We start from the raw sequence: 102,614 nt of genomic DNA on the forward strand, positions 1-102,614 counted from the left end.
CACTACTAAAGTCTGGACAGCACCTCTGAAGCTCTGGAGATGGTCTCTTCCCTTCCTCTGGTGATGTCCACCTACTCCTGAAATGTAGCATCAAGGAACTTCAGCTGCTTGCTTGGCTCAACTGGATTCCAATTTTATCCTTCCCTTTAGTCCCTCAGAAATAAGCAGAGGAGAAATAATTCCCTTCCTGGGGATATCAGCTCATTCCTCTAGTGTATTTGCCACCCCTTAAAGGAGCACCTTAACCTGGGGTACTTGTGATTATTGACGCTAGAGTGGGTCCCTCCTAGATTCTGGGACAGCAGGTGTCTCCTGGGATTGTCCCAGGCAAACCAAGACATAGAGTCACCTTACCTAGCTGGATAATAGCCACCTAACTGACTTGTAAGAGTGAAATGAACATACCCCCAGGCACAGTGAGTGGTCTAATCAGGTTTGATTCAGTGAATCGCCACTAATGACACTGGTCCTTTGGTGTTTCAAGCCTCTGCACCTTATTTGGGCCTCCTTTCTACTTATTGCCTTTCTTCTTTTCTCTATTCCTTTACCTTTTGTCGTTGGCGTGTTACCGTCTTCATTTCTGCCACTAGACCTATGCCCCTGACTGCCTGGGATTAACAGAGGCTTTTACAACTCTGCTTACCCTCTTTTTCTTGATTCTAGGGCTGGTACCAGCCAAGCCCATTATTCTGGGTCCTAATCTGTTTGGTGGAGTTGTTACTCCACTTCTCTGACCTTGCACATAGGGCCTGGGCACTCCTAGGAATTAGGGGCAGGGTGGGGTTAGGGTTGAAACCCATTTGCTCAGACACTCCTATTTTATGTTCTATTAACTTTATTCCTCAGGGGAATACTTCCCTTTGCAGTCCTTTGTAGTTCACCCTTGGGTTCATATACAAGATCTCACAATTATCAGTGGAAACATACCCTGAAATCTTCAGTTTAGAGGCAGTCACTTTCAGGACCACAGAAGTCTCTGCCTGGTGGCTGCTTGCCTCCAGAAGGCAGAGCAGGAGTGACTGCCACATTGTCATGGCGGGAGCGCGTGAGGGCTAGTGTCTGTGAAGTGGGGGAAGAGTGGGGTCCTGTGGAATATGAGCAGGGCAGGAAGCCCCAGCCTGAACCTGTGCTGTGTTTGGGCCAAATATTGTCGCCCCCCGCCCCCGCCCACGAAAAAAACTCCTGCGCTCCCAGAAGGTGCGAGTACTGAGATTAGTGTCATGCGGGGCCGCTGAGTGTGACTTCCAACCCTCCAGCATCTCATGTCCCACTCATGTCGGAGCCCACGGCTTTTCAGGACAGGAAGCGCTGCGGGGTAGTGCGGGCAGGCAGGCACGTCACACCGGACAGCGACCAGATTGCTGCTTTCGGTTCCCCGGCGGGCGGTGAGGCAGAAAGCGCAGGGCGGAAAGGGGAGCCCCAGCACTTCAGAGCTGTCGGGCCGTGGCCAGGAAGCAAAGCACCGGAGCGCTGCGGTGCCAGCGGCCGGACTAGGGATGACCGGCAGGTTTGCGCTGGACCCAACCCCGAGGGCGGTCAGGCGCAAGGGGGCGGGCGCTGCCGTACTCCGGCCGCGGGGTCAGGGCGGGCCGGCCGGCGGGGCATTTAAACCCCGCTGACAGCCAGTCCCGCCCGGGACACGCGCCCAGCTCCGTAGCCTCCTCCGTCGACTCAGCCTTGGGTACCGGTCGGGCAAAATGCGGTCCTCTCTGGCTCCGGGAGTCTGGTTCTTCCGCGCCTTCTCCAGGGACAGCTGGTGAGCGGGGCAGGGGAGGGAGGCGCACCAGGACCTCCCGGGCTCGGGGCTTGCGGGGGGCCGCGAGGGGCCTCGGAGATCACCCCCAGATCGGTCCTGGCGTCGCCGCTTGGCCAGGGGTGCTGGCGGGACTTGGTCGCGGGCTCCTCCAGCGGCGCCCACCTCGGAGGTTGATAACCCTCCCTGCCTAACTCCGCCCGCCCTCCCCCAGACCCCGCGACGCTGACTCTGTGACACTGGTGAAGAACAGGCTGCCGGGGAGAGTCTCCAGCGTTTCCCGTTTCCATCCTCCCCTCCTAACACACACCCAGGGCGCTTTCAGAGGCCTTTCTGTAGTTGAGCAGCTGGGGAACCTGGGCTCGCAGGCTGGGGAACCGAGACCAGGGGATGGTAGAGGAAAGGGGTGGCCACTGGGGTTTGTGAGTGTCCCTCTTGGTCCCCTTTAGCCTTCGAACGCCAAGGCCAGAACTCAGTGGTCCTGGGAGCTCGTCTGGAGGCCTTTCAGCGCCTGGAAAGGGCACAGCTCTCAGAGCAGAGCAGGGCAGCCCCTCAGCAATGGGCGAGGGGCTTCATTCACAGTGATTCTCTTCCTGACCGCAGGGACCACATGTTGGGCTGCAAGGTGTGGTGGAGGGGTTTCAGCCACTCTTAGAGGCAGTCAGCCACTGGAGCAGTCCGTTTGGTCTGCACAGTTTTTAAAATATTGTGTTAGTTACCATTATTTACAAATAAAATTTAACAAAAATAGCTAGATTCCAGACTTCTCTTGAAAAACAGACGATGTGGACCGGGCATGGTGGCTCATCTTTGTAATCCCACCACTTTTGGGAGGCCAAGATGGGAGAATTGAAGGAGGCCAGGAGTTTGAGACCAGCCTGGCCAACATCGCCAGACCACCACCACCCCCCCACCCCGGTTCCCCCCTCACACCCCTCCCTGTCTCTATAAGTAAAAAAAGGAAAGAAAAGAAAAATGGATGATGTGGCAATACTGGGCCTAAATTTCCAAATTAAATGAACAGGATTGAGGAGTCCCCTTTAGATACAGCAGATGCTATTAAAATGGCCAATTTGTCCTGGTTTTGAAACAGTCTTTTGTCGGCAACCCTCTCAATCCTGGGTGAAACGAGACAATTGGCTACCCTACACATTTTTTAATTGTTGAGAGCTCTCATCAATTCTAGCCTTCTTCACTAATTTAGATTATCTACCTAGTGTTTTTTGAGTTGGAGACTGTTAAAAGTTATTTTTCAGAAAAAGGTTAAAATTCTGACTCTCACAAAGACATAAAAATGAACCCATGTTAAAGATTTCGGTTCAAAAGAGAATTTAGAGAGGGGGATTGGGGAATTATTGTTTAATGGGTATGGAGTTTCAGTTTGGGAACATGATCAAGTTCAGGAAATGGATGATGGTAATGGTTGAGAGACAATGTGAACATACTTAATGCCACTTAAATGTAGACTGAAAATGGTTAGAATGGCAAAATTTACATAATGTATATTTTACAATTTCAAAAAGAGAATCTAAAGAATATATTCATATATAGGTTAGGAATATTGAGACTAAATGGTCTTCTACAGGTTGTGAGGGAAGACTACTGAAATAATCTTCACAGGCATATTTTGCGTGACTTCTCAGTTACCTACCACTTCAAAGAATTTTATAATAGCTCAAGGTCAATTAAAAGCTGGAATCTGATAACCTGGAGGACTATCCGCTAGACAAGGCATAGTTTTCCACGGACATACATTGTTTTTCTACAGTCTCTCCTGTTTTGATTTTTTAAAAATTTCCTAGAAAGATTATTCTTGATCACAAGATAAAGCTGGTCTCATTGAATTTGACTTGATTATGTACATAGGTACTACAAGTGTGTTTTACCCTATAGCCCTTGTTAAGTTAATAAACTTGACTGGAAGTTTTCATAAGGAATCCTAGATTCGATTTTTTAAAGCCTTTAATTATTTATTGTCCTGACATTAGAAGCTGAGTCAAGAAACTGTCTCCACCAGGTTTTACCTACTGTACTGATATATTTGGGCAAATTCCTTTTCTCAGGGTCCCCAAAATATCCTAAAGTTTCTGGGCTAGCCAGGGAGTGACCTTCCTTTTGGCTTGTAAACCTGGAAACCCAGTAAGCCCGTTTTCTTGGGAGGGTTTTCTTAGTATTGGCTCCATAGAGTGAACCTCAGTTTTTTTTGTTTGTTTGTTTGTTTTTGTTTTTGTTTTGTTTTTTTTTTGTTTGTTTGTTTGTTTTGTTTTGTTTTTTTTGAGACAGAGTCTCGCTCTGTCGCCCAGGCTGGAGTGCTGTGGCCGGATCTCAGCTCACTGCAAGCTCCGCCTCCCGGGTTCCCGCCATTCTCCTGCCTCAGCCTCCCGAGTAGCTGGGACTACAGGCGCCCGCCACCTCGCCCGGCTAGTTTTTTGTATTTTTTAGTAGAGACGGGGTTTCACCGTGTTAGCCAGGATGGTCTCGATCTCCTGACCTCCTGATCCGCCCGTCTCGGCCTCCCAAAGTGCTGGGATTACAGGCTTGAGCCACCGCGCCCGGCCGAACCTCAGTTTTTAAAGGAGGCTGGTTGTATCTGATTAAATAGACATCCTGATGAAATACAACATCCAGGCAAGGTCTTGGTTGAATAACCGATTTTTCTAATTATATACTGGTTAAAAAAAAAAAAAAAAATCTTACTCAGCCCGTGCAAATAACCATATTGCCATGAAAAGCAAGAAGATTCCATGAGAGTTTCTGAATTCTGAGGAGTCAGGTAGGGAGAAAAATATATTTATAAGTGTTTCATTTCAGTTTATGAAAGCAGAATCTACTAAGTTGTTATGGGTTAATATAGCCTAAGAAGAAAGAGAAAGGTCTTCCTTATATGTCCAGAAGATAGAACACTATAACAACATCAACAATATTCTGAACCTAGAAGACAGCCATCCCTCACCAGTTCATGCGGTCCAGTGTGATTAATTCTGTCCTACTGAATCTTGGGTTAGCAATCTCAAAAACTTATCTGCTCCTTGACTAAAGAGTTCTGGAACTCCTGACTCAGTCCACTAGTACGTTCTTAATGTTGTCTAAGTGGTGCCATCAGAAGCCTATGCCCGAGAGCAATTACTCAGTACAGTGCTTTTCTGAGACAGTTCTCGGTTGTTAAAAACAAAAACTCTGGCCTGCCAGGCCCAGTGGCATGCTTACAGTCCCAGCTACTCCTGAGGCTGAGGTGGGAGGGTCCCTTGAGCCCAATAGTGTGGGACTGTAGTGCACCATGATCATGCCTGTGAATAGCCAGTGTACTCTAGTCTGGACAACACAACAAGATCCCATCTCTTAAAAAACAAAAAACAAAAACTCCCCCTCTATTCTATAACTGAATACAGAGCCCTTAAGAAGCATCAGAGTAAAATAAAAACTCTCTGTAGGTGACAGAGACTCAAAAAGTGTTGATTAACTTATTACTGATAATTTTCAAGAATGAATGATCTGATAAGAATTCATGACAAGAATAATGCAACTGACAAGGAAATTTGGTTGCTTCTGTGGTATGCAAAACAAAAAGATGCTAATCCAAACAACAAAAAAATCTAGACAATGTCTAACAATATAAGGCTAATTTCAAAAAACACAATGAACATGATATTAATTTATAAAAATGAACATGACTTTTACAGAGAAAAAATCTTATAATAGATAAAATTTCTGAGATATAATTTACATAAAATGCCAAGAATATCGACTGAAGATACTCAGTGAGCTTGAGGTAAGTCCTGAACATCTGTATTTTAATAAAACTGCATAGGAAAGGCTGATGTACAACTCCAGCTGAAAACCAGTGGCCTGGAAGATGCTAGATTTAAATTAAAGAAGGAAAGTTGCAGCCCAGTAACTTATTTTATTATTTTATTTTATTTTATTTTTTCGAGACAGAGTCTTGCCCTGTCACCCAGATTGTAGTGCAGTGGCACAATCATAGCTCGCTGCAGCCTCAAACTCCTGGGCTCAAGGGATCCTCTTGCCTCAGCCTCCTAAGTAGCTGGGACTACAGGCATGCACCACCACACCCAGCTAAGTTTTTTATTTTTATAGAGACAGGGTCTGGCTATGTCGCCCAGGCTGGTCTCAAACTCCTGGCCTAAAGCCATCCTCCTACCTTATCTTCCCACCTCATCCTCCCAAAGTGCCAGGATTGCAGGCGTGAGCCACTGTGCCCAGCCTCCAGTAACATTTTAAATAATAATTGAAATCGTGACTAGTAACACATATATACTGTTGTCATCAGGGAAGGCACCATCAGGGTGCTGATAAATAGAAACATGTCATGTACAGAGAGGGCATTGAGAAATCTGCACAACTCTCATATAGCATATAATTTCTCAAATATTTAGATAAATAGTAATATTTTACCAATATAGATTTAACCTAGAGAAGGCTGAGCATCTCTTCTGACTTGACAATTATTTCTAAGCAATTGATCGATATTAACATATTAAATAAATCTAATTATTTCTAGCACCTCTCTTTTTAAAAGATGAAAGAACAAATCTTTGTGGTTTTCCAGGAGCCCTCCCTCTTTTTAAATTAAATATTCAAACTCATCAAGATTTTGCCAACTTTGGCAAAATTTTAACGCATTTAATTGCTTATTTTCAGACTTATTGTTTGCATGTAATATAATCTAAGACAAATCAAATTTTCTTTCTACAGACCTACAAATTTATCCATTCAGATTTGAGCTTCACTGTTCTCTTTCTTATTCTGGAACAACCAGTCATTTTTCTTATGTGTAATATTTTTCCTTTTAATAAACAAAAACAGGTTTCAATACGATATATACAAAGTCATACTTCTCTGCCACTATTGTACCTAGTAGAGTCTCATTCAAGTATATTGGTTATATCTTTTAACCAAAGTAACTAACATTTCAGAGAGAATGGGGAGTGGGGAGGGTGGATCATCATAAACCATCTAGAACACACTAGCATTCTAGAAGGCTCAGTAATACACATAACATGACTTTCTCTAGCCTCCAGCACTCTTCACTTTCACACTTCTCAAGGTGTGAATTCAGCTACTGTGTTCCCCAACATCTCTGGGATTTAAGACAGACCTGGGTTGAAATCCTTTCACCACTGTGAGCCTTGAGTTTGCTGAGCCCCAGTTTCCTCATCAGTAAAAGTCAGATGGGTTCTTGAGGATAAATGTGATAATATAAGGAAATATTCTTGACGTCTTGTGGCTGATTGAGGATACTCAATAGGTATCCTTTTACTTCCTTCCAGATAAGTTTAGGTTTGGATTCCTATCAAACACTAAATGTCACGTAGTTCTTCTGTAGGTCCATTATTATGCTGAGCTCTGAGGCCTGCAAAGACAGTCAAGACAGGGTTCTACCTTCTTGGAACTAAGAATCAAGCCGGAGAGAGGGTGTGTACACATAGTCAGCAATTTTGGAAGGCTCTGCTCTGCTTATTGAGTGCCAAAGGATGACATTTCCCATGTGCCATGTCATTCAGAGGACCAGCAAGGGGAGTGCAGAAGTCGGTTGGGGAGATTTTGAAGAAAACGACTTGTTGAGCATTTAACACATAAAAGGTTAGATATTATGTGTATACATTGCCTGGCATACAGGAAGCATGGAATACGTGGTGGCTTTTACTATCATTATTAGTGATGATGATGTTATTATTACAGATACATATTAACCCATTCACCTTTCCTGTGCTAATCAAAATACAGTCCAGGGTGGAGACAAATAAAAATAAAGACTTATAGTCTGAAAATGAGAAATCAAGTCTCTGTCACATTTAACTGCTTTCACATGTCCCCCATTTAAGAAGTGAAGAAGACAGAACAGGAAGCTGAAAGTGGATTGGCCCTGGGCCTTGGACTCCTCCTCTGTAAAATGAGGGTAATAATAATACCTGTATCACACGAGTGTTTTGAGGTTGAAATGAGGTACTATGTGTAAGGTACTTAGGTCAGTGCCAGGCTGATGTGAAGCACTGAGTAAACACTAATGATTGACTATATTCTATTTGCTTTTCCTAGTACTTTGTGCCAGGCATTGTTTATTTGTAATTCTTGTGGAACTGCAAGGTGAATGTTAGCTTCCCTGTGGAACATATGAGTATAATGAGGCACAGAGCAGTTATGTAAGCCTGTCCAGCGCCACACAGCTGATAAATGACTGAGCTGGAGTTGGAATCAAGATTAGTCTGACTCGTAAGCCCATGGTCTTTCCACTGCCTTCCTAATGATAGCGTTGGGTGGGGAAAAGATTACATGGCCATTTGGCCTTGGACAAATCACTTAACATCTCCAATAAGGCTCAATTTCCTTATCTATGAAATGGAAATAATGATGTACCTATATCACAGGGTTTTGGTGAAGTTAAATGAGGAACTGCTTAAAGCACTTAGCCCAGTGTCTAGCATACTTGGCATTGGCTAGGTGCTTATATATTTCTGTGAAGGGAGAGATTCATCTCCATTAGGAGAAGGAAGTCTTTGACTTGGATCTGGAGGTGTTCTGAGCAGAGGTCACAGAGCCGGCAAAGGCATGCAAGTGGAGACATGGCCCGTCCCCTGTCTATGAAGTAGTAACATGTAGCTCCAGCTGGCAGGAACAAAGGGCACCCCTGGACAGGAGGCTTGGAGTCATATGGCGCCAGGCGTGTGGAGACAGCTGCAGACATCCAAGCAAAAGTCAGAGACGGCGGAGTTTCTGCCCAGGAAGATGTTGCTGTCCTCCTCCTGTTAGGCCTTCCTTGTCAGGATGATGATGAGTGGCTTGTCCATGGCGTTTCAGAGCCACAGAGCACCGGAGGTTCCCCAGCCCGGAGCCTGGCTGGTTCCTGCCTTTTGTGCCAGTGTCTGTGCGGGTGTGTCTGGGAGCGCCTGGCAGCATGGGAAATGACTGCGGCTGGTCCTTATGGGGCTGGGCCCATTTCCTGGGGCCCTCTGAGGGGACAGCCCAGAACGTGCATAAGAAAAGCCTGTGGGAGGAAATACCAGGGTGACCACAGCTGGATGAGCAGGAATGGGCAGGAGGGCTAATTGGGCAGGCAGGAAAAGCAGGAGCTGTGAGCTTCCCACACCTCGATCTTCCCCTGTGAGCTGGAAAAGGCCACAGCTGAGCTAGGACGGATGGTTCTGCCCTATGGAGTTAGCTAAGGGCTTTCACTGCCGGTTCCTGGTGCCCACCCTGAGGAGGACGCAGGAGAAAGACATTCAAACGCATACCGAGAGATAACCTGTGTGCCAGACACTTTCACATCCAGGATACCTCATTTAATCTTTATAACACTCTCGTTCAGCAGGAGTGTATGATCTTATTTAAAGGAAGATCAAACTGAGGCTTAGAGACGTACAACAACTTGCCCAATGTCACGTGAAGTGGCAGAACCAGAAATAAGGACTCAGCCAATTTTGCTTGAAGTCTGAGGTCCGTTTCCTTGTTCTGTGGGCTAGCTCTCTCATATCTTACTTTCCTGCTGACTGCAAAGAGGTGCATGGTAAGGGCAGCAGAAAGGGCTGCTTAAAATGAGCTTTGATGGGAAGAGGCTGCTTGGAATAGGAAATGAGGGCTCCTGGGGAGAACCTGGAGGCTCAGCCCATGATCCCTACTCTGGCCCCCCAGAAGGGGCATGTGAGCCTGTGGAGGTCCCATCCCCCACCCCTCGTGACAGCAGCTTCTCCCCCAGCTGCTTTTTGGGCTTCCTCTTCCACCCTGCTGTTTCCTCTTTCCCTCCCTACAGTGGACTGGCGTGCACCTCACTGGCCTGGGGTGGGGCTATCTGACTCAGGCCCTGTGGGCTGGTCTGGAAGGTAGCAGCAAGGTTTTGAAATAGTCTGTATGGTTGGCCAAGGCCTTTTTTTTTCCAGTCAAGTTTCTGTATCAACTGAGAGCTGGGGTCGGAGTTGACAGTCCCAAAGTAACAGCAGAATTGAGGACAGACACCAGGCGTAGAGTCCCTGAAGCCCAGGACGTCCTATCTGAGTCACTAACAGACACAGACACTAAGTTGGTGTGTGTGGGGGGTGGGGCGGGGGTGGGGGGGCAGTGTTACTACTCTCCTGTTGGCTTTTGGCTCAGGTCTTGTCCCCTGGACCATTCCTGCTCAGGAGAAGGAAGGCCATCCTCCTACACCTCTAAGCAGGACTGCAGCTCTGCCATCATCAACATGCTTCCATCAGTGCTATTTACACAACCTTTCTTCAGAAGAGACACCGAGTTAAAACCTGTTGGCTGCCTCTTCTGAGCTCCACCAACACTCCCACCCTCCCCGTTATTCCGGCTGCTGATCAGAGCCCCTGCTGCAGCATGAAGCCTGTCTTCATTCTGCCTGACCATTCAGGGTCCCCTACTCAGCTTTCTTCCCAAAGCAAAACCATCTGTCCTGTATTTTCCTCTTTCCTAAAACAGATTGTCATCTGAGCCACCAATCTCTTCTCAAACGTCCTGAGTTCCTCGTGGCTCCTGGCCAATGGCTTCTTTCTCTGGGAAGGCTCTCGGGGCAAGCTCTGAGCCAACTTGATCTCTCTGAGCCAACTTGATCTCTCTGAGCATGCGCCCACGTCCCAGCTGGAGGAAGGATAGCAAACAGAGGGTTCCCTGAGGGGCTGGCTGCTGCCCTGAGAGAGCTTTGCGCCTCCCAGAGGGAGCCTTGTCCTGTCTTGCATGCTAAAGGCCTGGCTTAGGGCTCTGCCCCTGTGGTATCTGTTCCTGGCTGGCTTTTTCCTAGCAGGATATCTCCCAGTGCTGGTGGAGGGCTTGGCGGGGGGAGGTGGGCACTGTCACCATTGACCCCAGCCAGGTTCTTACTGTACCCAGCCCTCTATCCTTTTCAGATCTGCTTAGTCTCAGAACAGTCACATCCGAGAAGAGGCCACTGAGTCCATTTTCTCAGGACAAGTGCCAAAGTCACCTGTAGCCACAGCCAGTCCAGCCTGGGACGGGGGAGTGGCTAGGGAGCTACTGGGGAACAGGGGCTTTCTGACATCCCGGGAGCAGCGTCCCTCTGCTGGGCTGTTTCTTGGTTTTTGCTGTTGCAGTGGTGGTGGCAGTTGGTCTTTTGGGGGTTTTGTTTGTTTGTTTCTAATCTGTTGCTGCTTTGGGAGATGCCATTTCTTGATTTTTACCCCAGAAGCATTCCTAGTGCAAAGTCTCAACGAGGTCAATAAAGTTATTATCGGGCTTCTTCGAAAGAGTAGGTTGGACTGTCAGCTAATAGTTAAGAGATAGCTAGTCGACCTCTCTATCTAACTTGGTTATTCAGTAACCAGTATCCGGTGGGGGGAGGTGGGTTCTGAGAAGTGCCACCTCTTGCTAACAAAGTCTTTGAGGGCCATGAGACAGCCACCCCATCTGGAGCAGCCGGGGATCTTCCCCTCCATCCTTTGGTCATTGGCCTACTTGCCCAGCCTGGCCCAGCCTGGCCCAGCCCCTGGGTGGCATCCTCCCTGTCATAGCCACCCTGGGGCCAGCTAGGCAAGGCCTGACTCTTCATATTCTGTGCCCTGCTTCTTTTCTGGGACCTCTTGACTCATGAGGGAAGGACTGGTGACAGGAGAAGTGAAACCTGCGGGTTCTAAATGCAGGAGCGCATCAGCTGCCTTCCTGAAGCTAGTGTGAGCTTGGCAGTCTTGGCCTCCGTCTAGCCTAGCCCTTAGCCTGACCGAAGTTCCCAGTCTCCTGTGGACCATGGCACCTTGATCTTTCTCTTCGGTAGAGAAAGGGGAATGGATAGAGCACCAGACTCGGAGGAGGCCCTGACAATGGGGAATGGATAGAGCACCAGACTCGGAGGAGGCCCAGCTCCAACTATGCCATGCCCAGCGAGTGGTGTGACTTTGAGCTCGTCCCTCCATCCCTCTGGAGGCCAGGAAGGAAGTCCCAGAAGTGGCCAGTGCCAGGCCTAGTGTCACAAAACACAGCTGAGGACCCCCTGCACCCCCAAGACTCATGACTCTCCTGCTACCTTGGGTGTGTCAGGTTTTCTACCGGCAGATCATGGGGGACTCCAGGTGGTGGATTTCAGGGAGTTGGGGTCAGAGCTGACAGGGATATCAGGCCACCACCTGGAGGAGGGCAGGGCTGGAATCTTGGAACCTACCAGGTCAGGATGCAAGTGGGGACCCCTGCTGACATTCCTGTCTGCCCAGGGGAGCAGGTGGGAGGGCCCCAGGGCTGGAGTCTCCCCTATGTCCCACTGTAGGCTCCCCAAGAAGCCCTAGAGCCCACCACAGGCAAGGCCAGAGCTCTAGGAGCCAGAGAATCCTTATGTTCATCTAGACCCAGCTATGCACAGTGGGAGGTGGGGTGGAGGGTCCCAGGCTGGCAGCCACATCTCTGCCTTCCAGGTAAATCCAGGGCCTAGAACCTCCACTTCCCAGGAGAGTTTGGTTCAGCTCCTGACCCCACTTGGCTCCCCTAACAGAGCAATGTGGGCCGCCTCCACACCTCCAGCCCTTCTTCCTCGTCTGAAAATTGGAAGCACACTAGCTGTCATCTAAGCGCTTGCTGGGCATCAGGAGCAATTTCAGACTGGTTAGGTGCATCTCACTAACCCATTAGTAGTTCTGAGAAAGGTGACAGACTCTGCTTTTCCGATAAGTAAAAAGATATAAGGAATGAAACCAACTTTTGCCTGATTCCCAAGTCCTTACTCTTTTCTCTTATAGACATCCACCACCTGGGGTCCCCTGTGATGCTGCCATGTGCCTGGGAGTGGCTGGCAGGATGAAAAAGGCCCAGGGAACTGGCCTTGAGCCTTAGTGAGGAAGCCTGTCTGCGCTTCCCACCAAAACCTACAGGGCACAGCCCTGGGTCTTCACCTGGCTTAGGCTGGCTGGGGCTCAGAGCCGCTGACCTGGGAACTCCCGCTCTCTTCAGTGGCTTCCCATCACCTCCACAGATAGCCTAAATGCCACAGCTTGGCATCTGAGGCCCTGTGCCATGCCGCCTGAGGCCCCTGCCCTTCCCAGCCACCTCTGCTCCTCTGCTTGACTTAGTTTCACCCTTCAGATATCCCCACCGAGACAGAGTTCCCCAAACAGGTAGTATCATTTCACACCTCCATGCCTTCGTGCACGCTGCTTCCTCTCCCTGGCAGTCCTCCCTGCCCCAGCTGTGCTTGGCTTGGCCTCGTCCTGCTTGTTTTTGAAGCCTCAGCTCCAGGAATCCTTTCCCGACACTGCTCCCTCCTTCTGGCTCGGAGTCTCTCCTCTGTGTCATCTAGGGCTCTCTCTTATAGTGTCATCACACCAGGTCTAACTGTTTCCCGGCTGACCTGTGCGCCCAGGCAGGTGGAGATCCTGCTCATAGATTCTCTTGCTAGTGCTGGATTGTAGCATGGTGCCTGGTGCAGGATGGGCACAGGGATGCATGGGAGAGCAGCCTCGCTTCGGCCAAAGAGAATCAAGATGTTAGAAATGGGCACAGCTCCTCCTACTGAGGTTGGCAGGGACAGGACTCCAGACAAAAGGGCCATGGGGCAAATAAGGAAGAATACCTGGGGCCACAAGCAGCGGAGTCGGGGAGGGCAGGCTGGAGTTGACACAGTGCAGCGGGGGGAGTGGGGTGGGAGGGGAAGTGGTGCTAGCAGCAGGCTGTGCCTCCAGGCCCCCATTGGCTCTGACCAGCCCTGGGAGGGCTCAGCGTGAGTGTGGAGGTGCAGTCTGGCTTCCTAGTCAACACCAGGCTACGTAGCCAGCAAGGGCTTCACTGCCGAGCCTGTGATGAAAGAACAGTCGTAGCTGGGGCCCCGAGGCCCCCAGGGATCTTTCAGACACTGAGAGGATCTGATTTGTCACCATGATCAGTGGTCAAACATCTTGGCAAAGGCCCTGGCGCGTCCATGTGGTCATGAAGGCTGGTCCCACTGACTGGGGGGCCTCAGCGGCAGTATAACCAGGGACCTGGGGACTGGGGGAGAGTCATGCTGTGTTCTCTTGTGGGACAGACAGGGTTGATGCTAGCAGCCATGTGTAACTGATGAGGAAACCAGAGGCAAAAAAAAAGGCTTAGGGATTCCCGGGAGGCTACACAGGCAATTAGTGAGAGGTGCCACGCAAAGCTTCCCGCCTCCCCCTGAACCAGGTGCATCCCAGGCAGGGCTTGGTGGGTGCTATCTGTAGGGCTGCAGGGTTCTTCCATCCATTGCTCTTTACAGAAGGCCAGCTGGACAACCTCTTCAAAGTCTCTCAGAGGATTGCCCTCAGATTCTAGAAGTCCCTGAACTAAGAGTCATGAGCCGTATGGCAATAGGTGGAACCTGGAAAACATTGTTGCCACAAGCTTGCCCATGTCAGTCACTGTGACAGGCACTTGGAGTAGCCCCAGCTTCCCTAGACAACCTGAGTCCCTAGAGGACCTCTCTGACCCACATGTGCACCTTTGGGAACCGGTGGTCTGAGAGGCTGGGGTGTGGAGCCGCCTGGATTCCAGACTGCACTGTTGCACCTTCATGCCGGCTGGGATGGAAAGGCACTGAAAGCATTTTAGCAGAGCTGTGGAGGGGGCAGGAGCAACTTCAGTCTCTCAAGAAGACAGACTGTGGGGACTCAGGTAGGAAGCTCAATCCAGGGGCAAAGTGAGAAGGAGCCTTGTAGCCCAAGCCCATTCAGGCTTCGCGGAAATGCCCCTTTATTTCCCAAGTGGTAGTGGGTGTTGCTTCATGCCACATTTGGGGGAAGTGGGTTTGAAGGAAGATTCTTAGGCAGAGGGAGCATCCAGTGTCCCCCCCTTGGGCTCTCAGAGCCAGGACAGAAAGAGCTTCAGGAGCCCTCCCACCCTTTTTCCTGACCTTTCTCCATGAAGTCTTCAGTGAGCCCTGGGTCTCGCCTAACTCCTGGCCCCTTCTCCTGGACTGGGGCTCCACTCTGAGGCCTATTTTCCATGCATGTCCTGGCTCCTGGCTGCGGCAAGGAAGCAGACAGTGACTCAGCAGGGCTCTGGGGTCCTTCCCCAGGCCTCAGGCTCGGGGAGCAGCCAGGGTGCAGTGGAAATGCTGAGTGCCACCCAACTGGACTGTTCTTTCCATCCTGGGCCAGGGCATGGGATGAGACGTGAGGAGTGGGAGACAGCACATGTGTGTGAGTCACAGATGGAAAGAATGGGCTCTATCCAGTGGGATGGACAGACTGAGACTAAGAAGAAGGCTTGGGTCTGTCACCGGCTGTCCCACTGCCACCTCTTTTCCAACTACCACCTGGCTGAAAGAGGTGCTGTGTCTGCCCTGGTGGAAGCTTCAGAGAAGTGTCGACCTCATTTTAAAAGCAGACACTTCTCCTGACTGACTCAGTCTCCTTCCTACCGCCAATCATTTCAGACATGTGAAAACCACTCGAACTCCCTGCCCCCACCTCTGCTGCACACACGCACACACACACGCACACACACACACACGCACACACACAGGCGTCCTGACCTCAGGGAGGCCGACGAAAAGCAGAGGTGCTGCCAGCTGGTCAGAGCAGGCAGAGGTGCTTCCTGTGGGCTGGGGCTGAGCCAGCTCCAACAGAGGCCTCAGGAGTTGGGACCAGGGAGACAGGTCCCCTGAGCACCCTGGCCTCTGGGCATTTTTTCCCAGCCTCCCCTTGGCCTCTGCACCAAGAAGGAAAGAGCTGGTGGTGCCCAGGCCCTGGGACTGCCAGAGGGGACACAGGTCGGGGATGCTGGCCCAGAACTTCCAGCCGGGGCTGACTTCCCACTAACACAGATGCCGTCCCTTCCTGCAGGTTTCGAGGCTCCATCCTGTTGCTGACCTTCCTCATTTACACCTGCTATCACATGTCCAGGAAGCCCATCAGTGTCGTCAAAGTGAGGCTGGCTGGCAGCAAGGAGGAGTGCAGAAGCATACTGTCATAACCGTCCTTACCCCTTCCCATGGCCACCGAGGCTCCTTTTGAGTTTATTCCCCAAGACAGTTGTGTGGGTGGCTGTAGATGGAATAAGCGTGCAGGGCCCCTGGGCTGTGTGGATGCTGCTCATGGCTCTGATGTGGCCGCTTTCCCCTGCAGCCAGTTCCTGCAGGAGGAGGTGCCAGTAGGGGGACATGGAATCTGGTTAGGAGGCAGTGTCTCTGGTATGGTTGGGGCAGGTGGTTGCTTGCTCCCCTCTGGGTCAACCCCTGACCTGTGTGTCCCATTGCCTCTCCAGAGCCGTCTGCACCAGAACTGCTCGGAGCAGATCAAACCCATCAATGATACTCACAGTCTCAATGACACCATGTGGTGCAGCTGGGCCCCATTTGGTAAGCACAGGGCAAGGTGCTCTTCCCATTTCCCATTCCCTCTTCCTCGAGAAGGGGGTGTCCAGGGAGGGCTTCCTGCAGGGGCATCCATGCAGTCAGCTTTCTGTTCCTCCCATCTGCTTTCAGACAAGGACAACTACAAGGAGTTACTGGCGGGCGTGGACAACGCCTTCCTTGTCGCCTATGCCATTGGCATGTTCATCAGGTAAGGACAGAGGCTAAGCCTGTGACCAAGAGGAGGATTTAGAGCTGCTGCCTCCCCTTAAGGAACCTGGGGGCAGCTGGGTTGAAGCGAACTCCCACCAGGGAGTGATGGCTCCCCAACGTGGGAGTGAGATCAGGGATGCTGCACATACAATCCACCCACAGCCATCCTCCGTGCCTTACCACGGTCGCAGGACTGCTCCTTCGCCTGGTAGACTCCCACTGGTAGCAGCTCTTTTGCCTGAAAGGTTTTCCTGGATGTTGCCTTTGAGTCTGTTCACTCAGATAGCACAGTTGGTGGGTATGGACTGGGACCCTTTAAGGATGGCCCTGTGTGCATATATAGCTGGGAGAATCCCCGTCCTCTGCTGCATCCAAACCAGCGCGGGAAGCATGCTGTTCCTTGCCAGGAAGCCATGATCAATAAGGCTGCAAACTGCCTCCAAAGAGCTCACAGGCTAGTGGGGGCAATGGATGCATCGGCAGCTGGTGCTAAAACTGTGGCCGGCTCCATGACAGACGTGGCCATCGGGTGTTCTGGGAGCTCTGAGGTCGTTACTCAGTCCAAGCTGAGCTAGAGCAGAGGGGTCAGGGAAGGCTTCTTGGAGGAGATGGTGCCTGACCTGATGCAAGGGACTTGGGCACGGCGGAGCAGATGGAGACCTGGGCAGAAGGAATAGCAGGAGCAAGTAGGGCAAATGTGAAGAAGCAGCATGACCTACGGGAGGAACCGCGGGCAGGTGTATGGAGGGAGTGACAATGTAGGGAAGGTAGCAGCAGGGCTGAGGGCTGAGGGCTGAGGTCATTTGCACATGAGGTCCACAGGCGGAGATGCATGGAAGGGTTTTCGCCAGGGCGTCCCATCCAGATGGGCATTTCTGAGAGTGATGCTGAGGTGGATGAGACTGGTCACACAGAGGGACCAATTTGACAACAGCCCAAGCTGTTGAGCTTGTGTTACTATAGTGGTGATAGAGGTGGAAAGAGGCGATGTACTGGAGTACTAGCTGAGAGGTAGCCCGGTGAGTCTTGGAGACTGAATGTGAGGGGTGGGGAGGAGGGACGGGAGTCTGAGGGAGCTCTGAGCCTGGCTTGAGTGGCCAAGGGGTGGCATTCACTCAGATAAGGGTAGCAGGATGATGAAGGGGTCAGGGCGGTTGGCAGGAGGAGGAAGAGGAATTCGGCTTAAGAGCACTGGGTTTCAAATGCCCCAGGGGCATCTGAATAAAGGAGGCACCTGGCTGCGACTGACTGTGAAGCTCTGGGAGACAGATCAGGCCTGAAGATATGCATGTGGAGCTATTTAGCCTATGGGTGGTTGTTACAACCATAAAAGTGATACAAAAGGCTGCTCCGAGAGGAAAATCCACGACAGGGAGCGGCTGGCCAAGCGAGGAAGATGGGCAGGCTAAAGTCATGGAGCATGGCCAGGTGTCACAGAAGCAGTGGGGGACAGAGGTTGGCCCCGTCACATGGCCACACAGAGGTCATTGGTGGGACCTTGGCCAGAGCCACTTCCTAGTGTGGTGGGGGCAGAAATGTGGCAGGGAGTTGAGGTGGACTCAGAGGAGCTTAACCGCAGATCCAACTTTCTCTTCCCCAGTGGGGTTTTTGGGGAGCGGCTTCCGCTCCGTTACTACCTCTCAGCTGGAATGCTGCTCAGTGGCCTTTTCACCTCACTCTTTGGCCTGGGATATTTCTGGAACATCCACGAGCTCTGGTACTTTGTGGTCATCCAGGTATGAGTTACCATCTTGCACTTGGGCCTGTGTTCCCGTCTCGGGAAGGACCTGGGAGACTGCCGCTCACAGCGGATGGGAGCCTGTGTTCCTGGCTCCCTGTCTGGTGCTCTCTATTACACTGCACTGGGTTCCACCTCCTGGTCCTACCGCCCCCGCATTTATTCACTCAGAGAGTTGGCCTTGAGCACAATGCCGTGGTCACTTCTAATGCCTGAGAGGCTTGGTCTCTGCTTGAACAATCTTGAGCGAGAGAAGCCAGCTCATGACACTGGGGAGGTGTGGCATGTGTGTAAGGGAAGGGCAAGGTTTGTAGTGTGGGGTATGGAGGGCTCCTTGGCCATAAAATTGAACCTTCTCAGCCCAGAGTGGTCAGAGCAGGGAGCCAGTTGCTCAGCCCAGGTCTGCTCCCACCCTCCCTCCCCTCTCCCTGCAGGTCTGTAATGGACTCGTCCAGACCACAGGCTGGCCTTCTGTGGTGACCTGCGTTGGCAACTGGTTCGGGAAGGGGAAGTGAGTGTGACAAGGGAGGAGGAGTGGGAAGGATTGGGAGGGCTGGGGGTCCCGAGCTGGTCACTGTGGCCTCTGATGTGATTTCAGAGGGAAGGGTCAGAAAGCGGCCTCTGAGTTGCTGTTCACATGCTTAGCAGTGGCTAAAAGCAGGACTGATTTTCTCAGTGATGAGGCTTTAACCCATAGAGCAGGCAACCTTAGTTATGCTTTTTTCTAATAATAGATGAATTTCTATTTTCAACAAAGACAAAAAGCCTATAAAATGTTTTCCCCCCTTAATTGGCTTGTGTGCAAAACAAAGTTGCTTCGGAGAAGGGATTTTTGACGTTGGCACTACTGACTTTCTGGGCTATTGGACCCTTGTTTGGGGACTGTCCTACCACTGCAGGCTGTTTAGTAGTAGCCTTCCTGGCATCTGCTCACTGGATGCCGTAGCACACCCCGAGTTGTGACCATCAAAAATCTCTAGCTGTTACCAGATGTCCCTGGTTGAGCACAGTGCTTTAGAGTGAGATGGTGGGACAGAAAAGAACGAGGGCCGGGCCCCCATGCCCTCGGTGTGGCTCGAGCTCCCATTGGCACTCACTCAGGGAGCTGGGCAGGGGGAGCGAGACCGCAGGCCCTGCAGCCACCTGCTTGACACCACCCAAGGTCTCCCACTCCTTGCTGACTTGCGGCTTTGGGGCTCAGTCTTTGGTGCCTTGGGGAAGCTGCAGTTGGCCCAGCTTTAGAGCTTGGTTGGGGCCGTTGCTATGAACAATGTGCTTTGCTTTTTACTTTTTCTCCCTCTTCCTTTCTCTCCCTCCCTTCCAGGCGGGGGTTCATCATGGGCATCTGGAATTCCCACACATCTGTGGGCAACATCCTGGGCTCCCTGATCGCCGGCATCTGGGTGAATGGGCAGTGGGGCCTGTCGTTCGTCGTGCCTGGCATCATTACCGCCATCATGGGCGTCATCACCTTCCTCTTCCTTATCGAACGTGAGTGGGCCCCTCACTCCCCACAGAGCCCACAAGTGAGCCTAGAATGTCTCGATTTCTGGGAGAAGGCAGCTAGATCTACTGGAAAGATTGCTGGTCACAGAGTGGGAGGACCAGCCTTGAGACTTTGGACAATCTCTCAGAGCCTTTATTTTCTCATTTGTAAAATAATAATAGTAATAATAATGTCTATTTTGTAGGATTTTTGCAGGCTTAACTGAGACACCATAGTTAAAATGCCTGGCCCATAGTAGGTGCTTGGCAAGCACTGGTTGAATCTGAGAGGTGTGAGCAAGGAAGGTGGAGTTGAAGGGACATTTTTACAGTGACCAGGCTCTCCACTTGCCGCAGGTGGCTTTGTGCACTAGCCAGGCCAGGTATGAGAGCCACTCTGTAGCTAAGAGTACTAAAGTCCAAGAGGCAGTAGTGACACAGCTGGTTGTTAGGAAAGCCAGGCCTAGAAAGCTGTCTCCTGAGCCCCAGGCCCTGCTCCCTTCTGCTGGGACACACACTGGCCACCTTAGGAGTTGGAGGTGGGGCCGGTTCCTGGGATGTCTTAGACCCAGTGCGAGGTGAGGGCCTGGCAATCACCTTGGGATTGGGGGGGGTTGGGAAGCTTCTTAGAAGGCAATTTTTTTTTCCAGACCCAGAAGATGTGGACTGCTCCCCTCCTCAGCACCATGTAAGTGTGAGCCCTCCCAGCCCCATCCCTGCCCTCCAACTCCATCCAGAGCGCTGGACGCAGAGAGGCCTGGGGAGCTAGAGCAGAGAGTTCTGGCCCTCACTGACCTCACAGACCCAGTGCTAGGCACATGGGTTGGCCCTACAGCCTGATGGGTCTGGCAGGTCAGTCCAGCCCGAGATGAACATGTGCCTCCCCATCCTGGGGGCCAGTGTCTCTTGCCTGGGCTGCACCTTCAGCTGGTGGGAGGCAGCACACAGACGCACCCACATCAGGGCTCGTCTCCTCTGCTCAGGGTGAGCCAGCTGAGAACCAGGACAACCCTGAGGACCCTGGGAACAGTCCCTGCTCTATCAGAGACAGCGGCCTTGAGACTGTGGCCAAAACCTCCAAGGGGCCATGCGAAGAGCCTGCTGCCATCGACTTCTTTGGGGCGCTCCGGATCCCAGTAAGAAGTTTGTGGAATGGAGGAAAGAGAGGGGCTCTCCATATTTTTCTGTTGGCGATGAGGAGATGGGGTGCTTGGGTGATCTCTTTTTCTAGAACTTCTTTATAGGGGAGATGTAAGCTGGGCAGCCTGCCTGGGGAGGGCAGTGTGGGAGACTTGTCTCGAAACGACCTTGCACAGTGGTCATGTTGCTTTTATTGGGACTGGATGTGTTGGAGGCTGCCTTGTGTGGCAGGTGATGGAAAGTACTGGGGTGGTGCTGAGCACCCCTCGGGGCCACCACTGAACCCAGGACCTCTGGACCCCTTCCCATGTGCCCCCTGTTGCAATCCCCAGGGCGTGGTCGAGTTCTCTCTGTGTCTGCTGTTTGCCAAGCTGGTCAGTTACACCTTCCTCTACTGGCTGCCCCTCTACATCTTCAATGTGGGTAAGTCCAAGAGAAGGGGAATGAAGGGGCCTCTGAGGAGGCAAGGCCACCTCTGGTGGGAGAGGAAGCCCGTCGTGGTGATGCCTGTGATTCCAGTATATAGACAGAATTCCTGCTGAACCTCTCCTAGAGTGAAAGGAGCTTGATTTAGTTCTTTATTTAAATGAAAGCTAAACCCAGCGCACTACCCCCTAGACCCTGACCCCAGCCACCTTCCCTCCGTTGGAACTGAGCTGGGGATTAGGAACTCAGAGCTCTGTTCTGCAATTCTTGCTGTCTTCTTCTCTAGCCCTTAGTGTAGGAGAAGCCCCCTCCAGGCTGCTTGGCTCATAGGTGGTAGGGTTGGGAGGTGCTAGGAAAGGCCTGCCTGCCGGATCCGTCCCCAGTCCAAGGAAGAGGGCCTGATGAGCGACCCCACTCCTTGTAGCCTGGTGGTGACCATGGTGGTCTCCCAGTGGGACCTCATGGGATTGATGCCCCTATGCCTGGGTCTGCTGGGCTGCACTGGTGTTCTGCCCTGTCTCACAGACCTACTCCCTGCTGCCCCTGCGCAGGGATGTACAGATGAGAAGAGATCACTTGAAAAAGGATGTTTCATGTCCACCTGGCCTGGGTCTCGGCTTTTCCATAGGTCGGGCTACCAAAGAGCAGCCCACCCCGCCCTGCCCAGCCCCCAGGAGCCTCCAAGCTCCACCAGGGCTGAGGACCTCTCACCCAGTACTGCTCCCCTCCCTCCCAGCCCTGGGGAGGAACAACAGCGCCTTGCCACACGTTGTGCTTGCTCTGAACAGGATACTGTAGGAATTACTCATGGCCAAGTCTCAAGCCGTAGCTTGCCCTGCAGCTCTGTCGGGGCCTCTCTCTGTGACAGTGTGGAGTGCTAGGGCAGCTTCTTGGACACCGTGACTCTTTGTTTTGTGGCCTTGGTGCTGACTTCAGAGTATGAGGCAATCTCGAGGGTGGGGCTACAATCTCGGCTTCTGGACATTCCTTTTTTAAAACATGGAGCCAAGGCCTGTTACCTGAGGCCCCTGTGTCCCTGCAAGTCTCCTTCCTGGCTCTGTGTATGAGCACAGCCTCAGGTAAACGGGGGGAGCGCCTAGTGCTGCTAGGGCCCCAGTGAAGCAGAGAAAGGGCTGGGCTGAGCCTCAGGTTGCGTTCCAGGGGAAAGGTGGCCACGGGACAGCAGGCTTGGGGGCCAGATCCCAGGGCTTGCCAGGGGGGGCTTGTTCTGGGAGGTGAAGGTCATCCTGCAGGGGAAGAGGGCAGTACAGGACGGGACCAGGAGGGCATCTGTCCAAACTGCTGCACTCTCACCCTGTGGCTCTAGCCAGCCTGCTCCACACGTCCCTAGCTCTTCCTCGGAAAAGGGGGCAGTGGCCTGGATCATGCTCTGCGGGGCTTCTAGCTGTGACGCTCAAGGACGTTTGTCCTGAATCCCAGGTCTGACCACATACCTGTGTTTTCCACAGCTCACTTTAGTGCCAAGGAGGCTGGGGACCTGTCTACACTCTTTGATGTCGGTGGCATCATAGGTGAGGCCCTGCCCTGCTCTGCCAGCAGTCTCCCTTCCCCTCTTTTCTTGTGGGGTGCAGGAAGAAGTGACAGGTCCAATGGGCTATGACCCGGGTAGGTGGCACCAGAGGAAAAATGGCTCCTGGGTTTATTCTCAGTTCTGCTCCTGCCTGGCTGGGTGGGCCTAAGAAAGATGCCCTTTTGTTTGGTCTCCAGTAGTGATGGGCACTAGAGGAAGGGGAGGGCTGCAGACAAAGCAGCTCTGCTGGTTCTTGCTGGCAGGCCCAGGCCAGCACTGGGCACAGCTGGGGTGCCAGGTGAGGGGATGGGTGGTCCTGTCTGGGAGGCAGTGTGTGAGTGGGTGTGTGTTCCAGGCGGCATCATGGCAGGGCTCATCTCTGACTACACCAATGGCAGGGCCACCACTTGCTGCGTCATGCTCATCTTGGCTGCCCCCATGGTGCGTATAACCTCGAGGGTAAAGTGCAAATGCATGTGAGCAGGAGCCTGTGTGGGCCTCTGGCCCGTGTGCACGTGCACGTGTTACACACATGGTTGTCTCTGTGTGCACGTGCACGTGCATCCCTGTGCGCACACGGGGGAGGAGAGGCGAGGGTCAGCAGAGGCACCTTGGAAAAAGAGCCAGACTGCAGACTTTAGAGGGAGATTCATGACTGTTTGGCCTTGGTAGAGAAGGAGACCACCTCCTAAACGTCTTGATCAAGGAAAGAAGAGATTGAGGTTGAATCTGAGAGAAGACTGTTGGGAGAAAGGGAGATGATAGAGTACCACGTTTTAGGCCGTCCATCCTGGGACATTTAAAGACCAGAGAAATCTGGGTATGCGAGGGAAAAGGAATAGGATGCCTTCAGGGCAGGAGACGGTTGTTCCAGACCTCAGGGCTCCAGGCCGGCAAAGGGATTCTGGGTGACTCTGCCTCTCCCCTCTCCTCTCTCAGATGTTCCTGTACAACTACATTGGTCAGGACGGGATTACCAGCTCCATAGGTGAGGAGGAGGTTGCAAGTCCTGCCAGGCCATGGGAAAGGCACTGCCTTGGGGGCCCCATGAGGCCAGCCCACGTGGGGGCACTGGCAGGTGGAGGGGCTGGGAGGGCTGAAGGCCAGAGGGTGCTCCTGCCCTGGGGCTGGGGCTGTGGGTGGTGCCTCCTCTCTGACTGGGCTGTCTCTGTGCCGTCCCAGTGATGCTGATCATCTGCGGGGGCCTGGTCAACGGCCCATACGCGCTCATCACCACTGCTGTCTCTGCTGACCTGGTAAGTGGGGCCACCTCCCGAGGGCCAGGAACCACTCTGGGGGCTTGGTCATGGCCACCATCTCCAGGTCCATTTCCCACTGTCTCCCATCCTGCAGAGGAGAAACCATCAAAGTCCTTCAGAATGTACCATGGGCCCCTCTCCTCTCAAGCCCAGACCCCAGTCACCACCTTCCCTGAGTCAGCCCCTCTCCTGTCCTGGTTCCGCTCCTGCAGCCGCTTGGCTGGGCTTTCCCACTCCACTGTCTCTCTCCAGGGCACTCACAAGAGCCTGAAGGGCAACGCCAAAGCCCTGTCCACAGTCACGGCCATCATCGACGGCACCGGCTCCATAGGTCTGTGACTCTAGCTCTGTTGTGGGCCGGCCCCTGGGCATAGTGCCCTCCGGTGGGCAGGGGAGGTGCAGGTCCCCCTGCTCACGAGGCTGTGCTCTATTCAGGCGCAGCTCTGGGGCCTCTGCTGGCTGGTCTCATCTCCCCCACGGGCTGGAACAACGTCTTCTACATGCTTATCTCTGCCGACGTCCTAGCCTGCTTGGTAAGAGTCTTGGGGTACACAGATAGGTATTGAGGGATGCTCCGTCCTGCGAGGCTGCAACCCTGGAGGTCCAAAGCATTGGCCATTGGGGGTTCTGGGGTAATGAGAGCAGCTGCCCTTTGCTCGGAAGCACTCTCCCTTCCCCCGAGTGACCCCTTGCCAAATGGGAGTGTGTCTCTCCCCCTTCTCCACTGCCAGTCCACGGGTCACCTGGCGCTGGGCACTCAGTGCTCAATGCTAACGGTGCCCTCCCTTCCCTCTGCGCCTTGTGCTCCACAGCTCCTCTGTCGGTTAGTGTACAAAGAGATCTTGGCCTGGAAGGTGTCCCTGAGCAGAGGCAGCGGGTGAGTCCTCCGGGGAGCTGAAGTTGCCCCCCTCTGCCAAAGCCACTTCTCATGGGAATCAGCCCAGGGCTCAGTTTCTCCAAACGCAGGCTGAGGCTCCTCCAGCCCAGACCTGAGGAGCACTGAGCCAGTCCCTGGGTGGCCCCGCCCTGCTAACCTGTCCCCTGTTGTCCCCGTGTGTCTCCATAGCTCTAGTGTGGTCCTAACCCACCAGCGATAGTATTTCCCTCAAGTCCCATGACTTTTGTGAGTATTTACTTCGAGTCTGTGACTCAAGCGCCATTTGAATGGGGGCTGCATGCAAATCCTCTGTCCTGCAGTATGACTTTTTCCAACTTTCTCGTTTTTCTCGGGGGCCACTTGTAAAGACTTTCAGCCTCAGCAGAGCATAGTGCGTGGGAAGCGTTTGCCAAGGGGTCTGAGATGCCACAGAGGTTGGCGGCCTCTTCCCTGAGGGACAGTGTCAGAACTTTGGATGTGCCCTCCGGGGACAGAGGAGGCAGAAATAGGGAAACCAGTTTCCCTCTGAGCTGAGACTGAGTTGCAAGTGCCTCCTGAAGTTCAGAAACCAAGGTCATCTGGCCCCTCTGCCTGGGGTATGCAGAAAAACAGCAACTACCAATCAAAGTCTCTGAAACAAACGTGAATCAAACATGGGTGCTGGCCTGGTGTGCTCTCTGCCTCCTGTCTGGTGGTGGTGGATGTGGTGGTGGCACCAGTAGGTTAGTGGCTGAGGCTGCACAGTGCTGGTGGTCGGATGGTGGGCGGCCCTCTCCCGCTGGGCGTCCTGAGCAGGAGCCTCATGCTAACAAGGAGGCCGCTAACGAGCTGGCCGGAGCCGTGGACCTGGGCTGGATGGCAAACGTGAGGAGGAACCCCCTGGGTCATGGTAACCAGCACGCATCCGGGGACGCACTTCCACTTAAGGAAGACACCACGCAGGGGAGAGAAAGTGAGAGCAGGAAGACACACGACACAGGAAGCACACAGAGCACCTGTCCTGCCCTGCCTGTCCTGGAAGGGCAAAGTTCCTGTGCCTGTGCTCCTTGGAGCTAGGCCTGAGGGTGGGAGGGGAAGAAGAGCAGCGGAAAGCGAGAAGGAGTATTTAGTGAGCAACTGCTCGGTGCCTGGAGTTGTGTCTGGCTTTCGATGTGTGAGCTTGCCTCGCAGCAGCCTCTCATTGGAGGTGAGAGGCAGAGACTCAGAGCTCGGGCACAGCCTAACACTGAACCTGGGCCTGGGGGTTGTTTGCTTTTCTCTGGACTGCCACCGCTGTCCCAGGCTGGTCCTTCTCCACAGGGAGCCTGTGTGTGAGGTGTGCAGTGATTTGTCAGAGCAGACAGAGCACTGGACTTGGAATCCAAAAACCCCTGGACAGTCCCGCTTTCTCCACTCACTCCATGAGACCTTGGGCATAGCATCCAGATTCTCTGAACTACCACATCTTTATGTATGAATGGGGATGCTTATCCCTGAATACCCGGCAGAACTGACCTGAGGCTGAGATAAGATGGGATATGTGATGTTGCTTTGTAAAGCTGTCAAATGTGGCATGAACATTGTAAGGTTTTAATTTCTTTTTTTTTTTTTTTTTTTTTTTTTTGAGGCAGAGTTTCACTCTTGTTGCCCAGGCTGGAGTGCAGTGGTACAATCTCAGTTCACTGCAACTTCCGCCTCCCAGGTTCAAGTCATTCTCCTTCCTCAGTCTCCCGAGTAGCTGGGACCACAAGGCAAGCGCCACCACGCCCGGCTAATTTTGTATTTTTAGTAGACAGGGTTTCTCCATGTTGGTCAGGCTGGTCTTGAACTCCCGACCTCAGGTGATCTGCCCGCCTCAGCCTCCCAAAGTGCTGAGATTACAGGCGTGAGCCACCGCGCCCGGCCAGGTTTTAAGTATTAATGTGGCTTAATATTTCCTGCCTGAGAGGTCTAATTACAGAGAACTGAGATGAAAGCAATGACGACGGGACCCTGGGACCCTGTCTTTCCTCTCCCCAGTCAGCAGGAGCTTATGAAGTCGTCTCACTTTCTCTTCCGCCCCTCTTTCCTCTTCATGCAGGTATAAAGAAATATGAGGCCCCAGTTGGAAGAGCAGCATGGAAGGCCCCAGTTGGGTCCCCAGTGTGCTCCCCATGGGCAAGACAATGAAAACTTCCACAAGTAAGGGAGGCAACCCCTTTTAACTGAACATCAGCCAGCCCAGTCCAGACCCAGGGCTGCCTAAGGACACAGAGATTCTCCATGGGAAGGGGACTGCCAAGCATGAGGAAGTAGAAGATTCAGGGGCCTGAGCTCTGGAAGCTACAAGCAAAGGGCATGGGACTGGGGCTGAGTTGTGTCTCCATTTTGATAAGGGAAGGATATGCTCAGACTCTTGCTTGTTCAGATTCCAAGACAGAAGGCTTCACAAGGCCAAGGCCTGGAAAATGTGCATCTCTCCTTCCCATGTTAAATTTTAATCTCTGTAATCTGCCTGTATCTGTAGGTGGGCATCTCACTCCGTCAAAGGAGCCCAGCCTCTCTTTGTCCCTCTATCCATGAAACAGTCTTCTCTGTGCATTTCCCCAAGCTGGGCCCTCTTCTACCCTCCATTTAGGCCTGTTGATAGCTCCCTTACCTGCCCATCACTGCTTTCTCCAGGGCCAACACTCGGGCGAGGCAGGGGAGCTGCCTTCAGTACATAATTTGAGGGGGCACTCTCTCTTGGGCACAGGCCGGCCCTGAGTGCCTCCCTTGCCTCACTCTGATCCTGGCCCCGTAATGTCCTCAGTGGAAGGTGACTGGGGGCCAGTGCTGTGGGGAGAGTAGAAAGAGGAGTTGGCATGACTAAAAATACCAGTATGTGTATTAAGTATTTTGAGAATGAAATGCCAAGGAGTGCCTACTGTATGCCAGCTCTGCTCTAGGAATGGAGTAGACAATGGACACAAGAAGGACTTATGCCCTGAGCACAAGTGCCAGCAGTGACAAGACTGGCAAGATGTGAGGGCATGCATGGTTCATTCAGGCAGTTGCTGCAGGTGTGGTCGCCTGGCGCCATCTGCCGCTCCCTTTTCCACTTTTCTGTATCCTCCTTCCACCCCAAGTCCTGGATCACTCAGTCTTCTGGCTAGCTCTTGGCACCTCCATCTGACCCTAAAGTTGCCCATTGGCACCAATAGATTCCCTTTGACCTGCTGCACCCATGCTCATCCTTGTTGGGGCTTAGCTCAGTAGTGAGCGGGGCTCGCATGGGCTGCTGAAGTGGGGTCCCAGGACCACCAGGGGGGTAGGTTAAAGCTGCTGACAGTGGGCATTCCTGAGGGGGATGCTCAGGACACTGATGATGTATGGGCAAACTGGGAGCTTAGAGCGCCATACAAGATACAAGCCTTGCATTTCCTGGGATGTGGTGGCTGGTGCATTAGCCAGATACACACCCTTCCACGCTGAAGCAGGCTGCACAGGCGCCAGTGGCAACCAACAGGGAAGGCTCCTCCTGCCTGCAGTCACTTCAGCTCTGAGCGTAGGAGTCAGCCAGGGACTTCCAAGTCCTCAGAGCCCACAGGGGCAAGAGCTATACTCTGGCCTTATGTTCAGCATTCACGAAAGCTGCTCTCCGCTGCTCTTTGACATTGAGAATGAAATGAAATTAGTTATTCATTTAATTTAACTTCACATTTGGTCTCAATTAAGCTTAAAATGTTCTTCCTTATAGATGCTCCAATAGCACTTGTAATTAAGGAGCTTAAGGAGAAGCTGTGTTGCTTACATGAGCCACTAGATGGTGACCCAATCCCATCATACAGCCCAGGGTGGGCTGTGGTTCCATCCTGCTTCCCAGAAGAGAGACAGGAGCAGGCGCCTTTTGACTTTTCAGACTTTCAACTTGCTTTCTTCTTCAGAGGGCAGGGGAAGAGGAATGGGTCTCTCGAGGTCTTCTCTTCGCCGGCTGCACTGCTTACTAACTTTAAGCCTGTTTCGTCATCAGGAAAATGATGACATTACCTACCTCATAGGATTGGTATGAAGGGAGACAAACATCGTCATCACACTCCTGCCCTTGGAGAACTTGTCTAGTTAGGGGATAAGTAGGAAAATACACGGCGACAGTGGCTCCAGGTGAGAGCTACGCTGTTCATTAGTCCAGCCATGCAGGAACAGGGCTGGCAGGAGGGCGATTCCAGGGGCAACGGCAAGAGTCCTTCCTTATGAAGGCAGAATTCTCAGGACTTGGATGATTCATTTGATAAGGTAGTGAGGGGTAGTGGAAGAGGGAGGAAGTTAACATGAATACTTATCCAACTCCTACGATGTTAGGCCTTAGAGACTGAAAACCAAACAAATGGCATTGGCTCCTACCGGCAGGTAAGTGTAGCACTAGATACATGCAAAAGGCATTGTGGGAGCTCAGGGTCTGGCCTCAGAAATGAGGACTTAGGCTGTGGGTAGGGAGTTGGGAAAAATACCGAAGGTTGGCGGAACCCCAGCCCTGAGATCTGCCTGTCTGCACCCATCTCCCAGGTCCCAGGTTGCTGGCCCTGTTTGGGCAGCTCTGGGCACAGCCTGTTCACCAGAGGCCTGGTACCTGCCTTCTCCCTGGGTCTCAGCACTCACACGGGGCCAATGCAGGAGCATTACGTTAATTAGTTATTCATTTAATTTAACTTCACATTCGGTCTCAATTAAGCTTAAAATGTACTTCCTTATAGATGTTACAATAGCACTTGTAATTAAAAAGCAATAACTCTCTGCGTTTCTCCCTTAGAGATCCACTGGGAAGCTGGGCGAGTGTGTGTGGGGTGGCTTGGGGAGGAGGAGGAGGCAAGAGGCAAAGAAAAGAAAGGGAAAGAAGCTCTTGGTCGGTCCTAACACCATGAGGCCACAACTAAGACTGAGGCTGGCAGGAGGAACTCAACACGTCCTGGGTGTCTGAGTGGGGGTGGGAGAGTTGCTGTTGGGAATCCTGAGACGTAACAAAGGAGCAGACCTCCTACTGAAAGGTGTGGAGGTAGGGAGGGTGGCCGATGGGGGTGGAAGGAGGCCATGCTTAGAGTTACAGAAGGGGCCCTATATTCTGTGGTAGGTACAATGTGCCCCCACAAGATGTCCACATCCTAATTTCCAGAACCAGTGAATGTTACCTCACATGACAAATGAGATTTTTGCATATGTGATGAAGGCTCTTGAGATGGAAAGACTGATGGGGTGGACCCAGCGGAATCAGGGCTCCGTGTGAATCAGAGGGAGGCAGGAGTGATGGGGATAGGCAGATGCCGCTCTGCTTATCTTGAAGACTGAGGAAGGGTCCACCAGCCAGGGGGATGGGGGTGGCCTCTAGAAGGTGGCAAAGGCAAGGAAAAGGGTTCTCCTGAGTCTCCAAAGCCTTTCCTTTACCCCCTGAAACCCATTTCTGGTTTCTGACCTCTGGAGCGATAAATGTGAATTGTTTGAAACCAGTAAGTCTATGGCAATGTTACAACAGTGATAGGAAATTGATAATATTCCCAGTGTAAAACTGGGGTATGACCAGTTTAAAGGCAGGAAAATAACCACAAGCAAACAAAAGAAATCCCCAAAGCTTAAAACAAGTGAAGGGGCTGGCCTCATAACAGTTAGGCACAGCGTAAGGGCTACTGTGTGACGACCTCACCCAAGAGTTCTCCGAGGGCAGGACTTGGACTAAATGCACAGACTGTATCATCCCCAGCATGATGTGATGAAAATGATTAAAAACACACTTTCTCATTCTGTCTGTGGCACTGAGCCTGATTTCGATCCCAGCTCTCATTTCTTTGGTGGCAGGAAACTGAGAAAAGGTCGGGGAAGCGGGGGTTGCGGGGGGGATAGGGACTCAGAATTTTTTTTTTTTTTTTTTGCATAAACGGTCACCACCAATAATCTGCTAGAGACAGAGGTCAAGTAGAAAACAAAACAAAAATTCCTAGTGTGTGGCTTTGATTCTGCCACTGGCACCTCTGAAAACCAACCCAGTCTCAACCTTCCAGCTGAATGGTGCTTACAAGAGAGGTGGCCGTGTTCTTGAAACTTGAAAACCTAGTCTACTAGCAGCTCAGCTGTTTAGTAGCTCTGAGCAAGGGGAAAACCAAAGTCTAACAGCAGAGACCTGCCAGAAACACGGGGCTAACGCGTGAAGCTCTCTCTGAGGCCTGCGTGCCTGTTCACGCTTTCCCCCAGACTCCTGCACAATTCCTAAGGTTCTGGTTTTTCCACCAGGCTCAGCCGCTTTTCCTTGGTATTTCTATCAAGTGGATTTTCACTGCCTGCCCTTGCCCCTCCTTTTCCTTCGAGTTTATCGTATGGAGCGACACCCTGTAACAGAAAGTAGTCAGGCTCGTAGACTCTAGAGCCAAACTGCCCGACTTCGGATCCTGACTCCTGTTTACCCCACCACCCTGTGCCTGTTCCCCATCTGTGAAATGGGGATATGAAGAGTACCTACTTCATAGGGCCAATATGAGGAAGACATAGTACTGACAACACACTCAGAAAAATGCCTAGCATATGTTTGCTAAATGTAACAAAAATTGTTATTTTGACATGTGGAACCCTAGACTTATTTCCAAGTATTGGGATGGAAATAGAGATTAAAGGTTGAACTTTATGAACTATAAAATCTCTTCCAATCCTGAGTTCTTATGCTCCTATGAGGATAATCAACACTTTTCCAGATTCGTTTCCATACGGTTCTGATTCTCACATCTGGAAATTCATTTCTATGTAACAGCCAGATATTAAAGGTTTAAGCAAAGGAATGATGATTGAATGTTTGTTATTTCTACTAAAAATGATCATTAGAATCCTTTAATGAAACTTTTACCTTTTTGGGTATGTGTTAGGAAAATGTCAGGTAAAAATAGCTAAGAAACACTATTAACCAATGTAAAAATAAGGAGTTACTTGAAAGCCAAAAGTGATCTTTAAACTATTTGAGAAATGAGATGTCAGGAATCCTGATGTCAAGTTGGAGCCCCACTTCTAATTAACTGTGAAACTTTTTAAATCCCTTGTCCTCTCTGCCTGTTTCTCATCTGTAAAATAATCACAGCAGGTTTCTTTACACATTGAGCAAAAAATAAACCAGAAACACTTCAACTGCAACAACCATGAAATAGAGTTGATACTAAAGTTTCTGTTAAATAACAGAACAAAAAATGGATTGCTTTATGTTAGAATAAAAACATTTAAAAATAAATTGGATGCCCTCCTTCCAGGATGGAGAGAGGAAGACAGTCTAGACACCTCACAGCCTAGTTCTCTGATGGGCTTACTCCACCAGGACTAGTGCTTTACACCCTACAGGCTACATGCTGAATGAACAGCAGGATGCGAGAATGAATGGCTGTGTACTCCCTAGTACCTGGACATTGCTATGGTAATTCTGATGCAGTTTTACATTAAATTTACATTGTACACAAAGAATGGTAGCTTTACTTCCATTTTTATAAGTGAAAAATTTAAGGAACTTATCAACAAATTACCCATTGTGATTTCCATTGTGGGGATAGGGTGGTGTCCTGCTAACTCAGCTTTTGTCAGGATACAATTTTAAGAAGCTAAGAAATCACCTATTTTCTTATATAGAAACCGAGATTTACTCTCCCTCTCCACCTTCTAAACAGTGGGGATCACCAGTCTACCACAGGATCCCCTCTGGGTAGGGAAGAGTGGAGGAGGGAACATGCTCTAAGGCCACTGATCGCAGAATGGTTCTGAACACTAAGATGACTTCTGTCTGTATTTAAGGAATGACCTCTGAGCCCTGTCTCCAAGAAGGCCACGAGCATACAGGATACCATAACAGACATTGACTATAGGGTTATCCCATGCCAAACTCTCAGTGAAATTCATTTTGAGCCCTCTCAGCCTTCTACGTCTTATCCCAACCCCGTGGGGATTTTTTGCATAACTGCACTGAGTATGCAGGTAGAAAGAAATCTATCATTCATTTCACCACAGCTGGTAATTACAGACTCCAGGTCTGTAGACGGTAGGTCAAGTCAAGCTGAAATAAACTTTGCACAGAGTATTTCTTTTTTGCCTAAAGCCAATCTTTAACATATAAGCCTGTCACTTACATCAGGCCAAAAAAGCAAAAAGAAAACAGTAGTATTAAGGATAGAATTTAGTTTCCAACCTTAATATACTTTCCTCCATCTAGATAGTCACCCAAAACCTCACAGTTATTATCCATTGATCTAATAGTTGAGTAACTTTTGGGGGGAATAAAAAAGGTGGATTCATGGTCAGGAACCTATAAGAGTTTTCCCAGAGTTACTTTTTTAGCAAGGCTCTCAGAAGAAGGCAACAATTGGCAGCTTGTGTTTGTTAGGAGCCAAGCTTCCACTTGGGCTACAGGGAGACTCACAGAGTAACACAATAGCATGAGGATCCCAGCTTGTCTCACTTCCCTCAAGACTTACGCATTCTTTTTTCTCTCCCTCAACCTGCTTAGAGGATGTTTCTTCTTTTCTTACCTGTGTGCCCTAGGCCAGATTAGGAAACTATTCCCTTTGAAGTTTTCTGTACAAAGCCTTATCTGCAAAGTTTTTACAAACTAAGTAGGATAAAGGAAATGGTTCGATGTAGGGATAACTATACCTGCCCCTCACCAGCCCATGACTCTCAATGGTTACCTGTTCTTTCTTCTTGGAATTTAGAGCTTAGTTGCCTCTGGGGTGGCAGGACTGGGTACCTTCTCTACCCTGAAAACAGGACTGAGGAAAGAAAGTGAAGGAACAGTGGCCTTAACCTACCTCAAGCTCTCAGAGTTCCACAAAGCCTCGTGTGTTTTCTTTCCGAGACAAGCCCTGGGGCCTGCCACACCTGGGTTTGCACACTGGCTGTCAGGTGAAGCTTGGGCAAGTCAGTTGATCTCTTTAAGCTTCCGGTTTTTCTACTTTAAAGTGGGGATGATAAAAATGAGACTGTTGTAAAAATTAAATAAACCTCAAAGGAATTAGTGTGCCACTGGCATAGAGCACGTACTCCATCAGTGATCTCTTTCCAACTTGTTTTCTTGGTTCTTAATTTTAAGCCAGAAGACTCTTTTTCAAATGGCTCTGGGAAGTCAGGATCAGACTTCCAAAGTGGAACCTGACCAGAGCCCCTCCATTTAATGCAAATTTCATTTGGTCTCAGAGATGAGATAAGTATAAAGTTATATCTAATGTTGAGAATATACCTTCCTCACTAGCTTTGGAGAAAGGGCTACAAAGATGAAAACAGAAGACACCCCAAAATGGACTCATGGTAATTAAATAAGGCACACAGAGCCCACTACATCATAGAAGAAAAAAACCTACAGATACATGGCAAGACCAAACAACAACAACAACAACAACAACAACAAAAGACAATATTTCCATACCTTTTCTCTAATCCCAAGGAAACCTAAAGATACTTGATTCAAAAAGCCATGGTCAAGAGTTCAAAGTGAAAGTCAGCCCTTTAGCTATTATTTATTGCTTTATTAGAGCAGAGGGAAGTGACACTCATTGCCTTTATAGAGCTCTGCAGAAATACATGCACAGAGTGGTCAATGACCAACATTTGAGTAAGTCTTCCAAATTATCACATTAAAATAACCTTTCGAATTTGAATGCCTCTCCTTTGCAAACGACCGCAACTTCATAATGAAGAATTTTGTATATTATCAAAAAGAACCAGAAGCCCATGTGCTCCTTTCCCCAAAATCCACTCACTAAGGACTTGAGTGAAAATCCACTCTAAGCAGATCACTGTTACTATTTCCCTTTCAAAACAGTTGGAAATCCTAAGGTCCGGGTACTAAGAAGATAGCAATATCCTTCTTAAGCTGGTAAGAATCTAGCCCCACAGGGACAATTTGGCAATCCTGTTTCTGGAAGCCAGGACTCAGGAGATTTGTCTTCGTGATGGACGGACACTCCTCCAGTCTTACGGCAGGAGGGCTGTCAAGGCTCTGAATAGTGTCTTTCTGCTCATCGATGTCATCACAATGAAGGAGAGAACAGGTTTTCGTTTTCGCGAAGAGTGGTCAGTAGGAGCGCAGTGGTTTGGCATAGATGGGCTCCAGAACATGATGGATTAAAACCAAGAAGAGGCTTCCAAGGAAGATGGCGCTAAGAAAAGCCAGCAGGACATAGCGGCCAATGAAAAAGTCATCCACAATCTGGAGAAAGAAAACATCAAAATGAAATTACTACCAGTTAGGCACCCTGGCTGGGTTAATCTGAACTCTGTGATGAGTGGGCCAAGAGTTAGTTCATGAGTGTAACTTCCAGTAACATCCTGCCCTGAGTCTCCTCTGTACGTGGAGAAAAAAGAGTCTTTTCCTCAACTCCCTGAGCAGAAGACACAGGTCAAGAAGGGATCAATGAGGTACAGGGAACAAATGGCTCAATTTAGGAGGTTGGTAGACACTTTGAAGTCCCTGGATGAATTATTTTATATTCTGAAATCCATTATCTGAAAGAGTTAATGAGAAGCTTTTGCTGGGTCCTAGAAAGGCACATTTTTGTTGTTGCTAAAACACATTTTATTACAGAGAATTTTAAACATACATAAAAATGCAATAGTATAATAAACTCCCATGTATCTAAGACCCAACCCCCAAAATCATCAATCCATTGCCATTTCAGGAGGGTTCATTTTCAAAATGAAAGGTGACTTAACTTTAAAGCTGTCAGCGGGAGAGTCCCTTGCCACAGGGCAGGGAAAATGGTAATTTACCTGAGATACTAAAACACTAAGAGGATAGGTAACTTGCCCCAAAGCAGACAATGGGCTGCCTGGCCTTACACTTGAGGCCCCAAAGATGTTGGTCTTTGCTGACAAAACCCTGTAATTGGTGTTGGCGCTACCCACTTGTTCACTGTCCCCTTCCAGAGCTCCACTCTCCCCAGATCCAAATGGTGGTGCTTAAATTTGAGCAGGAAAAAGCAATTTAATCCACAGACTTAATGGAGCAACACCACCAACCAAGTGGCTGACTGACTTCACAGGTTTGAAATCCCAGTACCTAGGAGAGAATCCAAAACACCTGAAAGGCAATTATGGTAGACAGAATAACGGCCCAAAGATATCCACATCCTAATCCCCAGAAATTGTGAATAAGTTAGATTATATGTTAAAGGAGAATTAAGATTGCCAATCAGTTGCCCTTAAAAAAGGCGGAATAACCTGGATTATCCAATCCAGGTGGACCCAATGTAATCACAAGGATTCTTCTAAGTTGAATAGGGAGGTGGAAGAGAGGGTCAGAGCAAGAGAGGTGAGGATGGAAGCGTCAGTGAGGTGTGATGTCACTGGCTCTGAAGATAGAGCAAGGGGGCTGTCAGCCAAGAAATACGAGCAGCCTCTAGAAGCTGGAAAGGATAAGGAAGTGGATTATCCAATAGAACCTCCAGAAAGGAATGCTGCCCTGCCAACCCCTTGGTTTTAGCCCAATGAGACTGATTTTGGACTCTAACCTACAGAACTGTAAGATAATACATCTGTGTTGTGAGCCATTAGTTCACACGATTTGTTACAGCAGCGATAGAAAACTAACACAGCGGCCATACGCAAAGCACCTCTCAGACCCAAGCCCTGGTGGGATCACCGAGATCCAAAGACACCTCAGCTGCTCCAGAGATTACCCCAACAGTCAACTTACAACAAAGGTCAGTTTGATAAAACAGCTTTAACATAACTTTGACCTTGGCTCCGGTACTGAACAAGTCTCTTGCGGGCCACATGTTTGCTCGTTCGACACGTTTCACTTTTTAATTAGCCAATTAGCAGGCCCTGGGTGCAGAAGGCCCAGGCCATGTATTATTGATACCGCATTGAGCCAGGCTGCTGCAAAGGCCAGCTCTCAAAACCTGAAAATTAGAACTCCAATTCTGTCGGCCATGCTGACAAAAGTATTTTGCTCAAACCCCATTCTTGCCTCCTGGGTCTGAAACTCATATGACAGAGAATAGAGGGATTGATTTCAAAAATGTGTTTGCTCTGTGCCCTTCTCCCAATGTTTATATCTGCAGCATCCAAAAATGTGGCAGCCTATATCACTCTCCCCCTTAAAAGACAAGGAAAGCGACCGGATTCAGTGGCTCACATCTGTAATCCCAGCACTTTGGGAGGCTGAGGCTGAGTGATCTGAGGTCAGTTCGAGACCAGCCTGGCCAACATGGTGAAACCCTATCTCTACTAAAAATAAAAAAATTAGCTGGGTGTGGTGGCACATGCCTATAATCACAGCTACTCAGGAGGCTGAGGCAGGAGAATTGCTTGAGCCCAGGAGACGGAGGTTGCAGTGTGCTGAGATCGTGCCACTGCATTCCAGCCTGGCTGACAGAGCGAGACTCTCTCTCAAAAAAAAAAAAAAAAAAAGATAAGTGAGGTGGGAATTTGCCCCGGCTCACACATGTGGTACTCAGACCTCCAGAGTATTTTCCAAATACTGACAACAAACTGGCATCAATGGAAATAATTCCTTAATTGCGTGTGGTAAGTACTATTTCCCTTGGAGTTTAATTTCCTTCCTCTTGCCATAGTTAATGTGTCAATTTTAGTTCAAAAGTTACACGTATATTCTTGTATACTGTTGTTGTCTAGTGTCAAAATGCTAACCCATGAGCTCTCTGGGACTGCCCTGGATATTCTGTTAAGTTCTCAACGATGAAGATTTTGAAGACGGACCTCAGCTTGAATCCTTGTTCTGCCTCTTGCTATGTGGCCTTGGGCAAGTTACCTTAACCTCTGACAGACTCAGTGTTCTTACCTACAAAATGGGGATAATAATGGTACCTATGTCATACTACTTAGGGCTGTCCTGAGGTTTAAATGAGACAATGCAAACAAAGTGTTTGGCACAGGACCTGGCACACAGAAATCCCTTAAAGAATTTTAGCTATTTTCATGCCTATCACTTAAAACATCAAAATGAAGGTTAAGAGGAAAGCTGTGAGAAGGAGTAGTGGGACAGAAGAGGTCAATGCCATTGTCAAGATCCCATGGGTCTGAGACCAGCCAGGCATGGCAATGCCATGGTAAAGAACTCCAGAGAAGGACTCTGAGAGAGATGATAAAAATCCATTTAAAGACGTGGGTGCTGGCAGGTATGGTCCCAGGCATGAGGACCAAAGAACTCCCAGAAGACCGTTGGGAAGATTCTAGCACATGCAGTTGGAGAAGCATGTCCTCAGCACCCTCAGGGCACCACATCAGTTTCAGTCCAGGATCTGCGGTTAGGAGCCCAGGCTGCCAGGAATGGGAACCCTTCCACCTCGGGCGCAGGCCTGTGACTATCCTTATTTCATTTTCTTTCTTTTTCTGTCCGCATGGTACGATGTGGCTTTCCCATAGGCTGTTTTCAACTTGATGCAAACTGGAGATGAGACCAAATCAGGCAAATAACTGCCTGGTGGGCTTAGAGGTGGAATTCAGAGTAAGATTATTTTCCTGAGTGAAGGGGCAGGGAAACTTAAAACTCTCTCTGAACGTTCCCTACCATTGGTTGAACTTTACAATTCTGACATCTTGGGAAACCCGGTGTCAGAGAACATCGAGGGCAGGATGGACATACAGATGAAGAGAAACAAGAGTTACAGCTCAGGAGGCAAAACAAAACCAACAGCTTTACCTTAACTTCCACCTCCGGGGCTGGGAATTCACCAGCTCGTGGGAAAAGCAACAGAACTGACGTGATGATCACAGCACCGAAGAATAAAAAAATGACAGAGAACCTGGGGTCAAAAAGACATATATTAAAAGCACTGTTTACAGTTTTTTCTCTGATCAGTTAGGTCTGGAAAGACTCTTCCTTGGAGCCAATATTCTATGTTTCAGTCCCTTAACAATGTCCAGAGACCTGCTGTCAATAACCTCTTCATCCCAAAGTCCTTCCTCCTAGACAGGCACCAGCTAGGTGCATTCCCGTTTATTCTTGGTAATTCCCAATTCCTAGGAACGGAAATGGGTAGTTTTTATTTTTACTTCTGCCCAAAGTCATAATCGAGAAAAACCAAAGCATCCCCTCTCCACCTCCACTTCTGTTGTTTTTAGAACAGAATACTTTAGAAAATTCTACAACTCTCTGCTTCATACTAACACTATCTTGGTGCAACTCTATAGTTTTTTCAGAGTCGGTTTATGGCCTAACCCTGTTCTGAAGGCAACGCGTGATATAGCAAGCAGGCCCAACTCATCACATGTTGCTTTAGTTTTCCTGGGTCCAGGGCTAGAGCCTCGGGGACCGGACCAAGCCTCTGCCATAAATCTGAACAATTCATAAACACACACACGTGCGACCTCCAGAAATTCAATCAGCAGTGAAAGCAGAATTTCCTGCCACAGTTAGAACTCAAGAACACCGCTTCCTTCTCCCATCTCGGCTTCCAAGCATAAATAACACAGTTCGTGCTTATAAAAAGAGGTTAAAATGCAACTCATTCAAACTGCCAGTAATTACAAAACTGATCTCTTAAATTCTAAATGTTTAATGAGCATCAGCGATTTTGCCTCTAATTGCTTTACCTGGGACTCCCAGCTGGAAAGAATGCCTTACCTCGCCGCCCCGGAAGCCCTGGACAGCAGCACACACAGCAGCAGCACTGACACCCACAGCAGGGCTAAGATGAACACGCCCGCACCGACTCCCAGCACAGTGCCAGCCATCCCGCCGGGAGGCAGCGGCGGCCCCCCGCCCTGGCGCCGCACGATCAAGTGTCCTCTGTGCTCCAGCGCCGCCTTCCTGCCACACACTCCCATGAAGGCATTCAGACAAATACAGAAAGCCTAAACTCAGTACAGGGAATTTTCTGATGATCAGTGTGTTAGGAGGATTACTCAGTACAGGTCATTAATTTTCAGAAATGTCCAGGCCCAGAGTCCCTTAATGGAAACTGGAAATGTAGAAGCCAAAGCCTTTCTCTTTGGCGGGGACCGAGAGGCGTGTTTTCTGCTCTGCACTCAGAAGGTCTTTCTGAGGGTTTCCCTTCAAATTCGGTACCTGAGTTCTACTTTGACCTCTTCCCCCAGCCCACGGGAGAAAACGGAACCCTCTCTTGATACAAAACCCTAAGAACTGTTAGAAGACACCGGGGCATGGGAAGGAACTCCAAGGCCAAAGCAGAAGTTGAAGCTCTCAGGTGTGAGCTTTGACTCACCAGGCAATCGATCACAAGACAGTAAGTTCTCAGTCTATTGTCGAGTTCTTATTCAAGAGGACGAAAACTCTCAGTCCTTAAACAAGAGGAACAGCCATCACTATTTTTGAACATTTATGTGTGCTAAGTGCCATGCAAACATATCTCATTCAATCCCAGCGTGAAGCTTCTGAGAAAAGTATGACTATAGCCATGTTACAGATGGGTGAAATATAAGCGCGATGGGGTACCTATTAGTTTCCTAATTAGCGGCTCAAAATAGAAATTTGTTTTCTCACAGTTCTAGAGGCCAGCAATCCAAAATAAAGGTGTCAGCAGGGCTGTACTCCCTCCAAAGGCTCTAGGGCAGGGGTCCCCAACCCCTGGGCCATGGACTGGCACTGGCCCATGGCCTTTTAGGAACTGGGCTGCACAGCAGGAGGTGAGCAGCAGGCAAGCCAGCATTACTGCCTAAGCTTCGCCTCCTGTCATATCAGTGGCGGCATTAGGTTCTCATAGGAGGACGAACCCTATTGTGAACTTCATGTGCGAAGCATCTAGGTTGCAGGTTCCTTAGGAGAATCTAATGCCTGAAGATCTGAGGTGGAACAGTTTCATCCTGAAACCATCGCCCTGCATCTGCCTGTGGAAAAACTGTCTTCCATGGAACCAGTCCCTGGTGCCAAAAAGATTGGGGATGGCTGCTCTAGGGGAGAATCCTTCCCTGCCTCTTCCAACTTCTGGTAGCTCCAGGTACCGTTCATTGGCTTTTAACTCACAACACCAGTCTCTGCCTCCATCTTCCCATGGCATTCTGCTGTGTCTGTCTTCACCTTTCTGTCTCCTGTAAGGGTACTTGTCATTGGATTTAGGGTCTGTACAAATAATCTAGTATTATCTCGAGATGCTTAACTTAATTAAATCTGCAAAGACCCTTTTGTCAAACGAGGTCACAGTCACAGATTCCAGGGGTGAGGATGTAGACATACATTTTTGGGGAGCACCATTCGACTCACAGCAGAGGAACAGCACACCGCACTGCCCCCCCTGGCTTTCCTTTTCAGCATCGGAGACAAGTCTTAAGCAAACACACTCCTCAAGGTTGCTGGTTTTCTTTACCCTCATGGCTTACACACCACGAAAACAGTAGCTATGAGAAGTTATAAAGTTATGGGAAAGGAGGGTCTAAGTATGAACTGCTAAAAAAATACATTTATTGAATCAACATTTATGATGTGCCTGCCATGTAAAGCACTGCGCTATAAGCTGGGGATGCCAAAGGTGAATAAGGTATCTTCTGACAGAAGCTCAAGGTCTATTGGAGAACACTGTCCTGAAAACAAGTGTCCATATTACATTCTGAGTGATGGTAAAAGCGAAGTGCAGTGGGAACGGCAATAGTGAGAGGGGCTTTACAAAGGAAGTACTCTGCACAGGCACGTTTAAGAAAGAATCAGAGTGAGGGGAGATGGGACCTGGGGCCCACCTGCATGCCTGACTTCTCTGGGGAGCAGTCTGCCCCCATTAGGGCCACATGGGCACCATCTCAGTCACTCTAACACGCCCAGGGTTTCCCCATCTCTGGGTCTTTGTACTTGCTGTTTCCAATGCCTGGAACTAACTCTCAACCCGAAGCACGCCTGCTACTATTTGTAGGACTGGCTTTCCTCAGCCTTCTGATTTCTGCTTAAATGTCACTCCTCAGTGAGGTGTTCCCTGAGTGTCTTCTCTAAAGTAACCCTCAAACACTGACTCTCCATCACTCTATTTCCTTCAGAGCACTTTTCACAGAACTAGTTAATATTTTCATTTATTTGTTTACAAGTTTATTTTCTGTCTCTCCAACTAGAATAGTAAACTCCACGAAGGCAGAGACCTGGTATCTTTCTCACTGTGGTAACCCCAGTTCTTAGCACAGAGATTATACACGACAAGTATCTGTGGGAGGAATAAATGACACAGTGCTAACAAGTCCACAAACATCAGGTGAGGGAGTGAAAGGATCATACGGAGTTTTAGAAAGATGACTGTAACCTCTGGTCAATATGCTGGACGGAAGTTAACAAGGGAAGTGCCTCATACAACAGCAAACACAGAAATGTTCAGTAAAATGGAACAAGAAGAATTTAGTACACAGCAGAGCTTGAAAACAATAAAGAAAAATCATTAAGTGCTATAAAAAAAATGTAACTCAAGGCCTGAGCTGAGCCTAAAAGTCTATGGGGGTACTGTTGCCTGATACAGACCTTCAGGGTGATTCTCTTCAAGGCAGATAAGGTCTCAAGCCCACGATGGCAAAGAACTCGCAATGGGAACAAGGCAGAAAGCTGGGCCCTCACAGGGCTGACCAGCTCTTGAAATAGGGTCTAAAAAATTTGCTACTGACTTAGCTGGAGGAAAGCTGGCTGAGTGCTTCAGGCCACAGGTCAAAAAACAACAGCCCAAGAGAAATCTGATTCCCCACCCCACATCATATCCATGTGTGAGATTCAATACTACCAGTGTGATACGGGAATCCCAAATAGAAAGATTAACATGAAAACTAGACTAAAAGTGAGAACCCACTGGATCCCAGCAGAGACAAAACTAAACCCACAGGCTGGCATGTGAGACTCCCACAAGAGTAAGTGTAAAATAAAGATGTTTTCAGACATACAAAGGGTGAAATGTAGTTCATCTCTCATGTATCCTCAGTGGAAGAGCTACTCAGAGACATATTTCAGCAAGAAGGAAAATGAACCAAGAAAGGAGGTATGAGATGTAGGAAGATTGGTGAGAAAAATACTAAGAAATATTGACAGTAAAGAGTTCTGTAATAATGACAATTTTTGAGGGGTTAAAAGTCAGAAAGAACTAAATATTACTCAACAGTTATTTGGTAGATGGAAAAGGATAGTTCAAAGTTAAAGCATTCTACAGTTATTTTGTTTTGGAGGAGGTATATGTTTTTTAAGCTAAGTACGCAAGTTTAAAAAAACATAGGTAAACAGCAAGCAACAGAAATAGAAAAAATAGCTTCTATACTAGTAAAGTGAAAAAAAAGTAAAGAAAACAGAAAGTGGGGCAAGGGTCAGTGGTAGTGAGGTAGGTGGCAGAACAAAGAATAAGCAAGGAAAATGGAAAATACAAAATAAGATTGTAAAAATGAGCCCAAATACAGCAGTAATCGTAGTACAAGGAAACATCATATTTGGCTACTAAAAGAAATTCTCTTAGATTTTTCTTTTTAAAAATAGCTGTGTACAAAAGTTCTACAGAAAGTATAATGAGAGGCTGAAAATAAAGAGATTGAGAAAGACATGCAAAGCAAATATTAACAAGACAAAAACCAGGGAAGGAGGGAATAGGGAGATCATCAATGAGTATAGAGTTTCAGTTTTGCAAGATGAAAACGTTCTGGAGCTCTGTTTCACAACACCGTGAATATACTTAACACTGCTGATCTGTACTCTTAAAAATGGTTAAGACAGGAAATTTTATGTTTTTTTGTTTTTGTTTTTGTTTTAAGCCACAGTTGAAAAAAAAACAAGCGAAACAAAATAAAAGCTACTGAAGTAATATTAGTACCAAGCAAAATAGATGTAAAGCTCTGAAAAATAATAAGAACAGTCACAAAAGGAACAATTCAGTAAAAAGATACAACTTGAAACAAATGTGAACCTAACAACAAAACCTCCAAATATATAAAGCCAAAACTGACAGAAGTACTATAATAAATGGATAAAACCACTAATTTAGTGAGAGATTTTAAATATGTCTCAGAAACTGATAGATCAAGCAGATAAAAAAGAATAAACACTTGAGAAAGAGGATACCTGAATGAGAATAAATATGTAAAAAGGTGCTCAACTTCATTAGTCATCCAGAAATTGCAAATGAAAACCAAATTCAGTAGCTTCATATACCCACCAGAATGGCTAACATGAAACGACAGACAACACCAAGTGTTGACAAAGATGTGGAGTAACTGGAACCTTCATATACGGCTGGCAAGGGCCGTAATTTGTTAACCACTGCTTTGGAGACTATTGGAAGTATCTAATAAAGCTAAATATAAATGCACCCTACATCCAGCTCTTCTATTCTTAGATGTATTCCCAACAGAAATGCACACCTAAGTTCAAAACAAAGATTGCAGCCCTACCTGAAATAGCTAAAACATTAAACAATCCAAGTATCTACCAATAGAGTGGATATAGTACTCTACAATCTATTCATTCATACAGTATATAAAGCATTATGTAGTATAAAGCAATGAGAATAGTATAAAGCAATGAGAAAGAACACACTATAACTATACTCAACAGTGTGGATGAATTTCACAAATATTGAATGAAAAAAAAGCTAGAGGCTAAAGAGTTCATAGTATATGATTCCATTTATATAATGTTCAAAAACAGGTCAAACTAATTTTAGGCGCTAGAGGTCAGGGGTTTGGTTGGCTTGTGAAACATAGTGACTGTAGGGGGTTCAATGAGATGCTGATAAAATTCTGTTTCTTGATCTGGGTTTTGGTCACCTGGCTTTATTCATACGGTGATGTTGTATCTAACCATGCACTTAGGATTTATATACTTTTCTGTATGTGTATTACCCTTCACTAAAATGTTTACTTTACAGAAAGAATATCAAGAGATGTGTCAGCCAAGTGTAGTATACGGACCCTTATTTGGTCCTGATTCAAACAAAGCATTGCAAAAACCTTTTATGAAATGATTGGGGAAATCTGAAGAATATCCAGATAATTGATAGTATTAGGAAATTACTGTTTGTATTTTCAGTGAAAAAACATTATTGAAAAATATGCTATTATTATGTTGTTAAAAGAGTATGATAAAGATATATGCACACACACATGTAGCACATTACAGATAACAGAAAAGGGTTTCTGGGAGTTTTCTATTATCTGAGTGAGAGGAGGTGAAGGGGCTGGCATAAAACACGACTGGTCATGAGCTAGTTGTTGAAGCTGGGTGATGAGTATGTAGATGTTTGCTATCCTGGAATTTTCTATACATCTGAATATATTTGAAACTTTCATAACAAAAAGATGTGGATATGTATATGTATATCTGTATAAATATGACTATAACAAAAGATGTATATGTATATCTGTATAAATATGACTATAACAAAAGATGAGTAAGATTTGTATAGCTAAAATTATAAAACTTTATTCAAAGACAAAAAAAAAAAGAGAGAGAGAGAGACCTGATTAGAGAAATAAAGCAGACCTGAACAGTAAAGACCTGGGTAGAGAAATAAAGCAGACCTGAACAGAGAAATAACCTGTGTTCCTGGATGGGATGGTTCAATTAAAAAATCTCAATTTTCCTTAACCTATAAATTCAATGCAATTCTAACCAACGTCTAAAAACAATTTTTTGTGGAACTTGAAAACAGATCCTAAATTCATATGGAAGAGCAAAAACCCAAGAATAGCCAAAACAATTTTGAGAACTAGGATGGCAACTTGCCTTTCTTGTTACCAACTGCCGCAAGACACATTAAAAAACCAAAGTAATTAAAACAGTGTGATAGTGGCACAAAGACACATGGCCCAGTGGTATAAAATCAAGAACCCAGAAACAGATCCGTGCATTTGTGAGAACTTCCTATAAGCACAGAGCTGGCTTTATGATTCAGTGGGTAAAGAACTTCATAGATAGTGCTGGGACAAATGATTCTCCAATAGGAAAATAATAAAACTAGATCTCTGTATGATATACAGAAGTCGATTTTAAATGGAAAGTAATTTGTAATGAAATAGCATATGTTTAAATATACAAATGTTCAGGCTGACTACACTAGAATACGTAATGAAGTACAGTAGTCAGATGCTTGCACCTAAACTTAGAATCACCACAAACGCAAAAGCTTCAAATGCAGACTATGCAGGTGTGTTGTTCTGGCAACTCAAATACCACGAGCTGTGCTGCCTTCAGTTATGTGATTTGCTAGAGTGATGAACAACTCTTGTTAAAGTTCCAAACCACAAATAAGTATAATTTTCCTCTGATTTACATTAGAGCTGCATTCCTGGAAATTTTACTATATTAAACTGTGCCAAAAAATACATTATGTTTATACAAAAACTGGAGTTCGGCTCTAGACTCAGATAATTATAAATGAGTATCTTGTGGGATACTCAAAAGTTGCACAGGATACAGGACAATTCTTCGTTGTGAGGACTGTCCCATACATTACAGAACATCCAGTATCCCTCATTCCTGATCTGTAAACCCCAGTAGTGCCTCCAATCAAAGAGTAACAAAATACATCTTCACAAATTCCAAAACACCCTAAAACAGGCAGCAACATCTCTTTGGGGAACCACTGTTCTAGAAAGTTCTTGCATAAAGAGACATGTACAAGGTGTTTATTGCAGCTTTGTTTACAATAGCAAAACATCAGGAAAAAATTTAAATGTCTATCAATCAGGGAACAGATACAATATTATATATTCATAATGAATATTTAAAACAAAATTGATCTGTATGTATTGATGTGAATATATCAAAAAAACAATGTTGAGTGACAAAAACAAGTTGCAAAATGGAACCCACAGTATGATACTACTTGTATTTTTTAAATTAAATACAATTTAAGCAGTAATATGTATCGTTTCTGACATACATATATACGGCAAAAGTATAAAAACATGGGCATAAATGATGTATGACAATTTCAAAAGACTGTTTGCCTCTGGAGAGGGAGGAAGGAAAGGGAATGGTGTTGGGAGTGGAAATAAAAGAGATCTGAACTAAATCTGTGATGTTTTATTTCTTTAAAATAAAAAACTTGAACGGGTGTGCCAAAATGTTAATATTTATTAATCTGGTGAAACATAGATATTATACTACCCAATGTACTATTTTCTGTTTTTAAATTTTTTGTGATAATTTTTAATTTTTAAAAAGGTAATGGGCAGCAGAATGCATATGAATTGGGTGATCAGTTAAGAAACGCAATTCTCCAGATAAGAGATGAGGGTCTGAACTCCAGTCTTAGCTGTGTCAAGGGAGAAGGTGTTAGAAATGACACAAGTTTCTAGCTTAGTTGTCTGACCTGATGGTACTGCCCTTAAGAAAACAACTATTTAAATTTAATTTGTGCTATTCTGGATATTACACAAATAACCTAGAAGACTTGGATCAACTCTAACAGTTAGAATAGAGGGCAAATGGTAGTTGAAGCTGGCTGGCACCATTAGAAATGTTGCCCTTCAATCCCCCTTAGTAGCTTAAGAGTTCATGAGACATTGGTTTACATATGGTATGGCTTTAAAGTAAATAAGATAAATATTCCCAAGCTCTTTTAAGAATGGAGCTCACAATTTTATAAGCAAACTATACATTTTCTTACAAAGCATAGAAAGAAGAGCTGGGTATAGTATAGAGTGCTGCTATAGGGGAAGAGAGAACATCTAGTCATTTTCATCTTATTTCAATGTGATAATATCTGTGATAATTTCCCATATTAGAATGGCTAAATTATTGTTATTGAGTACAATACAATAAAATATTAAAACGGAAGTGTTTTTATTTACTGTTCACGCCATCAGTAAACCTTCTTTGAGAAGTGATGGCTTGGCCAACCTGATTTCAAGGGTAAGTCCATTTACTTAATATCTGTGGCATTTAAAGCAGGTAGATTGGAGTGGAAAAAAATAATTTAAATTTGAACCGTTCAGCAGCTGACAAGAGCAACTACAAGGCCAATGTTTTCCTTCTGTGCTCAATGCTGTGAGGTTTTTCTCTGGAAAGAGTTTGTTCAAAACCTTTTAGATGTGTGTGTTCATTTAACGATTGTTTCTACATACCCTTTCATCCAGCTGTCAGAGAAAATAGGAATAAATTGACTGATCCCTGCACAGGTAACCTAATGGATTAAAAACACAGTACTCATCACCAGGCTGATCATCATGAGTGAGAATACTAACGGCCACTATAAGATGACTTACTACCTAAGACAAATGTGGATTCCTCAGAGGGTAATGTGGCCTAAGTGCTGCTGCTGGTGGGAGATATCTCACCCATCCCCCGATTTTCACACTGACTCAAGCCCTTGAAAGCAACAGAAAACAGTGGGTTACAGGAGTGAAGTGCTCTTCTGGAACAGTTCTTTCCACTTTGCTTTATAGCTGTTTTCCAACCCTTCAAAAATAACTGGGCGGTTACTTTCACACTTTTATGTATCTACTTTAAATACTTCACTATCTTTTGAATTTTAAAATATTAGAATAACGCCTCTACCTTTGTAATGAGATAAAATGCAAGCCTGGGAAAAAAATCAGTTGCCAAGCTCCCAAAATGCCACCGATGTAGCATCTGCTCTTAACACGTTGATAGAAAAGGAGGATCAGTAAACCTAGGTCTCGTCCTTGCATCTCTCTCCTGGACGGTGTTGTGGGTTGGAACGGCTGCAGAGCCTCGGTCTCTCCGCTCTCTGCATCTCACAGCACTGCAGCCTGGGAACACTCTACTGGAACTCTAAGCTTCTCCCCAACTCTGTTGCAGATTCAAACTGGCGACAGGAAAACGATACCCCCTATGTCTCGTCTTCAGAATGTTCACCTGGCCACCTCCCAGTAGCTGGAGAGGGATTAAGGTCTTGATCATAAGAGATCTGAATCAGGCACTGACACTTCCTTTTCTTAAGAGTATGAAACACAGAACAGCCCTTCCTTCTCTGCCTCACATTAAGTATTTATTAGCCGGGCCTTGGGGCCAGATCAGCGGTAAGGGCGGTCTGCGAGGTCCGTGCACCGCCGTCCGCCCACGCCTTCTTCCAACCACCTCAGCCCGACCCGCCACTTTTCTCCCTTCTCCGCAGCCGCCCTGCTTTCCTCACCTCTGCCCGCCTCACCTGGATCCCACTGTCCACCCAGGCAGTACTCACACCTCAGATTCCGGCCGGTTCCAGCCCACCGGGCTCCAGTTTACTTAGGGCGAATCACAAGTGGGCTTTCATTCAGGTGATTTAACATTCACTAATCAGCGTCGCTCTCTCAACGCCCAACTTCTTCCTTATTAGCTTACGCCTAGCGCGGCTCCCGGCAACGCCGAGCGCGGTGGGTTGGCTCGTCACCCTTTGTTACGCCCTCCGATTGGTCGGTGCCTGTCGGCCCTTGGCCCGACCTCAGTTCGGTTGGGTAGCAGCGGTCCGAGCTGCACGCCACACCCCCCCATGTCAATCACATAATCTCTCCGTAACTCGTTGGGCCATTGGTCAGTCTAGCCCGAGGGCGGGTTGTTGGGCGGAAGAGAGAGGCTTCTTCCGGCCCACTCGCTGTCACCATAGAGATTGCGCATCCAGGCTGCGAAGCGGCGGGGCTGGGAAGCTCAGATCTCAAACTCCGGAGAGCTGCACAGTTGTCTAGACGTAAGTGCGTTTTCTGGGGTCTGATGAACATCTCACTCCCCAACCCACTGGCTCGAGTGGGGCGCAAGATGTGGGGGACAAGTCAGCTTAGGCCCGGTCATTAGGTGCTCCAACAACCCTCCTGGAGGGAACTGAGGACGAAGTACCAGTTATAATAACAGCACGCTTCATTTATCTTTATCTCGCCTTATTTTATTTGGCATTTAATTCTTCCATTAGCCTTGCGAAGCAGACTAAGGCAAGGATCATTCTACCCACGGGACAGACTGGGGAAGCGGCCCTGGGTCCATCAAGTAAACCCTCTGCCGCCAGGCTGCTGGAACTGGAGTTGGCCCACGCTATTGGCAGACTGCTGTTACCTTACTGCCAACTAAAGCTTGCCATGACTTTGCTTTGAGGCTATGGCCTGTTAGACCAAAAGATGCATCAATCAGGACAACCAAAGGAAGTAGGACAGACAGGCTACGTGCTCCACCACTGAATCAAGAAGGGAAAACAAAAATCAATACCAAATTGGAGAGTTGCACCGTTTGAACCTTTGACCCTAAACAAAATTCAGAAATACCATGAAGCAAACTATTCAATCTTAGAGCACTGCATCTCTGATTGAAGGAATTCTCCTGAATCACAGCTTTATGAACCAAAAAGAAGAAGATGCTTGAATTTCATCAACTGCACCTCTCAAATTTATTCTACTTTCAAGGCTTCATTTGCAGTCATATAACATAACCAATGATTTGTTGTGTGTTTAGCAACTTAACATTACTTGGCCCAGTGAGAAGCTCTGTGGCTAAGAAATCCATTATTTTGATGAATTCATTTCACTGGAATTGAGTGTTGACTGCAGCTATGTTCTGTCAGGAACTGTGAAGATATACCGGAAATGAGATGTGACTCCTGTCTTAATAGCCTGTGGTTTTGTAATGTTAGGTCAACAACACATGAAACAACTAGGAAACACTTTAAAACAAGATATAACAATGGGCCAACCCTATTGTACAATTAATTTCTCCAAAATACAATAATACTTCATATTTGCAGATCATTTTGTAGTTTCCAGAGCACTTCTTCCCTTGTATTATTTGGGGGATATTTTGTTATGGCTGGAATTAGCATGTATGTCTTTATCATAGAGCTAGAACTAATGCTGGGTCGTAGCATATGAGTAGGAACAGGAAAGGTGGAACAGAATCCAGGGAGAGAGAGTAGTTTGAGCAAAGAGGCCAAGGCAAGAATGAGCACTGAGTATCTGCAGAATAATATGGAGACAAATGATGGAAAGTAATGTGTAGACTAGTTGGTCAGAACTGACTCTGAGACCTTAATATTTTGGAGGAAAGTGGTCAAAAGTTCAAAGTTTGAGATTGGAAAAATTAACTTTCTTACACTTCTAATGTTCATACTGGCTTCAGTTAAGCTATAAATTAAAAATGGGCTTGGCTCAACAGAACTTGAGTCCTGTCATATGGCTTTTCTCCTTAGGTAGCATGAGCTTCACCATTTGCTTTACCACCTCCACCAACTACCAGTCCCTGCACTCCATCCAGCCACACAGCCATATTGTCTGGTCCATCAGCAGCGCAGCCAAAGTCTATGCAGGCCTCAGGGGCTTGGGCTCCCGAACCTCAGTGTCCTTCTCCATAAGCTTCTGGGGTGGCTGGGGGTCTGGAGGCCTGGCTGCAGGGATGGCCAGGGGTCTGGAAGGAATGGGGGACATCCAAAATGAGAAGGATACCATGCAAGGCCTGAATGACTGCCTGGCCTTCCTACCTGGACAGAGTGAGGACTCTGGTGACTAAAAGTCAGAGGCTGGTGAGCACAATCTGAGAGTACTTGGAGAAGAAGAGACCCCAGGTCAGAGTCTGGGGGCATTACTACATGACAATCAAGGACTTGAGGGCTCATATCTTTGAAATTCTGTGGACAGTGCTTATGTTGTTCTGCAGATTGACAATGCCTGTCTTGCTGCTGATGACTTTAGAGTCAAGTATAAGACAGAGCTGGCCATGTGCCAGTCTGTGGAGAGCAACGTCCATGGGCTCCACAAGGTCATTGATGACACCAATGTCAGTCGGCTACTGCTGGAGACAGAGATGGAGGCTCTCAAGGAGGAGCTACTCTTCATGAAAAAGAACCAAGAGAAGGAAGTAAAAGGTCTACAAGCCCTGATTGCCAGCTCTGGGTTGACCACGGAGGTAAATGCCCCCCAATCTCAAGACCTCAGCAAGATCATGCAGACCTCCTGGCCCAGTATGATGAGCTGGCTCAGAAGAACTGAGAAGAGCTGGACAAGTACTGGTCCCAGAAGACTGAGGAGCACACCACAGTGGTCACCACGCAGTCCACCAAAATAGGAGCTGCTGAGATGACATTCATGGAGCTGAGCTGTATAGTTCAGTCCTTAGAGATAAACCTAGACTCAACGAGAAATCTGAAGGCCAGCTTGGAGAACAGCCTGAGGGAGGTGGAGGCCTGCTATGCCATGCATATGGAGCAGCTTAGTGGGGCCCTGCTGCACCTGGATTCAGAGCTGGCACAGGCCCAGGCAGAGGGGCAGTGCCAGGCCCAGAAGTATGAGGCCCTGCTGAACATCAAGGTCAAGCTGGAGGCTGAGATTGCCACCTACTGCTGCCTGCTGGAAGATGGGGAGGACTTCAGTTGTAGTGATGCCCTGGACAGCAGCAACTCTATGCAAACCATCCAAAAGACTGTCCAGGATAGTGGATGGCAAAGTGGTGTCTGAGACTAAAAACACCAAAGTTCTGAGGCACTGAGCCAGCAGAAGCAGGGTACCCTTTGGGGAGCAGGAAGCCAAGAAAAAGTTCAGAAGTCGTTGGATGACAAAAATAAATAAATAAATAAAAGAATGGACATGAATGAGGAGATACTCCAAAGCTTTTTACAGTTTCCTGAATGGATATAACATTATTAGGTTTTCTCTCTCTTAAGAGGGGACCCGCCTCCCAAGTACTTCCCAATTGCACCCCATAACTAGGAGAGGGGTGTTATTAATAGTTTTCTAATTAAATGATATCATACCCTCTCAATGAGATTGAAAGAAGTGCTGTCATCTTAGTGCTTCATCTTTGCTGTCTCAGAATCAAAACTGTGTCCCTCACTCTATAAAAGACTGGTTATTTGATTATCTAATTTTTCTCTTTTAAAAAATTGTCTTCCCTGGATGGGCATGGTGGCTCATGCCTGTAATCCCAGCACTTTGGGAGGCCAAGGCAGGTGGATCACCAGAGGTCAGAAGTTTGAGAGTAGCCTGGCCAACATGGTGAAACCCCATCTCTACTAAAAATACAAAAATTAGCCAGGCGTGGTGGTGCACACCTGTATTCCCAGCTACTGGGGAGGCCAAGGCAGGAGAATCTCTTGAACCCAAGAAGCGGAGGTTGCAGTGAGCCAAGATGGTGCCACTGCACTCTAGCCTGGGCAACAGCGTGAGACTCCGTCTCAAAGAAAAAAAAAGTCTTCCCCATGCCATGTTATACAGCACCACTACACATTGCTCCACATCTCTACTGTGTATGTATTCTTCATACTATACTTGTAGAATGCACATAGATGGCATATATGAATGCAAGCCATGTTCTTAACTTATTTTGTTCTCTCCTAAACAAAAATATCAAAGCAATAATGACAAAAGCCAGTGTTTCATTTCCTCCTCAAATGTGTACAATCACTCGTTATGCTGCCTAGCAGAGGGTAAGAGTACAAAGAGGCCACTAGCGTTAGCAAGGGCATGGAATGATTTCAAGAGAAGATGTAAAGTTTTCTTGCTCATTTTATAGGTATCAAAACTTTTTCTGCCAGTGAGCCCTGAATTTTTTGTACACAATTTCTTGTGTGATTATGTTAGCATTTCTACAGGTCTGAAAATGTAGCAAAAACTAAAGTAATTGTTGGTTATTGGCTGAGGCTCAAAAACTACTAATTTTGCTAATTGAGAAACCAAGTAAACAAAAATGTCCTCAATGGCTATTGTAAGTAGTTGAAGGCAAATTACTGACCTTCCAAGGCCACCCAGAATTACCACCTTGATTTTCAGGATCACAGTATTCATCTGATGTTATAGATCAAGGGTTGGGAAACTATATGGCCTGTGGGCTTACTCTTAGCTTGTACAACCTGCAAGCTAAGAATGATATCTACATTTTTAAATGCTTGAAAAAAAACAAAAGAAGAAAAGCGCTTTGTGATATATGAAAATGATATCAAATTTAAATTTTGATTTCCATAAGTAAAATTGGACTGGAACCCAGGCATACTCATTTGTTTATGTGTTGTTTGTGTCTCCTTTTGCTTTATAACAGCAGAATTGAGTAGTTACCACAAAGACTATATGGCCCATAGCCTAAAATATTCACTATTAGGCCCTTTAAGTAAAGGTTTTAATTCTTACTACCTTAGAGATTCCTAATGAATCATGTCTGATAAACTGTTGGAATTGAAACAAACTTTGGAAATCATTTAGTGTTAATTTAAAGATCTCACATTGATAGAGCTATGCTACCTCTTGCTTAAAATCGCATAGTCAGTAGATGGAGGTGGTATTAATACTAGAACCCCAGTTCCCCTGGTCCTGGGTTTTTTCGTCCAGACTGCGTCTTTCCTCATGTAGAGTTTATTTTATGATGGGATAGGTGTTAGATAGGCTGGAAGCAAGGAGAATTCATCAAAATTTTTCCAAGTTTTGATCTCATGTCTTATTTACACAACTGCAGTGCAGTATGCATCAATTTATGAATCCTTGGGCCTTCATTATTTATTTCAGCTCATTTGAACTGCCTTCTGTTTTCCATTTTTCTTACTTCTCAGAAAGTATATGGCCATCATAAAGAAACTTTCTCACTTTTATGCTCCTTCTCTCTTTAAAAAAAAAATGTTTTCTCTTTCTCCTTCTACAAAGGATTTTGGAGGTGACTGAATTTCTATTCCAGCCTAAAGTTCTTAAAGGAAGTGAGGATGGTTAGAAAAAAAGAGGGCACCTAGCTTTGACGTTGGAATCCATGATGGGCCATATATATGGAGAGGAGAGGGAGCGTCCTAAATTTTGTGTGTAGTGTACATGGGCATATATGGGCTTTTCCAGGGAGAGTATTCATAGGTCACATAAGATTTGTAAAAGAGTCCATGACCCTAATAAGATTTGGAACTATAGATGTAAAGGAGATGTATTTTGAGGAGAAAGCCGCCCAGATGTGTGGTGGAGATCCATCCAGGTTCCCAGGACTGTCAGACCTCACCCAATGTGAGGGGAGAGCTCTCTGCCCAGTTACATCAGCCCACCCAAGTCTTACCTTTTCTGCCACTTATAGAGATGATAAAAATTCATCAAATTCACAGAATGATTGAACTCAGATGGTGATGAAATCTCAGTATAATTCTTTCCAAAGAAGGTTCTGATTCATAGAAACTGCAGAGGAACTAATTTTATGAAAATAGCAAATGGGATTGTTTCACTGAAGCAAGCGGGAGAGCAGGAGCTGATGCCAAGCAGGAAGATGCAAACAACCGCATTGTGCGGAGCTGACAGCTCCAATCTTGCCGCTTATTTATTAAATGTCTTTCCGCTGTAAATTATTAAGCCTGGATTTTTTGAGATGTGGGAGCTGACAGAATAAGACAATAGAACGGAAAGCAAACCTGGAAAGCTTCCTTCAGTTTTAATGCAGTATTGTACTTTCTGAAAAGCCTTTGCCCCGCTCTGGTGTTGGAGAAGGGGGAGGATTCTCTCTTTGGTGGGACTCAGAGATGGATGAGACAAGTAACAGGCTTTTAATTTCTGAATTATTTGCCAGTTCTTACAAAACAGAATTGTTTTCAGAGAAAATTCAACCTTTTGGCTCAAAAACTGAATGCCAGATATTTTGTCTATTCTCTGAAAGGGCTGTTTCAGATGAGGAGCTTGGTTTGCCTTAACATTATGAAGTGCTGAATTACATGTTTTAGGGCACTCAGTGGCCACAGGATTGGGTTCATTTGGCTTATTGGGTAGCTGGGAGGGTGTCTCACTCTGAGAAAGAGTTCTAAGGTCTATTTCTTTTTTTCTCTTTTCTTTTCTTTCTTTTTTCTTTCCTTTTTTTTTTTTTTTTTTGAGGTGGAGTCTTGCTGTGTCGTCCAGGCTGGAGTGCAGTGGTGTGATCTCAGCTCACTGCAACCTTTGCCTCCCGGGTTCAAGACATTCTCCTACCTCAGCCTCCCAAGTAGCTGGGATTACAGGCATGCACCACCATGCCTGGCTAATTTTTGAATTTTTAGTAGAGACAGGATCTCACCAAGTTGGCCAGGCTGGTTTCGAACTCCTGACCTCAGGTGATCCCCCACCTTGGCCTCCCAAACTGCTGGGATTACAGGCATGAGCCACTGCACCCGGCCCTAAGGTCTGTTTCTTAAGCTGAAGAGTAGGAAAAGACTGATGGACAGAGAGGGAGTTGAACTCTATGCTGGGCATCATTTGAAAAGCTGGAGTTCTGGTAAATGGGAGAGTAGCTACTTTATGTGAATTTTAGGTTCAATTTTAAGTCCTCTGTTTCCCTGACAGCATAATGGAGGGCAGTGGGCCATATTTCTTGGCCAGGCACCAGGCAAGTAACAGTATGTGCGTTAGTATGGATGCATAAGAGGAGGGCCCTTCATTCATTGTGTGTCCATTCATTTGACAAATATTTATTGATTGTTACTGTGTGCTTTGAACTGTTCTGGATAATGGGGAGAAAGAATGAACAAAACCAAGTCCTCCTCTCATGGAACTTATATTCTGGTGGGAGAAGCCAGATAATCAACAAATAAATGTATCAGCTATCTGCTGGTTTTCAGTGCTGTGAAGAAGCAAAGTGAGGAAAAGGAATGAAGAGTGATGAAGGGGCATGTAGGGTAGGAGGGCACCATTTTATATAAGGTGGTCAAGGCAGACCTCTCTGATAAGGTGACATCTTAGCAGTGACCTGAAGGAAGTGAGTGAGCTGGCAGCTGTTTGGGGAACAGCTAAAGGTCGAGCAGGCATAAGAGGCCCTGAGACAGGCAGGCACTGGGTGTACTCCAAGAACTGCAAAGTTCAGGGAGGATCTCCATAGAGGGCCTTGTGGGCCACTGAGGGAGCTTGGACTTTCTTCTGAGTAAGATGGGAAGTTGAAGGAGTTTTGAGCAATGGTGTGACAAGATCTGACTTACCAAAAACCAAAAAGAAAATGTAAAGCCCAATAACAGTGAATGCAGTCTATGGTCAGGGGGGCCTAATTCCCATAATACCAAACCCTTGGATGATTCCTCCCCAGTATGTGGAATGGGAAGGCTCATTTCAGTTCTTCTCTGCAGGGCGGGCAGGATTTCTCTTATCTGTAAAATGACATCCTTTCCTGGAGAGTGCCAAGGGTGATGATAATCTGGGGTTAATGTCCCTTTGTTCTATAGAAGAGGAGGAGGATATAAAGCCATCAAACATCAAAAGAGAGAATCTGTCCCCATTGGCCCTGCCTAGCCGCTGTGTTTGCCATCTGGGCATCTTTTCTAGGGAGCAGATATCAACTGACTGGCCAGAGGAGGATTCTGTGAGTTCTGATCCCTTCAGCTCTTGCAAAGGAGATTACCTGTGCTTGAGAGGCAAAATACCAGGCAACAGCTAGGAGGATCTATATTGCAAACTCGGCTGGAGCCTACAGAGAAACATTTGGTCGCGGGGGTTAGAAAACTCATGATACTTTATGGGAAAGTGTAAGAGTCTTAGAAGAACTACGGGGTTTCTGTATCAGCAGATGTCTTGAGGCATCGTTACAGCACATGACAAGGCTGAGCCCGCACTTCATTATGAAGTTTGAAGTTCACTGTGCAGCTGGAAAGTATTCCCGTTCAGGTGGGTTCACAGCAATGACCACTTTCTATCTGTTCTGTCTGACAGAAAGGTATTTCAGAACAAGGTCAAGCTGAAGCTGTGAGCAGTGTGACCACTGTTCTTGAGCTCTGAGTAAGAGGACATGGCCAGACTCAGAACTGAGAGATTTTAAAATATGGGGACGAATCTTATTTGAGCTCTCAGTTGCTCAAACTGAAAAGCTTTTTTACAGATCAGTGCTGTATTCTAGGACTGAAAAAACAAATAATTGGGATGGAAATCTAAGAGCTAAATCAGGATTAGGAATAGAATATTCTCAGAAGCTCACAAATTCCTAGGTGTGGCCCAGCTTGGAAGTGTAGTCTCACAAATATTCCACTTTTTTTCCTTTCTTTTCTTTTTTTTTGGGGGGGGGCGCTGGGGGACACTGTCCATAAGGAGGAGAAGAAGCCTTGAAGATTTCAGTTCTGGGACTTTCTGCCCCAGAACCCTGCTTTGCTAACCTCTGTGGCACCATGCCAAACAATTCTCAATGGAAAATATTGACATTATGAGTTTGCTACAAAAACTCAGAGGCCTTGAAGGCAGTAGATGTGATTTAAATTAATAAATGATGATACATGGACTCACTGCTTTGATTACATAGCCAGTGAAGCCCCCAGGTTGAGACAGTCAGGGGGCATTAGCCAACATGTAGGCAGGGGACAGGGAGAAGAAAGGAGGGGAGTGACAAAAGGCAGGAGACTTGAGCAATGAAGAGAATGAAGCCAAAGCCCCTAAAGAAAAAAGGAAGCCCAGTGTGCAGTCCTTTAGGTGGTACATGGTTGAGAGGGATCGCCATGCCTTCAACTGGTCAAGATTTCCCACACCCTCTATTTCTGAAGGTCATTGCCCACTGGGTAGACTCCAGATTCTGCGTGACCCCTTGGTCATGTTTTGACCTAAGGAATAAAGGCCTGATGCAATTCACTTCAAAAGCTGAGCATTCTCCCATCCATCAGGCAGATTCTAGAAATGGGGGATAGGGAGATAAGACACAGCCCCTTTCTTCACATTGTTCACATTCCACTGTGTGACGCAAACAACAAAAACCAAGAGGTAGCAAATTGAGGGTGCTTCCTAGGTACACAGGAGGAAACTAGAGGGCTTGGGGATGGCTTCCAAGGTGACATTTCTAAGGTGACACAGCCTCTCTGGATGAATGCAGATTAGCCAAAGTGAGCGAGCGGGAAAAGGTTCCAGGCACAATACTGAGTGGCGTGAGAGAGCATGGCAGAACAGGTGCTGGGCAAGCAGAGTGGAATGTGTTTGGTATGGGACATACTGGAGCCGAAAGCAGAGGAGGGAGTAGAGGCAGATGACCAGGAAGGAGGTCATTGGGATCTAGATCACAACAGCTTGAATAACATGGTAAGGAATTTAGACATTATCTTGCAGATTCTGTTGAACCACTAAAAGATTTTACAAAGGAAGGTATTTATGCTTCATAAAACAAAACAAAACAATAAAAAGACTATTTTTCCATGAATCTCTTATCTAGTCTTTGGCCTCTGCTTGAGCATGTTCAAGGTTGGGGAGCTCCCAACCTCCCAAATCTGCCCACTTCCCTGTTGGATGACCAGAAATTTTAGAAAGTTCTTTCTTACACTGAGCCAAACTCTGTCTCCTCACAATTCCTATTCATCCTGTCTAGTTTTACCATTTGTAGCAACACATAAAAGGCCATTTAAAAACACCTGAAGATGTCTCTCAAACTTTCCCTTAGTTTTCAGTTTTTCAAGTGTCCAGGTTTCCACAGAGCTCCCTCATTCTTTGTCTATTTCATTGTTTCTAGACTCCTTTACCAGTCTGCTCACAGTTTTCTGGAGGAACTGTGACTTATCAGTGTATCTTTTAGAATCTTGTGCTAGAATGACTCATAATCCTTTAAATCAGCCCTGAAAGGCGTGAAGTGCAGTGATGCTACTAGGATGCTTCTTCTGCGCTGGACGCCTATGACCATTAGTGATTTCAATGTCCTTAGATTGTTACTGGTCACATCTCACTGCTTTTAAAGCTTTTGATTAACCAAAACTTCTAACTCTTCTGCACATTAATTGCTGCTGTGTCAAATCTCCACCATACTTGGTATGTGCAATTTATTTTTAAAATTTACATATAGGCCTTTACACTTACTTAAATTTTACCTTGTTTTACCTTGTCAGTTGGAGCCCAACATGTGAGCCAGTTAGATTCATTTTTAAAGTCTCATTTTTGTTTCCTATGATATCAGTATGTCTCCTTTCACATCTGATAAAAATTCTTTGTATGTTTTAATCCAAGTCACTAATAAAAATGTTGCCTTGGATAGAACTTGGTAGCATTGGAGACCTCCTTCCAGTATGAGTATGTGTTCAGGCAGCTTCAATTTTCCTAATGACCCACTGTATAACATTATTCATAATGTTGAAGATTTAGTAAACAGTCTGTTGAAATCCTGAGAGATTTATTAAATATTCTGTTTAAATGAAGTTACACTGTATTTGGTATTTCCTCTCATTCACATCAATAAACATATATTGGTTGACCTCCTATCTTCTAGATTCTTTGTTAGGTGTTGTAGAAACAAAAATGACAAAGATACTAGTTTTGTCTTTAAGAGGTGACATCTAGCAGAGGTGACAGACATATATACACCAGATTCAAATTAATATAGGTATAGTTAATGTATGTGTTACCTCTAATTTGCATTAAAGGCATAGATATATATGATAGATATAAATATACAACATAATAGATAATGTAACATCTCATATGTATTACATTATACAGTAGCAGTATAAACAAAGTATATTGAAAACCTAGAGAAAGAGGAGATTAATTCTTCATGGTGAAGAAAGAGAAAGGAGGGCTTCACACACACACACACACAAAGTGACATTTGACTGAGCCTTGAAAATACAGAGTTTTTTAGGCTGGGCATTGTGGCTCATGACTGTAATCCCAGCACTTTGGGAGGTGGTGGATCATTTGAGGTCAAGAGTTCAAGACCAGTCTGGCCAACATAGTGAAACCCTGTCTCTGCTAGAAACACAAAAAAATGAGCCAGGTATGGTGGCATGTTCCTATAATCCTAGCTACTCGGAGGCTGAGGCATGCTAATCGCTTGAACCCAGGAGGCAGAGTTTGCAGTGAGCTGAGATCACGCCACTGCACTCCAGCCTGGGTGACAGAGTGAGACCCTGTCTCAGGAAAAAAAAAAAAAAAAAAAAAAAGGAAAGAAAAGAAAATACATAGGGTTTTCATGAGATAAGTAGAGAATGGAGATAGGAAGAAATTCCAGAGTGGAGAAATAGGAGAAGCAAAGCATGGAGGAATGAATGTCTTCAGTATGGTTCAGAAACAGCAAATATTCTAGTGTGAGTTAAGTACCAGGTTCAGGGAAATGTGTGTCAAGAGATGAGAAAGTGTGTGAAGGGTCTTGAATGCTAAGATAAGGAATTTTGACTTTATCCTGTAGGTGAAGGGTTTAGCTAAGTCAGAAGTATTTAAGCAGGAGAGTAAGCAACATGATCAGATTTATCAACTTCACAACTCTATTGCACAAGGAAATAAGTTCAACATAGCAAAACTTATTCTTAGTGAACCCACTTTGGTTCTAGCATGAATTGACCACTAAACATCTGATTAATGAGTACGTCAACCTTTTTTGTGTGTGTTTTGCCCTGCTATTGTGTTTTTCCTGACTTTCACTTTGACCTATTGGCCTCTTGGCTTTATTTTTCCCTTAGGCATCTGGGTTCTGCATTCCCTTGGTTTATTTGTCCGCCCACAGCTTGCTCTGACCTTTATTATTTAACGTGTCCTCTGACTTTGGCTTACCTACAGGATTCAGAGCCACGGCAATTCCTTGACCTCAGTCCTGGACTTGCCTCTGCTTTGGAATTCCCACCTGATTTCAGTTGCCCAATTCTGCTGTGACCTCTGCATTCTGTCCTGCCTTGGATCTAACCTGGTCTCATCCTTTGTGTTGCTGTCTCTGCCTCAGTTCTTCTAGTCTAGCTCCTTGGCTGCAAGTTGGACACACTGTTTACTCACCTGGGCTCCAGTACTGGCAATAAAATGTAACCTGTCCTTTCTAGAAGCTGTGGTGTGGTTGAAGAGATAGTGCTAACATGCAAGAAAGTATAAGTTCTAACTGATTGCCAAACTGGACTTGCTAACTAAAAGTGTTATACGAGCTTAGAGAAAGACTGAACTGGGAAATTCAAGACCCTTAGGAGGATTGTTCCTTTCTAGGCAACTTCCTTTCTGAAAGGTTTGGATATCTGGAGCACGGGCATTTCTTCGGAAGGAGAAAGGGAAATGTAAGGCAGGACTTCCTCTGGACTTTCCTATCATTGGCTCCAAACCTGCCTATCTTTGAGGAGCTACCTTGTTGGTGCCATCTAGTGGCTGCTGCCACCAGAAATCCTACCCGCCTCAAGGAGAGAGCAATTTAACGCCATTTCCAACTTAAGCACCATATCTACAGGGCGTGAAATTAGTTCCAGCAAGCAGCAAATTTGCTGCTAATAAAAATATTTAGCGATTCACTTGTCTTTAAATCAGCAGCAGAATATTCTTTTACTTGCATCAGTGCTTGTTTCTCCCAATTCTAATATTTGATAATCAAGCCTAGACGTGTTTAGCTAAAGCTATGAAACAGCAAGTTCTTCAGCTCTGCAAAAATTTTTTAGTTTCCTGAGCAAGAATTTTTATTTCCTTTTTTCTCTTCGTCAGAAATAGGCCTGGGTGTTCCTTGGATCATAGAGATGGAGCACTTCCAGTGATTTGAGAGTCTTAGAAATAAGTTTTCATTCTCTTCTGTCTGCCAACATTAGCTCCTGCGTCATTACATGTGGAGAATCTGGGATTTTACAGGAAGACATGATCTCTAGCTCATGTTTTAGACACTTATTTATTTATTTATTTTTTTGAAATGGAGTCTTGCACTGTTGCCCAGGCTAGAGTGCAGTGGTGCGATCTTGGCTCACTGCAACCTCTGCCTCCCAGGTTCAAATGATTCTCCTGCCTCAGCCTCCCCGGTAGCTGGGACTACAGGCGTGTGCCACCACACCAGGCTATAAACACTTCTTTACTCTGTCTCAGTGCCAAACTCATTTCAGTTCCTTTTCTGTGTCTTTTAGCCTCTACACCGGAGCTAGAGTTCTCTGAATACCACAGAGATATTGTAGAATGCTAAAACTACTTTTCATTAAACTTGAAGAATATTTATTGGGCACTTTCCATGTGCATCCATTGTTCTAGGTCCTGTTTGGGGTCAGAAGTGTTCCAAGAAGCCTAGCATGATAGCCAGATGAGAGACTGACATGGCAGATGACACCTCTTCTCCAGGTCGCTGAAGCAGTGAGTCAGATAGACTTCTGTGTATTTTTCTTCTCCTTAAGGAGCTCATAGAAGGAACAAAGTGCATCAGACATTCTACCCTTCATCACTTCATTAGTCTAAAAGTCTCTGTTTGAGCAGATCACTAGTTCCAAAGTCCAAATAATCTTTTTTTTTTTTTTTTTTGAGATTGATTCTCCCTCTGTCGCCCAGGCTGGAGTGCAGTGGCACACTCTTGGCTCACTGCACCTCCCCATCCCGGTTTCAAGTGATTCTCGTGCCTCAGCCTCTGGAGTAGCTAGGATTACAGATGTGTGTCACCACACCCAGCTAATTTTTCTATTTTTAGTAGCGATGGGATTTTGCCATGTTAGCCAAGCTAGTCTTGAACTCCTGGCCTCAGGCAATCCGTCCACCTCAGCCTCCCAAAGTGCTGGGATTACAGGCATAAGCCACCATGCCTGGCCCCAAATAATCTTTAAAAAGAGGATAGTGGTCCTGTGGGAACTCTGTCTTCTGCCCCAGAGGAGCCCTGGCTGGATTATCCTTCTTTAGCTCCTGGCAAGAAATCAATTTTGATCATCCTGGTAGGAAATCAGGATACAGGACAGCTTCAGACAGGAGTACCACATCCTTCTCAGAAATCAACCAACGTGAGATGCTGAGTGAAAGCTGGTCTCTTGGTTAAGAGAGGGGTGTAGGTAGGGCTGATAGCAAGTAGTTGGAATCAAAGACTCAAACTAAACCTGCTAGCTAACACCAGCTTCACTGATGGAGATACCAGAGCAGATAGGTTGCAGAGAGGGAATGACATTTGACAATGGTCAAGAGACCAACATGGAGGTTCTCATTGGAGCCTCCAAAATGGAGGCTCTCCAACAAGGAGCTACAATGGTTTGGGGATCAGAGCATCTGGGCTCTATTCTTGGCCCTTTCTCTCAAGTTCATAACTCTAATACAGCCCCTTCTCCCCTTTGGCATCAGTTTTTTCATCTATAAGAAGGTATAATAAATTTTACTCCCCATCCCAGGTCCCCTTACTGCAGTATGAGAAGGGTGGGATAGGGCCTATTTTAAAGGGTTGTGAGAGAGTCTCCAGAGGGGGCTGTGATGAACATCTGTATTCCTCATGGAATGGACAGCCCAGGAGGATGGTGCATTTAAGTAAGACAAAGCAAGACTCTTCTGATGGTAAGGGATGTAAGACCAGTAAATTGGACCATGTGCCCTGGATGATATGTAATTCCCCCATAGTGCTCTAGCCTCAAAATCCCAAATATCTGTTACTCAGTGAGCATCTCCCGAAGCTGCTAATGTCAAAAACCTTGATTTTACTGTAAAGTGATGGAAATCATTAGCTTCAAATTACTGGGGAAATATAAAAAGCGATTTGAGGAATAAACTCTATCAATTACATACTTAAGCAAGAACCAGACTCAAGATCAGGAAAAAATAAATAAATAAAACCAAATACTTTCATAATCAGAATAAAAGATGTTCTCCAGTCCTGATCCTGTCTTTCTCTTGTGTCCACATGTAATCAAGAAAGACTTTCCGAGAGTGAATATCCAAGGAAACAGGTAACTTGGTGGATGCAGATTGAACCTAAGGCATCTAAGATGGAGCAGAGCACAAGGCCACTGGGGACCAGGGAACATAAGCCGCAGATAAAGGACCTATGAGAAGAATTGGAGAGAAAGGAGGGAGCTGGGAGATGAAAGCCCTGGGGACTTCTGTGAGTCCCTGGACCCTAGAGGCAGAGCTGCCAGAGGCTGAAGAGAGGAACGAGGAGACCAGAGCAAGGGTGCAAGCTCTTTCTGCAGGGCAGCCTGGTCCGTTGGCACTCTCCCCGTTGCTTCTCATCTTAATGTCCTTTAGGTCAGTGGTTTGCTTCTCCATTTCCCATTCTAGCAGCTTTACCTTGGCCAGCTACCACACAGACAAGAGATTGCTAGCCTACGGCCCTCCTGCTGTCGGGTGCCAGAGTTGGGTCAGAAGTCATGCAGGTTCTGTGGATGAATTAAGGTGTCTAATTCCCTATGTTTCTCAGGCATTTCTCATGACAGCATGAATCATGGGCCAGTCATCAGGACTCCCAGTCATCAGGATTCCCAGAGTTCTTGCATTGATGCACATGAAAGGTAGTGCCTTAGCAGCACCTCTGCAAAGTCCTGATAAACTCAATCCTAGGAGGTTGATAATTCCAAACCTAGGCTGAGCAGAGCACATAATCAGGGATCAGAAGTCAAAAAGGCCTTTATGGATAAAACGAATAGTGCTCAGAGGCATTCACTTATTCTGCCATCTCAGAAAGGTACATGGGTAATACGTTGGTTCATAAAACAGGCTGGCCATCTGCAGAATTTCTAAGTGGTTAGATTGCTGATCTTCATTAAAACTAGTTGTCTCAGAGGTCATAGATCGGGTACTGTAGTTAGTTTTTCTTTAAGGAAAGCTTGATCATCTCCCTACTCCTTAGCATCAAGGATATAGATTATTGAAATCAAGACTGGACATTGCGTGTAAAGGGGAGGAGATATGTGCAGTACAAGACTGTCAAAAAAAAAAAAAAAAAAAAAAAAAGCCTCTGCTGGGACACAACACTCCAAAATGGGAAGGTCATTTGAAGACTGTCAAAATGAGAAATAGAAGCAACTTTTAGAGGTCCCTTAAAGGCAGCATGGCATCCTAATAATAATACAGGTACTCTTGTCCAACTGCTTCAGTTGGAATCCTGGCTCTACCCCTTACTGGCTGTGTGATTTTACTTTACCTCTCTGTGTTTCTGTTTCTTCATCTGGAAAACTAGAAAAAAAGTTACCTACCTCAAAGGTTAGTTTAAGAAAGTAAATGTAAGATATTAACACCTTTAGTGATTGACCCATGGCAAATATTTGCAAAGCTCCTCAAAATGAACCATACTATTTATTTATATAAGCTCTCTCTCCTTAATGTAACTAAAAAACTTTAAAAAAAAAAAAACCAATTAGATTGACTACACATTTATACTATTTAAGCTTGAGGGGCAGGCTATATATCTGCTGGAAACTTCTTCTACCTATTTCTTGTTGACTTTTAGTGAAATTCTCTTAATAATTGTTCATCTAAAGAGCATGGTTTCCCAACCTTGGCACTATTAACATGTTGGGCAGAATAATTCTTTCTTGTGGGGGCTTTTCTGTGTACAGTGATCCCTCCCTTAGCTGCATAGGATATGGTCCAAGACCCCCAGTGGATGCCTGAAGCCACAGACAGTACCAACCAACCCCTATATACATACTATGTTTTTTCAATCTGTTAACTAAGACAGCTACTAAGTGACTAATGGGCCAGCAGCAGATACAGCTAGACACACTGAGAAAAAGGATGATTCATGTCCCTGGCAGGATGGAGTGGGTTGGTGCAAGATTTCATCGTACTGCTCAGAACAGCTGGCAATTTAAAACTTTTGAATTGTTTATTTTTGGAATTTTTCTTTTGTATTTATTTATTTATTTTTTATTATACTTTAAGTTCTAGGGTACATGTGCACAACATACAGCTTTGCTACATATATATACATGTGCCATGTTGCTGTGCTGCACCTGTTAACTCATCATTTACATTAGGTATATCTCCTAATGCTATCCCTCCTCCCTCCCCCACCGCACAATAGGCCCCAGTGTGTGATGTTCTCCACCCTGTGTCCAAGTGTTCTCATTGTTCAATTCCCACCTATGAGTGAGAACAATGCGGTATTTGGTTTTCTATCCTTGCAACAGTTTGCTCAGAATGATGGTTTCCAGCTTCATTCATAGCCTCACAAAGGACATGAACTCATCCTTTTTTATGGCTGAATAGTATTCCGTGGTGTACATGTGCCACATTTTCTTAATCCAGTCTGTCATTGATGGACATTTGGGTTGGTTCCAAGTCTTTGCTATTGTGAATAGTGCCACAATAAACATACATGTGCATGTGTCTTTATAGTAGCATGATTTATAATCCTTTGGGTATATACCCAGTAATGGGATGACTGGGTCAAATTGTATTTCTAGTTCTAGATCCTTGAGGAATCGCCACACTGTCATCCACAATGGTTGAACTAGTTTACAATCCCACCAACAGTGTAAAAGTGTTCCTATTTCTCCACATCCTCTCCAGCACCTGTTGTTTCCTGATTTTTTAATGATTGCCATTCTAAATGCTGTGAGATGGTATCTCATTTTGATTTTGATTTGCATTTCTCTGATGGCCAGTGATGATGAGCATTTTTTCATGTGTCTGTTGGCTGCATAAATGTCTTCTTTTGAGAAGTGTCTGTTCATATCCTTTGCCCACTTTTTGATGTTTTTTTTTTTCTTGTAAATTTGTTTGAGTTCTCTGTAGGTTCTGGATATTAGCCCTTTGTCAGATGAGTAGATTGCAAAAACTTTCTCCCATTCTGTAGGTTGCCTGTTCACTCTGATGGTAGTTTCATTTGCTGTGCAGAAGCTCTTTAGTTTCATTAGATCCCATTTGTCAATTTTGGCTTTGTTGCCATTGCCTTTGGTGTTTTAGACACAAAGTCCTTGCCCATGCCTATGTCCTGAATGGTATTGCCTAGGTTTTCTTCTAGGGTTTTTATGGTTTTAGGTCTAACGTTTAAGTCTCTAATCCACCTTGAATTAATTTTCGTATAAGGTGTAAGGAAGGGATCCAGTTTCAGCTTTCTACGTATGGCTAGCCAGTTTTCCCAGCATGATTTATTAAATAGGGAATCCTTTCCCCATTTCTTGTTTTTGTCAGGTTTGTCAAAGATCAGATGGTTATAGATATATGGTATTATTTCTGAGGGCTCTGTTCTGTTCCATTTGTCTATATCTGTGTTTTGGTACCAGTACCATGCTGTTTTGGTTACTGTAGCCTTGTAGTATAGTTTGAAGTCAGGTAGCGTAATGCCTCCAGCTTTGTTCTTTTGGCTTAGGATTGTCTTGGCAATAAGGCTCTTTTTCGATTCCATATGAACTTTAAAGTAGGTTTTTTTTTTCCCAATTCTGTGAAGAAAGTCACTGGTAGCTTAATGGGGATGGCATTGAATCTATAAATTACCTTGGGCAGTATGGCCGTTTTCACGATATTGATTCTTCCTATCCAAGAGCATGAAATGTTCTTCTATTTGTTTGTGCCCTCTTTTATTTCATTGAGCAGTGGTTTGTAGTTCTCCTTGAAGAGGTCCTTCGCATCCCTCGTAAGTTGGATTCCTAGGTATTTTATTCTATTTGAAGCAATTGTGAATGGGAGTTCACTCATGATTTGGCTCTCTGTTTGTCTGTTTTTGGTGTATAAGAATGCTTGTGATTTTTGCACATTGATTTTGTATCCTGAGACTTTGCTGAAGTTGCTTATTAGCTTAAGGAGATTTTGGGCTGAGACGATGGGGTTTTCTAAATATACAATCGTGTCATCTGCAAACAGGGACAATTTGACTTCCTCTTTTCCTAATTGAATACCCTTTATTTCTTTCTCTTGCCTGATTGCTCTAGCCAGAATTTCCAACACTATGTTGTACAGGAGTGGTGAGAGAGGGCATCCCTGTCTTGTGCCAGTTTTCAAAGGGAATGCTTCCAGTTTTTGCCCATTCAGTATGATATTGGTTGTGGGTTTGTCATAAATAGCTCTTATTATTTTGAGATACGTTCCATCAATACTGAATTTATTGAGAGTTTTTAGCATGAAGGGCTGTTGAATTTTGTCAAAGGCCTTTTCTGTATCTATTGAGATAATCCTGTGGTTTTTGTCTTTGGTTCTGCTTATATGCTGGATTATGTTTATTGATTTGCATATGTTCAACCAGCCTTGCATCCCAGGGATGAAGCCCACTTGATCATGGTGGATGAGCTTTTTGATGTGCTGCTGGATTTGGTTTGCCAGTATTTTATTGAGGATTTTTGCATCGATGTTCATCAGGGATATTGGTCTAAAATTCTCTTTTTTTGTTGTGTCTCTGCCAGGCTTTGGTATCAGGATGATGTTGGCCTCATAAAATGAGTTAGGGAGGATTCCCTCTTTTTCTATTGATTGGAATAGTTTCAGAAGGAATGGTACCAGCTCCTCTTTGTACCTCTGGTAGAATTCGGCTGTGAATCTGTCTGGTCCTGGAATTTTTTTGGTTGGTAGGCTATTAATTATTGCCTCAATTTCAGAGTCTGTTATTGGTCTATTCAGGGATTCAACTTCTTCCTGGTTTAGTCTTGGGAGAGTGTATCTGTCCAGGAATTTATCCATTTCTTCTAGGTTTTCTACTTTATTTGCGTAGAGGTGTTTATAGTACTCTCTGATGGTAGTTTGTATTTCTGTGGGGTTGGTGGTGATATCCCCTTTATCATCTTTTATTGCGTCTACCTGATTCTTCTCTCTTTTCTTCTTTATTAGTCTTGCTAGCAGTCTATCAATTTTGTTGATCTTTTCAAAAAATCAGCTTCTGGATTCATTGATCTTTTGGAGGGCTTTTTGTGTCTCTATCTCCTTCAGTTCTGCTCTGATCTTAGTTATTTCTTGCCTTCTGCTAGCTTTTTAATGTGTTTGCTCTTGCTTCTCTAGTTCTTGTAATTGTGATGTTAGGGTGTCAATTTTAGATCTTTCCTGCTTTCTCTTGTGGGCATTTAGTGCTATAAATGTCCCTCTACATACTGCTTTAAATGTGTCCCAGAGATTCTGGTATGTTGTATCTTTGTTCTCATTGGTTTCAAAGAACATCTTTATTTGTGCCTTCATTTTGTTATTTACCCAGTACTCACTCAGGAGCAGGTTGTTCAGTTTCCATGTAGTTGAGAGGTTTTGAGTGAGTTTCTTAATCCCGAGGTCTAGTTTGATTGCACTGTGGTCTGAGAGACAGTTTGTTATAATATCTGTTCTTTTACATTTGCTGAGGAGTGCTTTACTTCCAACTATGTGGTCAACTTTGGAATAAGTGCGATGTGGTGCTGAGAAGAATGTCTATTCTGTTGATTTGGGGTGGAGAGTTCTGTAGATGTCTATTAGGTCCGCTTGGTGCAGAGCTGAGTTCAATTCCTGGATATCCTTGTTAAATTTCTGCTCGTTGATCTGTCTAACGTTGACAGTGGGGTGTTAAAGTCTCCCGTTATTATTGTATGGGAGTCTAAGTCTCTTTGTAAGTCTCTAAGGACTTGCTTTGTGAATCTGGGTGCTCCTGTATTGGGTGCATACATATTTAGGATAGTTAGCTCTTCTTGTTGTATTGATCCCTTTACCATTATGTAATGGCCTTCTTTGTCTCTTTTGATCTTTGCTGGTTTAAAGCCTGTTTTATCAGAGACTAGGATTGCAACCCCTGCCTTTTTTTGTTTTCTATTTGCTTGGTAGATCTTCCTCCATCCCTTTATTTTGAGCCTATGTGTGTCTCTGCACATGAGATGGGTCTCCTGAATACAGCACACTGATGGGTCTTGACTGTTTATCTAATTTGCCAGTCTGTGTCTTTTAATTGGACCATTTAGCCCATTTACATTTAAGGTTAATATTGTTATGTGTGAATTTGATCCTATCATTATGATGTTAGCTGGTTATTTGCTCGTTAGTTGATGCAGTTTCTTCCTATCATTGATGGTCTTTACATTTTGGCATGTTTTTGCAGTGTCTGGTACTGGTTGTTCCTTTCCAAGTTTAGTGCTTCCTCCAGGAGCTCTTGTGGGGCAGGCCTGGTGATGACAAAATCTCTCAGCATTTAATTGTCTGTAAAGGATTTATTTCTCCTTCACTTATGAAACTTAGTTTGGGTGGATAGGAAATTCTGGATTGAAAATTCTTTTAAGAATGTTGAATATTGGCCCCCCTCTCTTCTGGCTTGTAGAGTTTCTGCCAAGAGATCTGCTGTTAATCTGATGGACTTCCCTTTGTGGGTAACCCGATCTTTCTCTCTTGCTGCCCTTAACATTTTTTCCTTCATTTCAACTTTGGTGAATCTGACAATTATGTGCCTTGGAGTTGCTCTTCTCGAGGAGTATCTTTGTGGCATTCAAATTTCCTGAATTTGAATGTTGGCCTGCCTTGCTAGGTTGGGGAAGTTCTCCTGGATAATATCCTGAAGAGTGTTTTCCAACTTGGTTCCATTCTCCCTGTCACTTTCAGGTACACCAATCAGACGTAGAGTTGGTCTTTTCACATAGTCCCATATTTCTCGGAGGCTTTTTTCATTTCTTTTTACTCTTTTTCCTTTAAACTTCTCTTCCTGCTTCATTTCATTCATTTGATCTTCAGTCACTGATACCCTTTCTTCCAGTTGATCGAATCGGTTACTAAAGCTTGCGCATTTGTCACGTAGTTCTCATGCCATGGTTTTCAGCTCCATCAGGTCATTTAAGGACTTCTCTACATTGGTTATGTTAGTTAGCCATTCATCTAATCTTTTTTCAAGGTTTTTAGCTTCTTTGCAATGGGTTCAAACTTCCTCCTTTAGCTCAGAGAAGTTTGATCGTCTGAAGTCTTCTTCTCTCAGTTCGTCAAAGTCATTCTCTTTCCAGCTTTGTTCTGTTGCTGGCGAGGAGCTGTGTTCCTTTGGAGGGGGAGAGGTGCTCTGATTTTTAGAATTTTCAGCTTTTCTGCTCTGTTTTTTTCCCCATCTTTGTGGTTTTATCTACCTTTGTCCTTTGATGATGGTGATGTACAGATGGGGTTTTGGTGTGGATGTCCTTTCTGTTTGTTAGTTTTCCTTCTAACAGTCATGACCCTCAGCTGCAGGTCTATTGGAGTTTGCTTGAGGTCCTCTCCAGACCCTGTTTGCCTTCGTATCAGCAGCAAAAGCTGCAGAAGAGTGAATATTGCTGAACAACAAATGTTGCTGCCTGATCGTTCCCCTGGAAGCTTTGTCTCAGAGGGGTACCCGGCCGTGTGAGGTGTCAGTCTGCCCCTACTGGGGGGTGCCTCCCAGTTAGGCTACTTGAGGGTCAGGGACCCACTGGAGGGGCAGTCTGTCTGTTCTCAGATCTCAAACTCCATGCTGGGAGAACAACTACTCTCTTCAAAGCTGTCAGACAGGGACATTTAAATCTGCAGAGGTTTCTGCTGCCTTTTGTTTGGCTATGCCTGTCCCCAGAGGTGGAGTCTACAGAGGCAGGCAGGCCTCCTTGAGCTGTGGTGGGCTCCACCCAGTTCAAGCTTCCAGACTGCTTTGTTTACCTACTTAAGCCTCAGCAATGGTGGGCGCCCCTCCCCCAACCTCGCTGCCACCTTGCAGTTAGATCTCAGACTGCTGTACTAGCAATGAGGGAGGCCCCGTGGGTGCAGGACCCTCCGAGCCAGGCAAAGGATATAATCTCCTGGTGTATCATTTGCTAAGATCCTTGGAAAAGTGAAGTATTAGGGTGGGAGTGACCTGATTTTCCAGGTGCTGTATGTCACAGTTTCCCTAGGCTAGGAAAGGGAATTCCCTTACCCCTTGTGCTTCCTGGGTGAGGCGATGCCTCACCCTGCTTTGGCTCTTGCTCAGTGGGCTGCACCCACTGTTCTACACCCACTGTCCAACAAGCCCTAGTGAGATGAATCCCCTACCTCAGTTGGAAATGCAGAAATCACCCATCTTCTGATCTTCTGTGTTGCTCACGCTGGGAGCTGTAGCCTGGAGCTGTTCCTATTCCGCCATCTTGGAACCGCCCCCCAGAATTTTTCTTTTAATATTTCTGCACCACAGTTGACCATGGGTAACGGAAACCATGGAAAGTAAAACTCACGGGAAGGGAAGGCTACCGTATTCTGTATTGTAGGGTGTTTAGCAGAATCCCTGGCCTCTGCTTACCAGATGCCATGTCCCTTCATGACAACCAGACATGTCTCCAGACATTGCCAATCATCTCTGGGGGTCAGGGGGCAAAATCACCCCTGGTTGAGATGCACTATTTTTCATCTTCCTCAAGCTTGCAATCTCACCTTCAGAAACCCACTTTCTGTTGATAATTATGTCTCCTGTTTTCCTTAAAAAGACGTCATCTGATCTAGGTTTTAAAAATATCCCTTTCTTCCATTCAAAATTCTTCCAGATAGTCACTCATCCCTTCCTCTTCTCCTTTAGTCTAGAATTGCCCTCTTTTTCAAGATGAATCACTGCACGTCCATCTTTCATTAAAGTCCATCCCAGCCGTGCTGGCCTCCCGCTGTCAGTTACAGTGCTTCTCTGCTTCTTAGTCATCTGGCTCTACTGAGCCTTCACTTCAGTCTAGACACCATTTCCACATTTTTCCCCAAACACCTTTAAGACCTTTAGTTATCTTCATTAAGCTACTAGCCTTTTTTTCCCTCCATTTAACCATCATGTTTCTCTGAAAAATAGACATCAGCAACAGCTAGTCTTTGTGGAGCACTTACAATGTGCAGGTGTCATCAGGGAGGTGCGGCTGCTTCAGCCCCCATGGTATCCTGACTTCTGCATTAACTGGCTTTCCACCCTTGCCCAGCACTGTTACTTTCTCAATGATCACCCAACTGCCCAATCCGGTGGCCTTCTCTTGGTCTTCAGTTCTTTACCATCTCTAAAGCTCTTAACACTGTTGACCACCCCTTGGTTGAAACTGTTTCTTCCCTAGGATTTTAATTTATCTGGGATTCAATTTGGTTAGCTGAAAGTTGGAGGATTTAATTTAAGTAAGTGATTTCTAAGACCTCCTTTGGTGCCTGAATCCTATACATTTAAAATCCTCTCGGTTTTTGTTTGCCAGACAGCTGCAATCAGAATACCGTACTTCAGAACCCCAGAGGCTCAGCAGAGGGGCGGGCAGAGGGGCGCCCCCACCACCGGGCACTGCTGAGGTGACCTTTATCTAGATCTTCTGTGCAAGCCTCTTCTTTGCTTTTTTCCCCAACCACTGTTATTATTCAAACACAGGCTGAAAACCACAGAGTGATTTCCTTTGTTTATGTGTGTTTTATGCTTCCCTTTCCCTTGCTGTCCACATAATCAGCTCCCAAATCCAGCTTCCAGAGTGTGTCTCAACTCCATCTCCTGATTTTCATCTCCAACAGCCGTTATTCAAACCCAGGGCTCCTTATTACCCTTTTAAAATTACCGTTTTCTTACAGCATTTAATTCCATATTTTCTAAAAAAATCCTGCTTCTAATTCTTGATTTCCATCCCCCAACTTTGATATTATCTTTACCTTCTTCCTCTGGAAGATGATAATTTAACTTTCTAACAATTATGACACATACACACACACACACATATATATATACGCATATAACACATACACATGTATACACACACAATACATACCACACACATATATATGCACATATAAGAAACATACATATATGCATATAACATGCAGTGCATTTCTACACATACAACACATACAAATATATGTATATAACACATATAGACACATATAACATACACAACACATACACATGTATACACACATGACACATACATATAGACACATGTAATACATACGTATATATAATACATACATATATACTCATATAATACATACATACACATAGCACACACATACATGCATATAATACATACAGATATGCATATAACACATATATACACTTATACATATATACACATCTAATACACATATACACATATAATACATGCACATGTACACATATAATACATACATATATACATAATACATATATATACACATATAATACAAATATACACATGTAACACATACATCTATACACATAAAATGTATACATATATACACATATAACAAATACCATATATATACTTCTCCCTCAATCCTCCTAATTTAGTTACTCTATAATTTTTGGTCAAATTGGTGTTCAGTATTCATAGTATTGTAACTATGGAAATATTGCTTGTAACTGTCATGTGGTATACTATGATGACATTTCCTCTCTTGTATGTTTTCTTTTCTTTTTTTTTTAGTTAATACTGGTTCTTTGTTCATTTGCTTAGTTTTATAGGTACTTATCGTTGTGTGCCCCGGACTTTCTAGGAGAACTGTGACTTGTCTCCATTTTGGTCATGCACATCAGATAATTTCTCAGTTTGCCATCAGTTCGGTTCCATCTTATTTTGTCTGTGGCTACGCCACCTGGATCATCGATCCTCTTGCTCCAGTCTAGACTAGTCTTCTCAAGGCCTGTAGCACTCCTCTGCATCAGCGTTTTGGGAATTCCCTTCCTTCCTCTCCTAAGTGAGCCTCTTGTTTCTCGGATCCTGGGACTCTTTTTTCTTAGTTTACTCCCTTATTTTGGAAGCATATCTTCTACAAGTCTTCACAGAAAGGATTCACTGGGGTGAATATTTTTCAGTTCTTGCATTTTTGGAAGTGTCTTTGTTCAACTTTACAGCTGATTAATAATTTGTTAAGGTATAGAAATAGTAGTTAAAAGTTCTTTTCCCTCAGATTTTAAAAAATGTTATTGTTTCATTATTTGTGTATCTAGGCCTGTATTTAAGAAGTCCAATGCCATTCTGATTCTTATTCTGTAATATGCGACCTTTTTACCTCTGGAGTTTTTAGGACTTTCTTCTCTTTTTCTTCCCTTTTCTTCCCTCCTTCCTTCCCCTGTCTTTTGCTCTCCCTTCTTAATGTGTCAGCTTTATTGAGATATAATTCCTATACCATCTAATTCACCCATTTAAAGTGTACAAATGGTTCCTGGTATATTCACAGATTGTGCAACCATCCTGACAATCAATTTTAAAACATTTTATTACCCCCCAAAAGAAACCAACCTCATACCCACACCCATTAAGCAGTCAGTCTTCATTTCCCCTCAGTAACCCCCAACTCCAGGCAACCACCAGTCCACATCCCATCTTGATAGATTTGCTTCTTCTAGTCATTTCTTATAACTAGGATCATATAGTATGCACCCTTTTATTACTGGCTTATTTCACTTAGCACAATGTGTCAAGGCTCGTCTATGTCACAGCTTGTCTCGGTACTTCATTCTTTTGTTTTGCCATTAATTAGGTAATGGACATTTGGTTTGTTCCACTTTTTCACCATTATGAATAATGCTTTCATGAATAGATTTTGTTTTAATCCCTGATCTTCTGAAGTTCAACAGTGGCATTCCTTGGTGTCACTTTTCCATTCGTTGAGCTGGGCACTGAACAGTCCCTCTCAGTTTGGGGAACGGTAGCCTTTAGTTCTAAGAAGTGTCCTAATATTGCTTCTTTGATAATTTCTTTCTATCAGTTCTCTCTTCTTCCTTTCTAGAACCCCTAAAAGTTGGATTTCAGAACTCCTAGACTGGTTCTCAAATCTTATCCCTTTTCTGTTCTTCTTCTTTTTTTTTTTTTTTTTTTTTTTTCTATTTTCTGGGAGAGCTCCTCAACTCTTTTCCAACTTTTCTATTTAATATTTTATTTTAATATTAAAAAGCTCTTTCTTGTTCTTTGTTCTTTTTCATAGCATCCTTTTGGGGAAACACAGTGTTGTCTCTTGATTCTCCTGAGATTGCAGTTGTTCATTCTATTTTTGAAGTTGTTTTTTTCTTTCTGAATGGTCTGTTCCATCAAAGTTCTTTTATTTTGACTCCTGTCTTTCATGTTAGAGATTTCCCTCAAATTTTTAGTGATCACTACCTGTTATTAGGATTTAAAAATGATGCCCTAAAGAGCAGACTGGGATTGTGTGTGTGTGTGTGTGTGTGCGTGCGCGCACGCACGTGTTTGTATAGGGCTTGGTCTTGGTGACTAGTGGGCCTTACAGTTGAGTGACTGGACAGGGATCAGGCCCTCTAGCCGAGGGCCCTTAAATGTCAATGTTGGTCAGTGTTTTCTCTTGAGTTAGTATGTTTCCCAATAAAGGAGCTCTCTTCTGCCTGAGGAGGTAAGCGTAAGTCTGCCTGCTGGCATCTGGGAAGCCTGGCTAGAAAAGGTAACTATGGGATGTCACAATTCAGTATAAAATCTTCTTAATCCCCTGGTTTCGGAATGATGCCTCACCTCCACTGTCAGCTGCCACATGTCTCTGTGTGTGGACGTCCCTCTAGTTCAGTCTCCCCAGGGAGTCCTGTCATCTGCTGGGGAGGGGGGTGGGCGACGGGAAGAAGGCAGTTACCTGACTCCCTGTCTCAAGCCTCATCCAGGTTTTTGGCCTTTGGAGGCACCTGGGGAATTCCAAATCAGATTTGTCAGCCTCTCTCATCAGCTGTTTCTCCTCTCCCATCATCTTGGTCTTTGAAGACTTACGTCTTTCTAGTTCACTTATTGTCATTTTGGTTGGGTTTTCTGAGAGTGTACAGATAACAACCAGGAGTCCTCACTGCTTCTGACTGAATTGTCCCTTCAGGCTCAGGCTCAGTTCCTTGAAAGTTGATTCTATTTTGACCCAATCTCTACATTTCTGCCAGATTAGTCTTTCTAAAGCACAGCTGTAATTATATAAATCTTCAGTTGAAATCCTCCACTGCTTCCCCTTGTGACAGTAGAATCTTAACATTAGACAAGGCTGTACAGCTTCCTTGTGCCTGCTCACTGCTTGAGGCACGAATCCTCTGTCCATAGTGGCTAGTCGTGGAGCCTCTGCTTGGACATTTCTAGTGAAGAGCTTACTTCCTCACCAGCTCATCCATTCTATTATTGCACAGGTCTGTTTGTTAGAAGGTCCTTTCCTATATGGAACTGAAATACCACTCTTGAAACTTCTAATTATTGACCCAAAATTTGACCTGTGATCTTCAAATTAAAAGTCGACTCTCTCTTCCTCATGACAGCACATTTTACAATTGAATTAATGCTACTGTGTGCTCCCCGGATATTCTCTTCTTCTAGCAAAAAATCCCAAATTCCTTCAGCCATTTTTTATCTGGCATTGCTAATTGGATAATGTCCAAAATAACCACACTCCTACATTTAGGGCCCTCTGTGATATGACTCCAACCTCCTCTTATGACATCATCGCTCATCTTCTACTTTTGCCAGGCACTCCAGGCAAACGAATTGCCTTTTCTCATCTTTGTTTACATCCTGTTCTTTTCCTGTGATACCCCTCTCATCTCTTCCTGCTAAAGTCATTTCCATCAAAAGACAAGGGCTGATGATACATACCAAACTGTTATAGTAGTTATTTAGGGGGATGGAATGGGATGGATGAAGGAGAATACTGATATCTTACTTTATATATTTTTTCAAAAGGCAGTACAAGTGTTGATAATCTTATTTTTTAGGCTGGTCAATGTATTTCCCAAATACATTAAAATTAACTTTAAAAAATCAACAACAAATGCTAGCTCTCAGTTGTAATTCATTTCAAGAGCTGTAGAGCCCTGGAAGCCTTCTTTGATTCTTCCCTCTGGAGTGAATTTCCTTACTCCGACACCCAAAGCATCTGAGGAGTGACCTTCTTATTGCTGTCATCACGCTACACTTTTATCATAGGTATCTGTGTGCAAGCCTTACCTGTCTAGCAGGCTGCAGGCTCCTGGAGACTAGAGATTGTCTTACTTATTGTGGAAGCCCCTGCCTTATGTGCTGCAGAGCAGGAGCTCCATACATTTTTGTTGAAAGACTGAATCAGTGAGTTCGCATTATAATTTTTTTATGCTCCTTCAAACATGCTCCTCTATATTTCTTTAAATAAGAAGAGGGAGAATTTTGGGCACTCCAGCCTGTGGTGAGCCATTCCCATAGATCACTTGGCCTCTCTGGAGGCACAGGAATTCTCTCTGCAGCCTCTTTGCTTCAGTGCCTGGGTGTGTGAGCTCACCAAGACTCTCGGAAACGCTGACAAGGGCGAAGGACTCTGGAAGTGGGGTTGGGGGAGTGGAGAGGAGGTGGGCTGAGTCAGGGCCCAAGGAAGTGAACATGTCTCCACTACGGAAGAGTATGGAACCCGTGACACCTGAGAGTGAGCAGAGGGGAGAGGCGGGATGCATGGGGGGTGGAAGGCAGGGCCTGATGTCCAGCTTTGTGAGGCAGAACAAGCTGCACCCCAGATGTGAGGAGCCGGTCCCCACAAGTGCCGGAAAGTGCCAGTCCTGCTCCTATGGTGCTGCAGCCAATAGCAAGACCAGGATCTCTGTCTCTGCTGAATCTTGGGTTGTTCCCTGCCTGAGGTGGAGACACGTTGTCTGTCTCTGTCTCTCTTTCTTACACACACACATGTCAACACACACACCACTCTACCCCACCACACATACCCCACACCCTTTTGCTTCCTCCTTCCCTGACTGAGCAGGATGGAACCATCTCTCACAGCTCCTTGCAGCAAGAATAGACTAGGGCCAAAGGAGAACCATCCCCCACCCCTCAATCCCCTGATGCTTGAAGATGTCCCCGGTTACAAGGACAAAAAAATGCGTCCTTGACCATCACTTGTTTCCAAGTCTGTTACTTTGTCACCACTGGCATGTGGGCAGAAGATTAACTGATGTTGAGCTACAAAGTGAACAAGGGAGGGACAGCTTGCATATGGTCACAGGTAGATGTTATGTTTCCCATCTTTTTATTTTACATTTTGGACTCGGGGGACACATGGTAGAGTTGATTGTACTCCTCATTTGATGGTGTGTTGTCATCATTGTTGATAATTTACTGAATTCTTGTTTTCCCAAGTTCTTATTTTCCCCATCCCGTTTCTGTTCTCCTTTCCCACTAAAGGCTCTCACTCTTGATGATTTAATGTGTCTTTTAGACGGGGCTCTCTGGAATCAAGTTCTGAGATGGGAGTGACAGGCAGATGTACTCATGAGTGCCCTCCAGAGATACACTTGTTGGGAAATAAGGGAGGTCGGATTGCACTGGAGGGGAAGGGGATCCCCCTGTGGTTGCAGCTGAGCTGAGCCTTTCATTGTTTTTGTAAACTGAAGTAAAGGGGGGACTAGTGTTTTATATCTTGGAATCAGCCAGTGACCACGGGCCTTTCCCTAGGAGACGCACAACCTTAGACGAAGCAGCTCCTTGTGGCTGAGCAATTCCCCTGAGGGACACTGCCTCGCGCCTCAGTGCAAATATTCCCAGCAGCCAAGGACTCAGGTGGATGGGCCTGAAGCGGGGCTGCGGGTGAGCACCACCTCATCCACTGTAATGTATGTCCTTCTGATCCACCTTCTTTAAGTTTATTCTTGAGATATGTATACTGCTGCTTTGTGTCTTTAAAAAAGTTACATAATTGGTATCATGCTAGAAATTTATTCTCACTCCCCGTTCTTCCCAAATCTGATTTGGAGCCTCATCCATGTTACTGTACATGGATCTATCACGTTCCTTCATACCACTGCACAGTGTTTCACCGTTTCTGTTTACTGCATTTCACCCTTCCATTCCCCTGGTGAAGAGCACCCAGGTTGCCACCAATACTTTGCTACCACCATCGGCAAGGGATGAACATTTCTGTGCTTCTGTGCCAGTTTCTCTAGGGCATATAAACCCACCACGAGGCAATGCTGGGTCATAGGCTATCCGCATTTCTCCTTCCACTGTGTTCTACCAAACGGTGCTCCTAAATAACTGCTCCAGAGTTCACCTTCATCAGCTGTTCCTGGTGAACATCTTTGCTAGCACTTGGCATTATCAGGCTTTCTAACTTTTACTGATTTGTTAGATGTAAAGTGGGATCTTATTTTTGTTTTGTGTTTTTCATATTACTTGTGAAATTAAGCATCACCTCAAATACTTATTAGGCTTTAAGACTTCCCTTTCTATGAACTACGTAATCACATACTTTGCTCATTCTTCTATTGTTTCCCATCCTTTTTTTTTTTTTTTTCTTATTTGTTGGGATTCCCTGAACAATTGTTAGTTGCAAATGTCTTCTTCCAGGCATTACCCATCTGTTAACTCTGTCGATGGTGTACTTCACTGAACAGAAGTCCTTAATTTGGGTGTAAAATTCATCCATTTTTCTCTTTATGGTTTTGCTTTTGGATCTTGTTTAAAAAATCTTTTCCTGCTTCAAGGTCACAATATACTGTCATATATTTTCTTCTATTAGTTTGTGGGTTTGCCTTTCATATTTAGGTATAGAATCCATATAGGGTTTATTTTCATATCCAGTAATAAGATAGATATTCGAATTTATTTCATCACTTATAAAATACTTCATCTTTTCACCCTTTGATTTATGATGCCAGATTCACCATATGCCAGATTTTCATGCACACGTAAGTCTATCTGCACTTGCACATTGTACCAGCCCATTTATCTGTTCTGTGCCTACCACACTCTTTCAATAACTCTGTTCTTGTGATATTTCTTAGTGTCTGGTATAGTCTGATTCTCCTTTTTGCTCTTTTTTTTTAAGTTGACTTGTATTCTTCATCACCAATTTTAAATGATTGTCAAATTTATCCCCCCCTCCTCAGTCTACCGGGATTCTTATTGGAATGAATTAAATTTACAGACTATTTTGGGGGAATTGGCATTGTATAAAGTCATCCCATTCATAATTATGAAAGATTCTTTCATTTATTCAGGTTTTCTTTTATGTTTTCTAATGGGGTTTAAAATCTTTCTCTATAAAAAGTGATATATATTTTTTGTTAGACTACTTCTCATATGCTTTACAATTTTGTTGCTATTGTAAATGATATGCTATTTTACATTGAATCTTTAATTTGTCTTTACTTGTAAAAAAGGATTGTATTTCATTCTCTATTGGTAAGATAGTTTGATATTTCATGCACTAGGCTATAGAATACAAAAATAACCCAATAGTTGAGCAGCCTCTTACCTTTTGATGTCAAAAAACCAACTACTCTGAAATTGCTGCTGCAGTCTGGGAATAACAAGTGTCTGAATTGCCTCCTAAGATGTCACGAATTTATATTTCCATGCTATTTTTTCAAAACATGCTTACTTGGCACCAATGCACACCCTAGTCCCCTCCACTTCTGCTTCCTCTCCTTCAGAGAACTCAGCCCCTGAAATGTCTGATTGAATTGTGCCTGCCTGCGTTTTACTTAAGTAGGTCCAACCTTGAATGCAAAACTGCTGATTAGAAAGTTGGGCCAGGCCAGAGCCGGAAAAAACTGACAAGTGTCTTCCCCATTAAGTGATATCATTTCTGTCTCGTTTCTCCAACTAACTCAGAAGGGGCTCCTGGGAGGCAAGAGAACAGAGGAAGCAGAGAGGGGGCCTGGACAGAACAGAAAGGCCTATGACTAACACCTTCATGGAGCATGGATGGTCAGACTGCCCAGAAGGGTCTCTGAGCTAAGCCAGGTACCACTGGGCTAAGTACAGGTTCCTTCCTCTATCCTCTTCCTCCTTCTCCTCCCTGATGTCTTCTTAGGTTAACCATGACGGAACTGACAGCTCTTTCGTCTCAGTGAGTTCAAGCATGCAAATCCAAGAACAATATGCCTCAAAGTAGACTGCTTACCATTTATTAAGATGTGATGGAAAAACACTTTTCTTAATGGTTTCTAAATGGTTAAATTTTTGACATAGTTATTCCACACCCATTATCTTGTTTGATCTGGAGATAATGGGTGTGGAATAACTAGTGCAAAACTAATTTTTTTTTTTTTTTTTTTGAGACAGGGTCTTGCTCTGTCGCCTAAGCTGGAGTGCAGTGGCATGATCTCAGCTCACTGTAACCTTTGCCTTCTGGGTTCAAGTGATTCTCCTGCCTCAGCCTCCCGAGTAGCTGGGGCTATAGGTGCCCACCACCACACCTAGCTAATGTTTGTATTTTAGTAGAGATGGGGTTTTGTCATGTTGGCCAAGCTGGTCTCAAACTCTTGGCTGCAAACGATCCATCTGCCTCAGCCTCCCAAAGTGCTGGGATTACAGATGTGAGCCACCGTGACAGGCCTATAATCCCTGTTTTCAAGTTGACACTGAGTAAGTCACAGCCTTGCCCACGCTACCTAGTGAATTATGTGAGGATTAGGTCCCTGAGCACTCGGACCTTCTAGGCTGAGTTCTTCCAGCCTCCCATTGTTTCTCATATTTGATTAATGTTCACACCGTTTTTAAAAAAGGGAGAATATTCCCCCAGATATCTAATATTGACCTACATTATTTATATCATAGTGTAACCTAAAAAGTACAAACCAAAACTAGGTAACTTCCCAGTGTTTGTAGCTGTATTATAACTATGAATTAATTGAATGGGAACAAAATTCTAAAGCCAAAAAAAATTAAGTTAATGATATGAGTCCAAATTGAACCATTACGTAGTTTTCCTGAAATGAAGGCATTGCTGTGGACAGGCCTGTGGCCACGGCTGCTCTGCTGCAGGCCATGACTCCGTGGGCTCGCCATTCTTCCCTGGTCCAACTCCTGCAGAACCTTCATTTCTCTAAAACACCGTGACACCGGTGGGCCTGCACTTGCCACAAACACATCACTGAAGGGGTGAAGCTGCCTCTGTCTTTTGCCCTTTCAAAGTTCATTCCTTCCTAAGGAAAAGGCAATTAGCAATTCTTATTAAACCTGGCTTTCCTTCATGAACCATGGTGGAATTAACCCTTTGCATCATGGGAGAGAATTAATCATTTCTAGATTTGGGGTCGTTTTAAAAAAGTGATCAGATGTTCCTCTTTGGGCAGGGGGTGGAAAGGGGGAAGATAAATACTGAAGAATTCAATTTGGCTGTGTGAAGGCCTCGTCTCTGACAAGTAGTTAATCTATTTGTTGATACTGTGAGAGCAGAGGCTCCAGCAGGGAGAAAATTAAAAAACGCTCAGCGCCAGGTGCTACTCTGATGAATCTCATGCAATTATTTAACAGGACACTGCTTGCTGGGTAGACCTTTTTTTATTGTTTTAATTTTAGTTTGTTCTCTGTTATTTGTCATATCATTATAAAAGTTTTCTGAATTAAGAAATCCTTTCAGTCTACCCTTTTTCATTCGGCCACCATTGATTTTTTTGCTTCTGTGTTCATAACTGAGTTTGAAATTAATGTAGGATTATTATTGATTTATGTATTTATTTATTTTCTTTCCGCTTGGAATGTAGCAGCTTAGAGGCTGGATTCTGAATAGAATTTGAAAGAGCATCCACTGCAGGAGGAGAGTTTTAGGTCAGGGAAGGATTGTTTGGAGTTGTGTGAACTGGGAAGGACTGGAGAAAAGTGTTAGTTACACTCCTCAGAAGGACTGAGGCAAGCTGCTCTCCCCGGGGAGAAAATTCTTATTGGTTTGGTTTAGGCCTCGCTAGCCTCTGAGACTCCTGTGGATGTAGAAAAAAGGCAGTTTTTCCCTCTGGGGGAGTCGCTGTGATCTTGCCGAATTCTGGTTCCCTCCTAAAGGCACTGGTAGAGATGAAGCTTCGGCCAAGCTCCCCCGTGGCCCAGGGTGCCTGCAAATGATGCTGCTCTCCTAACCCCAGCTACAGCTGGGACACACTGATTGGACCTGGGCATGGGTAAGGCTCCATGGTATGTTGTAAGACTCCGACCTCTGAGGTCCATAAGGGTGCCCTGGCCTCACCCAATTTGTGACATAAGCCTTTTTTTTTTTTTTGTGGTCACCACCCCAATCCCTTGGACCCAGGAATAGGGATGCCAGACAAAATACATGCTAGCCAGTCAAACTTGAATTTCAGATAAATGATGAATGATTTTTAACATGTTAGTGTAGCGTACCCCGAAGATCACAAAAGACAGATGTATGGCTCTGTTCCTCTCCACCCTGCTCTGCACACACACACAGAGCCAGAGGCTTGCCCCCTGCTCCATTTTCCCTTGAAGCCTCTAACCTTCAGCAACCTTGATTCCTTCCTCCTTCAGTCTCCTTGCCTCCAGCTGGGAAGCCAGGCTCCCCGCTGCTCAGCACTGCTGGTGATGCTTACAGGCCAGGGTAAGGGTCCACATGGAGGCCCTGGCCTCAGGCCCCCCGCTGCACCCCGCTCCTGATACTTGCAGGCTAGGGGAAAGGTCCATGTGGAGGCCCTGGCCTCAGGCCCCCTGCCCCACTCCAGTTCTTGGCCCTAGCGTTATTCTGTTTGAGGAGTCTGTGGGCCTTGGCCTTAGCTCTTTCCACACTCCACCCCCACCTTCACCCAGACAGCTGTCCCTTGGCCCGCCTGCGCACCTGCCATGTGGTCTGGAATGGGGAGGGCGCTCCTGGAGAAGAGCCTTTGTGGGCTCTCTGAAAAGCACAGGGTCAGGCAGAGACCCAGCGTGGGTCCCAGTGCTGCAGCTCCTGCTGCAGTTCTGGAGAGCCTGCGTGGCCATTCTTTTGGCCGGTGGCCACTGCTCCTGGATTTCTTCATTCTCCTTCAGAGGTTCCCGTGAAGACCAAGGCATCGGCTCGTTTACCCTCACTGCTGCGTCCCTGCTTTCGCCCTCCTTCCCCGCCTCAGCTACCATCTCCCTTCCTCTATCTGGGACAGGATGTAGGGTTTCCATTCCCTTGAACACACAGGTCATTGGGGTGGAGGGGAAGTCACCAAATTTAATTTAACGAAATCTTCACAACCCACCAGTTTCAGTTTAGTGTGTTCTTAAGGCAACAGAGGAACAGATAGAAGGGAGAAACGAGCGTGTGGAGAGCCATTGTTATTTGGGAAAGAATTCAACCAGTTTTCACTCCCTTCCCCCTCCCTCCTGCTTTGGGCAGAATTCTGCTAGCTATTTTCCAATCCGGTTGTGTGTATAGACACACCACAGCTTCTTTGATCCCCGCCTTTCCTCCTAATAGACAAACTGCTGCCAAAGCTTCCAGCTTCTTTCTCCATGGTGACCAAGCCCCTCATTTCCATTTAATCTCAGCCTCCACCTCCCCTGTACCCCACCCCCTCCTTCATGTGGAGCTGGTTATTTCCTTTCCCTTCTCTCATTTCTCTCCCCTTCCCCCAGCAGTTCACAATCCTTTTCAAAGTTTCAGGGGTAAATATCAATGTGTCATGGTTTCTTCCTTTCTCCCCAGCCTGCCTCTTTCTACTCTCTACTCCTTTTCTCTGGTGGCTCCCAAATCTTTGCTCCTTTTGGCTCTTCAAACACATTCCTCTTAGTTCCCCCTCAAATTCCCTTTCCTGCTCCAGTCTCTGGCCTAAGAGATGTGAAGATGCAGAGGAGGGAGGCAGGAGGAAGGGGCCCTCCATCTCCTCCCTCGTCCTCTGTCTCAGGGCTCTACCTGCACTCGGGTTCACGTGGGAGAAGAGGAATCTGCAGCACCAGCCCCTGCCCGTTTCCCACAGCCAGGGTGGCCAAGCCCTCAGGGCTCTATGGGACAATCCTCAGCATCTGCTGCTGCTGCTGGAGCCTTCTCAGGGTGTCCTTTACTGGCAGACAGGCTTTACACACAGGTGAGCAGAACTTGCCACCAGTGAGAAAGCTGGCCGTCTCACACCTTGCCTAGTTTGTGAAACCCAACTCATTCCACCAATGTCGCCTCACGGACTGGCTTTGGAAATTCCATTAATAGCTCCCCTCTGGCCTTGAAGCCTTGCTACCCTAATCCATCAATGACCATTTCACAACTGGGGAATGATATCTGTCCATGTACTCACTTTTTATGGTCCGGTCCTTTACAGCCTACACACATTCTTCCCAAAGATGGCTTACTCGATCCTCATGATAATGAAATTCCAACTGTGCAGAGGGAAACTGAAGCTCGCAGAAATTAAATACGTTACCCAAGTATCTGAACAAAGAAGTAATCGGTGGAGCCAGGACAAGAACCCAACTCATCCCATTCCTAGTTCCTTCCGCCTCCCTTCTTCAGGGGTCTGCTGGAAGGAAGTAGGGAAGTAGGAGGCCGCACGCTCCGGCACAAGGCAAAGGGGTTAACAGGAGTGCGTTGACGTTTGTCCTTCTGCGAAGTCCCCTCACGTCCAATTTACATTGTTATACAATGCTGATTCGTACCATTCTTGTTAATGTTTCTTTATAGATGTTTTAGTTATGTCTGCCCCATATGTGCATCTGATATTTTTCGTAGCCTCTGAGCTAGCTCCTTGCTGCACAACTACCCTGGGAATCAGAACACGTTTCCGCATGCAGCTCTTTGGTGAGAGTGACTTAGGGCCCCTCGAGGGGCATGAGAAAACGATTTTGATACCGTGAACACTCGGGCAGGTAGAAACCCAACTTATTCCAGCTTTTCCATCTTCCTGCCAGGCCCTAGCTGGGCTTCCCAGCCTCCTCGTTAGCCTCTGTGAGAAATTAAAGCCCCAATAATCAAATCAACCGTTGTAAATTCTCTAAAAGCCGCTCCAGAGCACCAAGGAGCCAGCAAAACCCAGACCCAAATCCATGTCAAATTTCATAGATATAATTTAAGCAGGGATCAAAACCCACACTAACCTAGTAACTAAGGCTGCTCAAAATGCACTTTATAGTCCATCTGCCTCTCTGCTTCAGGGAGTCTGTATTAAATTTATTGCAAAGTAAAACAAATAAACCCAGGCAAAGGCAAGATGGAAATCTGCATACTGTCAGAGAATTAGCAGCCCTCTCGGGTTAGGAAGGCTGCCTCTCAATTTGCATCTCTAAGGAGTTGTGACTGGGCTGGGGGCTGGGATGGTCGGGGCAGGACGGAGACTCGGAGCAGGCCTGCCCCCTGCTGGCTGACTTTAGAACTACAACCCTCTGGCCGCAGGGGTGGGCGCTGCAGGGCTCGCCTCACCAGCTTTTGAAAGAGAATCTGCAGCTGAAATAAATGTTGAAAAGGTGTGGAATTGGAAGAGCAGGTAGTAGAGAGAGGGGAGGAAAGAGCTCTGTGGGGAAGAGATCCTCATTTCTAAACGTAAGGCTTGAGGAAGGAAGGCGGGAACTTGAAGTGGGTGGCTGTAGAAATTCAGAGCTGTCTTTTCCGTTGTAGGAACAAGAGACCGCGGTACATTTCTTGACTCCTCTTCCCCTTCTTTTCCTTCTCCCCCTCCCTTGCCCTCCATAATCACAAAACGCATAAGAAAGACCGCAGTGCAGGCGGCAGGGGTTCTTGCATGGCACTGTTGGCTTTACTGTGTGACCCTTGGAGAGAGCTGTGCCTGAGACCAGCGTGAGGCCTTGCTTGAAGGGTGGTGCTGGCGGGTGGCGCCTGTGTGGCTGGAGAAGGGGTGCTTCCTGAAATTCCGCTTCACCGCAGGCCTGGCCCTGCTCAGTTGGCTCACCTGCGAATAGACAGGGCCTCTGAGGCTGCTTTCAGAGTGAGTATCTGAATTTGATGACTCTGGTCCGAGAGCTCAGGCATCAATCACAGACTTTGCAAGGAAGCTCCAAGGATCCCCCATACTCTCCTAGGATATTCCCATCATACCCTTCAGCACTGGCTCCAGTGGTACCCTTGCTAGGGAGAGGCTTCCCCTGACTTCTTTAGGCAGAGATGGGCTGTCTTCCTTGTACTCCTTTTATAGGTAGGTAGATGGCAGGTAGATAGGTAGACAGATAGATGTAGGTATATTGATATACTTGTAATCACACTGTAATAATTTATTTATCAACTCCATCCCCTAGAATGCAAAGTCCTTGAGCTCCATGGACAAGGGGAAGGAGTAAGGCCTGGTGAGTGTCATGGCCAATATCAGTATCTACCCACTCCCCAGTTCCTGCTTTTCCCAGCCAGCGCCTGAAACACAGTATGTGTCAAATAAACGAAAGAATTAATGAATGAAGAGTAAAGTGGCAGGCCGAGCTCACGCCTGTAATCCCAGCACTTTGGGAGGCCAAGGTGGGCGGATCACGAGGTCAGGAGATCGAGACCATCCTGGCTGACGTGGTGACATCTTGTCTCTACTAACAATAAAAATTAGTTGGGCGTGATGGCACGCACCTGTAGTCCCAGCTACTTGGGAGGCTGTGGCAGGAGAATCGCTTGAACCCGGGAAGCTGAGGTTGCAGTGAGCCACGACTGCACCACTGTACTCCAGCCTGGTGACAGAGCGAGACTCCGTCTAAATAAAAAAATAAATAAATAAAATAAAGTGCCAGAAGATGATGAAGATGTGGCTGCACAGATGACCTAGAAACCTGGCTTTGCCCTTTGGCTTCCTATTGTATCCCTTATTCTTCGATTACCCCCATCATGGTCCTAGCTTGTCTGCCTCCTGAGTGGTCCTCAAACTCTTCTGCTTCTCCTCTTTTCCCTCAAGAGGCAGCCCTGCTAAGTGTGAACAGCAGAGACCATGGCATCAGGCAGACCTCAGTCCTAGTCCTGGCACCCATGCTTAACCTAGCCAGGGGAACCTAGTCAAGCCTTAGTTTCCATCTTTTTGTTTGTTTGTTTGTTTTTGGACAGCACAGCATAGTGGTTAAGAGCATAGACACCCAAGCTAGACTGCTCGGGGTTTTTTTGTTTGTTTGTTTATTTGTTTGTTTGTTTGTTTTTTTGAGACGGGGTCTCCCTCTGTCACCCAGGCTGGAGTGCCATGGCGCAATCTTGGCTCACTGCAACCTCCACCTTCTGGGTTCAAGTGATTCTCCTGCTTCAGCCTCCCAAGTAGCTGAGACTACAGGCGCCCACCACCACGCCTGGCTAATTTTTTGTATTTTGGTAGAGATGAGCTTTCACCACGTTGCCCAGGACGGTCTCGAACTTCTGAGATCCGGCAGTCTCGGCCTCCCAAAGTGCTGGGATCACAGGCATGCGCCGCCGCACCCAGCCAACTGCCTGGGTTTTAATCCTGCCTCCTCCATTTGTTATCGGAGTGGCCGTGGGCAAGTGACTTTTTAATCTCTCTGTGCTTCAGTTTCCTCATCCATAAACTAAAATTAATAGAATCTACTTCATAGTGTTGTTGTGAGGATTAAAACAGCTAATACACATAAAGCCCCTAAAACAACACCTGGGACATGGTTAGCATTAACTAACGCAATAAACACTAGCAATTATTAATAAAAAGCAAAGGAATTTCACAGAACTGAAGGCAAGCACCAGAAGAGGCAGTCCCAGAAGAGGCTTTGAAAGGAAAGGAGGAAGCTTATGGATGAACAAGCAAAGCATTTCCACAGGGAACACATGCAGTGATGCTGAGGAATGATACAGCCAACTCGGTGGCAAGGAAAAGCTCACGACTTCTTGGAACCTGCAGAGCCCAAGTTGGCATTTTTTTCCAGCAGAATCAGAAGCATCAATGAGGTGAGTCCGAAGTGTTGAAAGGTAGAGCAGCTTGTTGGTCTCTGGGTGTTTGCTTATGAAATGTCACCCATGCTGCCGCCCCCCCGACCTCCTCAGCCTCATTCCACCCCTTCTTCCTCTTATCCTCCTCGATCCATCCATGAAGAAACGTGTTCAGGTCCTCTAATAGAACTTGCTCCTCCTCACTCAGGGTCTCCACACGTGTAGGCGTCCTGCCCTGAGTACTCTTTCCTGTTTGCACCTGTTAATCCTCCCTTCAGGTCTATATTTGAATGGCAGGTTCTCTGGAAAACCTTCCCTCCCCCTGTCGCCTGGGTGGGGCGGCCCTAATCTGTGGTCCCATAACGCTGTGCCCTTCCCTGCTTACCCCTGTATCAGTCAGCTCCAGCTGTGTAGCAAAATGCCACAGACTGTGGGGCTTAAACCACAGACATTTATTTTCTCACAGTTCTGGAGGCTGGATGTTCAAGATCAAGGTGCTAGCAAGGTTGGTGTCTGGGGAAGCCTCTCTGTTTGGCTTGTAGGTGGCTGCCTTGTCCCTGTGCCCTCCCATGACCTCTATGTGCACAGGTTGGGAGAATGAGGAGGAGGGAATCTCTGTTTTTTCTCTTTTTATAAGGACACCAGTCCTATTGGATTAGGGCCCCACCCTTGTGACTTTTTTAACCTTAATTACTTCCTTGAAGACCCTGTGTCTGTGGGGCACAGTGGCTCACACCTGTAATCCCAGCACTTTGGGAGGCCGAGGCAGGCAGATCACCTGAGGTCCGGAGTTCAAGACCAGGCTGGCCAACTTGGTGAAACCCCGTCTCTACTAAAAACACAAAATTAGCCGGGCGTGGCGGCAGGTGCCTGTAATCCCAACTACTCAGGAGGCTGAGACAGGAGAGTCACTTGAACCTGGAAGGTGGAGGTTGCAGTGAGCCGAGATCGCACCATTGTACTCCAGCCTGGGCAACAAGAGTGAAACTCCATCTAAAAAAAAAAAAAATTAGCAGTTAAGGTTTCAACATATGAATTTGGTGGGGGATGCAATTCAATCCATAACACCCCATTGGACAATAAATTCCATGAGGGTAGGACCTTGTCTATGGCTATGTGTTCCCAAGCACTGAGGCTTCACCCTATCGCCTCGTGATTCTCTAATTTCTGCAGTACCTGCTCATAGCAAGGGTGCAATAAATATCTGTTGAGTGAATGAATGAATAAGTCAATTACTTGTGATGACAGCAGGAGTTTGGGAAACATAAGAACTCATAATCTAGTTTGAGGTTCTCTTTTTACAGAAGAGGAAACTGAGGCATGAAGATCCTTGCTAGTTCATGGCAGAATGAGAGTTGGCAGTCCGATTCTCTGTCCCTCCTGCTGCTCTGAGTCCATGCTTTTTTCATTTGGACCAAGAGCTGTCAGACAGCTATATAAAACTGCTGGTAAAAAAAAAAAAAAAAAAAATCCTTGTCCAGAGTTTCCTTAGACAAAAAAGTCTTTGGGGTGGCCATGGTAGCTCACGCCTGTAATCCCAGCACTTTGGGAGGCCGAGGCGGGTGGATCACTGAGGTCAGGAGTTCGAGACCAGCCTGGCCAACATGGTGAAACCCCATCTCTACTAAAAATAAAAAAATTTGCCGGGCGTGGTGGCGGGTGCCTGTAATTCCAGCTGCTGGGGATGCTCAGGCAGGAGAATCACTTGAACCCGGGAGGCGGAGGTTGCAGTGAGCCAAGATTGCGCCATTGCACTCCAGCCTGGGTGATGGGCTTAAAAAAAAAAAAGAAAGAAAGAAAGAAAAGTCTTTGGTTTTTCATTGACAAGCAAATGAAACTGTCTCTCTGAGGGTCTCATCTTATTCTAGCAACTTAGTCTGGTAGGACTAAGCAATCTGTTAAGGCACTTGAAATGTGTGTCCTCCTTCACCTCTTGTTGGAGACCTGGAATTTGGTCTGGGCGAGGGCAGGGACTTCCTTGCCACAGGCTTTGATTCTGAGCTGACTACCCAGGTGTGCGGCTCTTTAGATTCCTGCCTCTCTGCTAATGGGTTTTCTTAACTGTTTGTCATTTGCTTATGCAAATCTACCTCTTTCTGCATTAAAATGAACCCAATTATAAAGTGAAATTTCACAATTAAACCACTTAGTGAAGGACATTAAGCGACCAGAAGGAATTGATTTGTAAAAACTTCAGCGATAATTACCAAATGTTTCTGAAATGTGACTAAGTTCTAGGTTTTTCTTTAAACAAACACACATACTTGCACATTTTCATATGTGTACTGCACAGACACTTGCACATATTTTCACACACCTGGTTTCCATCTTCTCACTGTGGGACTTGTTCTTGCTCCTTCTCTGGGTCTAAATTTTCCCCAAATAGAGGAAATTCCACCAGCCATCAGATCATGTCTGCAAAGTTCTTGGAAACCTTCCAAAAGAAATGGCCACTGGGCCGAGGAAGCTGGGGTGGGCAGGAAAATAAAAGGCATAGTGGTTTTAATAAAGTCTCTTGGCCACCTTGGTGATTGATTGATATATTTTGGCATTTGCTTCCCTGCTCTGCTGTAATCGATAGCAGTTGTAGGAGGAGCAGGAAAGGGTGGGAAGGTGGGATGGGGGCAGTATTGATTGATCTTTACAGGAAAGAGGCTTGCCTGGTGATTGCAGTGCTGTGGCCACAAGAAACAGGACCTCGTGGTGCCAGGGAAAGTCACTTTCCTTGTACCCCCTCCCTCCCCTGCCAGGCAGGGTGGCATGGCGTCCAGAAACTTGGAGATGGATAAGAATACATCGGCATCCACCTAAAAACATTAGCCATGCTGGTGTTTGGGAGAGCTGAAGTCACACTCACCTCTCCACTCGCACCCTCAATTAGAGCGCAGAAATCACAGTCTCCCGGGCTGCTGCAGGACAGGGTGGAAAGCGTCTTTAAGGGTGAGGAGGTGATGAAATGCTTATGGGTTCCAGGTTACATCTATATCCAGGAATGACTCCAACTCACTTGGCAGCATGCTGCTGCTCAGGCCATATAATGTAGAGGTGACTTCAGCGCAGACTCTGGAGCCAGCTTGCCTGCGTTCAAAGCTGTCCTTCCACTTCCTGTGCCACCTTAGATGGGTTCACTCGCCTTCCTTGTACCTTGATTCTCCCATCAGTAAAATGGAGGTGACAACAGTACCTATTTCCTAGGGTTGCTGTGATAGTGATGAGAGTTAATGCTTGTAAAGGACTTGGAAGGGCCCTGGCAGAAAGGAAATGCTATGTATTAATATATGTTGCTATTATTATCTGATGGTGGCGAATACCCACGCTGGCATCCATGATTTATGGGTGGAAACTTAAAGACACAAGTTTCTCTAATCAAACAGGGTCATCACAGCCTTTGCCTTCTGGTGCTGAGAACAAAAGGCTCAGGACTTCGCATCTGCTAAATAATTCTCTTAGTACATCAGCCTATTAGCTACAGGATTTCTCAACCCTTTTAGATTAATACATTTTCCTCAAAGCTTTCAAAAATAGCAGAAAAACAGGAATAACTTGGATTGGGAATGATAGTTTCAGTGTCCAAGATGTACGACTAAGACAGATGTTCATTTATTTAACAAACACCAAACTCCTACGAAGTGCAAGACAGTGTCAACTGATGTGATGGTTTCCATCCGTGAACCTGAACTTAGTGCAGATACATTCAGATGTGTAATCACGACTCTCTGCAATGTCATAAGTAGTTTTCATGTAACTGGAGATCCCTCTGTCAGAGCAACATGCTCGAAATAGAAAATGGTTTAAGAAGCATTTGCCATGTAACATTTTTGTTGAAAACATATTCATCTTTGAAGCATAGTTGTATTTTCTTCTATTGACATGGCTTTATGCTTGGTTTTTAGAAATTCATTTTAGCACATGAAGTGACTTTGGGGCTTATTTTCTTTCTAATCATAGAGCTGGATGCCGTGACTAATGGCAGCTGGCAGATTGGCAAGTGAGTACTGAGGAACCCAGGTTGAGGGGTTCCATGACAGGCTCTGAAGAAGTGAGAACTGGAAGGAGCCCCAGGGATTATTGAGGTCATCCCTTTCATTTGAAAGCTGAGCCCAGGGTGGTGGAATGGCTTTTCACAGCTGAATTGGAACCCAGGCCTCTTGATTCCGAGCATGGTGCTATTTCCCGTGCTGTGAGCCTGTTGTTGATGTCCTCCCAGCTCGGCAGCAGGCCCTTTGCCTTCTTCAAATCGCCTTCTGATCTTAGGTTTCTGTATCAGGCTAAGTTATTATCTGACAATCAGTTCAGGTCCATGAAGATGCTCTGAGTACTTGACTTGGTGCCAAGCATTGTGTTAGGGCCGGGATATAAAAATAAGATGGGGAACCTACCCAGGAGACTGTGATAGATGGTATTAGTGCGCCCAATTATGTGCTGCCTTGCCCTGTAAAAGGCTTATACTTATCTGTGACGTTACAGAGACCTATAAGTCACATGACCAGGTCTGACGTCAGATCTGGTCATGTGGCTTGCTTTGGCCAATGAAATTTGAGCGGAAGCTTTCTACTCAAAGCCTGAGCAGGAGGTTTCAGGGACTTGTTGTGGTCCCACTGCATTTTCTCTTTTCTATCTTCTAGAAGAATGGCATGTCCAGAATAGGGCCAGGCCTCTCCAGCTGGGTCCCACAATGAAGAGAAGACATGGAATGCCAGTGCCACAGCCGACGTGTAACATAATGAGAGATAAACCTTTGCATGGTGAGCCACTGAGATTTTATGGTTTATCCTGCAGCATAACCAGCATAAGCTGATGGCCATAGAGAGAATCACACATCAGTTGGAGAGACGGTTTATTTACAACCGAAACACAGGGTGATGGATGCTTTGCTAGATGCGTACACAGAAGATTCAAAAAACAGGTGAAAAGAGGGAATAACTCTCTCTTTGGGAAGGAGGGATCAGGAAAGGCTTTCTAGAAGAGGAGATAGATTGGAGGTGTTTAAAGGTTGAAGAGATGTCCACCATACTCGGTGATTAGAGCTTTATTTATTGAGGCACTCTAATCAGAGAGGCCAGCATGCACAGACATGAAATATCACAGCAGATTTGAGAATTGGCTGTACCGTCCATAGCTCTAGGCTAGGGTCAGGTTTCTTTATCTTTGTAGTCTACTGGCCTCCAACCACTGCGTTGGGTCCCCAAGGGGTATCTGCAGAAACGCGGATAAAGATGCATCGTTTATTTTGGTCAGAGCTTTGACCACAAATCCTCATCTGATCCCACACCCTGAAAAACCGAGCTGAGATGTGTGCAAGCCATGTAGACTCTTTTATAAAAGTTTAATTTTTGTTTATCAAAGAATATAGTTTGGAAATCAATAGTGGCCTTGCCTTACCTCTCCACGCTCCCAAGTCCTGCCCCAAGGCAGTCGCCATCAACTCTTACATCTCATTTCTTTTTTGTGTATATCACTGTGTTTTTATATAATATGCTGATATTGTTACTACTTACTTGACCAATTTTAGGAATTATTTATCGATTTACTGCCATGTAGAGAACTTAATTCTCTCATGGTGTTCTCTCCCAATTCTATCCTTGTTCTTCCCCTCCTCCTACTTCTTCAACATAAACTTACTTTTTTGTTCAATCACTATTTGGTGTTTATATGCTAATGACTATGCAAATATAATTTGCTACCAAGTCAAGTAGCACACTGTGACCTTTGTCCTTTATTGTACAATCTATTGTTTTTCCTGGAATTTACTTTCTGTGCATTCAAGTTCATTTGTTTTATTTTTTCCCCCTATAGTATCCCTCCAAGAATCTTGTGTTTTTCTGTTTCAACCTGGATTAGCTGAATAGGAATGCTGTTTAACTGTCATCCAGAGGCTTCAATTTACTATCATTTTGAATTTTTCCTTTATTGTCTTCCTGTGGTAAATATCCTATTTCCTGAATTCCACGTATTCTGTGTTGCCCTATAGTCTAACTTTATTAAACCCCATCCTCCAATAACTTCCTAAGATAGGGTGCCTAGGAGGTCATTTTCTTGAGTCATTGAATATCTGAAAATATCTCTAGACTACTGTGATATGTGACTGACAATTTATTTGGGTATTGGATTTTAGATTAAAGAACAGTTTCTTTCAGAATGTAAAAGGCATTTCTCTGATATCTTTTAACATCTGAGGTTGCTCTTTTTAAAATTTGATGTTTTTATTCTTGTTTCTTTTACCTGTGTTTTAGGAACTTTTAAAATGTTTCATGTTCTAAAATGTCATGATAATGAAGTGGTGGGCATTGGTATATATCTTTTCTATTCTTTGTGCTGGGCTCATTAGGAGACTAATGTCTTTTTTTCCCCCTCTCCTATTATCCATCTCTTTACCATTTTGCTTCACTCTTTGAAAGATTTCTTCAACTTTATCTTCTAAACCTTACATTCAATTTTTGAAAAAATTTTAGTTATATTTTTAATTTCAAAGAGGCTTTTAAAATTAAAAATTTCTCTTTTCATTGTAATCTCTTCATGTTTTATGAATACAATTTTTCTTATTTTTGAGAGTGTTTTTGAAGCATTACTGCTCTTTTGAAAGTTTCTTTTATTCCTTACAAGAGCTCTATTGCTCCAGTCCTCCTTTTTTTTGGTTTTCTGTTTCAGTTTCCCTTTTCCATGTTTGCAAATTTCTTTAAATATCTGGTGATCCTCTGTTTGTTCATATTTAAGAAAGAGGCACTAAAAGTTGATTTTTGGGAGCTTGGGATGTAACTGGGCAGTTTATTGACCAGTGGGCTTCTTGTAGGTTATTGGGTCACAAGCCAACCTTTTTATTGACATGCCTTCCCTACCAGTAACTGCAGTTCCCTCTGGGGCTGTACAACCCTTCCAATCTACTGGCTAAGGTTGGTGGTGTTGGGGAGCTGCTAGGAGGCTGGGGAAAGGATGGAAGGGCACTTGACCTCTTGAGCATGCAGACCTCTCCTTAATTCTTTTCACTTTCCACCATACTTGGTGTTCCCGAATCCAGTATTGTTCTTATTCAGATTTTCAAATAAAAAAGTTCATTTCCTGGAGACAGAGGAGACTGGCTGAGTGGCTGTGTGGGGTGCATGGAGCCCTCTTTTAAAAACTGGCTTCCCACCATCCTCTGCTGTCCAGCCGGGAGCCTGACCCTAGGCCACTGTGCTTGGTGCCTCCACCCCTCAGGGTTCTACAGAGTAGCTCAGCCCCACCACAAGCTCTGGGCTTGTGACTTCTTTCTGTGGAGCCAGTTACCGTTCTTCTTTCTTTCTTTCTTTCTTTCTTTCTTTTTTCCAGAAAAACAAGGGTGGAACTCTCTCGTCCACTGTTTCTATGTTTATTCTTTCCTCTCCCGTTCCTGTTGCCTTTGGTGATGACCTTTGCAGTTTCCAGAGGTTGGGCTGGTGATTCACAGGCTTCTCTGGGATGACAGCCACAATGCCAGAGAAGAAGGTGGGGGGTGACCAGCGCCATTCTGCATGTTACAGCACTCTGGGCGTTCCTCAGTCCCACTGGTGGGCTCCTCTTCTGTGAGTTGTCCTTTCAGTATTGGTGTTCCTCTGGCTGCTGCCGCATATGGACTCTTGCACCTTTTGCATGAGATGAAGCCTGGGACAGGCCTAAGGTCTGCTCCCTGGCCCCTTTCTCTGAGTGCACGTCCTGTTGTTGGCTCCTGAATTAGACAGGAGGAGGCAGAGCTGGATGGCACCAGCTGCTCAAGGACTCGGGGCTTCACCTCCTTTGGGCCCCACCTGGAGCCTGTCTGGCTTTTGGTTTCCATGACCCCAAACACGAGGGGCTTCCAGTTTGGCCCAATTACACCAGCCTCCTGGGAGGGCAGAGAGGTAGAGAATACCCCTTTTCTTGGTCTGGTTCTGTTCACTGATTCCAAAATTAGTCAGACACTGCTCATGGTGTTGAAATCATACTTGTGAGCACAGCAGACTGGATCTTACCTTCATGGAAGTTACAATCTAGTTTCAGAAACGATAATAACAATGAAACAAAAACACTCTACTCCATCGTATAGTGGCCTCATTGGGGTCACTCCGCCATCTGTGTGTCCGGGCGGTTTTTTTTCTTTTTTTTCTTTTTTTCTTTTTTTTGAGACAGGGTTTTGTCCTGTCTCCCAGGCTGGAGTACAGTAGTATGATCATAGCTCACTGCAACCTCAACCTCACAAGCTCAAGTGATCCTTCTGTCTCAGCCTCTCGAGTAGCTGGGACTACAGATGCACACCACCATGTTTGGTTAATTTTAAAAAAATTCTTTTTTTGATCGAGATGGGGCCTTGCTAAGTTGCCCAGGCTGGTCTTGAACTCCTGGCCTCAATCATTCCTAAAGTGCTGAGATTACAGGCATAAGCCACTGCTCCTGGCCCCATGTGGTTCTTATCCAATTCTTGAGCTCCTTTTTATTAAGACAGGAATGGGAGGAGTAGGGGAAGTCATGGAGGAAGCAGGGAGCTTTTGAGTAGGTGGCCAGAACACACAACACTGTTTCATGCCTCTATGCATTTCCACCTAGACAGACGTTCCAGATGAGATCGGGTGCATTCAGAGTGGGATGGCTGTAGACTGGACGTTCCATTCCTTGTCATCTTGGCAAATTCCATTTGTTCCTCAAAACTGTTCCATAATCCCTTCCTGTGCAGTCTTCCCTAACCCTCTTCCCTCTCAGCATTAACCCCACACTTTCCTGTACTCCTTCCTGACTGTATAATCAGCCGCTCCCTGAGGTAGGCGCTGCTCCAGGTGCTGAAGGTCCCCCTGGAGCAGTGTGTGGAGAACAAGCGTGAGCTTTGGGGCCACACCAGTTCAGGTTGAGTCCCAGCTCCCCCACATGCTAGCTTTGGCATAAGCAAATGAATTAACCTCTCTGAGTCTCAATCTTCTCAGCTGTGAAATAAGAATAGTGGAACCTATCATGAACCGCTGTGGTGGTGAAGTGACTGCAAAGCGCCCAGTGACAGCACCTAATTGGCACTCGAATGTTGGTTCCCTTTCTTTTCTCCCTTTAAGGAGTTCCCAGTCTGAAGAGGGGAGAAAAGTAAACAAACCAATAAATACAAGAATTTGTCATAGGTGCTAAAGGTGATAAAGAAACGTGAAATAAGCAATCATGAATAACAAGCATGGATTTATGAGTCTCCTGCACTAGACCATGAGAGCCTCAGGAGCAGGGCCACATGATTCTGTTCTTTTCAGCCCTGTGCCACTAGCACCTGGCACAGCCCCTGGCACATAGTAGCTACTCACTAAATGTCTGAGCAAATGAAATGGGAATGGCTCCTGCTTTACCCGATCGCAGTCTGATGGGCAGAGCCTGCCCAGCTGTTCCCACTTCAGAGAAGGGAAAAGTATAATTTATCAGCCAGCTGGGATGAGAATCTTCACTCTTCACTAGAGGCTAATTTTTCCAAACATTCTCACAGTTTGGGACATGAGCACTGCCCCACCCCTCTTGTATTGTGGGAACAAGGTACCAGAGATGAGGGGTGACTCGACTCATCCACTGTCCTCCTGTGAGGCCAGCCTTTCTCGGTCTCTCTGAGCACCCAGACATGCAGACCTCCACTGGCTTATCCATCCTATTCAAATAAGTCTGTCTCCCAAGAACCAAACATTTTCTCTCCCTGGCCCTGGCTTGAAATGAAACAACTTAGCCCATAGACAGTTTTATGGTCCCTCGCCCTCCATTCCTCTTGTCGAGCTGCGCTGGTGAGAGCCCAGCCCAGGCTATGATTTATACAGCTCTCCCAGGCCCCTGTTGGATTCTGAGTCTGGAACAATAAGACAGGGCTATCCATCACCCCTCTGCTCACGTCTCCCTGGACTCATTGGGAAGCAAGGAGGGGTTGGTGGCAGAGAAGACAGCCTCAGGGGTCCTGCCCAGAGAGCATTTGTCACATTGATGGAATGCACAGGGCGGGGGTGGGGTGGGACAGTGGAGGCTTTTTATTTCACCCTAAGCCTGCCCTGTGACAGCCGGGATGGAGTGAGCCTGGGACGGGTGAGAATACACCTGGGGGTGGGGGTGGGTGCAGGAAGAGAATTAGAGCTCAAAAGTTGATCCCCACTGAGGATGCTGCCCCCACGCCTGCTCCAGCTCAGAATGCGGCAACTGCCTGGGTCAACACCCACCCTGTGCACCCTCCCTGTGCATCATAGTCCCCAGCGCCAGCAGGCATGCCGCACAGATAGGTGTTCACTCACTGACTGCATCCCCTTTCCCCCTTGATCTGTCACCTGGCCTTGGGATCAGAGTCATTCGGAGAAGTCCTTACACACTGTGTGACTGTGTGCTTGTGTGTCCCTGTGACTGTGTGGTTGTATGATAAGGTGTCAGTGTTTCCATGTGACTTTGTGACTGTGTGATTTGTGACTGTGTGACTGTGTGTCAGTGTTTCTGTGTGAACTTGTGACTGTGTGTCTGTGTGATAATGTGTCAGTGTTTTCATGTGACCTTGTGACTGTATGAGTGTGTCTGTGTTCTGTGTGAATGTGTGTCATTCTGTGTCTGTGTTCTGTGTGGATGTGTGTCAGTGTGACTGTGTGTCTGTGTGACCATGTGACCATGTATCAGCGTCTCCATGCGACCTTGTGATTGTGTAATGCTTCTGCATGGCTGTGTGTTTGTGTGACTATGTGTCTGTGTTTCTATGTGACCATGTGTCAGTGTGACTATGTGTCTATGTGATTGTGTGACCATGTGATCATGTATCAGTGTTTCCATGTGAACTTGTGACTGTTTCTGTGTGACTGTGTCAGTGTGATTGTGTCTGTTTCTGTGTGAATGTGTGTCAGTATGATTGTGTGACTGCATGCCAGTGTGACTGTGTGTCTATGTGACCATGTATCAACATCTCCATGTGAGCTTGTCACTGTGTAATGTTTCTGTATGACTGCGTGTTTGTGTTTCTATGTGACCATGTGTCAGTGTGACTGTATATCTATGTGATTTTGTGACTGTGCGATCATGTGTCAGTGTTTCCATGTGAACTTGTGGCTGTGTTTCTGTGTAATTGTTGGTCTGTGTGACTGCATCTGTGTGTCATTGTGAACATGTGTCAGTGTGACTGTGTATCAGTGTGACTATGTGATTGTATGACTGTGTGACCATGTGTCAGTGTCTCCATGTGACCTCGTGACTGTGACTATTTCTGTGTGACTGTTTGTGTGACTCTGTGTCTGTTTCTGAATGACCATGTGTCATTGTGACTGGGTGTCTGTGTGATTGTGTGACTCTGTGATCATGTGTCAGTGTTTCCATGTGAACTTGTGACTGTATTTCTGTGTGAACATGTGTCCGTGTGACTGTGACTGTATTTCTGTGAGACCGTGTATCTATGTGATTGTGTGTCTGTGTGACCATGTGTCAGTGTTTCCATGTGAACTTGTGACTGTGTTTCTGTGTGAACACGTGTCAGTGTGACTGTGTGTCTATGCCTACCTGTCCATATGTGCTGAGTGCATACCATGCGTGTGTTTGCAACAGTGCACAGGTTCACAGGAGTCCAAGCAACAAGACCTTTCTGAGAGTCAGGCATTTACATTCTTGAGTGGGTGACCCAAGGGAAGCCATGACTTTGGGTTCTGTGAATAATTCAATGCTCTAAGCCTGGGGCTGAAGAGGTGCCACCCAGCCAGGAGGAAAGGAACCGGGACCCTGTACATGATCTTCTGTGCTTTCTGACCTTGCTCACCCAAGGCAGAAAGGAGGTCGTTATGTGGTGATTGTCTGTAAGCAACTTGAAATTGCCAGTTTTTCTACGAGTCCCCACCCTTTGGTTTGGGAAGCCTGTCCCACGAAAAAAAATTGTGGTGGGGATGGGACCCAGAGCTGTGAGAACAGAGAGTCCGTGTACCCCGACCTGTGCAGAGGGAAGGCTGCGATGCATTGTCTGCCGCTCTGGCAGGGTGCACATACCCTGGAGACAGCGTTTTGGTTGTCAGGAAATTAGAGGCGTTGTTCAAAGCCAAGAAAAAAAAATTGATTCCCAAATCCAGGAGCTGAGGAAGAGAGAATTCCAGGGCTGTAGTGCGGTTGTGTCTTTGTTGTGTCTTTTTCGTTTAGTGCTGCTGAAGCAATAACATGTAATGACCTGAGCGTTGCCGCCTTTCTGCTGCCAGCTGCCTCCAGCGCCTGGGAAGTTGGCTGACCTGAGGAGAAGCCAAGGGTGGCTAATGAGTCATTAAGAGTCTTTATCAAATTAGGATTATAATCCATCTCAACATGCAGAGGAAAATGTTTCAAATTATCTACTTTCTTAATTGCAACTCAAAGATTTGGCAGGAAATTATCATGAGAGATAATGTCTGGAAATTGATGGATTGTGCTGATGTGTGTCTAAGCTTCCCTAACTCTAATAGCTGTAGAACTCATCCACACACACACACGTACATATGCTTACACTGACACTTTGTATACACAAACACCCCTGCTATCCATACGTGTTCAATTTACTGCCCAGGCAGACACATACACACTCGTGCACACACAAATTATGTCTGCATAGCAGGTCAAGAAATTTGCATTTATTAGTTAATTTGAATAGGCTGAGATTGTTACCAGATGCTGAGAAAATGAGAGATTGGGAAGGAGAAGGTAGGATATAAAAGAAACACTTAGTCCTTGCCTTCATGAAGTTCAAAAGCTGCTTGAATTTTAAGACGTATTTGAAATTTAAGAACATGTACAAAGCAACATACAAATGTATACTACTATGGTGGGAATGTGATCACATAAGCTCTGGGGACATAGGACATAGGTGTCTTGAATTAAGTAGTTTCTGGAGTGGTTGAGTTTTGATTTGGGTGTGGACATTACCACTGGGTATTGTGAAAGTAGCCAATGGGAATAAAGGTAGAAAGGGATGTACCAAGTCTGTCAAAAGGACCACACAGGCAAGCAGTGACACAATATATACCCAGAGTCTCTGAAAATGGTTGAGGCTGGAAGACAAACCCTGATTTGTGTTGAGAATCCAAGTGGATTCTTACTTGACTGTTAAATTGGGAGAGATTGGAACTTCACCCTTTCCACGTCCCTCCTACTAGGCCTCAGTTTCTCTGCTGTAAAATATGGATGTGATCTGAAGGCAGAATTAGGCTTTTCCACATCTCTCATGGCCCCCGAAAACCTTTAAGATTTCTGTGAGTTCAGGGATTGTGATTTACTCATCTTCATAGCCCAATGCCTTCTATGTGCCTGGACAGCCTAGATGCTGAATGAGAACCAATGAGCTGGTAAGTTTCTTAGAGGCTATCAGTGTATGCATGCTGAATGAGTGAATCAGTGAATA

General features: G+C 45.8%; 2 protein-coding genes, 1 long non-coding RNA gene and 1 pseudogene across 35 annotated transcripts; 3 read left to right on the plus strand and 1 right to left on the minus strand.

Annotated features, from left to right (window-relative positions):
• Positions 1–1,634: 1,634 nt before the first annotated feature.
• SLC37A2 (solute carrier family 37 member 2) lies at positions 1,635–30,409 on the plus strand. 4 transcript variants are annotated; one of them, XM_077964595.1, is made up of 19 exons: positions 1,635–1,756; positions 15,502–15,583; positions 15,923–16,016; positions 16,143–16,221; positions 17,824–17,959; positions 18,396–18,472; positions 19,286–19,452; positions 20,097–20,134; positions 20,430–20,582; positions 20,919–21,009; positions 22,482–22,544; positions 22,899–22,984; positions 23,483–23,531; positions 23,726–23,799; positions 24,055–24,133; positions 24,238–24,335; positions 24,615–24,679; positions 24,869–24,925; positions 26,739–29,410. In XM_077964595.1, exons 1-18 carry the CDS (start codon positions 1,698–1,700, stop codon positions 24,897–24,899), a joined length of 1,521 nt encoding a protein of 506 aa, XP_077820721.1. In that variant the 5' UTR covers positions 1,635–1,697; the 3' UTR covers positions 24,900–24,925; positions 26,739–29,410. The 4 variants fall into 4 exon arrangements, with proteins under 4 accessions (XP_077820721.1, XP_001110578.3, XP_014971521.3 ...); XM_001110578.5 differs by lacking the exon at positions 24,869–24,925 and having other exon boundaries at positions 26,739–30,409; XM_015116035.3 differs by lacking the exon at positions 15,502–15,583.
• A 3,719-nt stretch (positions 30,410–34,128) lies between these two features.
• Positions 34,129–48,739, minus strand: TMEM218 (transmembrane protein 218). 30 transcript variants are annotated; one of them, XM_077964622.1, is made up of 6 exons: positions 48,694–48,739; positions 39,814–39,889; positions 39,213–39,442; positions 38,531–38,608; positions 38,289–38,391; positions 34,129–34,832 (listed from the first exon to the last, which is right to left on the minus strand). In XM_077964622.1, exons 3-6 carry the CDS (start codon positions 39,413–39,415, stop codon positions 34,698–34,700), a joined length of 519 nt encoding a protein of 172 aa, XP_077820748.1. In that variant the 5' UTR covers positions 39,416–39,442; positions 39,814–39,889; positions 48,694–48,739; the 3' UTR covers positions 34,129–34,697. The 30 variants fall into 30 exon arrangements, with proteins under 30 accessions (XP_077820748.1, XP_077820741.1, XP_077820731.1 ...); XM_077964615.1 differs by lacking the exon at positions 38,531–38,608 and adding an exon at positions 47,615–47,673 and having other exon boundaries at positions 39,213–39,408; XM_077964605.1 differs by lacking the exon at positions 38,531–38,608 and adding an exon at positions 47,615–47,673.
• A 346-nt stretch (positions 48,740–49,085) lies between these two features.
• On the plus strand, positions 49,086–63,846 carry LOC144334485 (uncharacterized). Its single transcript, XR_013404368.1, has 2 exons — positions 49,086–49,176; positions 62,303–63,846. It is a non-coding gene; the product is annotated as an uncharacterized LOC144334485 (long non-coding RNA).
• On the plus strand, positions 50,916–52,053 carry LOC144334482 (keratin, type I cytoskeletal 18 pseudogene; annotated as a pseudogene).
• Positions 63,847–102,614: the final 38,768 nt, after the last annotated feature.

This window comes from Macaca mulatta, chromosome 14, assembly GCF_049350105.2.
Source record: "Macaca mulatta isolate MMU2019108-1 chromosome 14, T2T-MMU8v2.0, whole genome shotgun sequence".
NCBI classification, from domain to species: domain Eukaryota; kingdom Metazoa; phylum Chordata; class Mammalia; order Primates; family Cercopithecidae; genus Macaca; species Macaca mulatta.

Excerpts from the sequence above, each read along its gene's own strand:
- TMEM218 (XM_077964622.1), bottom strand. The coding sequence starts at position 39,415 with ATGGGAGTGTGTGGCAGGAAGGCGGCGCTGGAGCACAGAGGACACTTG. Across the intron at positions 38,609-39,212 it reads AGGGCTTCCGGGGCGGCGAG|GAATTGGGAATTACCAAGAA; the intron begins GTAAGGCATTCT and ends TTCCGTTCCTAG. Across the intron at positions 34,833-38,288 it reads CCCCGGAGGTGGAAGTTAAG|ATTGTGGATGACTTTTTCAT; the intron begins GTAAAGCTGTTG and ends TTCTTTCTCCAG.
- SLC37A2 (XM_077964595.1), top strand. The coding sequence starts at position 1,698 with ATGCGGTCCTCTCTGGCTCCGGGAGTCTGGTTCTTCCGCGCCTTCTCC. Across the intron at positions 20,135-20,429 it reads GCTCCCCTCCTCAGCACCAT|GGTGAGCCAGCTGAGAACCA; the intron begins GTAAGTGTGAGC and ends TCCTCTGCTCAG. Across the intron at positions 24,134-24,237 it reads CGACGGCACCGGCTCCATAG|GCGCAGCTCTGGGGCCTCTG; the intron begins GTCTGTGACTCT and ends TGCTCTATTCAG.